The sequence below is a fragment of the Macaca mulatta genome, chromosome Y (assembly GCF_049350105.2).
Source record: "Macaca mulatta isolate MMU2019108-1 chromosome Y, T2T-MMU8v2.0, whole genome shotgun sequence".
Lineage (NCBI taxonomy): Eukaryota > Metazoa > Chordata > Mammalia > Primates > Cercopithecidae > Macaca > Macaca mulatta.
The window spans coordinates 2,111,878-2,238,640 of record NC_133427.1 but is presented as its reverse complement, the minus strand read 5'-3'; the positions used below and the strand labels follow the sequence as shown (position 1 = coordinate 2,238,640).

At 45.5% G+C, this 126,763-nt stretch overlaps 1 protein-coding gene and 2 long non-coding RNA genes across 4 annotated transcripts; 2 read left to right on the top strand and 1 right to left on the bottom strand.

Annotated features, from left to right (window-relative positions):
* Positions 1–17,304: 17,304 nt before the first annotated feature.
* Positions 17,305–69,889, bottom strand: LOC144338878 (uncharacterized). Its single transcript, XM_077989803.1, has 8 exons — positions 69,702–69,889; positions 62,431–62,499; positions 59,483–59,527; positions 58,781–58,880; positions 55,582–55,626; positions 54,841–54,909; positions 18,928–19,078; positions 17,305–18,745 (listed from the first exon to the last, which is right to left on the bottom strand). Exons 3-7 carry the CDS (start codon positions 59,504–59,506, stop codon positions 18,963–18,965), a joined length of 354 nt encoding a protein of 117 aa, XP_077845929.1. The 5' UTR covers positions 59,507–59,527; positions 62,431–62,499; positions 69,702–69,889; the 3' UTR covers positions 17,305–18,745; positions 18,928–18,962.
* On the top strand, positions 24,287–30,532 carry LOC144338880 (uncharacterized). Its single transcript, XR_013413282.1, has 4 exons — positions 24,287–24,369; positions 24,803–24,928; positions 29,794–29,902; positions 30,085–30,532. It is a non-coding gene; the product is annotated as an uncharacterized LOC144338880 (long non-coding RNA).
* Positions 69,890–69,974: 85 nt separating the features above from the next.
* Positions 69,975–116,715, top strand: LOC144338879 (uncharacterized). 2 transcript variants are annotated; one of them, XR_013413281.1, is made up of 4 exons: positions 70,074–70,193; positions 71,695–71,813; positions 76,147–76,241; positions 78,582–78,721. It is a non-coding gene; the product is annotated as an uncharacterized LOC144338879 (long non-coding RNA). The 2 variants fall into 2 exon arrangements; XR_013413280.1 differs by lacking the exons at positions 76,147–76,241; positions 78,582–78,721 and adding an exon at positions 115,440–116,715 and having other exon boundaries at positions 69,975–70,193.
* The last annotated feature ends 10,048 nt before the right edge of the window (positions 116,716–126,763 follow it).

The window sequence follows — 126,763 nt, the reverse complement described above, 5'->3', positions numbered from 1 at the left end:
TGCCTGCTCTGTGTCTCCGCCATGTGGGAACACAGCAAACCACGAAGAGAGCCCTCGCCAGGAACTGAACCAACCAGTTCCTTGATCTTGGACTTCCCAGTCTCCAGAACTGTGAGAAAATCAATTCCTTTTGTTTAAGTACCCAGTCTACGCTATTTTATTATGGCAGCCTGAGAAGACTAATATAGTATTTACATACACGCCCCTGTCCACTGTCCGTCCATCCATTTCTCATGCATGTGTGAGACTCCAGTTGCTTATCCCATATCCTTTCTTTCTTGCTTTATATTAAGGGACCTTGAATTTACTGATTTTGGCAATGTGACGGCTGGAAGACGATATCCTCATTCTCCTTTGCAGTTAGGTGTAACCAAAAATCTATGTTCTAGTTAATAAAATCAATGTAAACCAAAGTTATTGGGTGAAACTTCTGAGGAGTCCCTTAAGAGGGGGACTATGGCTGGGCACAGTGGCTCAAGCCTGTAATCCCAGCACTTCGGGAGGCCGAGACGGGCAGATCACGAGGTCAAGAGATCGAGACCATCCTGGCTAACACGGTGAAACCCCGTCTCTACTAAAAAATACAAAAAAAAAAAAAAAAAAAAAAAAACAACTAGCCGGACGTGGTGGCGGGCGCCTATAGTCCCAGCTACTCGGGAGGCTGAGGCAGGAGAATGGCATAAAACCCAGGAGGCGGAGCTTGCAGTGAGCTGAGATCCGGCCACTACACTCCAGCTTGGGCGACAGAGCAAGACTCCGTCTCAAAAAAAAAAAAAAAAGAGGGGACTGGTGGCCAACAAGCCCACTTTTCACTTTCTCTGCATCATGCCGGGCCTGCCTGGAATAATGATGTGATGTCTGGAGTTCCAGCAGCTAGCTTAGAGCAGGAAGTCCTCTAGAGGGTAGAGGTCCTATTCCAAGAATGACAGAATATATGGAGCAAAGGTGCCAGGGTGGTTGGTGACACTGCAAGATGGCCGTGCCAGGCCCAGAGCAACTCTCCTGACCTCACTACAGACAGAGGAGTACGTTTTTAACCTTACCGTTCAAAAAGTCAGATTTGTTTCAGTGTTATTTAAATCATTTTTTTTTTTAATTTCTGGCCTCCATTGCCAGGGGCTGAGCAAAATTTATAGTAGAGACCTCCTGTGAGGTACTTGTGGGCAACCAAGGCAGTTAAGAGGTGTCTGAGCCACATGCAGTGTCGGCTGTAGACACTCAAATGAAGTCTCATGAGTCAGTGGGAAGATGGATGTACAGATAGGTGGATGGGTGGGAGTTGTGGATGTATGGATAAATGGACAGCCATCTGGATGCATGGATTGATTGAGAGATAAATGGGTAGATGAATAAATAAATGGGTGGATGAATGAATGCATGGACAAATGGGTGGGTGAGTGGATGGATGGATGGGTGGGTGGATGGGTGAATAGATAGAGGGTTGGATGAATGGGTAGGTGGATGTGTGGGTGGATGAATGAATGGATAAACACATGGGTGGGTGGGTGAATGGATGGATGAAGGGTGGGTGTACACATGGATGGATGGATGGATGATAGATAAGGGTTTGGTGAATGGGTGGCTGAATGTATGTATGGATGAATGAATGGATGGATGGATGGATGGATGGATGGATGGATGGATGGATGGACAGACAGATGAATAATTTGGTGAATAGGTGGGTGGATGTGTAGATGAATGGTTGTATCCATGAATGGATGGATGGGTGGGTGCACAGATGGATATGTCATCTGGATAGATGGATGGATAATTGGATGGATGGATAAATAGGTGCATGGATAGACGGATGGACGGGTGGCTAGAAAAATAGATGGATGAATAGACAGACGGGTGAGTGGACGGATGGATTGATAGACTTACAAACAAGTAAATTTCTACCTGATATTTTTGTATTGTCGTATAACTTTCTGTGTGTTCGTTCATTGAGGAACAACTGTGAATCAGGGGCTCTGGATTCATTAGCCCACCTCTGCTGATGAGGAAACATCCCAGGGCCATTGAGCTTGTCAGTGGTGGGCTGGGATTAAAATCAAGAGCCCTTTGCTTCTGAGTCCAGGCCATTTGCAGCACATTGCCTTGTGACTGCCTCAAAACCACAGGAATTTTCCTCAGAGTGTTCACAGTGGTCAAAGATAAAGAGTGTCTTGTATCCCAGAGTTCATACATTGGAAATTTTATGGTTTTTGCCCATCAGTGGTGCAAATCATTTTTAAAACAGTAATTTAATTTGGCACAAACTTGATGTGTGATCCTATGTCTGTGTGTCTTTTTAATTGTCTTACCTGTAGCATTGGTTGAGTCTTCGGAAGAAATTAAAAGGCATTAGGGAAGTTGCATAATATACAAACAACTACTTTGTTGATGAAGCTTATGCTTGCATTTAGTTTGACTTAGAGTCAAGAAAGAATCAACTTCCCAGAATCCTGTATTTGAAGCAGGAATCCTGTTTACCCCTAAGTCTGCTTAGATGGGTAAACAACCTTGTGGGTTAGAACCGGTGGTCCGTTAGGACTGTATCCAAGACCTAAGGTTGAGTCTTGATCATGACAAGTGTTGACTATGATGGTCCCAGTGCTGAATCTGAGAGAGCCACCCTAGGGTGTTCCGAAACATAGAATGTGACAGGAGAGCTGTTGGAATTTGTGTCTGTTAATTTGTGTTTATCTGAGTTTTCCAACAAGCTAGGAGCAGGCTCAGCTTTGTTTTTAACACGGTACCTGGCAGACAGCCCAATGTACAGACTGGGTACTTTAGATTCTTAATTGCTCAACTGAATGCAGGCAAGGCAAAAGTAAGCAGACCACAAAACACTCTGCAATAACAAAGCTCCTTATCTCTTTTCTTTTGCGCACACACACACACACACAAACACACAAATGTGTGAGAATGCTACATGGTAAAAGTTAGCTTACATATGAATTATAAAACGCCTGATTGTTTCAGTTATTATGTATAACTAGTTATCCCAAAATTTACTGGTTTAAAAGAGTCACTGCAGCCAGGTGCGGTGGCTGACGCCTGTAATCCCAGCACTTTGGGAGGCCAAGGCGGGCAGATCACGAGGTCAGGAGTTCGAGAGCAGCCTGGCCAATATAGTGAAACTGTATCTCTACTAAAAATATTAGCTGGACATGGTGGTGCGTGCCTGTGGTCCCAGCTACTTGGGAGGCTGAGGCAGGAGGATTGCTTGAACCTGGGAGGCGGAGGTTGTGGTGAGCCGAGATCCTGCTACTGTATTCCAGCCTGGGCAACAGAGTGAGACTCCATCACAAAAAAAAAAAAAAAAAAAAAAAAACAAAGAAAAAACAAAGAGCCACTGCATGTATTTTCTTCATAAATCTGCAGTGTGGACAGATCGCAGCATGGGTGACTCTTCTGCTGAATTAGAAGGCTGGGGCTAAATCACAGAAGCTTTGCTCATCCACGTTTCTGATGCTTGAGGCTGGCTGTTGAAAAAGACTAGGACCAGGTACAGGATGTATAGGGCTGAATGCAGAATGAAAACATGAAGTCCCTTGCCCAAACTTTATTAAGAATTTCAGGATGACAGAAACAGAGTATTCATCCAAGCATGGGGTCCCCTTCTGAGCACAAGTCCACCTGCATAGACTGTGGGCTCAGGAAATTGGCCCTGGCTTAGGTATCTGGTGTGGCCGTCACCAAGAACAGCCACCCACGGCCTCGCTGCACGGCTTGGGCTTCTTCACAGCGTATTGGCTGATCCCAAAAGTGAACACAGAGAAGGAGGGAGGCAAAGCGAGGTGACAGTTACAGCACATTTACAACCTGGTTTCTGAAGTCACGTGGCATCACTTCTGCACAAAAGCAGCCACAAATATCCACCCAATTTCAAGGAAACGGGAATTCGATTCCCACTCCTGATGGGAAGCGCCAAGGTTCTGGAAGACAGTGTGGGACAGAAATATTGCTGTGGCCATTTATGAAAAATATAATCTCTTCCAACAACAATATGTGCATCATTGTAGCTACAGAGCTAACGCAAGCACATTTAAGCACTGTAATGTAATAACATGTGAAAATTATGTTTATTTATCCAATAAACATTGACTTAGCAAATAGAGTGTTACAGATTGTCTCCTACATGCAAAGCATGCCAAGGTGAGTAAGTCCTTTTTCTTTCATCAAATAGCCCAATTGTTCTGTTGAGGGAGAGCAAAAAAGAAAACAGAACAGCACAACAACGACACCACCAAAAATAACAATTTATCTCACACAACGTGATATAGTCTACAGATGATGGACACACAGTGCTGTGCCAGGAAAAAGGAGAAAAACGGAGGCCATGCTGGTTGAGAAATGTTTCGCGAATGAGACTGCATTTAAGCTGGGTTGTGTAGCATGTGTAGGAGTCTTCCAGATAGAAAATGTACAGGCATCCATTCCAGAGAGCATACATACATGAGCAAAAACACAGACATTGAGGGAAAAAATTATGACCTTAATGAGTAGGAGGAGAATTGGGAGGTGAGGGTGGGTAGGTAGTCTGGGATCAGGTGGGGATGAACCTTGTATGCCTTACCGAGTTGATATGGTTTGGCTCTCTGCTCCCACTCAAATCTCATCTCGAATTGTAATCCCTGCGTGGAATACAGTGAAAACAGATCGACATTATTGTGCTCTCAGTGGTTCACTCCTGTACACCCAGCACTTGTGGAGTCTAAGGGGGAGGATCTCTTGTGGCCAGAAGTTTGAGACCAACCTGGGCAACACAATGACACCCTATCTCTCTAACAACAACAACAAAAAATTAGCAGGACATAGTGGTGCACACCTGGAGTCTCAGTTACTTGGGAGGCTGAGGTGGGATGATCACTTGAGCCTAGGAATTCAAAGTTACGGTGAGGTATGATCGTCCCTCTGCACTCCAGCCCGGGTGACAGAGTGAGATCTGGTCTCTAAAAACAAATAAATAAGTATTTTTAAAAAATTTCTGCACTTGAGCTTTTAGAGGCTGTTCACGCCTTAGCTCCCTGGCTTGGAAGCCTTCCTGGCTGCCAAATCCATAAGCCTGAGCTGCCTCAGTGAAGGCGGAGAGACCACTTGGAGCTAAACCAAGCTGCCCCAGCTGAGTCATCGAAACCAGCCTGCTCCTGGCCACCCGGCAGCTGAGCACTGACTCATAAGGGAATCCAACTGACCCCCGAGCTGCCTCGCTGAGCCAAACCCAAATAGCTGAGCCACAGAATCGGGAATGAACTAAATGGGTGTTGTTTTAAAGCACCACGTTTTGGAGTGGTTTGTCATGCTGCAAAAGTTAATCACTGTTTACCTAACGAGCTTCTCAACGTCCCCACATCCCCATTCCAACACAGACACTACTGAGAATTTGCCGAGTTTTCAACGCTTTGCTAGGCACCTTGAGGGACACAAGATAAAGCATCCTCAAGGGCTTTGCCATCCTTTTTGGGGTTGGAGAAAGGGGAGGTACACATACATGTTCAGTTCATGACCATAAACTGTTTCTCTGGCTTTGATTTCCATGCTTAATCATCTTCTGGTGATTAACGCCAAACTGGCTAGTCTGTGGTTTGCAGATTCTTCCAACATTTAAAGAATATCCTTTGTTCGGTCTTGGTTGGCCATATATGGGCAGCAAAAATCCAACGGGATCACATTAATAGCTGCTTGAATTATAAGCCATGTATTTCTCATATTTTATTGCACTAAAACCTGAAGCAGGCAGTAAGAACCACCACATTTATAATACACTTTATGCCATCTATGTCTCCTCATCATCTTATGAGAAGCTATTGACATCCCTAATATTCTATTGCACTAGAACCTTAAACAGGCAGTAAGAACCATCACATTTATAATACACTTTATGCCATCTATCTCTCCTGATAATCTTATGAGGAAGTCATTGACATCCCTAATATTAAAAAAAAAAAACAAGGAAATGAATCCAAGGCAGTTGATTCATATCTTGAAATTAAAAGAGCTCATCTTTGAACCTTTATCTCTCCTCCAAGGTCAGATCAGTACACCTGCACATTCTGTTTGCAGGTTCTTGTCACCAGCAAATCAGTGAACTGAATTTTAATTGATGTGTGTGTGCAGTTGTGCATGCATGTCTGTGTAAGTGTGTGTGTTTATGCATCCATCACTTTAACCCCATCATGGGTTCTAGTTAATGCTTAAGCCTGATTTCAAAGAAGCCAACAGATTTGTTGCTCAATGTAATAAAACTACCTCTCCTTAACAAGGAATGATGTTAAGTCAACTTCAAAGATAAACACGGGGCTGGGTGTGGTGGCTCACACCTATAATCCCAGCACTTTGGGAGGGCGAGACGGGTGGGTCATTTGAGGTCAGGAGTTCAAGACCAGCCTGGCCAACATGGTGAAACCCCATCTCTACTAAAAATACAAAAATTAGCTGGGGGTGGTAGCAGGTGCCTGTAATCCCAGCCACTTGGGAGGCTGAGGCAGGAGAATCGCTTGAACCTGGGAGGCAGAGGTTGCAGTGAGCTGCGATCGCACCACTGCACTCCAGCCCAGCTGACACAGTGAGACTCCATCTCAAAAATAAATAAATAAAAAATAAAGATGGGAAAGTTTTTGGTTCCAGACAGGATTATTTCATGACATCCAAGCAAATTTAGATTTTGAAATATAACAAGACGTGGTAAAATGTACCATTTTTCCAAATTAGTTTTCTGCATAATGTTTACAATTTGTAATTTGATATTTTTTCTTTAAATTTCCTTTTGAGGTAATTAAAGAGTCTAAGGAAGATGCAAGGACGCAAGACCCCCACCTAGAGTTTCATTTGCCCTTAACCCAGCTTCATTTTCTATTAGGATTAGAGTGCAATATCAAAGGCGGGTCACCAACACGGGTGCACTTCTGATAACAAGACTACAGACATCAATCGGTTGTCACAAGTTTAATAGCTTTAAGTCAACACATCTTCATCAACTCCAATATACACAAAGCATTACAGAGGAATATTTATCAGCCAATCCAGAAATATTTATGAATGGTCAGCTCTATGCTGGATTCTGGGAGAAATACCCAGCAATTGTTTCAGAGTCATGTTGCAACGTCTTCCAACTTGAGGGCTGAAGGAGTGCTTGTAGGTCAATGCTGAAGGGTCTTGTTGCTCCATGCACACATAGTGATAAAAAGCTGTGCTAGGGCCGGGCACGGTGGCTCATGCCTGTAATCCCAGCACTTTGGGAGGCCAAGGTGGGTGGATCACCTGAAGTCATGAGTTCGAGACCAGTCTGGCCAACACGGTGAAACCCCGTCTCTACTAAAAATACAAAAATTAGCCAGATGTGGTGGCGGGTGCCTGTAATCCCAGCTACTTGGGAGGCTGAGGCAGGAAGAATTGCTTGAACCCAGGAGGTGGAGGTTGCAGTGAGCCGAGATCATGCCATTGCATTCCAGCCTGGGCGATGGAGCAAGACTCCATCTCAAAAACAAACAAACAACAACAAAAAAAAACAAAAACAAAAAGCTGTGTGATAGTTCCAGGAATTCATGAGAAGGAAGAAGAATTTAGATTCCCTTGGGTTATTTTGAGGGATTAGTTCTGGTTTGTTTATTGGGCCAAACAAACCAGGGTAGATGTAAAATGGCCCCATCAAAACCATCCTACGGAACACTTTTCCACTGCTGGCGGGAATGTAAACTAGCACAACCACTCTGAAAAACCGTGTGGCGACTCCTTGAAGAACTAAGAGTAGAACTACCTTTCGGGGAAGCCGTCTCACTACTGGGTATTTACTCAGTGGGGGAAAAAAGTCATTATAGGAAAAAGACACTTGCACACACATTTATAGCAGCACAATCCACAACTGCAAAGATAGGGAAGCAATCTAAGTGCCCATCAGCCAATCCGTGCATAAACAAAATGTGGTATACATACACCATGGAATGCTACTCAGCCATAAAAAGGAATGGAATAATGTCTTTTGCAGCAACTTGGATGAAGCTGGAGACCATTATTATTTTATTTATTTATTTATTTTTGAGATGGAGTGTTGCTCTTGTCGCCCAGGCTGGAGTGCAATGGTGCAATCTTGGCTCACTGCAACCTCTGCCTCCCAGGTTCAAGCGATTCTCCTGCCTCAGCCTCCCGAGTAGCTGGGATTACAGGCACGTGCCACCACACCCAGCTAATTTTTTTGTATTTCTAGTAGAGACGGGGTTTCACCATGTTGGTCAGGCTGGTCTCAAACTCCCGACCTCAGGTGATCTGCCCGCCTTGGCCTCCCAAAATGCTGGCACTACAGGTGTGAGCCACCACGCTTGGCCCTGGAGGCCATTATTCTAAGTGAAGTAACTCAGGAATGGAAAACCAAATATCGTATGTTCTCATCTGTAAGTAGGAGCTAAGCTATGAGAATGCAAATGCACAAGAATATTATGGAACTTGGGGACTCGGGGGTGAGGATGGAAAGGAGGTGAAAATAAAAGACTACCTATTCAGGCCAAGCATGGTGGCTCACGCCTGTAATCCAAGCACTTTGGGAGGCTGAGGCGGGTGGATCATCTGAGGTCAGGAGTTCGAGACCAGCCTGGCCAACATGGTGAAACCTCATTTGTACTAAAAATCCCAAAATTAGCTGGGCGTGGTGGCACGTGCCTGTAGTCCCAGCTACTTGGGAGGCTGAGCCAGGAGAATCACTAGAACCTGGGAGGTGGGGTTTGCAGTAAGCCGAGATCACGTCACTGCACTCCAGTCTGGGCAACAGAGTGAGACTCAGTTTCAAAACACAGACAAACAAACAACAACTACATATTGGATACAGTGTACATTGTTCAGGTGACAGGTACACTAGTCTCAAAAATCACCACTAAAGAATTTATCCATGTAACCAAAAACCACCTTTACCCCCAAAACTATTGAAAAAAACCATCTGTCACACACCAGGGGATGTGTGAGCAAAGGTAGGAAGGAACAGAGCCCTGGGAAGGAGAAGGGGTCACTGAGATGACAGGGAGGGCAGCATTCTATCAGTCAGTGTCCAGGCAGGCAGTGGTGGGAAGGGCCGTGGTCAGGAGTTTCTGTGCTGGGCCTTGGGGCCATAGAGAGCTGAGCTGGGTGACGTGCGGAGCCTGAGCTCATGATCAGGTGCTGTAGCCGTTGGAGGGGTGTGCTGCTGCCTGAGGGACTCAGAGGAGACTAGAGGGTATGAATGAGATTCCTGGGAGTGGCTTAACAAATGACCACAAACAGTGGTATAAAACAACAGGGACTGATGGGGCACAGTGGCTCACGCCTTGTCACCCCAGCCCTCTGGGAGGTCGAGGTGAGCGGATCACCTGAGGTCAGGAGTTTGAGACCAGCCTGGCCAACACGACAAAACCCGTCTCTACTAAAAATACAAAAATTAGCCGGGTGTGGTGGTGCACACCTGTCATCCCAGCTACTTGGGAGGCTGGGGCAGGAGGATCACTTGAACCCAGAAGGCAGAGGTTGTCTTGAGCCGAGATTGCACCACTGTACTGCAGCCTGAACAACAGAGCAAGACTCTGTCTCAAACACAAAACAAAACAACAACAGGAATTTATTCTCTCCCAGTTCTGGAGAGCAGCAGTCTGAGATGAAGGGGTGGGCAGGGCTGTGCTCCCTCTGGAGGCTCTAGGGGAGGATCCCCCCTGCTCCTCCCAGCTCCTGGGGGCTCCAGGCGTCCCTGGGCTTGTGGGCGCATCACTCCAGTCCCTGCCTCCATCTCCACCTGGCCTTCTCCTCCGTGTCCGTCTTCATCTCCTCTTGTTATAAACACAGCAGCCACTAAATCAGGGCCCACCCTGGTGACCTCAACTGCAAAGACTGTTGTGAGCTGAATTCTGTCCTCTAAATTGATCAATTGACATCCTAACTCCCAGGACTGCAGGGTGTCACTGTGTTTGGAGATACGTTCTTTAAAAAGGTGGTTAATATAAAACGAGGTCATTACGGTGGGTCCTAATCTGATATGATTAGTGGCCTTATAAGAAGAAGATAGTGGGACACAGACATGACCTCCCTGCAGGAAAATCCGTTCTCCCTCTCCCAGCTCCTGGGGGCTCCAGGCATCCCTGGGCTTGTGGCCGCATCTCTCCAGTGTCTGCCTCCATCTCCACTTGGCCTTCTCCTCTGTGTCTGTGTCTCCTCTTCTGTCTCTTACAAAGGTACCTGTCATTGAGTGGAGGGTCCACCCTATGCCATGATGATCTCATCTTGATTTGTTGCTGTTGTTGTTATTGTTTCGAGATGGAGTCTCGCTCTGTCGCCGAGGCTGGAGTGCAGTGGTGCGATCTTGGCTCAAAGCAACCTCCGCCTCCCGGGTTCAAGCAATTCTCCTGCCTCAGCCTCCCAAGCAGCTGGGACTACAGGCGCCTGCCGCCACGCCCAGCTAATTTTTGTACTTTTAGTAGAGACAGGGTTTTGCCACGTTGGCTAGGCTGGTCTCAAACTCCTGACCTCAGGTGATCCACCCGCCTCAGCCTCCCAAAGTGCTGGGATGACAGGCGTGAGCCACCGCGCCTGGCCCTCATCTTGAGATTCTTAACTCAATTACATCTGCAAAGACCCCTTTTCCAAATAAGTTCCCATTCGCAGATTCTGGGGATGAGGACGTGGACATATCTTTTAGGAGGACCACCGCACAGTCCACTACAGTTGTATCCAGTTGCTTCCAGAGGCTCCAGCGGAGGCTCCTTTTTGCCTCTCCCAGCCCCTTGTGGCTCCAGGAGTCCCTGGCCTTGTGGCCATCTTACCTCAGTCTCTGCCTCCATCTCCACGTGACCTTCTCCTCTGTGTCTGTGTCTGTGTCTCTTCTTCGTCTCTTAGAAGGCTGCCTGTCATTGGATGTAGGGCTCAGCCTCATTCATCTTAACAAATGCATCTACAAAGACCCTATTTCCACATAGGGTCTCATTCTGAACTCCCTAGGAGACAGGAGTTTGGAGGGGCCACTGCTCACCCCAATACAGGTTTTACTGTCAAATATCAGTCCCCCAGATTGGCCAACACCGTTTAGAAACTCACAGGCCTGAGTCCCTCTGATACAGTCTCTAAAAATCAACTCCCAGGGCAGAAAGTGGATATGGAAGGGTGAAAAGAGGACTATAGTCCAGGGATACTGATTCAGCACAAAAATTACATGTGCCAGGCCACATGTCAAGGGCTGTCCCTCCTTGAAAGTCACAGGACAGGGCCGGGCGCGGTGGCTTACACCTGTAATCCCAGCACTTTGGGAGGCCGTGGCAGGCGGATCACAAGGTCAGGAGTTCGAGACCCGCCTGGCCAACACGGTGAAACCCTGTCTCTACTAAAAATAGAAAAATTAGCCAGGCATTGTGGCATGCACCTGTAATCCCAGTTACTCAGGAGGCTGAGGCAGGAGAACCGCTTGAACCTGAGAGGTGGAGGTTACAGTGAGCCGAGATCATGCCTCTACACTCCAGCCTGGGTGACAGAGCGAAACTCCATCTCAAACAAAAAAAAAGAAAGAAAGAAAGTCACAGGACTAAGAATAAAAAGCCTGTTCAACTGGGGTTCTATCTTCTAGTACTGTTGCGCCAGGAAAATTCATCTCTTGAAAACAGATAACTATAAAAGGCATTGATTTCCGGCTCTGACTCCTAGAATGTTGCCGTTCTAAAAGTCAAACTAAAGCCATTTTGTCTGAAAGCCTTCTCACATGATTTTTGGAAGGAAGGGAGTAAGAATAGATAAATACAGAAATAAATAAAACATTACTCTGGCAGAGGACTGATTGTATTCCAAATTATCCTCAAGAAGAGCAAATAAAATATAGAGATGAATTTGGCGGACAATTTTCTTCACGTGAGGTTTCAATGTTTGTACAGTTTTGAACTGGGAGTTTTCACATAAAAACATGGGGCTTAATTTCTTACTGTAAGCATTTTCTGTTGGGAGAAATCACTTTTTTTCTCGTCTGTCTGTGGTGATGCTGTCACTGTTGGAAAATTCAGCTTCTTTATTTGTTTAATTTACAGAAGAGTGTTTGAAATATTCTTTATACTTAACATATAAAGAATATTTTTAATGTACAGAAAAAACTTAAAGAAAATGTAGGCAGGGGAGGAAAAGTATGAGAAAAAAGAGCATAAGAAGCAAAATATTGCAGCCAAAAGTCACAGAAAATGTTTTGCAATGGAAACCATTTCCTTTTCAAATACCACTGCATGGAAATGACGGGAAGAGGAAACCACCTCATTTTTAGTGGTCACCACAGGGCCAGCAAGCATGGTTAATCTGGCTCTAATTTTCTATCCCGAGGCCATGTCCGGAGCGTGGGTGTTTATTATGCCATTTGAAGAGAAATGGAAGCCAAAGGCATGAGGCTTCTCCAGGGAGGGGAGGTCCCAGGGGTGGCCTTGGCTGGGTGGACTCTTCGGTGAGCCTCTGCCGCGATGCTTGGGACTCAGGCTGGGGCCTGAGAAGGGGACAATCAGCCTGGGGCCTGGGGCCGCTTCTTGCTGATGACTCTCACCACTGAGATATGTACAAATCAAGTCAGGGTGCCCCTTCACTAAAATGTGTGTGTGTGTGTGTACAGACACACATGCATATGTGAGTGTGCACATGTTTGAGACATAGCATATATAAGTGCAAATGTATATTAAATGTAGAGACACACAGAGATAAATGAATAAATGGACAGATATAGATACATGAATGCATATATAGGTAAATACCAATATGTGGATCCAAATAGATACATGGATAGATGATTGCTAAATAGATAGAGATACATGTATGGATATATTGATAGAAAGTAGATTCATGGATAAATGATGGATAGAGGTAGATACACGGATGAATAGGCAGACAGATAGGTAGGCAGACAGATAGTAGACAGACAGATAGATAGATATAGATAGATAGAGATGAATGGATAGGTAGATACATAGATATGGATATATAGATGATAGATATGGATAAAATGGATAGATATATAGAATAGGTAGTTAGATATATAGCTATAGATATATAGATGATAGATATGGATAATATAGATGGATGAATGGATATATAGATGATATAGATAAATGCATAGGCAGATAGATATATAGATAGATATGAATAGATATATAGACAGATATGGATACGTGGATGAATGGATACAGAGAGAGAGAGAGAGAGAAATAAATAAATAAATAAATAAAATAAGAGGCCAAGTGCTATGGCTCACACCTGTAATCCCAGCATATTGGGAGCCCAAGGCAAATGAATTGCTTGAGCCCAGGAATTTGAAACTAGCCTGGGCAACATAGCAAGAGCCCATCTCTACAAAAAATTTAAAAACTAGCAGGAAATGGTGGTACATACCTATAGTCACAACTACTTGGGAGGCTGAGGTAGAAGGATTGCTTGAGCCCAGGAATTTGATGCTGCAGTGAGCTATGATCACACCACGGCACTCTGGCCGGGGCAAAAGGGCAAGACCTTGTCTCTAAGAAAAAGAAAAAGTAGATGACAGACAGATGGATATAGGTAGACAACTACGGAGAAACAGACAGCTAGATCAATGCATGAGACAGAAAGAGAGCAAGAGAGAGACAGAGAGTGAAAGAGAGAGAGTGTGTGTGTGCATTTGAAGCTAATACAGGGTTTCTCAGCCTCAGCACTGTGGACATTGGAGTCTGGATCACTCTCTGAGGTGAGGCCGTCCTGTGCACTGTATGGGAAGCCCTGAGGCCACGGGAATAGGCTCGGGGCTGTGGTAAGGAACGGATCCACCACGAGAGCCTCCAGAAGGAACTCACCCTGCCCACACCTTGATTTCAGACTTCTGCTTCCAAAACTGTGACAGAATGAATCCCAGTTGTAAGCCACCTGGTGTGTGACAGCTTGCTACAGCAGCTCTTGGAAACGGCATACAAGGGGGATGAGACACATTCTAATATGCTTTCCAGCAAAGTAAGTCTGAGCCGATGTGCTTTTTTTTTTTTGAAACGCAGTCTTGCTCTTGTCGCCCAGGCTGGAGTGCAATGGCACGATCTCAGCTCACTGCAACCTCCATCTCTCAGGTTCAAGCGATTCTCCTGCTTCAGCCTCCCAAGTAACTGGGACTTCAAGCATGTGCCGCCACGCCTGGCTAATTTTTGTACTTTCAGAAGAGAAGGGGTTTCGCCATGTTGGCCAGGCTGGTCTCCAACTGCTGACCTCAGGTGATCCACCCGCCCGGGCCTCCCGAAGTGCTGGGGTTCCAGGTGTGAGCCGCCGCGCCCGGCCCCTGGGGTCTCTTTTATAAGAGCACTGATCCCTTCGTGAGGCTCCACCCTCATGACCACACCACCTTTTAAAGACTCCACCTCCTAGCGCCACCACTTTGCGGCACAGAAATTTCGGGGAAAAACGAGCGTTCAGTTTATTGTGGTGACCGAGGAGCAAGCCCTCTAACAACACTGGAGAATTGATTGCTCACAGTCCTGGAGGCTGGAGGTCCAGGGCAAAGACGTGGCAGATTCAGCGTCTGGTGGGGACCCACTTCCTGGTTCCTAGATGGAGCCTTCCGGCTGTGTCCTCACATGGTGGAAGGGGTGAGGGAGCTCTCTGGGGCCCCTTTTACAAGGGCACTCATCCCATCCATGAGGCCCCACCTTCACGACCTCATCACCTCCCAAAGGCCCCATGTCTGAACACTATCACCTTGGAAGTGAGGAGATCAAAATAGAAATTTTGGGGAGATAGCAACATTCAGACCATAGCAAATTTTATATGCTACTTTCTAATAGACTTACAATCATCATTTAAAAAAAAAAAATCACTGAACTCCCATGAAATTCCTTATTTGTCACCCCTTTGACTTGGATGTCTAATCTGTTTTCTAATATTTCATTTAAAATAGAAGTTTGTCACCTCCTAGGACCACACATTCTACCTGTTCGATGTTTTCGCCAGGTGGGCAGTCAGGAAACATTTGTTAATAGCCATGCATGGGGAATACCGTTACTCAAGTCATCTCACTTCTTTGCCCTTAAAATTACCTTTTTTTGGCCGGGAGAGGTGGCTCACACCTGTAATCCCAGCATTTTGGGAGGTCAAGGCGGGCAGATCATGAGGTGAGGAGATGGAAACCAGCCTGGCTAACATGGTGAAACCCCATCTCTACTAAAAATACAAAAATTAGCCAGGTGTGGTGGCGGGTGCCTATAGTCCCAGCTACTTGAGAGGCTGAGGCAGGAGAATCGCCTGAACCTGGGAGGCAGAGGTTGTAGTGAGACGAGGTTGCACCATTGCACTCCAGCCTGGACGACAGAGTGAGACTCCATGTCAAAAAAAAAAAAAAAAAACCTTTTCTTTTTTGTTACTCCCTCTGCTGAAAACATTTAGAGGTGAATTACACAAAACTGTTTGAACCAAATGATGACTTTAAAAATTCATATTAGCAAAAACAACTTTTACTCAAGATAAATTAAAAGAACCAACATCTAGGCCAGGCGCGGTGGCTCACACCTGTAATCCCAGCACTTTGGCAGGCCGAGGCAGGCAGATCACAAGATCAGGAGATCGAGCCCACCCTGGGTAACACAGTGAAACCCCATCTCTACTAAAAAAATACAAAAAAATTAGCCGGCCGTGGTGGCGGGCGCCTGTAGTCCCAGCTACTTGGGAGGCAGAGTTTGCAGTGAGCCGAGATTGCACCAGACAGAATGAGACTGTCTCAAAAAAACAAACAACAACAACAACAAAAAGAACCAACATGTAGATTAAGTTCTCTTTTCTAAAGGGAAATTAAGTCTTCAAAAGATATCCTTGGCCGGACACAGTGGCTCACGCCTGTAATCCCAGCACTTTGGGAGGCCAAGGCACATGGATTGCCTGACCTCAGGAGTTCAAGACCAGCCTGGGCAACACGGTGAAACCCTGTCTCTAATAAAATACAAAAAATTAGCAGGGTGTGGTGGCATGCACCTGTAATCCCAGCTACTCGGGAGGCTGAGACAGGAAAATCGCTTGAACCTGAGAGGCGGAGGTTGCAGTGAGCTGAAATTGCACCATTGCACTCCAGTTGGGGTTACAGAGTAAGACTCCATTTCCAAAAAAAAAAAAAATCCTCACACTGGGATGAGACACCCAACATCTAGAAGGCATTGGGTCTCACCAATTACATAAAAGATCGTGTGTCCTTCATACCTCATGGCAGGCTGTTCGGGAACCAAAGAAATCCAATAAGGTTGATCTCCTTGGAAGAAAACATTTGCAAAGTCAGGGGGAAATTTCAGATTTTATTTGCTTATTGTGATGACCAAACATGACCAAAAGCAACCAAACATGATCAACTTCCTTTTTTTTTTTTTTTTTTTTTTTTTTTTGAGACAGAGTCTTGCTCTGTCGCCCAGGCTGGGGTGCAGTGGCCGGATCTCAGCTCACTGCAAGCCCCGCCTCCCGGGTTCACGCCATTCTCCTGCCTCAGCCTCCCGAGTAGCTGGGACTACAGGCGCCCGCCACCTCGCCCGGCTAGTTTTTTGTATTTTTTAGTAGAGACGGGGTTTCACCGTGTTAGCCAGGATGGTCTCGATCTCCTGACCTCGTGATCCGCCCGTCTCGGCCTCCCAAAGTGCTGGGATTACAGGCTTGAGCCACCGCGTCTTTTTTTTTTTTTTTCATTTGCAATTCTTCCTTAACAAGAACACGGTAACTGCAGGTATATAGCAGGAAGGAGACCACTGGGGGCTAGTTGCAAAGACATGAGCGTAATAAGGAATGGAAAAGCCATTTCTTCTCCAGGAAGGTGACTCTGCCATTTTTAACATTTTTATCTCATTTTCCCAGCCTCCCTGCTATGGACAATGTTCAGATCCTCATCAGCCGGGGCTCTTCCGCCAGCTTCTCAGCGTTGCTCTCCAAGGTGTGGTCCCTGGATCAGCAGCAGCAACATCCCCTGGGTGCTTACTGGAGATGCAGAATCTCAGGCCTCGTGTCCCAGGCCTCCTTAATCAGAGTCTGCATTTCAGTCCGACTCCCCAGTGATTCCCGCATTTCAGTCCGACTCCCCAGTGATTCCCGCATTTCAGTCCGACTCCCCAGTGATTCCCGCATTTCAGTCCGACTCCCCAGTGATTCCCGCATTTCAGTCCGACTCCCCAGTGATTCCCGCATTTCAGTCCGACTCCCCAGTGATTCCTGCATTTCAGTCCGACTCCCCAGTGATTCCTGCATTTCAGTCCGACTCCCCAGTGATTCCTGCACCCAGTACAGACTGGAAGTCCTGAGAGTGGTCCTAGTGCTGTGGAGTCCAAAGTTCCTGAGGTTCGCTGCATAACAGCCAATCATTCGAGAGACAAGAAGTTAGAAAAAGAAAAGCATCTTTATTTGGAGAGCCAGCCAGTCAGGAAGATACTGGACCCATGTCCTAAGGAACCATTTTTAAAGGCATGAATCTCAAACTTCTTTGTACATTGAGAAGGGGGAACAAGGAGGAGGCTGAGGTGAGGGGGTTGGCTGGTGACCACAGACACTTGGGCATCAGCAGGGGCCCAAGGAGATTGCAAAACTTCCTTGTCCTTGCTCAGGTCACAGTGCTCCTACAAATCTTCAAGACAACATTGCTACTTGTATGCATGCCCTTCTTATCTCCTCAGAGGTTAGTTTTGGAAAGGAATTCTTATCATCCTTGCTTTCCAGTTAAACTGTAATCTAAGTTCTTTCCATGATTAACTTGGCCCATGTGCAGAAGTGCCTAAGAGCAGTTAGCTTGAGGAGTCAGAAGCAAGATGGAGTCAGCTATGTTCAATTTCTCTCCCTATCACACTGGCAGCCCATTCTATCCTCTTCTGAGAGACTGAGTGTTTCAAAATGTGGGCCTCTCCATGGCTTTCATGATAAAAGTGTAGGTGCCTTTAGAACTAAGCACGGTGTAGCCCTCTGCTCAGAACCCTGCATGTGTGGCATGGTATTCTCACTCTCTCCTTACAATAAAGGTAGACAAAAAATAAAAAGTGTTTTTCCAGCTGGGCGTGGTGGCTCACGCCTGTAATCCCAGCACTTTGGGAGGCCGAGGTGGGCGGATCACAAGGTCAGGAGATCGAGACCATCCTGGCTAACACGGTGAAACCCCGTCTCTACTAAAAATACAAAAAAATTAGCTGGGCGTGGTGGCGGGCGCCTGTAGTCCCAGCTACTCAGGAGACTGAGGCAGGAGAATGGCATGATCCCGGGAGGCGGAGCTTGCAGTGAGCCGAGATCGCGCCATTGCACTCCAGCCAGGGGGACAGAGCGAGACTCCGTCTCAAAAAAAAAAAAGTGTTTTTCCTCCTCTCTACTCTCATTAAAACAAACAAAGTGAAAGAGAGAGAGAGAGAGGGAGGAAGGAAGGGAGGGAGGGAGGGAGGAAGAAGAAAAGAAAAGAAAGAAGAAACACAGAGAGAAAGAAGGAAGAAACGGGGTGGGGGGAAGGAGAAATGGAGGGAGGGAGGGAGGGAGGCAGGCAGGAAGGCAGGCAGACTGGCCGGCCATTGCTGGCACATGGCACCTGCTCCCCTCTGCAATTTCAAATCCTATCACCCAAGAAAACATCCCATCCACATAATTCCTAAAACATAAAAGTCCATTTTCAAATCATGAAATAAGTAAATGTTTCTACGGGAAAGCCATCGTTCTTCCCTTTTCTCTAAACACAGCGCCAAAATAAGTATCTTTCTCAGGGGAGAGTCCTCTTATAGCCTGATCCAATGAAGGCTTTCCTTCTGGGTGAACTCTGCGGGGCTTTTGTTTCTTTGCTTTGGGACCTCTGAAAAACAAACGCATCATGCAATGAATTTCCAAAAGCAGCAGATAAAACCCACCCACGCTGTCTCGCAGCCCTGCTCTCTTCCAACTGCCTGCTTTGTCACCAGAACAGACTCTGCAGGCCCCTGGGCTCAGGGGGCTTCCCACCGGGTTCTTGCCTTTGGCAGATGTTTTTGTTTTTACCTTCTCGGCAGGTGTTTTCTTCGGCTAAACTTGGCTTAGACAAAGAATGAGGTGCTGAAGTTGAGCTGCTTGGGAGGCAGAGGCAGGGGAGTCGTTTGATCCTGGGTGGTGGAGGTTGCAGTGAGCTGAGATCGAGCCACTGCTCTCAAGCCTGGGGGACAAGAGCAAGACCCCTCTCAAAAAAAAAAAGCAAGAAAAGAAAATAGTATCTCTGAGTGTGGGAGGATCACTTGAACCCAGGAGTTCAAGACCAGCCTGCACTACAGTGAAGCCCCATCTCCAGGAAACATTTAAACATTAACCAGGCTGGGCACGGTGGTTCATGCCTGTGATCCCAGCACTTTGGGAGGCTGACGCGCGTGTATCGCTTGAGCTCAGGAGTTTGAGACCAGCCTGGACAACATGGTAAAACCTTGTGTCTTTAAAAAAAAAATAAACAAATAGCCGAATGTGGTGGCTAGTGCCTGTGGTCGCAGCTACTTGGGAGGCCAAGGTAGGAATATCGCTTTAGCCCAGGAGGCAGAGGTTGCAGTGAGCCAAAAGATTGTACCACTGCACTCTAGCCTGGGCATGAAAACCTGCATGAAACCCTGTCTCAAAAAAATATAAAAATTTAAAAAAGTAGGCAGGCATGGTTGTGTGTGTGTGTAGTCCCAGCTACTCAGGAGGCTGAGGAAAGAGCATGGCTTGAGCCCAGGAGGTCGAGGCTACAGTGAGCCACGATCACTTCACTGTACTCCAGTCTGGGCAACAGAGTGATATCCTGTCTCAAAAAAAGAAAAGAAAGGAAAAGAAAAGAGAAGGGAAGGGGGAGGGGAGCGGAAGGGAGTGGAGGGGGAAGTGGAGGGGAAAAGGAAGGGGAGAAGGAAGGGGAGGGGAAGGGGGAGGTGGGGGGAGGGGACAAAGGGAGGGGAGGGAAGAAAGGGAGAAGGGGAGGGGAGAAAGGGAGGGGAGGGAAGAAAGGGAGGAGGGGAGGGGAGGAGAGAAACGGAGGGGAGGGAAGAAAGGGAGGAGGGGAGAGGAGGGAAGGGAAGAGAGAAAGAAACAAGCAAGAAACAAGGTAAAGGAAAGGGAAAGAGGGGAGGGGAAGGGGAAGGGGGAAGGAAAGAAGGAGAGAGGAGAAAGAAAGAGAGAAAAGAAAGAAAGAGCTTGGTCATGGTGGATGTCCACATGGATTGAGAACCACAGAGAACAATGGGCCATCCTGATAATCCAGACAATTGTCATTTCCCTCCGTATCACCACGAAACTAGAGAGGCGCTTTCTGGAGGAGCAAAGGTGCTTCAGAAATGTGGAATCCTGACATTCACAATGCAGAAGCTTTCTCAGAAGTCAGCTCAACCATATGTTCATTTTTTTTTGTTTTTGTTTTTGTTTTTCCCAGTTATTGGTAATTGGCTTTGTTAAAAAAAAAAAAAGAAAGAGAGAGAGAGAGAGAGAGAAAATGCAACTGTGAATAGAGAGATTGAATGTGTCTGACCCAAGGTTGTCGCAGCTCCTGTTTTCTGGTTAGGCCTGCACTTCCTTATGAATCACAGGGAATGGAGAACTTTTCTTGATAATAATGGTCATTCTATGCAGAGCAGGACTTGAGGTGTTATGATAAATGTATAATTTCTCAAAAGTGGTCTACTTGAGAACACAGTTGCAAGGAGTTCCTCTCCATATTTGTTCCTGGGTAAAGCAGCTCTTCATAAGGTCATTCAGCTTTCAATTTATTTTAATCAGCACTTCAGCTCAGGCCAGCAATGTCACTGTGCTTTCCAGTCAGGACGGTCCCAGGGTGCCTCAGACACTGACACAGAGAGGAGTGTCAAATGACTGTCATTGAGGGGTAAAGTAGAATTTGACATGAGAATAAAACAGAGATATGTAGAAATCACAAAACAAGCATGCTATATTTCCAGTGCAATTCCATTTTAGATGAATATAGAAAATAATTGCAAATTTTCACATATGCCTTCATTCACTTATGCTATACTAATTTTCACATATGCCCAAGTTAATTCATACTAATTTATACTAACTACCACCAAGGCCATACAATTCTCCCCAAGGTAAAATTTACCTACTGTCAGAAGTAAATGTGGTGTTTTAAAACTAATTCTACAGTCAAGAGATCCCCATTAACCACACTTCTTACAACCAGATGAGCAAGTTCTATCAGATTAACCCTGGAGCTTAAAATCCAACTACACAGAGAACTTTTTAAAACCCTGAACGATTAATTCCACCTGTTGGAAGTGGTTCCCTTCACCTGGGCAACTGCTAAGTCATTGTTTTATTTCGTGTAATGGAAACACAGTAATGCATTAGATATTCGTAAGATTAAAATATTTCGAGGCATCCAAGGAGCACAGTAATGCTGAAGTGGTCATGAGCATGAAAGATATTTCATCTGCAACTCCTGTACAGTGATAGGAAAGCATCTGTGATAATGGTTGGTAAGAAATCTACAGGCGAGACTAATATTGTTGTGGGGTGTTGCCTAGGTCCACAGGCGATGCAGAATTTCAGTTACAAGTGAGTAAATCCAGAGAAGTAGACTTTGTCCCATCTGAGTTGACAGAGCCCTTGAATTTTACTCACAGACCTCTGGGGTCTCTCAACATACCAAGGCAAAGAACAAAACCTCCAACGACAGGGTAACAGAAGAGGGAACGAGTGGCCAGCCTTGTTCGTTTGAGACACGATATAAATATCAAACTTAAAGCAGAAATAATGAAAATGAAATTGCATGTTAAACTGCTCTTCTAGATGCTTATTTTTGGTTTCCCTTATTCTTCTTTTATTTTTCATTATTATTAATATTATTATTGAGACAGAGTCTTGCTCTGTCGCCCAGGCTGGAATGCCACGGTGTCATCTCGGCTCACTGCAACCTCCATCTCCCGGGTTCAAGCGATTCTCCTGCCTCAGCCTCCTGAGTAGCTGGGACTACAGGTGTGTGCCACCACGCCTGGCTAATTTTTGTATTTTTAGTAGACATGGGGTTTCACCACATTGGCCAGGCTGGTCTCGAACTCCTGACCTCATGATCTGTCCACCTCGGCCTCCTAATTTTCATTATATTTTTAATCAATAAACAATAATTGCCTATGTCTCTGGGGTGTGCTGTGATGTTTCTCTTTATCTTTCCTGTTGGATTCATCCTCAGTGTCAGTGCAGAACCCTTGGTTTACAGACACTTGGTTTGAAGAGATCCAACATTCAATGGAAACGTCTATCAGACAATGAGTGAATGGCTGTGCCTTCCATATAAAAGCACGATAATGGTGTGTTCTGAGTGGAGGCATACCTCTGTGATTTTACACCTCTCTCAGCTCGGCTGGAACCCAGATTCTTTCAGATTTATACCTCTCTGGGTAAACAAAAAGCTGGGACCCAGATTCTCAAAGTTAAGTATAGTCTTTCTGCAAAAGCCTCTTTGTCCACATCAACAGTGAGATAATTTGCTGTCTCAGAACTGCTAGACCAGCTGAACTTTCCTTGTTTGCCTTCTTGTTAGAGTGCCCGTGAAAGGCAGATTGGAGACAAAACTGATTCAACAGAGGCCATGGATAAGAGATGTTTTGTCTCCAATTGCATCAGAATCACAAACTATTCCAGGGGAAGGTACACAGAAGACATTTTTGTAGGTTATTCTTCGCTGAAAGGATTATGAATGACATTTGTCACGGTGGTTCATGCATATTCTTTCTGGGATCTCAACAGCGATGTGATATCCACGAACACAGTCAACATCGTAGAGACTGGGATGTGAAGAAGGGCACAGCAGAGCACAGTGCCTCTGGAAAGCTCCCAGGCCCAACCAATACCAACTCTACACTCCTTCAGCCTGTCTCTCTACCATGTACCCCTCTTGTCAAGAGAGGGAAATGCAGTTAGAGACAGTCCATTTAATGTTTGTTGAGTGAGTGAAAGAATGAATGAATGTATGAGTTGTCTGTGGCCTCATGCCTCTCTGCCAAAATCTATTTCTTCAAACTTAATTTCTGTCTGAACATCTCTATTCAGGCTCCCTGCGGCTTTGGTATTTCAGCAAAAATCCTCCCTGGGTTCTGACTCCAGGAGACAAAAACCACTCATGTAGTCTTTAGAAATCCTTCAATTAATTTTTTTTTTTTTTTTTTTCTTTTTTTTTGAGACGGACTCTCGCTCTGTCGCCCAGCCCAGGCTGGAGTGCAGTGGCGCGATCTCGGCTCACTGCAAGCTCCGCCTCCCGGGTTCACGCCATTCTCCTGCCTCAGCCTCCCGAGTAGCTGGGACTACAGGCGCCCACAACCGCGCCCGGCTAATTTTTTGTAATTTTTAGTACAGACGGGGTTTCACCGTGGTCTCGATCTCCTGACCTTGTGATCCGCCCGCCTCGGCCTCCCAAAGTGCTGGGATTACAGGCGTGAGCAATTTTTAAAAATTATTTGTAGAGACAGGGTCTACCTATGTTGCCCAGGCTGGTCTCAAACTCCTGGGGCTCAAGTGATCCTTCTACCTTGGCCTCCAAAGGTGCTGGGGTTACAGTTGTGAGCCACTGCACCTGGCCTCAAACATTTTGTCTTCCAGATTTACCCTCGTTGACGATCTAGTCACCTGATCACTCTCCTCTTTGGGTCATGAGAGCTGGTGACTATGCAGCCAACAGGGACTTCAACAGAGTCCTGCCCTTCCATTTACATTTAACCTCATTGTTTATGGGTGGCCCCCAGGAACTCTCAGAAACAACTGTTAGAGTGTAGGGATCCTGAGGGGAGTGGGGTGAAGTTAGACCTGAGCTTCTGAGTTCTCCTTCCTCATTTCTCCTCCCTCCCTCCCTTCTCTCACATTCCTCCTCACCTTCTCTATCTCTTGACCCCCATCCCTTCTCTCAATTCCTCTTTCTTCTCAAGCTCTGAGAATGTTCTGGCATCTTCCACCATGCAGAGAGTATGGTAGGAGGTTAGGAACTAATGGCTCTGGAACCAATGTCTCCTTCAAATGACATATACTTTCAATCAGTATCTCCAAGTCTGTTCATGTTCCTATGATATCAGAGAGGGAAGCCAGACTATTTGGTGCCCAGCCAGTCTCCCCCTCCTCTGGGAGATGTCCAGCCTCTGTGTCCTCTCTTCTGTCTGCACCCAGGGGACCAGATATTTGGAAGCTACACACAGAGACTCAGCTTTAGGGGGCTGGCTCCCCATCTCAAAGACATCTGGTGGTTGAGGCTGGTTGACGCAACCAATCAGTGATCTTTCAGTTGGTAGGTTTTTTGGTGGGGAGAGGGAGTAACCCTACGAAGAAAAAGCACCAGATCCCCGTGCTTTTCAGTCTCTTGTTCCTGACTCAGACCAGGGAACCAATCTCCGGGGGACTTTGAGCTGGGAGGAGCTGACAACGGCTGCTATTGATTTGGGGCTGAGACTTCTCCTGGTTTCTGACGAGTTTTGAACTTGCTGACTTCGGGTAGGTTCAAAGGCAATGAATGTAAGGGCTGTGTGGGCTTCTGGAGGGGGTCTTGGAGAGGTGGCTGGGGCTTTTGATCAGGGCGATTCCCAGGAGATGCTTCTAGGGGAAAAGGGAGAAGCAAGAACCGATAGACGGTTCTAGGACTCTGGGGACTGACAGGTGAGCTGGACAAAGTGGAGATAGCAGGAGTCGCTGCGCCAGCAGGTGGAGGACAAGGTCAGAGGTCAATGTCCGCTAAGCAAACAGCCTTTACCAGGAGTGCTACCAATTAAAGGGACAGCTTTGTGGGGCTACAGAAGCATGTTGGTCTGCCACACTCCTGTCTTCTCCACTGAGGTTTCTGTGGGTAAGGATGTTGTTGTGGAAAAATACCTGTAACATTAACTTCACCATTTAATCATTTCTGTATATATGTATTTATCTGTTTTAGAGATGGGGGTCTATACTCTGTCACCCAGGCTGCAGTGAAGTGACACAAACACCTCTCACTGCAGCCTTGACCTCCAGGGCTCGAGCAATCCTCCCAACTCAACCTCCAGAGGAGACGGGACTACAGGTACATGCCACCATGCCCAGCTTATTTTTTAAATTTATTTATTTATTCATTCATTCATTGATTTCATTTATTTATTTATTTATTTATTTATTTATTTATTTTTGAGATGGAGTTTCCCTCTTGTTGCCCAGGCTGGAGTGCAATGGCACGATCCTGGCTCACCGCAACCTCTGCCTCCCTGGTTCAAGTGATTCACCTGTCTCAGCCTCCCCAGTAGCTGGGATTACAGGCATGCACCACCAAGCCTGGCTAATTTTGTATTTTTAGTAGAGACGGGGTTTCTCCATGTTGGTCAGGCTCAATTCCAGACCTCAGGTGATCCGCCTGCCTTGGCCTCCCAAAGTGCTGGGATTACAGGTGTGAGCCACCACACCCGGCCTTATCAGCCTTTTATAATCAACTTAGTGGGTGCTGCATCCATCAATAATGAAGTGAAGTAGGAGAGGCCAACAGCCAGGATATGTCTGTGCCATCATTATCCACCTGCATCCTGTGACCTGCCACAGCTGGCACCACGGGGGAAAAAGAACACACACACAGACCCCCAAACACTGGAGTCTGCTTGTCCGTCTGCAGCCCCCTGGACCAGCAAGAGGAAAATACACCTTGTCGTCCACCAGAGATGAAAAAGGATCCCCAGCCAGGAGAGGTGGCTCACGCCTGTCACCCCAGCACTTTGGGAGGCCGAAGCAAGTGGATCGCTTGAAGCCAGGAGTTCAAGACAAACCTGGCCAACATGGTGAAACCCCATCTCTACTAAAAATACAAAAATTAGCTGGGCGTGGTGGCGGGCGCCTGTAATCCCAGGTACTCGGGAGGCTGAGGCAGAAGAATGGCGTGAACCAGGGAGGTAGAGGTGGCAGTGAGCCGAGATAACACCACTGCACTCCAGCCTGGGCAACAGAGTTAGACTCCATCTCAAAATAAAAAGAGAGAGAGAAAGAAGATGGGGGAGGGGGTATGGCAGGAGTTTCCTTGAAGAGACCAGCATCATTAGTGTGTTCTCATATTGCTATAAAGAAATAACTAAGACTGGATAATATAAAGAAAAGAGACTCCGTCTCAAAGAAAAAAAAAATAAGAAAAAGAAAAAGGAGCCCCAAAGCTTCAGGAGATCCAGGGTATGAAACTGCAAATCCACTGGGCAAGGAAGATGATGCCTCGGTATCCCAATTCTTCAGATCCTCTTCTTCTTTTTTTCTTTTTGTTTGAGATGCAGTCTCGCTCTGTCACCCAGGCTGGAGTGCAGTGACACGATCTCAGCTCACTGCAACCTCCACCTCCCGGGTTCAAGCGAATCTCCTGCCTCAGCCTCCCAAGTAGCTGGGATTACAGGCGCGTGCCACCATGGCCAGCTAATTTTTGTATTTTTAGTAGAGACAGGGTTTCACCATGTTGGCCAGGATGGTCTCGATCTCCTGACTGATCCGCCTGCCTCAGCCTCCAAAAATGCTGGGATTACAGGCGTGAGCCACCACACTGGACCTAGACCTTCCTCTTATCAGTCACCAACTCAGCTTCCCCTGGGACCGCTTCAAAAATCAGCTGTTCATGAGCCCCGGTGCCAAATGCCTGGCTTCTGAGAGACACATGAAGACCCTGATTCCCCTTTTCATGGGGAAGACGTCTGGTCCACCCAGTGGACGGCACAGACAGCTCCTAGCACCACAATGGCAGGGCAAGGGTAAGAGTGTGCCCAGTGGGGAGGCGGGAATGTATACACGTGCTTCCAGACAGGATGTACAAGACAAAGAATTTGAATGACTTTTTGAAACAATGTCATACGGTCGCCTATGCCAAGCCGATTCCCACACAGGAGACAGCGCCTACTCAGTGTGCCGGAACAAGCATCCCTGTGTGAAGAAGTGACTGCTGCCGGCAGGGGCAGCTCACTTGGCAGAGAGGAGAGGCTGGAATGAAGGCTGAAGGCATTTTCAGGGTGTGGACTCCCATCAGTGACTTTTACAGAGGAACCCTGAGCCCAGTCTGGGGTCTGGAGTGGGGGCTAAAGGGACAGAGGGGAGGCAGGAAGGGGCTCTCTGGGAGACTTGGTGGATGACACAGAACCACAGACACAGAAAAGGCAAAGCCTAGAAGCTAGCGTTTGAAAATCAAGGTTAGGGAGACCCAACACAGGAGACGATTTGGTAAAGGTGACTCAGGACAGGAGGCAGGCAGGGCTCCCTCGTCAGAGCCCTCTAAACCTGCACTTCTCTTTGTCCTGGTCACCAGAAGAGAGAAAAGAGAGCCTCCGCCTGATGTCAATGAAAGACATCTCTGTGGGTAAGGATTTAATTTTCCCCTGATTACCTAAGGAGAAAAATTCTTGCTTTCTTTTTTTTTTTTATTTTTTTTTATTTTTTTTGAGATGGAGTCTCGCTCTGTTGCCCAGACTGGAGTGCAGTGGTACAATCTCGGCTCATTGCAAGCTCTGTCTCCTGGGTTCATGCCATTCTCCTGCCTCAGCCTCCCGAGTAACTGGGATTACAGGCATCTACCACCACGCCTGGCTAATTTTTGTATTTTTAGTAGAGATGGGGTTTCACGGTGTTAGCCAGGATGGTCTCGATCTCCTGACCTCGTGATCCGCCCGCCTCGGCCTGCCAAAGTGCTGGGATTATAGGCGTGAGCCATCACTCCCGGCGAAAAATTCTTTCATCCTCATAAATCTACCCTTCTATTTGCATTCACCTTTGCATCTATCTACATATCTAGCCAGCCACCCACATCCATCCATCCATCCACCCACCCATCCATGAACCTGTTTATTCATGCATCCATCCATCCATCCATTCAATCATTCACTTATCTACCTATCCATCTATTCATCCATCCATTCATGCACCCATCTACTCATTCACTCATCCACCTAACCATCCATCCATCCATCCACCCAGATGAAGACACTGGTCTTAATTGAGACCTCAAATAATAATTATTATGTGAAAATAGATCAAAGCAATATCTCTGCCCTGCAAAATATTGAGAGGGGAAAATCAAGTATTACATTTTGTAAAGATACAAACACTATTTTCCGGTGGGTAAAATAAAGTATAGAAAGCAAGGCCAAGTCTAAAGTCTACTTGAAAGAGCCAGATAATGTTGTAAGATTTATTTGCCTGAACCAGGGTCCCAGAAAACCTTGTTGATCTGTTTACACTGCTCCCCGCTATACCGGACAAGAATAATTCCAATGTACTACTTGCTGGGGGTCCAGGAAGGGCAACTGAAACTGATTCACCCCTAGGATATCAGGACCATAATCTAGTTGCAAGCAGAGACTTTGAGGACAAATGTCTTGATATTTGAATTTCACTTCTGCTGTTTATTAGCAGTGCATTGGTGACCATGTCACCAATCTGATCTTTGACTTGTAGGATGAGAGCAATCATTCTTACTATAAGGTTTGCTGCAGATTTTCTGAAAGTGTTTGCAAAGCACCTGCCATGTAGAAAGGGCTCCATCAAGCAGCACGGCTGTTGTTATAAATTTCATTCCAAAAGAGGGAATTCTTGACAAGACATCCCCAGCCCCTGACTCGTGGATTGAGCCTGCTGATGTTCAGTCAGTGGTGGAAAATGAGGCCGCTAATGGGACCCTGTACCGCACCAAGGTGCTGAGCTGTTGGGAAGATACAGGAAGGAGAAGTCAGACAAGGTCTGGTAAGCCAGCGGACTCACCATGAAAAAGATCTACAAAGAGCTCTCACGTACCTGGAACTAAATTCTGAACCTAAACATGAGTTAAAAAGAAAAACAGGCTGGGTGTGGTGGCTCACACCTGTAATCCCAGCACTTTGGGAGGCCGACGCAGGTGGATCACGAGGTCAGGAGTTCAAGACCAGCCTGGCAAAGATGCTGAAACCCCATCTCTACTAAAAATACAAAAATTAGCCAGGCGTGGTGGTAGATGCCTGTAATCCCAGTTACTCGGGAGGCTGAGGCAGGGAACTGCTTGAACCCGGGAGGCAGAGGTCGCAGTGAGCCAAGATTGTGCCACTGCACTCCAGCCTGGGCGACAGAGTGAGACTCCATCTCGAAACAAAACAAAAAATATGCTAGTGGAGATAACTGCGTGCTCCTTGTACCCATAAAAATAAGCGTACAAGTTCATGTTTGCCCATATCTGAGCAGAAACAATAGACCTTGTTGGATCATTTAAAATTTTGCTAAGATTTCTGCATGATTTTTTAGCCGTGTAGTATTTTTTTTTCTTGGTTAGCAAGTTTTCGTTGGTTTTGGTTTTTAGCATTTTGAATTTATCAGCCTACTGCCTTCTGACTTCCAAAGTTTCCGAAGGGAAGTCTGATGATAATCTTCTTTAGGACTCCTCAGATGGGATCAGTCGCTTCTGTCTTGTGGTTTTCGACAGTTGAATCACACTGTGCTTCGGGGTGGGTCTCTGCCTTCATCCTGCCTGAAGTTCGCTGACTTTCTTGGATGTTTATGTTAAATAGTGACACTGACAGGTCTAAGAATGTCCCCTGTACCGTGGTGAGTGAAATGGAGGAGCACACCCACGAGAGTTCTCAGATCTTCCAACCACCCAACACGTGTGGGTTGTGTTCCATTTTCTCTTCCTACAACCATGTTCCTTCCTAACGAAAATGACTGCGTCACCGCCCAATGTAATCACATATCTGAATCTGGTCACACACCCTATGCTTGGCACCGGTCACATCTACTTTGCCCCCAGCCTTTGGGGTCCCTACTCTTGAGGTCCTGAACATTCACAGAGAACAGATCTCATTCGGTGCAGGAGAGGGGCAGAAAGGATTTGCAAGATGAAGTAGGCCAAGTCTTGTAACACCTGTTGTAGGTAGAAGTAATAATGGGCCCCAAAGATATCCATGTCTTGATTCCCAGAACCTGCGCATATATTGCCTTCCATAGCAAGGGAAATGAAGGTTGCGGATGGAATGAAGGTTGCTGATCAGCTGAGCTTGAGATGAGAAGACATTACTGGATTACCCAGGTAGGACCAATGTTATCACGTGGGTCTTTATCATTGAAAAAGGGAAGCAAGAGGGTCAGAGTTAGAGATAGATTAGGAGATGCTACACTGCTGGCTTTGAAGATGGAGGAAGCAGCCACATAACAAGACGGGCAGGCAGCCTCTAGAAGCTGGAAATGTCAAGCAAACCCTTTCTCTCCTAGAGCCTCCAGAAGAGAGCCAGCCCTGCTGACACCTTGATGGGAGCCCCAGGAAGCTAATTTCAGACTTCTTACCTCCAGAACTGAAAGCAAAGAAATGTGCATTGTTTTAAGCTGCAAAGTCTGTGACGCTTTGTCCTAGAAGCAAGAGGAAGCTGAGCTAACCCCCTTAAGCAGCTGAAGGAAATCAAGTCAACAGCAACTGAAGTCATTAGAGTGACTCAGATTCCCATGGGGGATGTTTTTCCTTGCTCTTGGTTTTGCTCAAGACCTAGGATCTGATTTTGGTTGGTGCAAAAGCCACCAAAGTTACCAAGATTAGGGGGAATGGAATTCAGGGCTGAGGGGGGATGTACGAAGCCCAGAGCAGGAGCCGAAGAGCCAACAGATATTGATTTAAACCACGGCACATTCTTAGCAACGGGGGATGTGCCTGCAACTGATGATCAGATGGTGTGTGTTTTCCATGTCTTTTTCAACATCTTACAGGCAAAATCACAATAGCGCATAAGGGTGACCGCACAGCAAAACTATTCTTCTAGAATCACCTTGCACCATAGCAGCAGCTGCAGGGATTGTGTACCACGATGCATCCCTGTGGTCAGGAAAGGCTCCCAGGATGACTGGGAGCTGAACGAGGTGGTAAATGATGGTGTTGGCACTGGGGAGAAGTACAGGGTAGGCATTCCAGGTGACAGGAAGGAAATAAGGAAGTCAAGCAGTGTGATGGTGAGAATAAGCACAGGTTCACCCATGTGCGTGGACCTCTGCTTCTTCACACCCAGGTCACCCAGCTTTGAACACGACAGAAGGTCCAGGAACCCAGCCAGTCCTGGAGGTGCACAGATGAGCAAACCATGGCCACTCACTCACTTTCATGTTGCTTAGGGTCTAACGAGGAAAGCAGACATTTAAACAAAACTGCCCACAGGACATAAAAGCAGTGCTGTGGTCAGAGCAGCAGTAAGAAGGTGAGACTTGTAGATGCTTACAATGTGGTCAGCTTGGGTCAGGCAGGGACACAGATGTGAACTTTTTTTTTTTTTTTTTTTTTTTTTGAGACAGAGTCTTGCTCCGTCACCTAGGATGGAGTTCAGTGGCGCGATCTCTGCTCACTGCAACCTCTGCCTCCTGGGTTTAAGCGATTCTCCTGCCTCAGCCTCCCAAGTAGCTGGGATCACAGGCATATGCCACTACAACCGGATAAATTTTTTTGTACTTTTAGTAGAGCCGGGGTTTCACCGTGTTAGGCAGGATGGTCTCGATCCCCTGACCTCGTGATCTGCCCGCGTTGGCCTCCCAAAGTGCTGGGAATACAGGAGTAAGCCACAGCGCCCAGCCACAGATGTGAACTTTTAAGGGGAAGTGACAGTGGAGCTGACAACTGAAGAATGAAGACAGCACAAGATACAGGCAGAAGGGAGTTTTGTGTAGCAAGTGTGGTACGTGCAAAGGACCTGTGGTCAATGGAACTGACGATCCCATGGGGCTCAGTGAGGAGGGAAAGAGTTCAGGTATAGCGTGGCATGGAGGGGAACACAGTGAGGCCACAGTCAGTCCTCAACCTTGAAAATGGCCCTTTGATTGTCTTCAGGGGCTAGCCTTGCTTGCCATGTTCATTGTGCCTAGCACCCTCTGCTTGCTCCCAGAGAGCTCTCTCTTGCCTCCCAGCTCTGCGTCTCTCAGATTCTGGCTCTGATCCCACACTGCTGTTGCTTCCACTCATGTACCCGTTGCTAACGGCATCGTTTCTTGGAGTAATTCATTGCAAAGTTCATATTCCACTATAAACGCAGTCTGTGCTCAGTACAGTCAGCAGGGTGGCCCAAAATAGTTCAATTAAAGAAAAAAAAAATCAAATTTTACCTTGAAAAGAAGCCAGTGATATGGCTTGGGTCCACCTCCCTGAGGTTCTCTGTTAGTGTAAGTTGCTTTTAGGCCTGGTCCTGCTGCATATACAAGGTGTGTCTTTCTTTTTTTTTTCCACCCCCCTTTTTTGAGATGGAGTCTCGCTGTCAGCCAGTCTGGAGTGCAGTGGCGTGAGCTCGGCTCACTGCAACTTCCGCCTCCCGAGTTTAAGCGATTCTCATGCCTCAGCCTCCCAAGTAGCTATGATTACAGGCGTGTGCCACCACACCCGGCTAGTTTTGTTTTTGTTTTTTGTTTTGAATGCTGAGCCTCAGTTTATTGCCCGGGCTGGAGGGCAGTGGCATGACCTTGGCTCACTGCAACCTCCACCTTCTGGGTTCAAGCAATTCTCCTGCCTCAGCCTCCCAAGTAACTGGGATTACAGGCGCCTGCCACCATGCCCGGCTAATTTTTGTATTTTTGGTAGAGATGGGGTTTTGCCATGTTGGTCAGGCTGTTCTCCAACTCCTGACCTCCGCTAGTCTCGAACTCCTGACCTCAGGTGATCCACCCGCCTCACCTTCCCAAAGTGCTGGTATTACAGGCAGGAGCCACTGCACCCAGCCTATCTTTCTATGTAGACGGTGCCCTCTCCTGGTGGGAGGCTCTCAGTGCCTGGCTCCAAATTCATGACGCTAGAGGTGGAGAGGTCCCCAGCTGCCCCCCTTACTTCTCCCAAGCTGGAGCCCTAGCGAATCACCAACTTCCTGTGACCACCTGTTCTAGCTACTTGGTTCACTTTGACCCAGCCCCTCAGGGGTGACACCCTCCCTCATCAGGCTCCCAGATCCCATCAAGTGTTGAAACTCTATGTGGCAGGTACAATCCTGGTCCCCAGAGATGCCCATATCCTAATTCTTAGAACGTATGACCTTTTAGGACAAAGAGGAATGTGCAGAAAGGATTCAGGTATGGTTCTTAAGATGGGGACATTGTTTGAATGATCCATGTAATCACAGTGGGGTCCCAGGGCTTTTATAAGAGAGAGGAAGTGAGATATTTAACCACAGAAAAACGGGATGTGAGGATGGAAGCAGAGATCAGAGACATGTGCTTTGAAGATGGGGTAACGGCTAATGAGCCAAGGATGGCAGGTGACTTCTAAAAACTAGAGAAAGCAAGGAATGAATTCTCTCCTAGAGATTCTGGAGAGACCGCAAGCCTCCCAACACCTTGATTTTAAAATAGTGAAATCCATTTCAGACTCCAGACCTACAGAAATGTAAGAAAATAAACATGTGTTGTTTTCAGTGTTGGCAGTTCGTTACCACAGCAACAAGAAAGTAATGCACGCACTTCCCCAATTCATCCTTCTTCAACTGCCCACTCAGGAATAAGGCTCCGTCTCTTCTAAATGGCATCTGTCTGCAGTGTATGAGGAGTGTAAATACAGGGGCCATGATTTTTTTTATTTTTCTTGTTTTTTTTTTTTGTTTTTTTAGAGATGGGGTGTCACTATGTTGCCCAGGCTGGCCTTGAATTCCTGGTCTCAAGCAATCCTCCTGCCTTAACCTCCCAAAGTGCTAGGATTACAGGCATGAGCAACTGTGCTCGACCTGTATCTTTTTTTTTTTTTTTTTTTTTTTTTTTGAGACAGAGTATCACTCTGTTGCCCAGGCTGGAGTGCAATGCTGCGATCTCAGCTCACTGCAACTTCTGCCTCCTGGGTTCAAGCAATTTTCCTGCTTCAGCCTCCCAAGTAGCTGGGATTACAGGTGCCCACCAGCCTGCCCAGCCAATTTTTGTATTTTTGGTAGAGACAGAATTTCACCATGTTGCCCAGGCTGATCTCAAACCCCTGGTCTCAGGTGATCCTCCTCTCTCACCCTCTTGAGTAGCTGGGGTTAGTGACATAAGCCACTGCATCTGGCCTTTGAATCCTCTTGAGAATTAAGTCAATGGTCTGTTTCCGCAATTCTCCTCACTTATTTCCCCACAGCCCTTCTCCTCCTCTTTCCCTTTTTCCACCTCCCACATGCTTCGCCCCTCACATGCCCTTCCTATGAGTCTCAGCATCCATGCATCCTTGCACCAAAGCGCGAGAGACATGGGGTCAGTCTTGGATGGAAAAGGAGCTCCCTTCTACACTTTCCTGAGGTCCTGGAGCTGATGTTACTGGCGTCCCATCCTCCCTTTCAATCACCTTCACCTTCTGCCATCCCTCCCATGAAGGTCAGCCCCACTTCAGGCTATCCTCGACCTCCTTTACCACTTCTGTGCACCCCTCCAGCCCTGTGCTCATTGCTTCTCATGCTCTATACCTGCAATCTTTGACTGTTGCCCTTGAATTGCTGGTTTGCTCTTTCCTGTGATCTGAAAAAGCTAGAGAAGCACAGGGGTTTTCTTTCCTCCCTTTGCTGTGGCGTGAACCCCCACTCCCTTGCCACGCAGGCCTGGAGGGTCTGCCTAAGTAAACCATTTGCATGATTGTATGCCAGAGTTGCATACTGTCATGAGTCATAAAAAGATATGTGGGGCCAGGCGCGGTGGCTCACGCCTGTAATCCCAGCACTTTGCGAGGCTGCAGCAGGCACATCACGAGGTCAGGAGTTCGGGACCAGCCTGACCAACATGGCAAAACCCCATCTCTACTAAAAATACAAAAATTAGTGTGGTGGTGGATGCCTGTAATCCCAGCTACTCGGGAGGCTGAGGCAGGAGAATTGCTTGAACCCAGGAGGCGGAGGTTGCAGTGAGCCAAGATCATGCCATTGCAGTCCAGCTTGGGTGACAACAGCAAGGCTCCACTCAAAAAAAAAAAAAAAAAAAAAATGTGTATCATGTCCTTGCCCTCAAAATGTAGAAGTAGGATCTTATTTAGAAATAGGATCCTTGCAGATGGGTCCTAAATCCAATTACTAGTGTATTTGTAAGGAGAGAGAGATTTGGAGACACAGAGGAGGAAGCCAAGTAGTGACGGAGGCAGGGACTACAGTGATGTGGCCACAAGTCCAGGGACACCTGGGGCCCCCAAGAGGTGAGAGAGGCAAGAAGAATCCTCCACTAGAGCCTCCAGGAGGAGCGCAGCCCTGCTCACACCTAGATCTCAGACTTCTGGTCTTTGGAATGGTGACGTCAATTTCCTTTGTCTTAAGTCACTGAGTGGTGATCAGCTGTAGTAATGTGATAGATTCTCATCTCAGAAGGCATCAGAGTGGCCCCATCTGGGTCAAAGTATCCTGAGGTCTGTATGGCATTTCTTCTAATCATACCCGTGAATGACCAGTGCGTGAAAAGTTTCCGTAGTTTGCCCTCCCTAAGATGGTAATTTCTTCCCTTGTGAAACTCTTCAGGGCATCTCATAGTGTGGTATCCGTTGTGGCATCTCCTCTTTCCTTAATTAATTAGGATGTTTGAGCCAAAAAATGTGATCATTAGTATTAAGTGTTCTTTGCTTTTTTGTTTCTTTTCTGAAATGGAGTCTTACTCTGTTGCCAGGCTGGAGCACAGTGGCACGATCTCGGCTCACTGCAACCTCCGCCTCCTGCGTTCAAGCGATTCTTCTGCCTCAACCTCCTGAGTAGCTGGAACTACAGGTGCCCGCCACCACACCCGGCTAATTTTTTGTATTTTTTTACTAGAGACAGGATTTCGCCATGTTGGCCAGGATGGTCTCGATCTCCTGACCTCAGGATCTGCCAGCCTTGGCCTCCCAAAGTGCTGGGATTACAGGCGTGAGCCACAGGGCCCAGCCGGCATTAGGATTTTTTAATAAATAAAACTGGAGAAGCATTACTGTAGCTACAGAATACTAAGAAAAAGTTCATTCTTGAGCTGAGGAAAAAAAAAAACAAACCAACCTAGCTGCACATGGTGGCTCACGCCTGTGATCCCAGCACTTTGGGAGGCTGAGGCAGGCGGATCACCTGAGGTCGGTGGTTCAAGACCAGCCTGGCCAACATGGTGAAGCCCTGTCTCTACAAAAATACAAAAATTAGTCAGGCATGATGGCGGGTGCCTGTAATCTCAGCTACTCAGGAGGCTGAGGCGGGAGAATCACTTGAACCTGGGAGGCAGAGGTTGCAGTGAGCCGAGATCGTGCCACTGCACTCCAGCCTGAGGGACAGAGAGAGACTCCATCTCAAAAACAAAACAAAACAAAACAAAATCCTGACATTAAAACAATTGTGTTGTCAAGTAAATTAGAGGATGCTGGGACAGTGACATTCCTTCCCTCTCTCCTGGACCCTGGCAGTAAAGCACTGGAGGGGTTCAGACGCATCTGAATCATGGGGCGTGTGACCCAGGGGCTGCTTTTTCACCCAAGGACATTTCCAACCTCACAATGGCACTCTGGTTAGAACTTCCTCAAGAAGAGACACGCGTAACACCAAGGAGCGCGGCACAATTCAGCAGTCCTGAATACAGCAGCATGAATGGTGCCTTCTAAGAGCGTTCAGAGCAGCTAACAAGCAAGAGATGATGGCTGGGATTTCTCAATAAACCACTGCAGTATATTAGCCTTTGGACATCAATCAATATTTTTCAACATCTCCTAGTGAGAAACTTAGATAATGCCTGATAAGAACACACATGGCAGCATAAAATCAGTTCTTCCATTTGCTTCTTTTAGGCAGGGATGTTTTTTGCTCTTGGAACTGACCCGACCCCAGAGTTCTAGCAGAGCCCTCATTAAGTGGGGTGGGATGGAGAATTGTTAAGAAACACTAATGACCAAGGCATGTATTTTCACATTCATATTTGTTCTCTCTGGAGCTACCAGACACTCACTGCAACAAAACCCACCCAACTCTGTGGAAAGGAAGGGAAATGTATTAGCCACATGCCTGTGCCTGCAGGAATCTGGCTCTGTAGCTGCCTGAATTCCAAAGTAAAAGCTGCAGTTAGGACAGGAGCGGTGGCTCATGCCTGTAATCCCAGCACTTTGGGAGGCAGAGGCAGGTGGATCACCTGAGGTTGGGAGTTCGAGACCAGCCTGACCAACATGGAGAAACCCCATCTCTACTCAAAATACAAAATTAGCTGGGTGTGGTGGTACATGCCTGTAATCCCAACTATTCAGGAGGCTGAGGCAGGAGAATCGCTTGAACTCAGGAGGCGGGGGTTGCAGTGAGCCAAGATCACGCCATTGCACTCCAGCCTGGGCAACAAGAGCGAAACTCCATCTCACAAAAAAAAAAAAAAAAAGAAAGAAAAAGAAAAAGAAAAAGAGCTGCAGTCACTCAGATCTTCTGTCCTTACTCAGTTGCATGTTTCTCCAAGTTATGTGGTTCCATAGATGTTGAGATGTTTGTGACATCCATGTCCCCTTCGATTTTGGTCCTCTGTTTCTGATAGGGACTGTATGGTTGACTCCAATGACCAATCATCAAATTTCCATTATGCCAAAGTTGCGTGTGCATGTATGTGTGCGTGTACAACTATGAGTATGTACATGTGTATGTAGGTATTTGTGTGCATGTGCATATCTCTGTGTATGTGTGTTTGTGTATATGTGTTCGTGTATGTGTGTAGGTGTAAGTATGCATGTATAGTTGGTATGTATGTACATGTGTATCTGTGTGTATGTGTATGTGTGTATGTATTTGTGTTCATGTGCATATGTGTATATCTTTGTGTTTCTGTATGTGTGTGTATAGGTGTAAGTATGAATGTATGTTTGGTATGTATGCATATGCATATCTGTGTGTACATGTGTATATCCGCAGGCTTGTGGATATCTGTGTGCATGCATGTGTATGTGTGTATATGTGTGTAGGCATACATCTGTGTATATGTTTGTATGTATCCCTGTGTATGTATGTTTTATATGTGTATATCTGTGTATGGTTTATGTGCATAGGTATATGTGTGTATCTGCGTGTGTATGTCTGCATACATGTGCATAAGAATGTGTGTCTGTGTATGTATGTCTGTATATTTGTGCATGTATGTGTGTTTATATCTACATATACATGTGCAGTATGTATTTGTAAGATGTGTATAACTGTGTGCATGCATGTGTATGTGTGTATACGTGTGTAGGCATACATCTGTGTATATGTTTGTATGTATCCCTGTGTATGTATGTTTTATATGTGTATATCTGTGTATGGTTTATGTGCATAGGTATATGTGTGTATCTGCGTGTGTATGTCTGCATACATGTGCATAAGAATGTGTATCTGTGTATGTATGTCTGTATATTTGTGCATGTATGTGTGTTTATATCTGCATATACATGTGCAGTATGTATTTGTAAGATGTGTATAACTGTGTGCATGCATGTGTATGTGTGATATATGTGTGTGTGACTGTGTACACACAAGGGTTTAAAACTTACTGCAATAGAACCTTTGTGAATAACCACAAGAACACACAATTGTGCTTCCTATTGGTACAGGAGAGCAAGAGGAAGAACATTTTATAAAACTCTCTTTTGTTAGTTTTAATCGTATAATGGTAGGAAGAAGTATGGCATGAAGGATAGTTTTGTATATGCTGCAGGAATTTCTACCCATCCAGGAGAAAGCTGGGACCACATAAATCTCAAAGATAACCAAGGAAATATCTGACTCATATTTTAGACTCATATTTAGACATATTTTGGTCATATTCTGACCAAAGAAGAAAAACTTCAATTTTATAAGCTCTTCAATGTACCTCTAGTGTATATTAATGCTTTTTATGCTTATATGCCTGATAACAAAAACTATCATAAGAGACTGCAAAAATCTCACCCTTGCAAAAAAAATAATTCCACAAGGACATCTGCTCAACAACTGGCTGTCCAAACTCAGACTGCTGTCACCATGTTATTGATCTTTTTAGCCAAGGATAATCATTTCAAAATAATTATGGAATCCTCTTCATTATTTCCTTTAAAATCCTTTTTTCCCCTTTACCTCCCTGAATATGTACATATTTTAATATGGCACATCTATTCTCATGGCACTACTATACTCCCAAATAAACATCTCTTCTATTACAGAGTATATTAGTCAGTCCTTACACTGCTATAAAGACATACCTGAGACAGGGTAATTTATAAAGAAAAAGAGGTTTAATTGGCTCACAGTTCCACAGGTAGTACAGGAAGCATGGCTGGGGCGGCCTCAGGAAACTTAAAATCAGGGCAGAAGGCAAAAGGGAAACAGGCACGTTTTACATGGCCAGAGCAGGAGCAGGACGGGGGTGGGGAAGTTGTTGCACACTTTTAAACAACCAGATTGGATGATAACTCACCCTCACCACAACAGCACCATGGGGAACAGTGGTAAACCAGTCAACGGAAACCACTCCCACAATGCAGTCACCTCCCACCAGGCCCCACCTCCAAACTGGGGATTCCAACTCAACCTAAGATTTGGTGGGGAACCAGATCCAAACCATCTCTTTGTGTTTACTTAGGTTGACCCCATACTCTGTATCTGTACCTGTTTCATCCAATTTTATTCTTTTTTATAAAACCAATGCAGTAAAGATGCAACTAAATGTGGACCCTGGGAACAAGGAGTCCAGAGGTCGCCCAAAGAGTTGCAAAGTGAATCCGGAAACCTGAATGTGAAGATGGGTGACTGAGAGCCTGATGCCAGCCTCCTCTTGGGTCCTGATTGAAATCTTACCTATTGAAATTTTGCTCTTGGATTTTGCATGTAAGGGCCTCCATCAGAGGACAGACTGAGGCATATGGTTTGCCCAGTGAAATAAACAATTTCCAGAGCTTATGAATTGAAGGGTGGGATGAATACAATACATAGAGCACCGAAGCAAACACATCAGAGTCGAGGCAACTCCCCTGGGAGAAAAAACAGAAACCTTGAACTGAATAGTTCAGAACAGGTTGTCACAAACTGAGCATCTCGGGGACCTTTTACCCACAAGAGCTGTAATCTGGAAAGATCTTTGCCTGTTTACCATGATTTCTTTTTCCTGGGAGGTATAAATTCCCAGTGCCCTCCTCTATCTTACTGTGGACGGAATTAGCTCAGGTTTTCGATTTTTAAACAGGTACCACCAAAAACTGTCTTCTCAATGCTTCCCACGCTATTCCACATGGACTTTTGGCTTACAGTTTATTTTCATTTTACCCACTTTTTATCTGTCCTCTAATCTGTCAATCGCCTATTAATCAATCATCTCTCTCTAAAAATATCTTCTATCATTCATATATCTATATATCCATTTCTATCATTGATCTGTCTCTGTGTATATTTATCTATCCATGTATTCATCTATCTATCTACCTACCCTGTCTACGTATCTATTTATGTACTGGCTTTATCTGTCTATCATGTATCTAGCCATTTATTCATTTACCTATCCACCCACCCTGTATATATATCTATATATCTATCAGGTCCAATCTATGTATCTATCTATGTATCTATCTAATCTCTATCTAATCATCTATCAATCAATCTTGTATCTAGCCATTTATTCATTTATCTATCCACCCACCCTGTATATATCAGGTCTAATCTATGTATCTATCTATGTATCTATGTAATATCTATCTACCAATCATCTATCTACCTATCATGAATCTATCTGTATCAATGTATTTGTCTGTCTGTCTACCTATCTTTATTAACTTACTGACCATGAGTAACTCGAACAAGATAAATTCACAAATTTTCTGGGAGGAAATTTCAGGTTGATTCCAGCAGGTAGCAAACATAAAAGCTGTCTTACACCAGGAAACGGTTAAAGACCCAAAGGAGGAAGAACTTTTTCATCCTTTCATAAAAGACCAACAAGTCTGATGGGAGAGCTGCAGCTGTGCCTTAAAATGCAAAGTGACTCAGAGAACAAGGTGAAGGTGAAAGAAAGAAGAAAGCTCATAAGGTCAGAGGTGGGAGAACCAACAGAGCTCACTTAGACGGAAACTCTTTTTTTTGTTTTTTGAAACGGAGTCTTGCTCTGTCACCCAGGCTGGGTGCAATGGTGTAATCTCAGCTCACTGCAACCTCCTGCCTCAGCCTACAGAGTAGCTGGCATTACAGGCTTCCGCCACCACACCTGGCTAATTTTTGCATTTTTAGTCGAGATGGGGGTTTCTCCATGTTGGCCAGGCTGGTCTCAAACTCCTCACCTCAAGTGATTGAACTGCCTTAGCCTCCCAAAGTGCTGGGACTGCAGGCATGAGCCACTGTGTCCAGCCAGATGGAAACTTTTTTTTTTTTTTTTTTGAGATGGAGTTTTGCTCTTGTGGCCCAGGCTGGAGTGCAACAGCACAATCTCGGCTCACCACAACCTCCGCCTCCCAGGCTCAAGCAATTCTCCTGCCTCAACCTCCTGAGTAGCTGGGATTACAGGCATGTGCCACCACGCCCGGCTAATTTTGTACTTTGAGTAGAGATGGGGTTTCTCCATGTTGGTCAGGCTGGTCTTGAACTCCTAGCCTCAGGTGATCCACCCGCCTTGGCCTCCCAAAGTGCTGTGATTACAGGCATGAGTCACCGCGCCTGGCCAAAACTTTTCAATCATTTAAACGAGTGCCTCATCTCTAGCCCAATGTCCTCTGCACCTTTTCATCCTTGAAGGGTGACAGCCCAAATCCCACTCTAGGCTGATGGAACGATGAAGCTCCATGAAATTTCTGTTTTCAAGCTGTCCCTGAGTGAAATGACCTATTTCCTTGCTTTCTTCACTGGTAGGGATGACTGGCCCAGCCAAAACCCTCCTGTGCCCTCAAGCCAATGCTGAAAATGAATTTCACCATTTAGTTAAGATATTATTTTAGTCATTTAAAAATAAAATCTGGTCAATAGCCAGACATGCTAGCCAGAAGCAAGCTAAGGCAATGCTCCATCTCTGTTCCGTGTGTCTTGAAAGTGTGCCTTTTTAGAATAATGAAAATCTCCACAATATGTTCTTGGGCTAATGAGAAGTCAAGTGTTTATTTGTATTTTTAATATTAAAGAGAACATCTTTGCCCCTGGGAAAATATTTATGAGAAACATAACTAAATGGAGACTAAGCTTTCCTTTTCATTTCCCTTCTGCGTCACAGACTCTTCTGTTTCTTCAAAGCACTAATTAAATATTTAAAGCTGTTATCAGTGCAGAAGTGTTCCTCCGTAAAATGTTTCAATGAGCTGGAAAAAAGCGGAGGATAATTTGTTACCATCTACGTATTCATAACATAAGGACGTCAGGAGGTATTAGAGTCACTATCGATGTGTCTGACTACACAGCATTGGTAATATTAGAACACTTCCAGCTTTCAAGGTGTACATTTTTCATCTCCTCCTTTCCACTTCCTTCCATTGGTATCCAGGCCCCTTGGAGAGGTGGCTGCAGGTCACTTTTATTATTATTATTTTTTATTTATTTTATTTTAATTTTATTTATATTTATTATTATTATTTTTTTTTTTTTGAGATGGAGTCTTGCTCTGTCGCCCAGGCTGGAGTGCAATGGTTCGATCTAGGCTCACTGCAACCTCTGCCTCCTGGGCTCAAGTGATTCTGCTGCCTCAGCCTCCTAAGTAGCTGGGACTATAGGCGTGTGCCACCATGCCTGGTTAATTTTTTGTTTGTTTTTGAGATGGAGTCTCGCTCTGTCACCCAGGCTGCAGTGCAGTGGAGCCATCTTGGCTCACTGCAACCTCTGGCGCCCAAGTTCAAGCAATTCTCCTGCCTCTGCCTCCCAAGTAGCTGGGATTACAGGCGCCTGCCACCATGCCCAGCTATTTTTTTGTATTTTTAGTAGAGACGGGGTTTCACCATGTTGGCCTGGATGGTCTTTATCTCCTGACCTCAGGTGATCCATCCGCCTCAGCCTCCCAAAGTGCTGGGATTACAGGCGTGAGCCACCGCTCCCAGCTGGTCACGTTTATTTTTCAGCCAGTTTCTGTGCACCAAATAAGGGACAGCCTTCTGGAAGCATTTTAAAAGGGAGAAAGTAAAAAGCTATACGAAGTTCATTCCAAAACATATCTCCCTGATTTCTCAAAGAACTAAAAAGAGAACTACTACCATTTAGTTCAGCAATCCCATTCCTCCATACATACGTAAAGTGGCTCAAGCCTGTAATCCCAGCACTTTGGGAGGCCGAGACGGGCGGATCACGAGGTCAGGAGATCGAGACCACCCTGGCTGACACGGTGAAACCCCGTCTCTACTAAAAAATACAAAAAACTAGCCGGGCGAGGTGGCGGGCGCCTGTAGTCCCAGCTACTCGGGAGGCTGAGGCAGGAGAATGGCGTGAACCCGGGAGGCGGAGGAGGAGCTTGCAGTGAGCTGAGATCCGGCCACTGCACTCCAGCCTGGGCGGCAGAGCGAGACTCCGTCTCAAAAAAAAAAAAAAAAAAAAAAAAAAAAAAAAAAAAAAAAAGAAAATAAATTATCCTGCCAAAGAGACTCCTGCACACATATGTTGACCACAGCACTATTTCCAATAGCAAAGACATGGAATCAATCTAAATGCCCATGAATGGTGGACTGGATAAAGAAAATGTGGTACCTAGACGCCATGGGATACTACACAGCCACGGAAAAGAACAAAACCACGTCCTTTGCAGCAACACGGATGGAGCTGGAGGTTCTTATTGTAATCAAACTAATCCAGAAACAGAAAACCAAATATTGCACGTTCTCATGTATAAGTGGATCTACACATTGGGTACTCATGGACACAAAGATAGGAACAGACACTGGGGGCTTCTAGAGTGTGGAGGGAGGGACAGGGGTAAGAACTGAAGAACTACCTATTGGGCGCTCTGCTCACTACCTGGGTGATGAGATCGATCATACCCCAAATCTCAGCATCACACCCACGTAACAAGCCTGCATATGTTCCACAAGTCAGCAAAATAAATCATGATGAAAATAATGAAATGTTCTTAGTTTTATTTTAACAAAAAATTAGAAATCCAACATTTTCAACTCTCTGGCTTGGACCTGATTCTAGGGAAAATATCCTAGGTCTGTGTTTTATAAAGATATGTGTAAATATATGTGTGTGTATGTGTGTGTGTGTGTATACATATATATATATACACACACACAATGTGGGTATGCTTGTATATGTGTATATACCTATATATACCTATACATACATGGAGGTATACACACATATATATGTATGTACATATACATATACAAGCATACACACATAAACAACAGTGTCTTAGTCTTCACATTGAATTTTTTATTGTTCTGCAAATGGAATAACTGTTGATATTTTGAAATAGAACATGCATTTGCTATTATATTTCATCCATATTTTTTTAACCCCTTCTGTGTTTCAGGCAGTGTCCTAGATAGATCTGGGGATTTTGGAGTTGAACAAAACACAGTTCCTTCTTGAAACTGACATTTAGAGAAGCATATCTGAGAGACAAGCAAATGAGGTCAAGCATTAATAAGGCTATGAATAAAACACATCAAAACGCTGAGTAAGAAATATTTATTTATGTATTACTCACCTATTTGACAGAGAAGAAAGAACAAGAAAACTTGAAAGCCGACCTATGTGGTCATCAGGGAAATGCAAATCAAAACCACAATGAGACAGCTCATCATACACACTAGGATGGCTCTAATGACAAAGACAGACAATGACAAGTGTTGGCTCGGATGTGCAGAAACTGGAGTACTCTTACATTGTTTGTGGGATGGTGCAATGGTGCAGGTGCTTTGAAAAGCAGCCTGGCGGATCCTTCAATGGTTAAACATAGAGTTATCATATGACCCAGCCATTCCCCTCCCGGGTATTTACCCAAAAAATTGAAGACAAGTACTCAGACAAGTACGTACATAGAAGTCCTAACTGTATGCTAAGTGCTAAGCATTATTCATGGTAGTCACACAGTGGAAAGAACCCAATGCCCATCAACAGGTGTGTGGGTAAACAAAATGTGGTCTACCCATATAATGGAATGTCATTCGGCCATCAAAAAGAATGAAATTCTGATGCATGGTACAGAATTAATGGACCTCAAAAATATTATGCTGAGTGAAAGAAGCCAGGCACAAAACCACATGGGATGCCATTTGTTTGAAATGCCCCTGATAGGCAAATCCATGGATACGAAGTAGATTTGTGAGTGGCTGCATAGGGCTAGAGCAGATGGCAGGATGGTGGTGATGAACCAGGGAATGTTACAACTATCCTTATGAACCAGGAAGTGCTACAGTTACCTGGATGAACAAGGAAGTGTGGCAATGTCCCTATGAACCAGGAAGTGCTATAATTATTCGTATGAACCAGAGAGTTGCAAATGTCTTTATGAACCAGGAAGTTCTACAGTTATCCATATGAACCAGAATGTGCTGCAGTGTCACTATGACCCAGGAAGTGTCACAATGTCCCTGCAAACCAGGAAGTACAATTATCCGTATGAACCAGGAAATGCCACAACTATCTGTATTAACCTCGAAATGTTACAGCGTCTCCATAAACCAGGAAGTGCTGCAATTAGACATATGAACCAGAAAGTGTTACAATGCCCCTACAAACCAGGAAGTTCTACAATTATCCGAATGAACCAGGAAGTGTTGCAATGTCCCTGTGAACCAGGAAGTGCTACTATTATCCATATGAACCAGGAAGTGCTACAATTATCCATATAAACCAGAAAGTGTTGCAATATCCTTATGAACCAGGAAGTGCTAGAACTATCTGGATGAACCAGGAAGTGTGGCAATGTCCCTATGAACCAGTAAGTGATACAATTATCCATATGAATCAGGAAGTGTGGCAATGTCCCTATGAACCAGGAAGTGCTACAATTATTCCTATGGACCAGAGGGTTGCAAATGTCTTTATAAACCAGGAAGTTCTACAATTATCCATATGAACCAGAAAGTGTTACAGTGTCACTATGACCTAGGAAGCATCACAATGTCCCTGCAAACTATGAAGTACTACAATTATCCGTATGAACCATGAAGTGTTACAATGTCCCTATGAACCAGGAAGTGCTACAACTATCCGGATGAACCAGGAAGTGTGGCAACTATCCAGATGAACCAGGAAGTGTGGCAATGTCACTATGAACCAGTAAGTGATACAATTATCCATATGAATCAGGAAGTGTGGCGATGTCACTATGAACCAGAAAGTGATACAATTATCCATATGAATCAGGAAGTATGGCAATGTCATTATGAACCAGAAAATGTCACACTTTCCCTATGAACCAGGAAGTGCTACAATTATCCAGATGAACCAGGAAGTGTGGCAATGTCCCTATGAACCAGGAAGTGCTACAGTTATTCCTATGAACCAGAGGGTTGCAAATGTCTTTATGAAGCAGGAAGTTCTACAATTATCCATATGAACCAGAAAGTGTTGTAGTGTCACTATGACCCAGGAAGCATCACAATGTCCCTGCAAACCAGGAAGTACTACAATTATCCGTATGAACCAGCAAGTGTGGCAATGTCCCTATGAACCAGGAAGTGCTACAATTATTCCTATGAACCAGAGGTTTGCAAATGTCTTTATGAACCAGGAAGTTCTATAATTATCCATATGAACCAGAAAGTGTTGTAGTGTCACTATGAACCAGGAAGCGTCACAATGTCCCTGCAAACCAGGAAGTACTACAATTATCTGTATGAACCAGGAAGTGTTACAATGTCCCTATGAACCAGGAAGTGCTACAAATATCCGGATGAACCAGGAAGTGTTATAATGTCCCTATGAACCAAGAAGTGCTAAAATTATCCATATGAACCTTGAAATGTTACAATGTCCCTATGAACCAGGAAGTGTCACACTTTCCCTATGAACCAGGAAGTGTTACAATTATCCACATGAATCAGGAAGTGCAGCAATGTCACTATGAACCAGAAAGTGTCACACTTGCCCTATGAACCAGGAAGTGCTACAATTATCCAGATGAACCAGGAAGTGTAGCAATGTCCCTGTGAACCAGGAAGTGCTACAACTATCCGGATGTACCAGGAAGTGTGGCAGTGTTCCTATGAACCAGTAAGTGATACAATTATCAACATGAATCAGGAAGTGTGGCAATGTCACTATGAACCAGAAAGTGTCACGCTTTCCCTATGAACCAGGAAGTGCTACAATTATCCAGATGAACCAGGAAGTGTAGCAATATTCCTGTGAACCAGGAAGTGCTAATTATTCCTATGAACCAGAGGGTTGCAAATGTCTTTATGAACCAGGAAGTGCTACAATTATCTGTATGAACCAGGAAATGTTACAGTGTCCCTATAAACCAGGAAGTGCTACATTTACCCATATGAACCAGAAAGTGTGACAATGTCCCTGCAAACCAGGAAGTTCTACAATTATTCAAAGGAACCAGAAAGTGCTATTATCCATATGAACCAGGAAGTGCTACAGTTATCCATATGAACCAGGAAGTGTGGCAGTGTCACTATGAACCAGAAAGTATCACAATGTCCCTATGAACCAGGAAGTGCTACAATTATCCAGATGAACCAGGAAATGTGGCTATCTCCCTATGAACCAGGAAGTGATACAATTATCCATATGAATCAGGAGGTGTGGCAATGTCACTATGAACCAGAAAGTGTCACAATTTCCCTATGAACCAGGAAGTGCTACAATTATCCGTATGAACCAGGAAGTGTTATAATGTCCCTATGAACCAGGAAGTGCCACAGCTATCTGTATTAACCTGGAAATTTTACAGGGTCTCCATAAACCAGGAAGTGCTGCAATTAGACATATGAACCAGAAACTGTTACAATGTCCCTACTAACCAGGAAGGTCTATGATTATCCAAATGAACCAGAAAGTGTTGCAATGTCCCTGTGAACCAGAAAGTGCTACTATTATCCATATGAACCAAGAACTGTGGCAGTGTCGCTATGATCCAGAAAGTATCACAATGTCCCTATGAACAAGCAAGTATGCTACAATTATCCAGATGAACCAGGAAGTGTGGCAATGTCCCTATGAACCAGGAAGCAATACAATCATCCATATGAATCATGAAGTGTGTCAATGTCACTATGAAGCAGGAAGTTTCACTATTTCCCTATGAACCAGGAAGTCCTACAATTACTCAGATGAACCAGGAAGTGTGGCAATGTCCCTATGAACCAGGAGGTGATACAATTATCCATATGAATCAGGAAGAGTGGCAATGCCACTATGAAGCCGAAAGTGTCACAATTTCCCTATGATCCAGGAAGTGCTACAATTATCCAGATGAACCAGGAAGTGTGGCAATGTCCCTACGAACCAGGAAATGCTACAATTATTCCTATGAACCAGAGGGCTGCAAATGTCTTCATGAACCAGGAAGTTCTACAATTATCCATATGAACCAGAAAGTGTTGCAGTGTCACCATGACCCAGGAAGTGTTACAGTGTCCCTACAAACTAAGAAGTGCTACAATTATCCCTATGAACCAGGAAGTATTGCAGTGTCCCTGCAAACCAGGAAGTGCTATAATTATCTGTATGAACCAGGACGTGTTACAATGTCCCTATGAACCAGGAAGTGCTACAACTATCCGTACAAACCTTGAAATGTTACAACGTCCCTGCAAACCAGGAAGTTCTACAATTATCCGAATTAACCAGTAAGTATTGCAATGTCCCTGTGAATCGAAAGTATTGCAATGTCCCTGTGACCCAGGAAGTGCTACTATTATCTATATGAACCAAGAAGTACTACAATTATCTGTATGAAGTACTACAATGTCCCTATGAAACAGGAAGTGCTACAATTATCCCTATGAACCAGGAAGTGTTGCAAGATCCCTGTGAATCAGGAAGTGTGACAATTATCTGTATGAATCAAAAAGTGTTGCAATATCCCTGTGAACTAGGAAGTGCTACATTTATCCCTATGAACCAGGAAGTGTCACAATGTCCCCGTGAACCAGGAAGTGCTACTATTACCCATTTGAACCAGGAAATGCAACAATGTGAGCCAGAAAGTGTTGCAGTGTCCCTACGAATCACAAAGCATTACAATCTCCAGATAAACCAGGAAGTGTTACAGTGTCCCTATAAATTAGAAAGTGCTGCAACCTTTCAATGACCCAGGAAGTTCATTTACCATCTCTAGAAAGCAGGAAGTGCTAGGCCAGGCGCGGTGGCTCACGCCTGTAATCCCAGCACTTTGGGAGGCCGAGGCGGGCGGATCACAAGGTCAGGAGATCGAGACCACGGTGAAACCCCGTCTCTACTAAAAATACAAAAAATTAGCCGGGCGCGGTTGTGGGCGCCTGTAGTCCCAGCTACTCGGGAGGCTGAGGCAGGAGAATGGCGTGAACCCGGGAGGCGGAGCTTGCAGTGAGCCGAGATCGCGCCACTGCACTCCAGCCTGGGTGACAGAGCGAGACTCCGTCTCAAAAAAAAAAAAAAAAAAAAAAAAAAGAAAGCAGGAAGTGCTACAACCTCCTCAGTGACCCAGGAAGTTCTCTTACCATCCCCAGGTAGCGGACGTACTACAAACTTCCCTAGTGACCCCGGAAGTTTATTTACCATCTCCAGGAAGCAGGAAGTGCTACAACATCCCCAGTGATCCAGGAAGTTTATTTACCATCTCTGGGAAACAGGAAGTACTACAACCTTCCCAGTGACCCAGGGAGTTCATTTACCATCTCTAGAAAGCAGGAAGTGCTACAACCTTCCAGATGATGGGGTACAGGACACCCCACCCTAAATACAAATGTAAGAGATTACATGACACCCCAAAATATGCCACCTTGGCATACTGATTGCCTTGAGCTGAAATAAATCAAGAACCAGCCAAAGCACAACCCAAGGTCTCCTGACTTCACTGTAGTCACAGTGCTCTTGTCTGACATTTCTTATTGACTTTAAAATGTCCTGTCTGTGACATTCCTTATGACCAACAGGAAACCCGAAGCCAGGCAGTGGGAGCCAGGCCAGCCCCTGGATGTCAGGGGCTGCCTGCTTCTTTCACCGTGCACTGAATCTTGCAAATTTGCTGTGACCTCACGTACAGGGGGAAAAAGCTGTTTTTCCTTTGACATGCACACTATTCTCATCCTTCACTTCTGACACTGAATGTGTAGGAACAACGGCTTTTTTCTATCCACATACTCAAAATCTCTGGGACTCTGTGCTGAAAAGCCTTTTTTCCAGGTTCATCTCAGCCCTCCCATCCCTGTGACCCAGGGCCCAGGAAGCCAAGAAAACCAGCAATCACTCATCAATAAATGACCACTCATTCAATCCTTATCGTCATGTATTGGATCCAGGTTACTGGGTCCTCACAGGCTAGATCCACCCTCCAACAGCTGCATCTCAGCTATCCAGTGGGCTGGTGCATCTTCCAGGCAAAGATGATTTGAGGCTTTAGGAGAATTTGAAGGGCTGGGGGCAGCCATGGTAACCTGGGTGCCAAAGTCTTTCAATTACTTTTTTTCAATGGTTCTCTCCACTTTTCTTTCTGTCTCTTTCCACATATGAACACCTCCTTCATCCTCTGATACAGGCCTCACTCTTATAAGGAACCTGTGATTCCATTGCAATTACACAGCTCATCCTAAATAATCTTCCCATGTCAAGATCCTTAATGAAATCCCACCTGCAAAGTCCCATGTGTTGCATAAGGTCACCCATTTACACGATCAAGGGGTTAGAATGTGGGCATCTCTGGGGACCAGTATTTCACCTGTCACATGGGGTTTGAACACCTGATGGAATCTGGGAGCCTGATGAGGAAGGGTGTCACCTCGGAGGAGCTGGGTCAAAGTGAACCAAGTAGCTGGAACAGGTGGGCATAGGAAGTTGGTGATTCCCAAGGGCACCACTTTGGCAGAAGACAGACAGTTGGGGACCCCTCTACCTCTCAGGTCTTGGATTTGTAGACAGAGACTGAGAGCCTCCCACCAGGAAAGGGCACTGTCTGCATATGAAGAGAAAGATACACTTTGCTAATGCAGTAAGAACAGGCCTAAAAGCAACTAACACTAATGAGAGGCTTTTGAACCTCAGAGAGGTGGACCCAAGTGATATCACTGGTTTCTTTTCGAGGGAAAATTTGAATTTTTTTTTTTCTTTAACTGCACTCTTTAGGGTCTCCCAGTTGGCTGTTATTAGTATAGACTGCTTTTCTAATGGGAAGTGAATTTTGCACTTAGCTGCTGAAGGGAATGATGACATTAGCAATGGGTACATGAGTGTAAGCAACAGCAGCGTGGGATCAGAGCCAGGATCTGAGAGATGCAGAGCTGGAAGGCAGGAGAGAGGTCTCTGGGAGCAAGCAGAGGGGAGCAAGAGTAATAAGCACTGAAAACAAGGATGGGCCCTGGGGACACTCAAAGGGACATTTTGAAGACTGGGCACTGACTGTGGTCTCACTCTGCTCCCCTCCATCCCATGCCATACCTCACTTCTTCTTTTCCCCCTCACTGAGCCCCACAGGCAGCCTCAGTTCCATTGACCACAGGCCCTTTGCACATGCCACACTTGCTACACAAAACTCCCTTTGTCCCACTCCTTGGGATATAAGTCATCCTCATTCCTCAGCTGTCATCTCAACTGTCGCATCCCCCCAGGGGTCCACATGTCCCCTGCCTAAGCCTCAGGCAACTAATATGGAAGCATCTAGAAGCCTCAAACCTTCATCACTGCTCTTCCTACAGCACTCCAAAAATACAAATAAACTATAAGCAATTCGGCAATAGAGGAGACTTTAAAGAGTTACTCAGTGTTTCGTTCACCACGAAGAAACATCTATGAAATCAAAGTTATCCCCTAAACCAGAGAAACAGGCTGTTACCACCAAAGTTCTGAGAGAAATGAGGAAGAAATGACCTGGAAGCAGATGGAGAAAACACCACAGGCCTGTGTTTCTAAGTGTTTTCTAAGTATCATTGTGACCAGGACCTTATAAGAAAAAGCAAATTCCTGATCATTTTCACATCACTCTTCTCTCAGATGCAAAGAGTAAAAGATGAGAGCAAGAGTCGGGGGTGGAAAGAGAGGGAGAGAGAGAAACAAAGTAATTTATAAATGAACTGTGCTGGCTGGAGGAAGTTGGAACTCCAACCCTGCCAACACATGATTCCCTCCTGTTGATTTCCCATCCCATCATCATCTCCCTCCAGGTAACCAACACCCTCCACCACAGAGGCCCTAAGAGATGGGGACACATGATTGTGATCAGATTTGGGCGACAGGGTGTCTAAAAAATGGCTCTATCAACCCAGACGTGCTGGACAAACTGACGTGAAAATTCACCGTGGTTTCAGAGGTTGCCTTCTAGTGTTAAGCTTTTCAAATCCCGACTAAGGTTGGAGACAATTTTATACTGAAAGGTGATAATAAGGAGGCTTAAATAAAAGAAACATGAAGGGCTACATCAAATCCAACATTTTTCCAAAACCATGTAAGAATACACTTACATAATAGTTTCAATGAGTAATCAATAACTTATATGGTTTTGACAAGTAATCAATAAAAACCAGATGATTATACAAATATATATAAAGAAGTAAGAAACCTCATGGTATGAAAACCAATAATATTATATATTTTGGGAAAAAAGTATACCAGAATAGAGAGACCCTTCCTGAAATGAGTACATTTTTTAAAAGGCAATTTACTTTATTTAAAGGTTAATATCTTTGGGTTTTCACTTTAAAGTCAGGAATTTAAAATATCTGCTCTCTTCACTCATATTTAAACCTGTCCTGGGTTTACTATCAAAGGTAATACAACAAAAATACAAATAAAATGTGAAGAGAACATATAAACACAGAAAATTGAAAAATATTTTAAAATCATGTGCAAATAATATGATTGTCTTCTTAGAAAGGTAAGAAATGAGAAAAAAATAGAAATTTAATAAGGGATCATAGCTCAGGATACAGTAAGGAAAAATATATTAAATCCTTTCTATGTTACAACAATAAACAGAAAGATAGTGGGCATAAAAATATATCCAGAGAAACAAAAAAAAAAAAAAAAGAAAAAAATTAGAACTGCATTAAAAGAAATCATCGGGGAAAGAGGTACGTCGAATATCAAGAAAAATCTCAATTTTGCAGGCATGTCGGCACTCTACAAGTCAACTCTTACTTGTAAACAATTCAAAAAAAAAAAAAGGTTTTATTTTTCCCAAAAGGGAAGGGAGCAATGACAAAATGGTTCTGAGGTTCAAAGGAAAAAATGTCAACCGGGCGTGGTGGCTCACGCCTATAATCCCAGCACTTTGGGAGGCTGAGACAGGTAGATCATGAGGTCAGGAGTTCGAGACCAGCCTGGCCAATATGGTGAAATCCTGTCTCCATTAAAAATACAAAAATTAGCTGGGTGTGGTGGTGGGCACCCGTAGTACCAGCTGCTCGGGAAGCTGAGGCAGGAGAATTGCTTGAACCCAGGAGGCAGAGGTTGCAATGAGTCGAGATCATGCCACTGCATTCCAGCCTGGGTGACAGAGCAAGATTCTGTCTCAAAAAAAAAAAAAGTCACCAAAATCAGAACGCTCAAATATAAGACACCATGAATAAAAATTTGAAGACTTGCCTGTCAAAAAAATACTGTTAAACTATCTAATGGCAAAAATAAGATGAAAAAGCATTTTCATAGTAAATGGCTGGCAATATTTAATGTCTATAAAAAAATGAAGAACACTTATAAAACAGTAGGGACATATCGGGAGATAAGAATAAAGGCAAAGTAACAAATACCTAAAAGAAGAAGTAGGCTGGGCACAGTGGCTCTTGCCTGCAATCCTAGCACTTTGGGAGGCCGAGGCGGGTAGATTGCCTGAGCTCAGGAGACCAGCCTGGGCAACCTGGTGAAACCCCGTCTCTACTAAATACAAAAAAAAAATTAGCTGGGCACGATGGTGTGCACCTACTGTAGTCCCAGCTACTTGGGAGGCTGAGGCAGGAGAACTGCTTGAACCTGGGAGGCAAAGGTTGCAGTGAGCCAAGATGGTGCCCCTGAACTCCAGCCTGGCGACAGAGCGAGACTCTGTCTCAAAAAAAAAAAAGTAGTATATATGGCCAATTGATGTACTATTTTTTTTTTTTTTAATTACAGAAGTAAAGAACTGAAACTAGGCAAAGATTAATGTTCCATGTGATAGTACACGACAAAGGGTTTCTAGGTGATCACCAGCAGTAATGACGGTGGGAAGAAAGGGACATCTGCACATATCCCTGGCATCAAAATAAATTCATATAATTCTGGGGCAATTTCAGAACCAGGTCAAAAGCTATAGAAGCACTCGTACACATTGATCTAAACAATTTGCATTCTAGAAATTGATTCAAAGGAATAAAAACAAGTGCATAAAGTTGATTCAAATTGGCTTTGAAATCCGTAATTCTAAAATGTTAGAAGAAACATAACATGTTTGAAATTAAATACTGAAGTATATAATTATGTGTGAAACAAATAAGAATATAAAATTGACAGTAAAAGTCATGTTAGAAAGACTTAAATGACATGAAAAAGTCATTAAGAAATATGAATATGCCAAAAATAACGTTACTAGCACATAACTATCAAAATGTCAACAGGATTTGGACACTATATTTTTCTGTGTTACAAGTTAAACAAGCGTGTAAACAAAAAAAAAAATTCAGTAACTATCTAATTATTCAAAAAGCACTCACTTCTCCACTGGGAATGCAAAGATCCCTTCCTTCATATCATGTCTATGTTTAAAACCTGGCATTCAACTTTTTAGAGGTGGAATCCAAAAAATCTCAGAATTTAAGATCCTATTTAAGATTTATGACTTATATCTTAAAATCTTAGAAGTAAAATCAGGACACTAAAAATGTAATCCAAATAAAAATCATATAGTTGAAAACTAGGTTTTTCGCCACTTCAACACTGGAATTTCCTTGTACAAGGAGTGAAGAGTGAGCACAGGTTTCACGTGAAATCTCCTCCCAGCTGACATGGACATCAGTGTCCTGTAAACAACATACAGATGACCCACAGGGTTACAGGCTCTTACCAGTGGAATCAGGCTGCTTGGGGTTTGGACTTGGCTTTGGTTTGGGTGCGTCAGGTGGTGCTGGCTCATCTGTTTGTAAGATGAGAGTTGCGATTATGAGTGCCTTGCAGTGAAGAAAATGAAACATCAATTTGCATACAGACGTTCACTAAACAGATAAAAACTGGACCTTGTTCTTTGTCATGGTGGGGATACCCATACAGTCTGCTGCCAATATCCTTCCAACATCTTCCAGCTACAGTACTTATCTTCAAGTATTTTCAATAAAACCTATCAGGCAGCTTTTCAGATCAGCTATAGAATTGGCAAGGTACTGTGTAAAACGAAAATACAGAAACCCTTGTTCAACTGTATTAAGAATTTCAAGATGACAACTACAGACTCATAAACCAATATGGCGCCCTTGTAAGCATGGGTCCTTGGGTGATCGAACAAGTCACCCACTCATGAAGCCTAACCTGGCCAGGGGAGTCACATTTGCCTTACATCATTCCAAAGACTGTAAGAATTTTAAAATAAAACTATGCATACTGGTAAAAAAAAAAAAAAAGAAAAAGAAAAAAAAAGAAAGAAAAAACAGTCCAACAACATCAAAAACAAACAACGACACACCTACCCTAATTTTCCACTGTGCAAACAGGTTTCATTGATCATTCACAAGAGATATGTTTTTTGGGAACGATAATAATTTGGTGGTAATAAGCAAGTCGGCAACAGAGGAGACTTTAAGGAGTTACTCACAGTTTCCTCTGTCATGTAAGGAATCTGCTAAGTCAAAGTCATCCCCTAAAGAAGGGAAACTGGCTGTTAACACCAAAGTTCTCAGAGAAATGAGGAAGAAATGATCTCGTAAGCAGATGCAGAAAACACCATAACCCGACGTTCCTAAATACTTTTCTGGAAATCCCTCTAACCAGAATCTCAACAGAAAAAATGAATTCCTGATCATTTTCACATCACTCTCCCTTCTGATGAAAACAGCAAAAGATGAGAGCCAGAGAGAGAGAAATAAACTAATTTATAAACCAATTGTGCTGCCTGGACAGAGTTGGAATTCCAACTCTAACCTGCACATGGTTCTCTCCTGTTGATTTCCTGTCCAAATATCATCTCCCCCCAGGTAACCAACACCGTCCGCCAGGGAGGCCCTAAGAGGGGCTAGTGGGTGTCTAAAACGTGACTCTACCAACCCAGATGTGCCAGACAAACTGACGTGAAAACTCACCATGGTTTCAGAGGTTGCCTTCTAGTTTTAAGCTTTTCAAATCCCAACTAAAGTTGGCGAATTTTTTTTTTTTTTTTTGAGATGGAGTCTTGCTCTGTCCCCCAGGCTGGAGGGCAGTGTTGCGATCTCGGCTCACTACAACCTCCTCCTCCCCCAGGTTCAAGAGATTCTCCTGCCTCAGTCTCCTGAGTAGCTGGGACTACAGGTGCCCACCACCACACCCAGCTAATTTTTGTATTTTTAGTAGAGATGGGGTTTCACCATATTGGCCAAGCTGATCTCGAACTCCTGACCTTGTGATCCACCCGCCTCAGCCTCCCAAAGTGCTGGGATTACAAGGGTGAGCCACTGTGCCCAGCCAGGTTGGGGAAATTTTTATACTGAAAGGGGATAACAAGGAAATGTAAATAAAAGAAACATGAGGAGCTACATCAAATCCAACATTTTTCCAAAACCATGTAACAGTACATGAGTAATCAATAAAAATCAAATAAGTAGTCAAACATATTGCATATAAATAATATATTTCATGGTATGAGAAACTATATTATTATATGTTTAGGAAAAAAAGTATACTAGAGTAGAAAGAGGCTTTTTGAAATGATTTATTTTATTTAAAGGTGAATCTCCTTGGGTTTTTGCCCTAAAGTCTGAAATAAAAGCTGTTTACTACACTTACAATTCTACATATGAAAAGCTGTCCTGGGTTTATCTAGCAAAGACAGTACAACCAAATTACAAATAAACTGTAAACAAAATGTACAAATATAAAAAAGAGGAAATTAAAAAAAATAATTTGCAAGCAATTTGTGGATCGTAAAGAAAAATATACAAAATCCTTTGTATATTATAGAAACAAACAGAAAAATAGTGGACATAGAAATAGATTCAGAGAAACAAAAAACAATTGAGAAATCCATTGACAGAAATCATCAGGAAAAACAGATGCATCAAATCTCAAGGAAAAAGCTCAACTTTGAAAATGTTTCCCAACTTCTTTGATCAACTTATGTTTGAAGACAATGCAAATGAAATTAAAAAGACGGTTTTACTTTTCCCAAGTGGGAGACACGATGGCAAAATTATTCTCCATCAAAAAAAATTTAAAAACCAGAAAACCAACACAAACTTAAGACACCATTTAAAAAAATAGGTCTTGCTTGTGAAACATTCCTGTGAAAAATATTAAAAGGCAAAAATACATAGCAAAAACATTTTCATAGTGAGTGGCTAATAATCTTTAATATCCATAAATAACTGAAGAAGACTTATAAATCAGTAGGTACATATGATAATTTAAGAATAAAGGGTATAACATCCAATACACAAAAGAAGTATCCATGGCTAACTGGAATGCACTATTTTTTTTTTTAATTTCAGAATTAGAGATGTGAAACTAAGACAAGTTTGATACAATCCTTACACTATCTGACAAAGGTTTTGTAGGTGATAACCAGTAGAGATGGTGTGACGATAGGGACATCTGCACACACCATCGTCAAAATAAACTGGGACAATTCTGGGGCAAATGGCGAACCAGGTCAAAAACTAGAAAAGGACTCATCTACATTGATCTAGACAATTTGAATACCAGAAATCTCTTCAAAAAAAGAAAGCAGATGAAGTTGACTCAAATTTGCCTTGTAATTCCTAACTCTAAAAAGTCAGAAGACACAATAGTTTAGACATTAGGGATTAGTTAAATTAATGTATTATATATCTATATAGAATAGTATATAATTGACAGTAAATGTCATATGATATAAATGATAAAATGACATGAGCAAATGTTCAGTGACTATTAATAACTATAAAATAGGCCGGGTGCAGTGGCTCATGCCTGTAATCCCAGAATTCTGGGAGGCCGAGGTGGGCAGATCACCTGAGGTCAGGAGTTTGAGACCAGCTTGGCCAGCGTGGTGAAACCCCACCTGTACTACAAATACACACAAAAAAATGAGCTGGGCATGGTGGTGCATGCCTGTAATCCCAGTTACTCAGGAGGCTGAGGCAGGAGAATTGCTCGAACCCAGGAGGCAGAGGTTGCAGTGAGCTGAGATCGTGCCACTGCACTCCCACCTGGGTGACAGAGCGAGACTCCATCTCAAATAATAATAATAATAATAATAATGTTACAGTGCAGTATGAACAAAAGACTGGCTTTATTACTTAACATTTGCTTCATTTAAACTGATATATAAAATATAAGTGCAAATAACCATTAAAATGCCAAGAGCGCAGGCACATTATTTATGATTCTGTGTTAAAAATTAAAAACAAAAACAAAACTAAAACCCTGAATGTTTCACAACAATTCACTTCAAAAACCAGTTGCTAGTCAGATTACCCTGAGAATGCTCTCATGTGTCAAAATAGCTGATACAAATATTCAAGAGCAAAAACATTGAAAACACCCAAGTTTCTCTACAGGGAATGCACAGGCCATTTTCTCTACACCAAGTTCACATGAAAATCTTGTGCTCAGTGTTTTAGAAGTTCCATACAATCTTGGAAGTAAAATCAGCAAACTAAAAATAAAATGAAGTCAAATATCTATTTCAGAAAACTGTGTACTTCCCTCCCTGCCCAATGGAATAACTCTGTACAGAGTTAATAGCAAGCACATGCTCATCTGAAAGCCTCTCATCCAGCTGACGTGGATGCCACTCTACTATGGACAATATACAGACAACCCATAGAGTGAGAAGCACTTACCAATGAATCCAGGTTGCTTAGGGTTTGCATTTGGCTTCGGCTTGGGTGAATTAGGAGGTGCTGGGTCATCTCTTTGTGACAATGAGAGTTGCAATTGTGACTGTCTTAGAGTAAAGAAAATGCAACATCAATTTGCATAGAGATGGCTGACAGATCAGGTAAAAGTTGGAGCTTGCTGCTTGTCATGGCAGGGATAACCATACACACAGCCTCCTGCCAACTTTCTTCCATCACTTCCAGCTACATTGTTTAACATCAAATTAAACTAAAGCAGCTGTCTAGCCCAGTGACAGAATTGGCAAGGTCCTGTGCAAAACAAAAATGTGGGACCCTCATCCCAACTGTATGAAGAAGAGCAACATGGTAACTACAGACCAGTAAACCAATATAGCACCTTTGTAAGCACAGCTCCCTGGGTGACTTCACAAGTCGCATGCCTGTGCGCCTCACATGGCCAAGAGAGTCACATTTGCCTTACATCATTCCAAAGACTAAACAAAAGCAAGTGAACTGGCAAAAAAAAAAAAAAAAAAAAGTCCAACAACATCAAAAACAGACAACAACATCACACTTACTCCCTAAGTTTCTATGGTACAAACAAGTTCCATTGATCATTCTCAAGAGGTAAGTCTCTTGCAAATGATAATAATTGAGTGATAACAAGCAAGTCAGCAACAGCGGAGACTTTAAAGAGCTACTCACGATTTCCTCCACCATAAAAGGCATCTGCGAAGTCCAGGTCAGCCCCTACAAAAAGGAAACGGGCTGTTAACACCAAAGTTCTCAGAAATGAGGAAGGAATGAGCTCATAAACAGAGAAATCACCAGAGCCCCATGTGACTAAATACTTTTCTGAATATGACTCTCACCAGGATCTCATTAGAAAAAGCAAATTCCTGACCATTTTCACATCACTCTTCTCTCACATGAACAGATTAGAGATCAGAAGGTCGGGGTGTGGGGCTGGGGGGAAGAGAGAAAGAGAAAGAGAAAAAAGAGATAGACACAAAGAGAGAAAGAAATTCATAAATCAATTCTGCTCCCGGACTGAGTAGGAACTCCAACTTTGCCTGCACACTGTTTGCTCCTGTTTATTCCCATCCCATCATCATCTCGTTCGACACCCCCAACGCCTTCTGTGAGGGAGACCCGAAGAGGTGAGGAAGAATGACTGTGATCAGATTTGGGCTAGAGAGCGTCTAAAAAGTGGGTCTACCCACCAGGTATGTTCTTGATCATTTCAGAGGCTGCCTTCCAGTTCTAAGCTTTTCAAATTCTAATTAAGGTAGAGCAACTGTTTTTGTTTTGTTTTGAGACAGGGTCTTCCTCCGTCACCCAGGTTGGAGTGCAGTGGTCTGACCACAGCTCACTGCAGGATCCGCCTCCTGGCTTCAAGCAATCCTCCTGCCTCAGCCTCCCAAGCAGGTGGGACAGGAGGTATGTGCCACCACGCCTGCTAATTTTTTATTTCATTTTAGAGAGGGGGTCTTGCTATGTTGCCCAGGCCGGTCTTGAACTCCTGGGCTTGAAAGATCCTCCCATCTTAGCCTCTCGGAGTGCTGGGATTATATGTGTGAACCTCTATTCCTGGCCATCAGGAGCTTTTTACATGGGGAAGGGGAAAAAAGGAGGCTTAAATGAAGGAAACATGAGGGGCTACTTTGAATCCAACACTTTTCAACACCATGTAACAACAGTACATTAGTAATCACTAAAAAACTGATGATTTTTCCAATATATTGTGTATAAAGAAAGAAGAAGTCTCACGGGATGAGAACCTATATATTATATGTTTAGAAAATAAAGTATACTAGAATAGAGAGATCTTCTTGAAATGAATATCTGGTTTTGCAAAGACAATTTATTTTATTTAAAGGTGAACCTCTTTAGGTTTTTGCCTTGAAATCAGGAATAAAAAAATGTCTCCTCTCTTCACTCATACTTAAAGCCATCATGTGTTCTCCAGCAAAGCCAATTCAATAAAAATATGAATGCACGCTGAAGACTAGCTAGATAAACTGTAAAGAGAACATATAAATCCAGGAACGGGGAAAATTTTTAAAACCCATTACCAAATAATATGACAGACTTCTTAGAAAAGGTCAGAAATGACGAGAAAAAAATTGGATTTTAACAAAGGGTCATCATTTCATAGATAGTAAAAAAATACATACACAATCGTTTCTACTTGACAGAAATAAACAGAAAAATAGTGGACACGAAAATGGATTCAGAGTAACAAAAACAAGGAAAAAACACTTTAGAAACCCATTGACGGAAACAAGAGAAAGAGACAAATCTAATCTCAAAGAAAAAGCTCAGGCCAGGCGCAGTGGCTCACACCTGTAATCCCAGCACTTTGAGAGGCTGAGGTGGGCAGATCACCTGAGGTCAGGGGTTCAAGACCAGCCTGGCTAACATGGCGAAATCTCGTCTCTACTCAAAATACAAGAATTTGCCTAGCATTGTGGTGCATGTCTGTAATCCTAGCTACTTGGGAGGCTGAGGCACAAGAATCGCTTGAACCCAGGAAGTGGAGGCTGCAGTGAGCCAAGATCACGCCACTTGAGGGTCTGTCTCAAAAAACAAAACAAAACAAAAAAAAGAAAAAGCTCAACATTGAAAACGCATTACCATTCCTTGAATCAACCTATGATTATAAACAATTCAAACGAAATTAAAAAGAAGGTTTTACTTCTCCCAAGAGAAGAGACAACAGCAAAATGATTCCCAATTTAAATGGAAAAGAAAAAGTTACATGAAGCAGGATACCCACACAAATGTAAGACACCATTAAAAAAAATAAACATACTGCTTGTAAAACATTCCTGTTAAAAATATTCAAAGGCAAAAATAAAGTGCAAAACCATTTTCATAATAAGTGGCTGGTAATCTTTTATATCGATAAATCACTGAAGAAGGCTTATACATCAGTAGGTAGCGAGGCCGAGACAGGCGGAACAAATGAGGTCAGGAGTTGGAGACCAGCCTGGCCAACATGGTGAAACCCCGTTTCTACTAACAATACAAAACTGAGCCGGGCCTGGTGGCGGGCACCATGAATTGAAGGATAAAGGCCAAAGCATCCAATACACAGAAGAAGCAGTCTCCATGGCCCATTGGGATGCATTATGCTTTGTACATTTCAGAACGAGAGATGTGAAACTAAGACTAGTGTGATATAATAATGACACTATTCGACAAAGGTTTTGTAGGTGATCATTGCTACTGGAAAAGGTTTGAAGACACAGACATTTGCAGATACCCTGGTATCAAATCAAACTGGTGCGATTCTGGGGCAAGCAAACAACCAGGTTAAAAGCTATAAAAGTAGTCATATGCATTGATCTAGACAATCTGAATACCAGAAATCTCTTCAAAGGAATGAAAAAGAATAGATAAAGTTGACTCAAATTGGCTTTGTAATTCATAATTCTAAAATGTCAGAGGACACGTTTTCAACGTTAGGGATTAAAGAAATTAATGTATTTTATTATATACTTAGATAGAATAGTATTTGTCAGTAAATGTCATATGATAGAAATGAGAAAACGACATGAGAAAACGTGAATAAATATTCTTATTAATAAGTATAAAATAATGTTACAATAAACAACATAGAGACCACCCATAGGGTTAGAGGCTCTTACCAGTGAAACCAGGTCAGTTGGGGTTTGGATCTGGCTTTGGTTCGGGGGGATCAAGGGGTGCTGGGTCACCTGTTTATAAGACATGAGAGTTGCGATCATCAGTGCCTGTAGTCAAGAAAATGAAAAATCAATTGCCACAGCAACCAGAAAATGAAAAATCAATTTCAATAGCGACCAGAAAAGAAAATGAAAAATCAATATTGATAGCAACCAGAAAATGAAAAACCAATTTCGATAGCGACCAGAAAAGCAAATGAAATATCAATTTGCATAGAGACTGTTGACTAAACAGGTAAAAATTGACCCCTGTTTTTGTCATGGTGGGGATGCCCATACTCGTAGCCTCCTGCCAATTCCCTTCTGTCATCTTCCAGCTACAGGATTTAACTTCAAGTATTTTCAGAGAAAACTAAATCAGGCGTCCAGACCACCTGCAGAATTTGGGAGGTCCTGTGCAAAATGAAAATGTGCGACCCATTGTTCCAGCTTTATGAAGAACTTGAAGATGGCAGCAATACAGCAATAAACCGTGGCACCCTTGTGAGCACAGGTCCCTGTGTGACTGCACAGGTCATATGCCCATGAGGCCTGACCTGGTCAGGGGAGTCACATTTGCCTTACATTGTTCCAAAGACTGTAACCATTTTAAAATAAAAGCCAGCATACTGGCTGGGCGTGATGGCTCGCATCTATAATCCCAGCACTTTGGGAGGCCAAGGTGAGTGCACAGCTTGAGTTTAGGAGTTTGAGACCAGCCTGGTCCACCTGGCAAAACCCAGCCCTTACCAAAAGACAAAAATTAGCCGGGCATGGTAGTGGGCGCCTGTAATCCCAGCTGCTGGGGAGGCTGAGGCCTGAGAATCGCTTAAGCCCAGGAGGCGGAGGTTGCAGTGAGCTGAGATCGCACCACTGCACTCCAGCCTGGGCCACAGAGTTAGACTCTGAAACTACACTTAAAAAAAAAAAAAAAAAAAGCCAGCATACCGGTAAAAAAATAATAATAATAATCAAAAATGCAACAACAAAAATAAACAACACATGTACTTCCTCTGTTTCCACTGTCCAAACTCCATTCATTTATCATGCAAAAGAGATGTCTCGAAAATTATAATAATTCGATGATAATCAGCAAAGCCAGCAACAGAGGAGACTTTAAAAACTTCCTCACTGTTTCCTCCATCACGAAAGGCATCTGCTAACTCAAATCAGCCCCTAAAGGAGGGAAATAAGCTGTTAATACCAACGTTCTAAGGAATGAGGAAGGAATGACCCCAAAACAGGCGGAGAACACACCACGGCCCCACATTTCTAACCACTTCAGAAAAAGTGAATTCCTATTTTCACATCACTCTTCCCTCAGGTGAAAACAGTAAAAGATGAGCATGAGACAGAAAAAGAGGGAGTAAGAGAGAGAGAGACAGACATAGAGAGACGGAGAGAGAGAGAGGGGATGAGAGAGGGGCGGGAGAGAGAGAAGAGAGAGGAGAGAGAGAGAAGAGAGAGGAGGGAGAGAGAAGAGAGAGGAGAGAGAGAGAAGAGAGAGGAGAGAGAGAAGAGAGGGGAGAGAGAGAGAAGAGAGAGGAGAGAGAGAAGAGAGAGGAGAGAGAGAGAAGAGAGAGGAGAGAGAGAAGAGAGGGGAGAAAGACACAGGAGAGAGAGAGCGGAGAGAGGAGACGAGAGAGAGGAGAGGGAGGAAAGAGGAGAGAGGAGAGAAGAAAGAGAGGAGAGAGATGAGAGAGAAAGGAGAGAGAGAAGAGGGGAGAGAGAGGAGAGAGAGGGAGAGAGGAGAGAGATAGGTGAGAGAAAGGAGGAGAGAGATGAGAAGGAAAGAGGAGAGAGAAAAGAGAGAGAAAGGAGAGAGAGGAGAAAGAGGAGAGGAGAAAGAGGAGAGTGAGGAGAGAGAGGAGAGAGGAGAAAGAGGAGAGAAGAGAGAGGAGAGTGAGGAGAGAGAGATGAGAGAGAAAGAAGAGAGAAGGAAGTAGAGAGAGGGGAGAGAGAGAGAGGAGGGGGGAGACAGAGAGGAGAGAGAGGGAAGGGGGAAAGAGAGGAGAGAGAGAAGAGAGGGGGAGAGAGAGAGAGGAGAGAGGGAGAGAGAGAGGAGAGGGGGAGAGAGAGAGGAGAGGGGGAGAGAGAGAGGAGAGGGGGAGGGAGAGAGGAGAGGGGGAGAGAGGGGGGGGAGAGAGAGTAGAGAGGGGGGAGAGAGGAGAGAGAGGGGGAGACAGAGAGAGGAGAGGGGGAAGAGAGAGGAGAAAGAGAAGAGAAACAGGGAGAGGAGAGAGAGGAAAGAGAAGAGAGGAGAATAGAGAGCGAGAAAGGAGAGAGAGCACGAGAGAGGAGAGAGAGAAAAAATGTATTAAATCAATTGTGCCACCAGTACCAGGTTGGAATTCCAACTCTCCCTGCACACAAGTCCCTCCTGCTGATTCCTCATCCCACCATCCTCTCCTCCCACGTCCCCAACAGCTTTTTTGAGGGAGACCCTAAGAGGTGGAGACAGATGACTGTCATCACATTTAGGCTAGAGGGTGTCCAAGAAGTGGCTTTCCCAACCCAGCTATGCCCCACAAACTGATGTGACCATTTACCATGATGTCAGAGGGGCCATCTAGTTTCAAGCTTTTCAAATCCCAACTACAGTTGAGGCACTTTTCAATTGGGAAGGGCGAATAAGGAGGCTTCCATGAAGGAAACTCGAGGGGCTACACGGAAACCAACACTCCTGCAAATCATCGTTATTGATGCAAGTATGGTGGTCCCTGTCGCCCTATCGCCTGTCTGCCTGTTACATGCCTTTCTTCTCCAGGAAACAGAATTCTTAGGCCACCAGAACTCCCTTGGATATATTTTCCTGACCCCAAGCACACCGTAGGTGCAAAGGAAGGAAGGAATGCATGAAGGATGAAGAAATGAATTCGCAGAGAGACAAGAAAAAACCCTTTCTGCAGGTGGCTTGGGAACAAATGCAGCCGATAAAACCCGACAGAGCCATCCTGTCTACGGTGGTAGCCTGCCAGGAAGAAGGAAGGACAGTTAAGAAGAAAAGAGAAAATACCCAGTAGCGGGATTGCTGGGTCAAATGGTAGTTGTACTCTCAGTTCTTTAAGGAACTTCCATACTGTTTTCCATAGTGGAAAAGAAGTCATCCTATGAAAAAAATACCTGCACACGCATTTTAAAAGCAGCACAATTTGCAATTGCAAAAATGTGGAACCCACCGAAATGCTCATCAATCAACAAGTGGGTAAAGAAACTGTGGTATGTACATACAAAGGAATACTACTCAGCCATGAAAAGGAATGTCATTCGCAGCGACCTGGATGGGATTGGAGTCTATTATGCTAAGTGAAGTAAGTCAGGAATGAAAAACCAAACATCGTGTGTTCTCACTCACATGTGGGAGCTAAGCTGTGAGGATGCAAAGGCATAAGAATGACACAATGGACTTTGGGGAATCACGGGGAAAGGGTGAGAAGGAGGTGAGGAATAAAAGACTACCAATAGTGTGCCGTGTATACCGCTCGGGTGATGGGTGCACCAAAATCTCACAAATCATCACCAAAGACCTTCCTCATGTAACCACACACCATGTGTTCCCCAATAACCTATGGAAATAAAAAAATTAATTTAAAAAAATCTGGGAGGCCAAGGCAGGTGGATCAGTTGAGGTCAGCAGTTCAAGACCAGCCTGGCCAACATGGTGAAACCCTGTCTCTACTAAAAATACAAAAATTAGCCGGGCGTGGTGGTGGGCACCTTTAATCCCAGCTACTTGGGAGGCTGAGGCAGGAGAATCCCTGGAACCCAGGAGGTGTAGAGTGCAGTGAGCCCAGATTGCGCCACTGCACTCCAGTCTGGGCAACGGAGCAAGACTCTGTCTCAAAATAAATAAATTAAATAAATAAAAAATAAAGAAAACGGAAAAACATGAAGCCCTGTTCGGAACCTCCCCTGCAGGCTGCCAGCTCCTCTAAGGTTCCCCCTATGGAGCAGGCCTCACTGTCTCTAATCTCTACCAATTGAAAGCACAATTTCTAGGATGCCCAGGGCACATTTTTTGAAATGTGGAAAGCTATTAGCAATTCCTCCTTAAACATAGAGGGCCGGACTCCTAAGAGATGCTCTAGGCTGAGTTACATACTATTAAGAAGAAATTTTGCTGAGCAAACCCGGCCTCCTCTGTCTTCCCCAGAGCCGGGCATGCAGGCTTTTAATCCTAAATATATTCAGCCCTGGTAAGTGTGGGTGGAGGATTACCCAGATGCCGAGGCAAGAAACTGAAGGCACAAACTGTTTCAGTGTAATAAAGAAAACGGTTAGAATAAGAATAGTTGTAATATAAATTAGATATAGAGATGATCATGGACATTATCAATCACTAGTATAAATATTACTAATCATTAGCTTTTAATATTACTCTTTGTTGTATTACTCATATAACCAAGGAATAACCGGCGGGTATAGGGTCAGGTGCTGAAGGGACATTGTGACAAGTGACCTAGAAGGCAAGAGGTGAGCCCTCTATCACACCCGCATAAGGGTCGCTTGAGGGTTCCTTGGTCAAGCGGTAATGCCAGTGCCTAGGAAGGCACCCGTTACTTAGCAGACCACGAAAAGGAGTCTCCTTTCCTTTAGGAGCCAGGGAACACTGCTCCACCAGCTTCTTGTGGAAGGCTGGATATGATCCAGGCCTGCCCGCAGTCATCGGCCTAAGCCCCCTCCTGTGGTGCTGTGCTTCAGCGCTCCTTGTCCACTTTCACGTTCCTCCCATACTCCAGGTTCCTCTTTAAAGTTCTTAGAAGATAGTGGTAGAAGAAATAGTGAAAGTCTTAAAGTCTTTGATCTTTATGATAAGTGTATAGAAGAAAACGTTGACGTATGCTGCCTTCCCTCTCTGCTACTTGACCTTATCAATCACTTGGATGACTCACCCTCCTCACCCTGCCCCCTTGTCTTGTATACAACAAATTATCAGCGCCCAACCATTCAGGGCCGCTACCACTACCGGTCTCGGTGTCTTGGTGGTAGTGGTTCCCCGGGCCCAGCTGTTTTCTCTTTATCTATGTGTCTTTTGTCTTTATTTCTTATGATCTCTCGTCTCCACACACGGGGGAACACCCGCCAAGCCCTGTAGGGCTGGACCCTACAGGTAAGGCCAGTCCAGACACGACACTGCCTGCAAGCCGGTCTACTTAAAAGCCTGACTAGGCTGGCGTGGTGGCTCACCCCTGTAATCCCAACACTTTGGGAGGCCGAGGCAGGAGGATCACCGGAGGTCAGGAGTTCAAGACCAGCCTGGCCAACATGGTGAAACCCCATCTCTACTAAAAACACAAAAATTAGCCAGATATGGTGGTGGGTGCTTGTAATCCCAGCTACTCAGGAGGCTGAGGCAGGAGTATTGCTTGAACCTGGGAGAAGGAGGTTGCAGTGAGCTGAGATTGCACCACTGCACTCCAGCCTAGGCGACAGAGCTAGACTCTGTCTCAAAAAAAAAACCTGACTATATTAAGGACCAAAAATGCACCAGGGAGTGGAAAAAGGAATTTATAACACAGGACAGCCAGCAGGTTCCCCTGTTTTATTTTAAAAGGTTGGGGATAGAAAAATGTTGTTAAAGAGTATAATTGAATTGCTCGCTACGCAAAGGATAAACGCGTGAGGGGATGAATACTGCATTCTCCATGATGTGATTATTGCTTATTGCAAGCCTGTATCAAAATATCTTATAGACTCATAAATATATACACCAACTATGTACCTACAAAAATAAAAAATAAAGAAAAACACTGTTAAGGTAACAGTGTCGGGGATGGCAGGGGAGCCTTCCTTCCTGGTATTTTTTCTGTTTTCCGAATTCTCCTCTGGTACACACGGACAATCTGGTAGGGGCACATTTCTACCCCCACGTGTCGCTTTTCACAGGGACCTGTCGCACAGCGCACGGGCTTAAATTCCTGGAGCCTGTATCCGCTAATTTTTTTGTTTGTTTGTTTTCAGACAGAGTGTCACTCTGTCGACCAGGCTGTAGTGCAGTGGTCCCATCTCGGCTCACTGCAGCCTCCGCCTCCTGGGTTCAAACGATTCTCGTGCCTTAGCCTCCCAAGCAGCTGGGATTACAGATGTGCACCATCACACCCAGCTAATTTTTGTATTTTTAGTAGAGATGGGGTTTCACCATGTTGGCCAGGCTGGTCTCGAATTCCCGACCTCAAGTGATCCTCCCGCCTCGGCTTCCCAAAGTTCTGGAATTACAAGCGTGAGCCACCGCGCCCGGCCCGCAAAGTATTTTTGAACGTTTTCAGGAGTGAACATTTTTTCTAACTTTCCTTCCCCTCCCCCACCCCGGGTCTCAGGCTCCCAGCAATTCCAAATTTAGGCCCGGGATGCAGGGCGTGGCTCCGGGAGGCTGCTCCAGGGAGACCTCCCCAATTGCCCTAACCAAGACCCAGGTCCCAGAATCCTGGGGGGCGGTGGGGAGATAACAGGGGACGTGAGGGGCTCATGCAAAGGGGCAGAGATCCCTAAGAACGTCACCAGGGTTGGGGTGAATCGGATGCCACCTCTTCCCCAGGTCCCTCTAAATTTAAGAGCTTGCGATTCTGAAAAGTGTAGAAGGAAAATTAAAACTTGGAACCCCAGTTCACTCTGCCAAAATAATAATGATAATAATAATAATAATAAATAAAGCTGGAAGCTGAATTAGGCAAAAAGCTGTCTTTCCTTCTGTTCCCAAGCAGATAGATGCAGAGAAAGAATGCAACAACTCTGTTGACCTTATCTTAGTAAAGTGCCAATTTAGTGAGCGTAAGACAAACACATAATTGACTATTCTACCTGCTCCTTTTCTTTTGCAACAGGTAAATTGGGTAAAATGAGCCTTCCTCCTCCTTTCCCCTCCAGCGTGCTTCCCCCCCCCCTTTAAATACCTAAGCCCTCAGTATCACCTTTGGAGAAAGGGCTCCTTCCTGACCTTCGCCAAATTAACTCAAATGTATTGAGACTTGTCCCAGGTACTTTTTGGTTTACAAAAGAAACGCCGACCTTTCCCTCTGAAACGGCTGCCACTTGGCCCCAGGAAGAGCGTTGTGGAGAAAGTAGGCGCCTCCTCCGGACCTGGGCCCCCGTGGGCACAGCGCGTCCCGCCGGGCAGGGAACAGGGACCGGGTGTCCCAGCGGGGTGCACCACCCCGCAACCCACATCCCCAAGCGGATCTCCAGGCCCGACCCGCGCCCCACCGCGTCCCCCGACCCGGATCCCGCCGCTCGCTCACCAGGGGCGGCCACCAGAGGGCGGAGCAGGCCGAGGAGCAGCAGCCCAGCGCGCCATGGTGCGCCCAACGCGAGCAGGAACCGTCCCCGAGAGCAGCGCGCCCGCGAAGGCTGCGGGACAGAACCTCCCCCACTAGCCGGGTGGGGCGGAGCCCGCGGAGGACTCGAAGAGGTTGGGTGAGTGGAGCAGCCCTGCAAGCTCAGCCCGGGCTGCGCCTGGCCCGCCCCACCCCGGCCTCCACGTGCACACGGAAGGGGCGGCAACGCCGGGCCCCGGGGAGGGGGAGGGGGCGGAGGAGGGGCCCCGGGGAGGGGGAGGGGCGGAGGAGGGGCCCCGGGGAGGGGGAGGGGCGGAGGAGGGGCCCCGGGGAGGGGGCGGAGGAGGGGCCCCGGGGAGGGGGCGGAGGAGGGGCCCCGGGGAGGGGACGGGCGGAGGTGACCCAGGCGGCGCCGAGGGGAGCACGGGACGCCCCCCCTTCCCTTCTCAGGAAACTGTGAGTGCCCCCGGCCCACAGGCCCGTCGCCAGGACGCCCAGGACGGCGCCAACTAGAGCAAAGTGCAACCCCCGGGAAAGTGCGGGTCCCTCCCTCTTTACAGCCCCTTAAATGCACGCCCGAGGGTGGTCCCTACCTGGAGCCAAGAGAAACCACTGCCCTTCTTGGAGAGGTGTGGGCCTCTCCGCACTCGCCCTTGCTGTCCCCTCTCTGTTCCTAACAGGCGCCCTCCCAGGCAGCCCCAACGGGGAGAAAATGAAACTTTTCCTGCTTCTCTGCTCGGAAAACTATGGGGCCCTCTTCCCGCTGCTCGCGGGGCGCTCAGGGCGCTCCCCAAGGGGTGCAAAGTGCAATCCCTTCCCTGTTCAGAAAGGCGTAGGCCTCGACAGGCAGCCACGGCCCCTGGTCCTTTCTGGAGCGTCGGAGCTGGGGGCGCTCAGTGGAGAGGGATGGCGGGGGTGAGGGGCTTTGGGACACACTGCGGATACCCACTCTGCGCGGGACCAAGGACGTTCGGCCACAAGCTCAGAGACAGGGTTGGGAGTGAGGACTTGTGGCCGTGGTTTGGGGTTGGGGGTAAGACCCCTATCTGGGTGGCCTGGCTGAGTCCTGGTCCTTGGCGACTTGCCCCCGCAGGCTGAGTCAGGGGCCCTTCGGTAACACTGGTCTTGTGTTGTGCCAGGCCTGCGGCGACACCGTCTTTCCCCAGACCATCTGTGCCCCTGGATCAGACACAGGCAAGGCCAGAGGGCCTGGCTCCGCACCCCAGGGCCCACCTCAGGGGTTTGAGGATTGCAGCAGTGAAACTATGCACTCCACTCCTGGAGGCGGAATCACTTTTCTTTTTCTTTTTTTTTTTCCTTTCTTTCTTTTTTTTTTTTTTTTTTCTTTTGTCTTTGCTTCGTCCTGAACCTGCCTGGGATAATGACGTGATGACTGAAGTCCCAGCAGCCAGTTTGGAGCAGGAAGTCTCCTACAGGATAGAAGTTGTGTATGTGTTGTTTGTTTGTTTTGAGATGGATTCTTGCTCTGTGGCCCAAGCTGGAGTGCAGTGGCACCCTCTTGGCTCACTGCAACCTCCGCCTCCTGGGTTCAAGTGATTCTCCTGTCTCAGCCTCCTGAGTAGCTGGGATTACAGGCGTGCACCACCATGCCTGGCTAATTTTTGTATTTTTAGTAGAGACAAGGTTTCACCCTGTTGGCCAGGCTGGTCTCGAACTCCTGACCTCATGATCCACACACCTCGGCCTCCCAAAGTGCTGGGATTACAGGTATGAGCAACTGCGCCCAGCCAGAAGTTGTATTCTAAGCATGGCAGAACACGTTGAGCAAAGGTGTCAGGGTGGCTGGTGACATAGCACGACGGCCATGCCAGCCCCAGACTCACTCTCCCAACTTATTTTACAGGACAGAGGCGTACATTTTTATCTCACTGTTTGCTAAAGTCAGGTCTCCATCAGCTTTCTTTAAATCACTTTTATTTCTGTTTTTCATTACCAGGGTCTGAACCCAACTTAGAGACCTCCTGTGAGGTTCTTGTGGACAACCAAGACCCTTAAGAGATGTCTGAGCGTTACACACCATGTCTGCTGCACAGACGATCAAATGAAGTTTTTGAGGTCAGTGGATGATGGGTGGATATAGATGGGTCTGAGGGTAGGAAGTGGTGGATGGATGAATGAATGGACAGACAGCCATCTGCATGCACGAATGGGTGGATCACTTGCTGTAAGGATGGATAAAGAGATAGATGGCTGGATGAATGAATAAATGGGCAGACAAATGGGTGGATGGATGAGAGGATGAGTGGATAGATGTATGGAAAGATGAGTGGGCGATTGGGTGGATAGATAGTTGGATGGATGGATGAATGGATGGATACATGTGAGTAAATGGATGAATGGATGGGTGGGTGGATGAATAGATGAATGAATAGATGAATAAATGATGAATGGATGGGTGGGTGGAGGAATGGATGGATAAATGGACAGATGAATAAATGGATGGATGAAAGCGGGGATAAATGGATTGATCTATGGATAGATGGATAGATAGGTGAGTGGATGGGTGGGTGGATGGATGGTTGGAAGGATAGATGGATGGACAGATTACTGGGTGGATGGAGGAGTAGAGAGATAGATGGGTAGGTGGGTGGATGGATGGATAAATGGGTGAACAAATGGATGGATAGATGGGTGGACAGATTACTGGCTGGCTGGATGGGTAGAGAGATAGATGAGTAGGTGGGTGGGTGGATGGATAGATGGATGGATGGATGGATGGATGGATGGATGGATGGATGGACGGACGGACGGACGGATGGATAGATGGATGGACAGACAGACAGGTGGATAGATAGCTGGATAGATGGGTGGGTAGAAGAATAGATGGATGAATGGATGGATGAGTAGGTGAATAGATGGATTGATGGACAAACAAGTAAATTTTTACCTGACATTTTTGTATTGTCGTATAACTTTCTATGTGTTGATTCACTGGGAAATAATTGTGATACATGGATATTGGACTTATTAGCTCATGTCTGCTGATAAGAAAACAACACAGGGCCATAGAGTTCATTAGCAGTGGGCTGGGATCAAAACGAAGGGCTCTTTGATTCTGAGTTCAGGCCATTTGGACCACTTTGCCTTGTGACTGCCCCCAGATCACTGGAATTTTCCTCGCGGTTCACAGCGCCCAAAGGTAAGCAGTATTTGGTAGCCTAGAGTTCATACATTGGAAATTTCATGATCTGTGTCCCCTCAGTGGTACAAAGCATTTTTACAGCAATAATTAATTTGGCAATAACTTGATGTGTGAGCCTGTGTATGCGTCTTTTCAGCTGGCTAGTACAGTATCAGTGATGCCATGTTCGCATGCTAAATACCAGCCAAAGACATGCAAGAAAAGAAGGGCAGGCCGGGCGCGGTGGCTCGTGCCTGTAATCCCAGTACTTTGGGAGGTTGAGGTGGGTGGATCACCTGAGGTCAGGAGTTCGAGACCAGCCTGGCCAAAATAGTGAAACTCCGTCTCTACTAAAAATACACAAATTAGCTGGGCATGGTGGTGAGTGCCTGTAATCCCAGCTACTCAGGAGGCTGAGGCAGGAGAATCACTTGAACCTGGGAGGCAGATGTTGAAGTGAGCTCAGATCACACTACTGTACTCCAGCCTGGGCAACAGAGCAATATTCCATCTCAAAAGAAAAAAAAAAAAAAAAAAGGGGGGGCACAGCCTACCAGAGCTGCTCAGACACATGTTCTTTATCTGAATTTTTGGGGGTCAACTCAAAATCCAATCAACCGATGACAATGACATCCTAGAAACTGTTCCCAGATCAGACAGTAAAATTTCACAGATTCTGCCTTTGAGTCATGGGGATTTGAGTCTCTGTAGGTTCAGGAGAAATATCTCATGCATACAATTCCAGAGAGTCAGGGGCCAGCCTTTTCTGTAAAAAGAGAAACAAAATGGAATTGCACATTGGCATGGACCGGATGCAAGGAAACATCACTAATTTAAGCTCCTTTACAAACCCTATCCTAGGAAGCACTTTCCTTCTTCACTTTGAGCAGTCAAGCCTCTCCAGTGTCATTGCGTCTAAACCTGTTGACATGATGGGGCTGTGCTTCACCTGGAACATGGTCTCTATTCCTGACCATTCTGAAGGCAAAGAACTTGAAATAAGTTCAAATTCAAGTTGCAGCACATCCACGGAGCAGCTGGGAGTGCTGCCTGTGGCCTGTCGTAATGGCAGGGTAGCAGGGAGAGAGAAATGTTTCTCTTCACCCATCATCGGCTTTATGACTAAGGCCCCTAGAACAAAAACAGAATAGCAAGAGAAAAGCAGGTCCATGTATTGAGGTTTTATGTGACATGGAAGCCATCATAAGAAATAAATAGGGAAATGTGAGTATTTTTGTGCTTCGGTTTTGGTTTTTTGTTTGTTCGTTTGTTTGTTTTTTGAGATGGAGTCTCACTCTGTCGCCCAGGCTGGAGTTCTATGGCGTGATCTCGGCTCATTGCAACCTCCACCTCGTGGGTTCAAGCGATCCTCCTGCCCCAGCCTCCCGAGTAGCCGGGACTATAGGCAAGCACCACCACGTCCGGCTAATTTTTACATTTTTAGTAGAGACGGAGTTTCACCATGTTGGCCAGGCTGGTTTCGAACTCCTGACCTCAGTTGATCCACCTGCCTCGGTCTCCCAAAGTGCTGGGATTACAGATGTGATATGCTTAGTTTTAATGAAGAGTGAACAGTGATGGAGAAGTGTGATTATTGGACAAGTGTGACAGGAATGGGGTCCCGACCAGACCCCAAGAGAGGGTTCTTGGATCTCAAGCAAGAAAGAATTCAGGGTGAGTCCACAGAGTAAAGTGAAAGCAAGTTTATTAGGAAACAAAAGGAATAAAGAATGGCTACTCCATAGACAGAGCAGCCCCGAGGGCTCCTGGTTGCCCATTTTTATGGTTATTTCTGTGGATATGCTAAACAAGGGGTGCATTATTCATGCTTCCCGTTTTTAGACCATGTAGGGTAACTTCCTGATGTTGCCATGGCATTTGTAACTGTCATGGCGCTGGTGGGAGTGTAGCAGTGAGGATGACCAGAGGTCACTCTTGTGGCTATCTTGGTTTTGGTGGGATTTGACCGGCTTTTTTTTTTTTTTTTTTTTTTTTACTGCAACCTGTTTCATCAGCAAGGCCTTTCTGACCTGTATCTTGTATCAACCTCCTATCTCATCCTGTGACTTAGAATGCCTTAACCATCTGGGAATGCAGCCCAGTAGGTTTTAGCCTCATTTTACCCAGCCCCTATTCAAGATGGAGTGGCTCTGGTTTACACACCTCTGGCAAAAGGATCTGATCTAATGAGAATAAACTGCGGGAACTTAGCAGGGCCTGTTTGTTCAGATTCTTCTGCGTCCCTGCGTGTTCAGAGTTAAGGATATTCTCTTCCTCCTGGTATAGGGAGGGGACCTCCGGAGTGGGGGTCCCGTGACCTGCTTCAGGGTAAGATCAGAGAGTCCTTCTGAGCTTTTATGACCTACGTTAAGGAAGACCCGTGAGGGTAAGGTGAAAGTGACCTTCTTACTTACATTGTTTTCTCAAATGCCACGGTTCCGGGTGGAATGTTTCCTGACCCCATCAGGAAAAGCAAAGCAAGGAGAAAACAATTTCGGGGGACAAGACAAGTAGATATAGCAGATGGGGGAGGTTTGTGGTCAACTATATCACTCTGAGAGGCATTCAAGGAATATTTCAGAATTTCTGATAGCACACACCAGGAACAGCCTAATCTCCCTAAAAGGAGTCTAGTTCATTACTGAGTTTATGGCTTCCCTACATTTACTTGTTTCTGACCACAATCAGATAGATAGATAGATAGATAGATAGATAGATAGATAGATAGATAGATAGATAGATAGATAGATAGATAGATAGATAGAATTTTTTTTTTTTTTTAATACAAGGTCTTCCTCTGTCCCCCAGGCTAGAGTGCAGTGATGCAATCTTGGCTCACTGCACCCTCTGCCTGTCGGGTTCAAGTGATTCTCTTGCCTCAGCCTCCTGAGTAGCTGGGAGTACAGGCATGCACCACCATGCCCAGCTAATTTTTGTATTTTTAGTAGAGACTGGGTTTCACCATGTTGGCCAGGCTGGTCTCAAACTCCTGGCCTCAAGTGATCCATCTGCCTTGGCCTCCCAAAGTGCTGGGATTACAGGCATGAGCCACTGCATCTGGCCTGACCACTGCCATATTTAATGAAGAGGAGACCCCTCCCTCCCTGAGGGTGACGGAGGGCATCACATCCAGCCTTTGTGACAAGGAGAAAGTGTTGGTCAGCACTAGAAGTAGAAAGGGTGTGTTTTAGTCTGTTTTCTGTTGCTATCACAGAATACCACAGACTGAGTAGCTTATTAAAAATAGAGGGTGTTTTTAACTTGCAGTTGTGGTGGCTGGGAAGTCCAAGGTGGAGCAGCTGAATCTGATGAGGGCTTCATTCTGGTTCATAGCTTGGAGAGAAAGTGGACGAGGAGAGAAGGTATGTGCTCAAGAAAAACAAGGGGGCCACAGTCCCACAATAGCTAGCCCCTTCCTTCCAGAGACATTAATTCCACTTAATAACCTAATTACTTCTTCAATGTGCCACCTGCAAATGCCGTTGCTCGACGAGTAGAAAAGCTTTTCAGACCTTCTCTCCTCTTCCAGGGCCAGGCACAGTGGCTCATGCCTGTAATGTCTTTGGGAGGTCAAGGCAGGAGGATTGCTTTGAGGCTAGGAGTTCAAGACCAGCCTAGGCAACTAAGTGTGGTCTCATCTCTACACAAAAAAATTTTTTTTTTGAGATAGAGTCTAGCTCTGTCGTCCATGCTGGAGTACAGTGGTGTGATCTCAGCTCACTGCAACCTCCGTCTCCTGAGTTCAAGCGATTCTCCTGCCTCAGCCTCCCAAGTAGCTGGGTTTACAGGTGTGCGCCACCACACCCGGCTAATTTTTGTATTTTTAGTAGAAACAGGGTTTCACTATGTTGGCCAGGCTGGTCTCAAACTCCTAACCTCAGGTGATTCCTGTGCCTCAGCCTCCCAAAGTGCTGCGATTACAGGCATGAGCCACAGTGCCCACCTCCCCCGCCTCCCCTTTTTTTTTTTTTTTTTTTTTTAAATTAGCCAGGCATGCTGATTGCTTGAGCCTGGGAGGTGGAGACTGCAGAGATGTAATTGCACCACTGCACTCCAGCCTGGGCGACTGAGACCCTATCTCAAAATACAACAAAATAAAAAACAAGAATGCAGACTCGGAGCACAGCCGAAACCAAGTTTTAGCTGCAAGACAGGTTATGGGAGGGAGAAAGGAAAAGGCTTTGCTAGCAAAAGTGGGCTCGTTATGTAGATGCAACTTCACAGGTAGCAGCCCCCAGAGAGAAGAGATGGTGAATATTTCTTTTCAGGTCTTTAAAAGCTCCATACTCTCAGTTAATCTCTCCTAGATCCGGACAAGAGAAGAGTTGGTCACTTTACAGCTGACTGTCTAATCCAGACAAGAGAAGGGCTGGCCGCCTTACAGTAGACCCTCTACAGATCAACAGACGCAGGGTTCCCCCACAAAAGACGGTGTTTCTTCTTTTTTGTTTTCCTTCACCTTTAATTTAAAATTCAAGGGTGCATGTGCAGAATGTGCAGGTTTGTTACCTAAGTAAACATGTGCCATGGTGGTTTGCTGCACAGATCAACCCATCACTCAGGTATTAAGCCAGCATCTGTTAGCTATTCTTCCTGAGGCTCTCCCTCCCCTTACCCCCGAGCTTTTCACAGTCCCCAGTGTGTGTTCTCCTCCCTGTGCTCTCATTCTTCAGCTCCCACTTATGAGTGAGAACATGCAGTATTTTATTTTGTGTTCCTGCATTAGTTTGCTGAGGGTAACGGCTTCCACCTCCATCCATGTTCCTGCAAGGGACATAAACTCATGCTTTTGTATGACTGCATAGTATTCCATGGTGTATATGTACCACATTTTCTTTTTTCTTTTTTTCTTTTTGAAATGGAATCTTGCTCTGTCACCCAGGCTGGAGTGCTGTGGTGCAATCTCAGCTCATTGCAACCTCTGCTTCCCAGATTCAAGCGATTCTCCTGCCTCAGCCTCCCGAGTAGCTGGGATTACAGGCACCCGCCATCACACCAAGCAAATTTTTGTATTTTTGGTAGAGACGGGGTTTCACCATGTTGGCCAAGCTAGTCTTGAACTCCTGACCTCAAGTGATCTGCCCGCCTTGGCCTCCCAAAGTGCTGGGATTACAGGCGTGAGCCACTGTGCCTGGCCACCACATTTTCTTTACCCAGCCTATCATTGATGGGCATTCAGGTTGATTCTGTGTCTTTGCTATTGTGAACAGTGCTGCAGTGAACATACACATGCATGGATCTTTATGATAGAATGATTTTTCCTTTGGGTACATACCCAGTAATGGGATTGCTGGGTCAAAGGGTAATTCTGCCTTGAGGTCTCTGAGGAATCGCCACACTGTCTTCCACAGTGGTTGAACTAATTTACACTCCCACCAACAGTGTAACAGTGTTCCTGTTTCTCCACAACCTCACCAGCACCTGTTGTTTTTTGACTTTTTAATAATCGCCATTCTGACTAGTGTGAGATGGTGTCTCGTCATTAGCTTTGATTTGCATTTCTCTGATGATCAGCGGTGTTCAGGTTTTTCCATATGTTTTTTTTTTTGGCCACATGAATGTCTTCTTTCGAGAAGTGGAAAGATAGCATTTCAGGAGTACTCCCCAATATATTAAAGAAATATATTTTGAGATAAAATATTTTTATTTCCTTTAGTATGTTTTATTTATTTATTTTTATTTTTTATTTTTCTTTGAGATAGGGTCTTGCTCTGTCACCCAGGCTGGAATGCAATGGTGTGATCTCGGCTCTCGACAACCTCCACCTCCCGGGTTCAAGCAATTCTCCCACCTCAGCCTTCCAAGTAGCTGGGATTACAGCTGCCTGCCACCACAACTGGCTCATTTTTTTGTATTTTTAATAGAGATGGGATTTTGCCATGTTGGTCAGGCTGGTCTAAAACTCCTGAGCTCAGGTGATCAACCCGCCTCCCAGAGTGCTGGGTGTACAGGTGTGAGCCACTGCGGCCAGCCTGTTTCTTTTCTTATACAAACAAACCTATGATGATAAAGTTTAATTTATGAATTAGGCACAGTGAAAAATGAACAACAGACTCATAATGAAATAGGACAATTATAACAATATACTGTAGTAAAAGTTATGTGAATGTGGTGTGCTCTTTCTCTCTTTCATGTGTGTGTCTCAGTCTCTCTCTTGAAATATCTTAGTATTTTCAGCCTATAGTTGACCAGTGATAACGGAAACCACATGTTGTAGGCTGTTCTTGCATTGCTGCAAAGAAATACCAGAGACTGGGTAATTTATATGAAAAAAAAGAAGTGGGCTGGGCACGGAGACTCACGCCTGTCATCCCAGCACTTTGGGAGGCTGAGGCGGGAGGATCACTTGAGGTCAGGAGTTTAAGATCAGCCTGGCCAACATGGTGAAACCCTGTCTCTACCAAAAATACAAAAAATTAGTCGGGGTCATGGTGGGCACTTGTAATCCCAGCTACTCAGGAGGCTGAGGCAGGAGAATCTCTTGAATCTGGGAGGCGGAGGTTGTAGTGAGCTGAGATCGTGCCACTGCGCTCCAGCCTGGGCGACAGCAAGACTCCCGTCACACACACACACACACACAAAAGGTGTCATTGGCTCACGGTTCTGCAGGCTGTGGAGAAAGCACGGCACCAGCATCTGCTCAGCTTCTGGGGGGCCTCAGGAAGCTTCCAGTTATGGTGAAAGATGAAGTGGGGGTGAGCATATCACACGAGAAAAACAGGAGCAACTCGGGGGTGATGAGAGGTGCCACAACACTGAACCAGCCAGATCTGGCAAGAACTAACCCACTATTGTGAGGACAGACATAAGCCATGAGGAATCTGCCCCCATGACCCAAACACCTGCCACCAGGCCCACCTCCAGCATTGGGCATGACAATTTGACGTGAGATTTGACAGGGACAAATATCCAAACTCTTTCACCACAGAAAGCAAAACCACAGATAAGGGGGGCTACTGTGCATTGTGCAGGAAGGCAGTGCCTCGGAGCCGGCTGGGGGAAGGAGCAGGTCTCTCAGCTGCCAAACAGTTTTGGGAGATTACCTACCATCACTTCTCTCTGTCCCAGAATCACACAAAATGGTCAGCTGTGCCAGGTACCTTGCCCACTTGCCCAATTCTCTCCACCTTTCCTTCTGTCTCCTTCCACATGTGACCACCCCCTTCACACTCCCATCGTCGCGCCTAAAGCTTGCTCCACGCATTGCATGACAGCCAGTAAGTCTAGAGACAAGGTGTAAAGGTAAGGACAGCAGCTTTATTTTGAAGAACCAGCAAGTCGAGAAGACAGAAGAGTGCCGTCCTAAAAAGCCATCTTTAAAAAAAAAATTATTATTATACTTTAAGTTCTGGGATACATGTGCAGAATGTACAGGTTTGTTACATAGGTATACATGTGCCATGGTGGTTTGCTGCACCCATCAACCTGTCATCTAGGTTTTAAGCCCCACAGGCATTAGGTATTTATCCTAATGCTCTCCCTCCCTTTGCCCCCCACCCCGCAACAGGCCCCGGTGTGTGATGTTCCCCTCCTTGTGTCCATGGGTTCTCACTGTTCACCTCCCACTTATGAGTGAGAACATGCGGTGTTTGGTTTTCTGTTCCCGTGTTAGTTTGCTGAGAAAGATGGTTTCCAGCTTCATCCATGTCCCTGCAAAGGACATGAACTCATTCTTTTTTATGGCTGCATAGTATTCCATGGTGTATATGTGCCACATTTTCTTTATCCAGTCTATCACTGATGGGCATTTGGGTTGAAAGAACCATCTTAATAGAATTTTAGGCTCCTTTTATGCTAGGGGGAGAGGGAGGGTGATAGAGGGCAGGAGGTGAGCAATGATCGTAGACATCTGGGCGGCTGTTATGGTCCAGGGGGCCTTGTGGAACTTCCTCGTCCTTGGTCAGGTCACAGTGCTCTTACAAATCTTTGACATAGCATTTTTCCTTCTGTGTACATCCTCCTGATCCCCTTGGGGGTTATTTTTGGGAAGGGACTATGATCATTCTTGCTTTAAAGTTAAACCATAATCTGAATTCATGATTAGCTTGGCCTATTTGTAGGAATGAGCAAACGCAGTTAGCTTGTGAGGTAAGAAGCAAGACGGAGTGAATGGTGCTAGATTTTTCTCACTATTAGACTCACACATAGGTTCTTGGCCAAGGAAGTACATGACGAACACATTCTCTCTCCCTTTTTTTTTTTTTTCTTGAGACAGAGCTTCGCTCTTGTCCCCCAGGCTGGAGTGCAATGGTGCGATCTTGGCTCACTGCAAGCTCCGCCTCTCCGGTCAAGAGATTCTCCTGCCTCAGCCTCCTGAGTAGCTGGGATTACGGGCGCCCGCCGCCATGCCTAGCTAATTTTTTGTATTTTTAGTAGAGACAGGGTTTCACTATGTTGACCAGGCTGGTCTCGAACCCCTGACCTCAAATGATCCGCCTCGGCCTCCCAAAGTGCTGGGATTACAGGTGTGAGCCACCACGCCCACCCCAACATGTTCTCTTGTTAGAGGCATTTGAACCAGAGCAACTCCATCTTGAATAGGAGCTGGATAAAATGAGGCTGAGAACTGCTGGGCTGCATTCCCAGGAGGTTAGGCATTCTTAGTCACAGGATGAGATAGGAGGTCAGCACAAGATACGGGTCATAAAGACCTTGCTGATAAAACAGGTTGCGGTAAAGAAGCCGGCCAGAACCCACCAAAACCAAGATGGTGACGAGAGTGACCTCTGATCGTCCTCACTACTCATTATATCCTAATTCTAATAAATTTGCTTCTCAAAGATACTCCCACAAGTGCCATGACAGTTTACAAATGCCATGGCAACATCCAGAAGTTACCATATATTGTCTAAAAGGGGAGGAACCCTCAGTTATAGAAACTCCCGTTTCCCAGAAAACTCTTATATTTAGCATATAATATGGTATTTAGATTATATGCTAAATGCCCTTTGTTTAGCATATGATCAAGAAATAACCATAAGTATACTCAGTCAAGCAGCCCATGCTTCTGTTCTGTCTGTGGAGTGGCCATTGTTTTATTCCTTCCTTTCTTTTTTTTTTTTTTTTCCCTGAGACAAGATGTCACTCTGTCACCCAGAGTGGAGTCCATTGGCACAATCAGAGTTCACTGCAGCCTCAACCTGTTGAACTTAAGCAGTCCTCCCACCTCGGTCTCCCAAGTAGCTGGGACCACAGGTGCACGCCACCACACCCAGCTAATTTTTGTATTTTTGGTAGAGACAGAGTTTTGTCTTGTTGGCAAGGCTGGTTTCAAACTCTTGGGCTCAAGCATTCCGCCCGTCTCAGCCTCCCAAAGTGTTGGCATTACAGGCATGAGCCACCCTGCCCAGCCCTTTTACTTTCTTAATAAACTTGCTTTCACTCTGTGGACTCATCCTGAATTTTTTTCTTGCATGAGATCCAAGAACTCTCTTGGGGTTTGAATTGGGACCCCTTTCTAGTAACACTTTGACTCCTCTGTTCAGATGTCATCACTCCCTCCAGCAAACCTGGAGTGTTCAAACTCTTTTCCATCCATCCTTTCCTCTCAAGGCAAAGAGGCAACTTGGCTATTCTCATAGACAAACAGATAGGAGATGTAGGAATTCATAGGCAGATGTTAGAGCTATTGATAAACAAGATGGCAGCTTGTCTTGCTGCTTAGATATGAAAGATGCCATTGCTTGCTTGTGAAAAAAAATGAAGCATGTTCCTGGAGTTCACCAATATGGCGTGGACTTTATCTCCTTATCAGTATCAGTCAGTGCAAGACGGTCCAACCTCTGGGTGCCAAGACACGCGCTCATTTTCCCAATGGCATTCTCTTATCCCTTGAGCCTGCTTTCCCACCTGCTATGGTTTGGATCTGTGTTCCCACCCAAATCTCATGTCAAATTGTAATCCCCGATGTTAAAGCTGGGGCCCGGTGGGAGATGGCTGGGTCATGGGGATGGTTTTTCATGAATGGTCTAGCATCCTCTTCTTGGTGCTGTTCTCATGCTAGTGAGTGAGTTCTCACAAAATCAAGTTGTTTAATAGTGTGTGGCACCTCCCTTCTCACTCTCTCTCTTGCTCCTGTTCTAACCACGTAAGATGCACCTGCTTCCCCTTTGCCTTTCACCATAATTGTAAGTTTCCTGAGGCTTCCCTAGTCAGGCTTCCTGTCCAGCCTGCAGAACTGTGAATCGATTAAACCTCTTTTCTTTATCAATTACCCAGTCTCAGGCATTTCTTTATAGCAGTGAAAGAAGGGCCGAATACACCACCCATTGAGCAGATTGGAAGTGCAAGAAAACTAGCACATGCCCCCCTCCTAGAAGCAGCCTCAGCCAACACATTTTGGGAAATGACCGAAAAAGACCCCGGTCTTCCTCACTCCTCAGGTGGGATGACCCTGAGTCTCCAAGCTCTCATTGCAGTCACTGGCTTGATAATATCTTCTACTCTCTGTCTTCCTTCCCTCTCCCCTCCCACCCTCCCCAAACACAAAGGCTTTGTAGTAAAATCGTGGTCTCAAGGTCTGCTTTCACCTCCTTGAAATCTAGACTTTCTGTGCTTCCAGAAAACATGTTGAAATGTTACCTGTCAATTAAATTCTGGGAAGCCTGGGTGTATCACAGTTTGAATCATACAGAGAGACACCATGAAGAGCCTGGAGTTTGGTGAACTTTGTTGAAACCCCTCCTTCACTTTCCTTGTTGAATCCAATCCAGTCCTCATGTCCTCATGAGTTCGTTTTCATTTCCTAAATGACATCCATGGAAAAATAATGGGGAGAAAGGAAAGCACAATTTTACATTTGTATCTGACAGGCTCTGAAAGGGAGCCAGAGAATGTAGTTAGCATCCACAAATTATGGAATAAGGTATTTCCCATCTTCTTAACACACACAGCACTTCTAAGGGGCCTGCAAAAACCCCAGCGGCCTTTCAGTGTCCCACACATCTTAGCACACATAGATATTTATATCTCTCCTATCAAGAAACAAATATGCATGCATATCATTATTTTGGAGATATAGCATGAGCACTTTGTTTGCAAGAAACAAATATGCACGCATATCATTTTGGAGATATAGCGTGAGCACTTACATTTTTTGCAAGAAACAAATATGCATGCATGTCATTATTTTTGGAGATACAGTGAATGCACTTTTCAGTTACATGCTCAAAATGTTTGGTAAACTGAAAGTGGTTGTCATTACCCTTAATTTCTGCAAGGAATAAGCAAGTATGTCCTGGTGGCACATTGCTACGAATAAAGCAGACTATGTCAGTGCTACGGGAGTTCTATGGAAAGCATGAACCACAACATGGTTTTTCCTGTCTTGTTCGTGATGCTTATTTATAACGGGAGAGAACAGAATATTGGCTTCATTCATGTCCTTGATTTATGATGGAATCCATAGGAATCTGCCATCTTGGGTGAATGAGCAATACCTAAAGGAATGTCCTATATGATACCGAGCTATACCACCACCCAAAATATGACTTAGGAGACCAAGATTGCGATTTTTATAAAAAGCTCATAAGCAATCATTGGTGTTAGTGGGTTTTTTTGTTTGTTTTTGTTTTTGACAGAGTCTCACTCTGTCACCCAGGCTGGAGTGCAGTGACATGATTTTGGCTCACTGCACACTGCAACCTCCATCTCCCAGGCTAAACCAATTCTCATGCCCCAGCCTCCCAAGTAGCTGGGAGTACCGGTGTGTGCCACTGCACCTGGCTCATTTTTGCATTTTCCTTTTAGTAGAGATGGGGTTTCACCATGTTGGCCAAGCTGGTCTCTAACTCCAGGCCTCAAGTGATCCACCTGCCTTGGCCTCCCAATGTGTCGGGATTACGGGCATGAGCCACTGCACCTGGCCAGTGTATGTTGTAAGGTTCACCCACATTGTAGCATGTGTCAGTACTTGAAACCTTTTTCTGCCCGAATCACATTCCACTGTATGGATATGCCATATTTTGTTAAATCCGTTCATCGGCTGAGGGATGTTTGGGTCACCTCCACTTTTTGGCTATTGTGAGTATTGCAGCTATCAACATTACGTGTACAAATGTACGAGCTCTTGGGTGGACACATGTTCTCATTTTTCTCTTGAGTATATGCCCAGAAGCAGAATTGCTGGCTCATAGGGTGATGTGGTTTGGCTGTGTTCCCACCCAAATCTCATCTTGAATTCCCAGGTGTTGTGGGAGGTAATTGAATCATGGGGGCAGGTTTTTCCTATGCTGTACTCATGGTAGTGAATAAGTCTCATGAGATCTGATGGTTTTATAAAGGGGCGTCTTCCTGCACAAGCTCTCTCTTTGCCTGCCACCATCCATGTAAGACGTGAGTTCCTCCTTGCCTTCTGCTGTGATTATAAGGCCTCCCCAGTCACGTGGAACTCTAAGTTCATTAAACCTCTCTTTCTTCTGTTAATTGCCCAATTTTGGTACGTCTTTATCAGCAGTATGAAAACAGACTAATACTTATGGTATGTCTTCAGTTAACCTTTTGAGGAAACATCAGACTCTTCCATCTCTGTATCTTTCCAATTTCAATCTAAATGGACTCAGATCTGACTCTTAGACTCCACTCCCATGGGAAATGTGATCTCGGCTATTATTGCAGTTCCTGTCCTCCCTAGAGTCTCCTAAGAATTTGGGTCACGCTCCATTTTGAGCCGATTTGAAAACTGGTCCATCATGGTCTCTGCTCTGAAAAGCTTCATTCTCATCCCACCTCCTGCCCCGGCTTCCAGCAGCCTCCCTTAAAATTCTGGGGATGCAGATATCTGTGCTGAGGCTGAGAAGCCAGGAGCCTGGAGACCAGTGTCCCTGGGCAGGTGCAGTAGAACCAGCTGGCCATGCACCAAAATTCCTGTGACCCTGGTACTGTGCTGTCTGCGCTGAAAGCTGGCCGCCTGCTTAGGCGTCCCTGGATCTTACACTGGATAACTGGATAAGTAAGAAATAATTATTTAATTGTTAAGCCACAGAAATTCCAGGGCTCATGTGTTACAGCCAGTCATTTCTCATGAACTAATACAGTAGATGGCTTGGATCAACCCCCTCTGATGGGATGCTGCTTCTCTTCTCGGTTGGTGGAAAACAATTTCCATCAGTCTCTGTGTGTGTGTGTGTGTGTGTGTGTGTGTGTGTGTGTGTGTGTGTGTCATTCTCTCTCTCTCTCTCTCTCTCTCTCTCTCTCTCTCTCTGTATTCCTTTCCCTTTCTGTCTCCATCTTCCCCTCCCTGACTCTTCTAGTCCCTCCCTACCATTGTAAGATAAAAGATCAGGTTGCACGCGGTAACGCACATGTGTAATCCTAGCACTCTGGGAGACTAAGGCAGGAGGATTTCTTGAGTTCAAGAGTCCAAGACCACCCTGGACAACATAGTGATACCTCATCTCTACAAAACAAACAAACATATTAGCTGGGCATGGTGGCACATGACTGTGATTTTAGCTGGTCTGGAGGCTGAGGTGGGAGGATTACTTGCCCCCAGGAAGTCAAGGCTGCAGTGAGCTGTGATGGCACCACTTCTTTCTAGCCTGGGTGACAGAACAAGACCCCCATTTCAAAAAAAAAAAAAAGACACAACATCATCAAAAATAATACTTAAATATAAAGGTTTGAATGCTTAAAAATCTCCCACAGCAAGCAGGCTTTAAAACTCCAAAATCTATCTGAACACAGTAAGCATGTTTTTTTTTAATTTCACTCTTCTCAGATCTGAAAACGATGACAGGTGGCCATGGTGCTTTACATCCCCTTGCAGGGATGCAGGGGTACACACACCTTTTTTTTTTTTTTTTTTTTTTTTTTTTTGAGACGGAATCTTACTCTGTCACCCAGGCTGGAGTGTAGTGGTGAGATCTTGGCTCACTGCAAACTCTGCATCCCGGGTTCACGCCATTTCTCCTGCCTCAGCCTCCTGAGTAGCTGGGACTACAGGCGCCAGGCCATCACGCCAGGCTACTCTTTTGTATTTTTAGTAGAGACAGAGTTTCACCATGTTGGTCAGGCTGGACTCGAACTCCTGACCTCATGATCTGCCTGGGCTTCCGAAAGTGCTGGAATGACAGGAGTGAGCCACTGCGCCCGGCCTCCGTGAAAACCTCAGAGGCAGGCAGCTTATTCCCTGCAGAACCGGTAGGTGGCGCAGCCAGATAAGCATTAACTAAATCACAGCTCACTCTCCCCATCAGAATCTAGAGCGTAACCCCAAACCTGAGAATTTGGTCAGGTCCCCACACACACAGGCATCATCATTCTTTAGCACCATTATGAAGGGCTCTTCTCCCACCGTTAAAGGAAACTAACACATAGTCTTCTGAAACAGCCAGTCAAAAACTCTGTGATGCAGGAAAGAAAAAAAAAAAGGATGATTACAGAATAAATATTTACATTTCTGCCTATAATACAGACTCTGAAGCATTGGAATAATGAGGACTTGCACACTGCAAATGGGCATCAAAATCTGGCTTTAGCCTTGAAAAATGAAGATTTGTGTCAAAGAAAAGGAACATTTCAAACACCACATTTATGTTTGACCCATATATATATGTATATACGTGATTTTAGCTGGTCTGATATAATATTTAATGTTATATTATAATATATAATATATATAATAGATTGTAATATATATTATATATAATATATATAATAGATTATATTATATATTTGTTTGTCTTGAGACAGAGTCTCACTCTGTCGCCCAGGCTGGAGTGTTATGGAGCAGTCTCGGCTCACTGCAGTCTCCGCCTCCTGGGTTCAAGTGATTCTCCTGCCTCAGCCTCCCAAGTAGTTAGGACTACAGGCGCCCGCTTCCATTCCCTGCTAATTTTTGTATTTTTAGTAGAGATGGGGTTTCACCATGTTGGCCAGGCTGGTCTCGAACTCCTGACTTCAGGTGATCCACCTGCCTCTGCCTCCCAAAGTGCTGGGATTACAGGCGTGAGCCACCGCGCCTAGCCAGTACCTTTATACCCTTCTGGAAACAGAACATGTTCTTTCCCCTAATGACACTGAATTATGTCAACAGTTCTCCCCCAAGTAATGCACGGGTTTAAATCACACGGGTGATTTCACCTGGCTGCCCCCACTATTTCATTTGAAAAAGGGACACAGTCATGCCTACGTGAGAGGCAGTGGCTCTATGTAAAAAGTTTTAACACACAGGAAACACCATTAAATGGTTAGTGACTAACCTGTATTTCCTGTTTTTGTTTCTTGTTTTTCCCAAATATCCCCACTGGCCTGAATGAGACCTCAGGGTGTCTCATTCTTACTTTATCTTACAATCGCTCTGATGGTCAAGAAGGTTGACCACATGGGAATTCTTAAATCAAGGCACATGATTGTTACAAAGAATAGACACCGAGGTGGGCGGATCACCTGAGATCAGGAGTTTGAGACCAGCCTGGCCAATATAGTGAAACCCCTTCTCTACTGAAAATATAAAAATTAGCCAGATGTGGTGGCAAGTGCCTGTAATCCCAGCTACTGAGGAGGCCGAGGTAGGAGAATCGCTTGAACCTGGGAAGCGGAGGTTGCAGTGAGCTGAGATTGCGCCACTGCACTCCAGCCTGGGCAACAGAGTGAGACTCCATCTCAAAAAAAACAAAAAAGTTGTTGTCAAATGTCCAGTGGATAAAGCCATGAGATCTTCTTGGTATGCCTGTCTTTTTGGAAAGGCATGGGGTTGAGACAGAGGGACAGCTTGTCTTAAAGGAATTAAAGGAGAAGAGTTAAGCTTGTTCGAGCTTTTCTTCTCCAACTCAGCGTTTTCATACAAGCTGTCCCGGAGCAAGTATGTGACAATAATCTGCATCTGCTTCCACCCCCACCCGGGATATTTTCTACTTTTCAGTAGGTTGGAAAGCCATCCTGAATAATGATTATAGAAAGTAATATAAACTGGCTGGGTGCTGTGGCTCATGCCTATAATGCCAGCACTTTTGGAGGCCAAGGCAGGTGGATCACACAAGGTCAGTAGTTCGAGACAAGCCTGGTCAACATGGCAAAACCTCATCTCCACTAAAAATACAAAAATTAGCCAGGCATGATGGCAGGTGCCAGTAATCACAGCTACTTGGGAGGCTGAGGCAGGAGAATCGCTTGAACCTAGGGAGCAGAGGTTGCAGTGAGCCGAAATCGCACCACGGCACTATGGCCTGGGTGAAAGAGCGAAACCCCATCTCAACAAACAAACAAAAAACAAGAAAGCAATATAAACTCTCCTAGACTTGGAGATTTTGCCCCCTTCTCACAATTCAGACACAGACCATCCGTTTTTGTCAGGCAGCTACTCTCCTATTTACATAAAGGGCAAAGCTATAAAATATGGATTGAAGTTGGGTCTCAACACCTCATAATTAAAGATTGTTTCAAATGTTAATTGAGAAGCCACAGATTTGTATGCAAATCATAACAAATCCCATATTCTGTACATAGTAGCCTGAGAAATAAAATGATTGCATACAACTTATAAAAAAATTTTAAATGGAGACGATAAATTCAATCAGTACACAGTGTTTTATAGCTTCCAAACACTGTATAAAGAAATTTATCGCCAGGTGTGGTGGCTCATGCTACTAATCCCAATATTTGGGGAGGTCAAGGCAGGAGGGTCACTTGAACCCAGAAGTTGGAGATCAGCCCTGGAAACATAGCAAGGCCCCATCTCTACAAAAAATTAAAAATGAGCTGGGCATAGTGGTGCGCACCTATAGCACCGGCTACTTGGGAGGCTGAGGTGAAAGGTTAGCTTGATCCTGTGAGGTCAAGTCTGCAAGGAACCATGACTGCATCACTACACTCCGGCCTAGGTGACAGAGCAAGACCTTATCTCAAAACACAAACAAACAAACAAAAGAGAAAGCAAAAAATGTGTGATAATAATTCAACTTTTTCCAAGTGAAAAGGCCTTTCCTTTCCAAGACATGGAGGCAGGAAGAAATATTAACTTATGTGAGATGCCAGTTGAAACAGCCTACAATATCAAAAAGCAATGTACAGCCCTTAACAAAACTCCCCTCAAACCAATGCTGAAACCACTAGTCGACAAAGAAATTCAGTTTGATTCGACTTAATTTCAACATTTTTTTATGTCGCCAGGCACGGTGTGGCTCATGCCTGTAATCTCAGCACTTTGAGATGCCGAGGCAGATCGATCACCCGAGGTCAGAAGTTTGAGACCAGCATGGCCAGCATGGTGAAACTCTGTCTCCACTAAAAATGCAAAACTTAGCCAGGCGTGGTCATGCCTGTAATCCCAGCTACTCAGGAGGCTGAGGCAGGAGAATCGCCTGAACCTGGAAGGCACAGGTTGCAGTGAGCCGAGATCATGCTACTGCACTCCAGCCTGGGTGACAGAGTAAGACTCCATCTCAAAACAAAAACAAACCAAAAAAACAAGTTAATTAGAATGCATGGCCAATGTTGTGTTCCCCAACTCTGTTGGTTTTCATATTTTTTCCCACAAACTAAATAAAAATGAGAGCAAAGCTTAAAGCTAAAAAGCATACCCATTTAGACAATCTGGAAATATATACTCATTGTTGAAACAACACTATGAGAGTTTGTGCATATTTCTTTGGTCGTTTTTGTCATCTGAATCTATGACTGACTGGTTCCCGCTCTGCTATTTTAGAAATAAAATGTCCTTTCTTCTGTCATTCATATGGTTTTGTCACCAACCCATACTTGCTGGAATAAGGTAGTAAAAAACATACACTAAAGTTTCAACTCCCCATCAGCTCTGCTAACTTATTACTAGTTTTCACACATACTGAGTTTAATGAATCTGTGTTTTGGAACAAAGCAATTACCTTAGGAACCTAAGAGATGTTTCTGGCCGGGCGCGGTGGCTCACGCCTGTAATCCCAGCACTTTGGGAGGCCGAGGCGGGTGGATCACAAGGTCGGGAGATCGAGACCATCTTGGCCAACATGGTGAAACCTCGTCTCTACTAAAAATACAAAAATTAGCTGAGTGTGGTGGCACGTGCTTATAATCCCAGCTACTTGGGAGGCTGAGACAGGAGAATCGCTTGAACCCAGGAGGCAGAGGTTGCAGTGAGCTAAGATTGTGCCACTGCATTCCAGCCTGGTGACAGAGTGAGACTCTGGCTCAGAAAAAAACAAAAACAAAAAACAAAAACAAAACAAAACAAAAACTAGAGAGATGTTTCCTTGTAAAACTACCCCATTCTAAAAAGCAGGTGGGTGATACCTGCTTCCCTGTAAAGATAACTCTTTGCAGTGTGAGCTCCTCTGTTCATAGAGGAAAAATGCTGCACACCTAAAATGTTAGTTTAAATTTATTAATAGCATCTACATAAAATCTTAGCTATTTTACACAACACTGCCCTGTATCATCTTTGAAATAATTTGAGCAAATAGTAAAAAGACATATCCCAAAGGCAACAATACTGGCGGACTACAGAAAAGCAGCAACCATGAACTAAGAAAGTAAAATGCTTTTGAACCTCTAAGCAACTCCTGCTACTACAGAAACATCCGTTTTCGTCCATTGGGTTTTATCGGTTTTTATCACTGGCTTTGTGTTTTGCCTAAATTAGCAAATATAGCAAGTCTGTTTATGCCTCAGTTAAGCTGTAGACTTAACCTCACTAAAAATAACACATTAGGAAAAAGTATCAGAAAAAACAATAACTGTTATTTTGACACATGTCCACATCTCCACCCCAACACAAAGGCACACATAAAGAGGGACTGGACACAAATCCATACCACAAACTTGATTTGGTTTACAGACTTGATTTTGTAACCCAAATCTTTTTTGTTTTTGAGATAGAGTCTCACTCTGTCGCCCAGGCTGGAGTGCCCTGTGCAATCTCAGCTTGCTGCAACCTCCGTCTTCCGGGTTCAAGCAATTCTCCTCCCTCAGCATCCCGAGTGACTGGGACTACAGGCGCATTCCACCACAGCCAGCTAACTTTCGTAGCTGGGACAACAGGTGCCTGCCACCACACCCAGCTAATTTTTGTGTTTTAGTAGAGACAGGGTTTCACCATGTTGGCCAGGTTGGTCTTGAACTGCTGACCTCCAGCAATCCATCCACCTCAGCCTCCCAAAGTGCTGGGATTATAGGCGTGAGACACCACACCCAGCCAAATGAGTTTCATATAGCAAATTGTGAAAGCTGGTCACTGGATCACCTGAGTTTGAATTATTTTCAATATCGATGACCTAACATGCAGATCCAGGAGACAGAGCCAGGACCCAAGATTTTCAGTCCTCCAAAGGATCCCAGGATTGTAAAGAATTTGGGCAAGTTTCCTCTGGTTAAAAAACAAAATGCATGTTTCAGCATTCAAAGTGAAACAGAGGAAAAGCACTTATTATTCAATTACTTTAGGCGATTGAGTCAAGCCAGAGATAGACACGGTCCAAAAACTCTTGGGAAAGATGTTCCATCTTCTATATGGAATGCTGGACCTATCCCAAAGTTCTCCAGGGATACCCTGAACAGTTGTAGCACATTCAAGAAAGTGCACACATTTCTTCAATAAACAGACCCAGAGAGAGCTGTCCACCTGGAGCAGATTCTGGTCAGCCCATGAGCAGCTCTTACTCACACAGATACTGAGCCAATCAGAAATGATAAAATCCTTCCAATACTTTCAATCACCCAGTAATGAATTGGTCAATGGGGGACTTTCCCTGCCCTCATCTGCCTGCCCCAGGGCTCATGGTTCATCTTGTCCATGAGTTTCTACATGCAACTATAAGCTAAAATAAAAACACACCGGCCCAGGCACGGTGGCTCATGCCTGTGAGCACTTTGGGAGGCCAGGCAGATCACTTGAGGTCAGGAGTTCGAGACTAGCCTGGCCAGCATGGAGAAACCTCATCTCTACTAAAAATACAAAAATTAGTTGGGTGTGGTAGTGGGTGCCTGTAGTCCTACCTACTCGGGAGGCTGAGGCAGGAGAATCACTTGAACCCAGGAGGTGGAGGTTGCAGTGAGCTGAGATTGCACCACCGCCCTCCAGCCTGGGTGACAGAGTGAGACTATGTCTCAAAAACAAAAACAAAAACAAACAAAGAAAACCCAGATACACAGATTAAAAAGGAGAAGTCCTAATCACTCATAGTAAATCAATAGATTACTGTCCCTGTTAGAAGCTCTGCATCTCAGGAGCAAACAACCGCAAGCCATATATAGAAAGAGCATTTAGTAGTTCACACGTCGTGATTTAGGAAGCAACCACTTCTCTGATTCTAAAATAATTCCCTCTAGGGAGAGTGGCTGCACTGAAACATTGCCTTCCCACCAGATTTAGTTCGAGAAGTCACTCAGGGATGAGGAAAATGAAGGATATGTACCTGACTGCAGGATTAAGCAGCAGAAACAGCATCTTATTTTTATTTTTATTTTTATTTTTATTTTTGAGACAGAGTCTCACTCTGTTGCCCAGGCTGGAGTGCAGTGGCGCGTTCTTGGCTCACTACAACCTCGGCCTCCTGGGTTCAGCATGTTGGCCAGGCTGATCTCCAACTCCTGACCTCAAATGATTCACCCGCCTCAGCCTCCCAAAGTGCTGGGATTACAGGTGTGAGCCACCGCACCCAGCCACTAGCTTCTAATAACAATAATTCTACTCTCTACTTCTATGAGCTCAACTGTTTTTTAGCTCCCACTTATGAGTGAAAACATGGGGTATTTATCTTTCCATGCCTGACTTTTTTCACTGAAAATAATGTCTTCCAGTTTCATCTGCGCTGTTGAAATGGGAGAATTTCATTTTTTATGGCCAAATAGTATTCCATGGTGTATAGATACCACATTTTCTTTATCCGGTCATGTGTTAATGAACATCTTAGCTATTATGAAGAGTGTTGCAATAAACTTGGGGGTGCAGATACCTCTTGGATAGACGGACTTTCTTTTAAGAAATGTATAAAGTAGTGAGATTACCGAATCATATGGCAGTTCTACTTTGAGTTTCCTGAGAAAGTGCCGTGTGGTTTTCCATCCTAGCTGTATTCATTTACATTCCCACCAACAGGGTATGAGTTTCCGTTTGGCCCAGTCCTCACCAGCATTTTTTACTTTTTGTCTCTTTGATAATAGCGAATCTAACTAGGACGAGTTGGCCATGAGTCTCTCTTCGTTGGGTGAAATTTGTATTCAGATCCTTTGTTTTTTGTTTTTTTTTTTTTTTTTTTTTTAAGACAGAGTCTCACTCTGTACCCCAGGCTTGGCACCATCTCGACTCACTGCAACCTCCGCCTCCCAGGTTCAAGTGATTCTCCTGCCTCAGCCTCCCAAGTAGCTGGGATTACAGGTGCCCCACCACCACACTCAGCTAATGTTTTGTATTTTTAGTACAGACAGGGTTTTGCCATGTTGGCCAGGCTGGTCTGGAACTCCTGACCTTAGGGGATCCATCTGCCTCAGCTTCCCAGAGTTCTGGGATTACAGGCGTGAGCCACCACGCCTAGCCCCTTTGGTAATTTTTAAATTGGATTACTGTTTTTACTCTTGAGTTGTTTGAGATCCTTGTAATTTTAGAGATTCATCCCCTGTCAGATGAGTAATTATTGTCTCCCAAATATTTGTAAATATTTTCTCCTATTCTGCAGCTTGTCTCTCCACTCAGTTGATTGTTGCCTTTGCTGTGCAGAAGCTTTTCTGGTTTAATATAACCCATTTATCTATGTTGGGCTGTGGTACCTATGCTTTCGAGTTGTGGCCACAAAAGTGTGGCCTGGACCAAGGTCCTGAAGCATTTCTTCCTCTTTTAGCTTTAGTCATCTCATCGTTTGGGGTCTTATATTTCAGTCTTTAATTCATGTGGAGTGTGTTTTTGTGTATGGTGAGGGATGGGGGCTAGTTTTATTCTTCTGAGTACAGTATCCAGTTTTTCTAGCACCATTTATTGAATAGAGGGTTCTTTTCCCTGTGTACATTCCTGCTGCTTTTGTCAAAAGTCAGTTGGGTGTAAATCCATGTTTCTTTTCCTGGGATGTCTATTCTGTTCTGTGTCTTCCTACATTAAAAATCACATTCTAGGCCAGGCACAGTGGCTCATGCCTGTAATCCCAGTACCTTGGGAAGCCAAGGTGGGTGGATCACCTGAGGCCAGGAGTTGGAGACCAGCCTGACCAACATGGTGAAAACCTGTCTCTATTAAAAATACAAAAAATTAGCTGGACGTGGTGGCGGGCTAATCCCAGCTACTCAGGAGGCTGAGGCAGGAGAATCACCTGAACCCGGGAGGCAGAGGTTGCAGTGAGCCAAGATCATGCCACCACACCTCAGCCTGGGTGACAGAGCAAGACTCTGTCTCAAAAAAAAAAAAAAAAAAATCAAATTCTATTTGTGGCAAAGGAATCGTGGTGTATTAGCTCTGACACCTGCCTTATACCTTTCCACCTGGATGTTCTTTCTGCTCTTGGCTTCACTGTGGGTGTCCGATAAATCGTACAGACAAAATTAAGTTTAACCAACTGTCTGAAACTTTGGTGTTTCTTCCCCTGAGGAATTCCCCTGAGGAATACCAACTCTTCATGTGCAGAGAAGTGGAAGTATAGAAATTCAATTATCCCTCTTCTCTCAGCCGATGAACAGCTAGAGGCTGGAAATGCAAGTTCAATTGAAAGTTAGAAGCTGCCGCCCTGGAAATGTGCGCGCTATCGCTGCTGAGCGGGGACCTTTTCATGCAGCACACTGACAGTTCACCGTGTGGGCACGTGCACACACACACACATACACACGCGCGTGCGCACGCACAGACACGCACACGCACACACACACACAGGCGCGTGCGCACGCACAGACACACACACACAGGCGCGTGCGCACGCACAGACACACACACACACACACACAGGCGCGTGCGCACGCACAGACACACACACAGGCGCGTGCGCACGCACAGACACACACACACAGGCGCGTGCGCACGCACAGACACACACACACACACACACGCTTGATTTCCTCTCTAAAGTGGCAAGAAGAAGCTGCCTGGCTGCAAGCCCTGCTGGCATGGGTCATACCATCCACAAAACTCTTCCCTTGCTCCCCACTTTTGCTTGAAAACCTTTCACAGACTGCAGATTCAAGGGAAAGCCATGCCAGCCACGCCGCTGTCTGCTGGGAGACCCTGAGGTGGGCTCTCCTCTTTGCCCTCAGCAGGAAGAGGGTCTCCTCCCTCCCACCTGTGTCATCTGGGGGAAGAGCTGTCTCTGGAATGGAAACACTGGGAAGGAGGGTGCAGAGGACAGACTGCATCACCACTTTAGTGCTTGACGAATTCCTTTCCCCCAGACCCGCACAGCCCTCTGATATTGTGGTACATTTTCCTGGCATCCTTACTCAGCTGCAAATCCATCCTAGACCATAGCAGGGGAGGCTATTTTTACCTGGGTCAGGTCGTATCTTCTCCTTTGTTCCTGTTTCTGAAGGTCAGGAATGCCTTACCCTCGGGAGCCAGGATCTCAGACAAAGGCTCTCCAACCCTGAAGCTCTTTCTGTCTCCCAGAACCGCAGGGCATCGGTGCTGGGGTCACTGCATGCAGGTATATAATTTTCCCTCAGCAGTGCGTCACTGCAGGCAAGCCAAGACTTCTACCAGGCATCGGGGACCAGCTCCTGCTCACCGGTGTTAGGGGCCACAGGTAGCGGAGACAAAAATCAGGGCATGAAAGGCCCGAATTGTGTATTTGCTGGGAAACTGGGTGGTCCCCGTTCTTCCGTGTCATGGATTCCTGGTGCAAGCCCTACACCCCTGTCCAACACCGCCAGCTCCCTCCCTCCCTTAAAGAGAGTATTCAGGATGCCCAGCTGGGGAGGAACTACCTCCTTTCCCGATAATTTGGGCTCCTTCGGCCTTCTGTGCTGTGCCCTGACCTGTTCGTGTCTCCACCAGACATCAGCCCTAAACGCAGCTCACGCTTCAGGAAAAATGTGTGTGCACCCACGTGCCGCAACGCCTGTCTCTCCATTCCCCAGGGCTAAGCCCCAAAGAGTAAGAGACAAACGTGGTGTGGAGGGCTTTCTGTGATGCAAGGGCAGAAACCTGGATTCTTAAACTAAGGCGTCTGTGTGCATCGCCCTTTATCACGGGACTGTGAGTCTCACACCAAGACGTCTTCCTCACCCCTTCATCACAGAACCCAGTCGCCCCCTTCCCCTTATGTAAGCTGTGACTCTGGGCAAGGGTGTATGCTTTTTTCCTGCCTGGACCCATCCTGCTTGGTGTCAGCAATGAGTTAGGTGCAACTTGAAACCCCCTTCCCTGTACAAGAGACAGAGAGAGAGAAGGGGCAGCCTGTCTCCATTAGCACCTTCATTCTTTGATGAGAATATCGCAGCTCACCCATACCGGGGTGCAGGGTGAGAGTGAGGGAAAGAGGAAAGAAAGGGGACTCCCAAAGAAGGGGTGACATGCAAGACCAGGACGAGAGAGACATCCACCGCTGCGCTGGAGGGAGGGGACCGGGGAAAGCAGAGAGGTGGGAGGGGTGATGGAGAGGCGCGCAGTAGGGGACGCCTGCTCTCCCCGCACCCTCCCCATCTGCAAAGGGAGGCCCCCCGCCCAGCGCCGCAGCCCCTCCCCGCGCGCTCGCCCCCGCGCCTCCCTCCCGCGCCCCCGCGCCCCCCGCCGCCGGTGGACGGCAGCGCGCTGCTGCCCGCGGGGCTGGCGTTTCCACCTGTCACCGCGCCGCCGCCGCCCCAAGTTTTCGGGGGACTTGCCCGGCGCGCCGCCTTCCTCCTGCTCTCCCCCATGGCCGCCGCCGCCTCTTCCCGGCCGCCCCCCGGGGCCCCCGTGCCCCCCGCCCAGCCCCACGGCCGCCGGGCCCGGTGAGCGCCAGCAGCTGGGGGCACCCGGACGGTGGGAGCCCCGCGCGCAGCCGCCTGCACCCGAGCGCGCCGGCCTCCGAGCAGCCACCACTGCCACCACCGCCGCCGCCGAGCAGCCACCCAGGCAGCGTCTGTCCCGGGCACGGAGCATTGCGGATGCCGCGCGGGGCCGGCGCGGGGCTCCGGGCGCGCTCGGGGGTCGTGAGCGCCGCGCCCCGCGCCCCCGCGCGCCCCCCGCCCTCCCGCGCGCCCCGCTGGGGCCATGCAGTCTCTCATCTCGCCGGTGACCAAGGCGATCCTGGTGGCCCTCTTCATCTTCGCCATCCTCCTCATCCTCTATGTGATCCTATGGTACATCTGCCGCGATGTGGACTGCGACCATGGCATCTGAGCGCCGCGGACCCCCGGGGTCGCCACGCAGGGGGCGCCCCCAGCGCCGGGGCCATGGGGACTGAGCCGTCCCGCAGTGCCCCCCAGCTCAGCGCCCGCGCCCCCTACTCCGGGCCCCGCCGCCCGCCCTGCACCTCCACCGCCTCCTGGCCTTGACCTTCAGGGACGCACCGGAGAGAGCGGGTGAGTGCGCTCGTGCGGGCGCTTTGGGGGGCCACGGTTGGGGAACCCCAACTTCGGGGAAGGAGCTGAATCCGGACGCGGGACTGAACCCGAGGATTCACTGAGCCCGGGGCTCCCCCATGGGACACGGGAAGCGGCAGGTGCGCGTGCAGAGGGGTGGGCGCAGGTCCTCCCGTGCCCCCTCCAGGTCCGTCCCCCCCACCCCCTGGGCGCCTTGGGTTCGAGAAGCATAGGCGCTCCCGCCTGTGGCCGCCACTGGTGCAGCAGAACGCGGGTTCTCAGGTGGGTCCGCTGCGCTATGGCACACCAGGCGCTATCAAGTCCTCAGCCCTCTGCTTCGGCGATGGGGACCCTGCACTCAGGTCCCCTATAACCTCCACGGACAAACACGGTGAGCGCGGGGCTAGGAACCGAGCGAGGGTTATCCACGGCCAAGGGACACCTCTAGGGAGCAATGGAAAACAAAATTTAAACCAGGTCGGAAGACTCTTTGCCTTTCTCACACTTCCGAGCGCCCCCAGGGAAGCCGAAGCCTTGGGGGTGGGGGGAGGAGGTGTCCTCCAAAGTCCTCTGGCCCCTGCTCCAGAGGGGAGAGGGACAGATGTGACAAGGATGAGGCTTTGCCCTACACCAAGCGTGCCGGGCAAGTTTGGGACGGTGAAGCAATCTGTGACTTAAATAAATATCTTCTTAGCCAGAAAAATGCCTCCCTTTGAATATTTCTCTGGGAAACAAATAAATAAATAAAACGGTGAGGAAAAACACCCAGTTTACACAGACTGCCAATTGATGCGTGGGTATGGCTTCCTTTGGTAATCAGGGCAGACAGAAGCTGTTTGGGGGCTCACTTCGGATTTGAGAGAGCTCGGCTTGGTGTTATTTATGTTCATGGATTCCTCTCAGATTAACAGTTTCCAGCCACTTATGGGTTAAGGAAACTAAAAATCCTGGGAATTTTTTTTTTTGGGGGTCCAGGATAACCTATGGATTGCTTGTCCCAGGAATCTTTGGAAATCCAATGGGACTGCAAATGTCTGATTTGGGATGGTTAGGGTGTGAGTGTGAGTGTGACTGTGTGTGTGTGTCTGTTTTCTGTAGTTAAAATCGGAGTTGACACCGTGAGTGATTCTGCAGCACCTAACTCATGTCCACAGACAACAGTGTCTGCAAAGGTGGCGGGGGCCAGGGGGTGTTAGGCGGAAGACACACCACTTTCAGAATAACAGATATGCCCTGAGAAGATGAAAACATTTGCAAAGTCCCCCACATTCTCCATTAAAATACCTTCTCATGGGACTCTGTGGCTGGGTATGTGTATTACATCTCCCAAGATGCCAAGTTTGTTTCTGGAATTTGTTGCCTCTCCTCAACCTGGCCCCCAACTCCCAGGTCACGTACCCAAATGTACCATTTTTACAGCTCAGTCCGAAAAGACTCTCTGACACCAGAACGGACCAATATTTTTGAAGTACTGCCTGTGCTCCAGGTATTAAATTAACTGAAAAGAAATATTATGAAAATCCAAAATGGGACGCTTTGCAGATTATTCCCGGCATAGAAGAAAAGGCTACTGGAGGTTCACACAAGCACATCCCACCCAGGGGATCCAAAATTATGCCAAGCACATACCCAGTGGGCTAGTCGAATAGAAAAAGGAAGATTTAATCCAAGAAGCCTGTTTCTCAGGTTAGGATTTGGGAAGAAACAGGGTTATAGAGCCAGCCACTAGCGGGGCTTGTCTGGGAATGATATGAAAATACAGTTGCAGCTGAAACTGGATGTGAGCCGCTAACCAAGCTCACCCTAAACATGATAGCTGAAGTCCTATTCACATCTGATAATTCCTTAGGGCTTGTACATTCTCAGCCTCTCTTGGATTATTTTTTTACATAAAATTTCCATTCCAATTGAGCACTGTTTATTCAATTTCCCAGAGAATGCCTTCTCATAAATTAGAAACTAGCCATCTACATATTGATTCTATGAATGATTACATTAAATTTCCTGCTTAATAGTCACTGCCATGTCTGCTGAAAGCTCATCACCAAATGAGAACAAAACGCAGGGATTCAGAATTCAAATGGCAGGGCGCTCACCAAGTCACCAAGTGAACAGCTAATTAACGCTCTTGGAAAAGAACACTCACCCCCATCACATAGCCTTGTCTCCTTCCCCCAGATAGACAAGGCTAGAACCAGAAAGAAACCTTTAGACAAAAGGAAATCACAGTAACTCATGTCTGTGTAGCCTCCTGTGTAATCTACAAAAGCCCTTCCCATGCAGTGTTCCTCCAAATCTACGCCACTGTCCTGGGAAGACGCCAGGTTGGTGCTCACATCCCTGTTTCAGGTACACAAACCAAGGCAGGTAGAAGTGCTTCTTGCCCAAGGTCACACAGCAAGTCAGTGCAGAGCTGTCACAGTGACAGCAGACTACCACTTGGAGCTTTTGGCTACAGATTGGGGGGCATTTCTTTCCACGCGTGTGACTCTTCTCTGTGGTCCTGTTTTATGTCCATCCGTGCACACTGACATCCAACAGTTCTCCAAGGGAGTCCTTAGATCATGGTGACCATTTGGGTATTTCTTTTCTTTTCTTTTTTTTTTTTTTGAGATGGAGTCTTGCTCTGTCACCCAGGCTGGAGTGCAGTGGTGCAGTCTCGGCTCACTGCAACCTCTGCCTCCCAGGTTCAAGCGATTCTCCTGCCTCAGCCTCCTGAGTAGCTGGAATTACAGGCACGTGCCACTACGCCCGGCTAATTTTTATATTTTTAGTAGAGATGGGGTTTCACCCATGTTGGCCAGGCTGGTCTCAAACTCCTAACCTCATGATCTGCCCACCTCAGCCTCCCAAAGTGCTTAGGATTACAGGTATGAGCTACTGCTTCTGGCCCGTTTGGGTATTTCACACCTAAAGAAGATATGAGTATCAAAACAGCAGCATGGTCACTCAGGATGCTTTCCTGGAACCTAGAAAGATAAGCCCTGACTGGAAAAAAGGACAATCTCAATTAAGCTGGGAAGAGCATGATGACACAGAAACCTGTGTGCTATTATCTTAATTTTCTATGGACAACCCACACATGCCAGGGTGGTTATGATTACTGTCAAAAGACCTACAGTTTCCTATGAATAACAATTACACCTAATAGTTGCTGAGTCTTTTACTGAACACCAGACCTGGAGCGAAAATAATATTATATACATTGTATTTTACCCTCCTGACAGCAACATGAATATAATTAGTATCCCAATTACACAGAAGGGAAAAATAAGGCTGGGAAAAAAAAAAAAAAAGGTTATGTAACTTCCCCAAGAATAAAAGAAAAATCTCAATCATCAGTAACCAAGCTTTTACCAACGGACCTGTGGCACACATGTGTGTTTATGGGGTGTGTGTGTGTGTGCATGTAAAATCTCACATATATTGCAGTGGTATTACACAAAAGTTTTAAATTATATTTCTACTTGCAGCTCTCCTTTAGGGTTTAAAATTAATCATTCTCTTTAAAGTTTTTTAAAAATTGATTATGGAATAACTGCTAATTATCTGTTTCTAGATGCTGCTCACACAGGTTTCCATTTTTAAAACTTTTTATGTATTTTTTTTTTTAAGACAGGGTCTGGCTCTGTCACCCAGGCTGGAGTGCAATGGTGTGATCTTGGCTCTCTGCAACCTCCACCTTCCAGGCTTAAGCAATTCTCATGCCTCAGCCTCCTGAGTAGCTTGGACCACAGGCCTGAGCCACCATGCCCAGCTAATTTTTGGACTTTTTAGTAGAGACCTCATTTCATCATGTTGGCCAGGCTGGTTTCGAACTCCTGACCTCAAGTGATCCACCCACCTCGATCTCCCAAAGTGCTGGCATTACAGGCTTTTGATGTATTTTTTGATATTGACAATCAGTCATAAAAAATTTAAAAAGTCAATTCAAGAGTTTTTCCATCTTTTAGAAGTTGTCAGTTATATCCCTAGAATAAGGAAAACTCTCTTATTTTGTAAGAGGATCTTTATATATATATAATGTGTGTGTGCGCGTTTTTTTTTTTTTTTTTGAGAAGGAGTTTCTCTCTCTGTTGCCCAGGCTGGAGTGTAGTGGCGCAATCTTGGCTCACTGCAACCTCTGCCTCTTGGACTCTAGCAATTCTTCTGCCTCAGCCTCCCGAGCAGCTGGGATTACAGGCTTGTGTCACCACATCTGGCTAATTTTTGTATTTTTAGTAGATATGGGGTTTCGCCATGTTGACCAGGCTGGTCTCCAATTTCTGACCGCAAGTGATCTGCCTGCCTCGGCCTCCCAAGGTGCTGGGATTACAAGGGTGAGCCACCACACCCAGCCAATATATTTTATGTGTTCCAAACTGTAAAGATTTTTATGAGTCTAAAAAAAAATGAACCTTAAAGCGAAGATGCTGAAAAACTGGCCCTAAATGCATTTTTTCTTGGGATCCCATGTAGTGTGAATCCCGCTCCTAAAATCTCCCTTTTATGGTTTTGGCAGCTTCCGAATTTAAGGGGCAGGTCCCCCAAGGGGCAGAGAGGGCCTCCTGGAAACCTCAGCTTCTGTACAAGAAGAGTTGAGGGAAGAGGGTAAGTTAGATGTGTAATGAAGCCTGAGATGTAGCAAGACAAAACATCTAGACACCATAATGAGGGACAGTTGGTGGCAGTGATGAGAGAGATGTGGTCAACTAGATGAGAGAGAACTTTCTCAAGCTGATCGTTAAAGACAGGGTGGGCACGGCGGCTCACGACTGTAATCCCAGCACTTTGGGAGGCCGAGGTGGAAGGATCGATTGAGCCCAGGAGTTCGATACCAGCCCGGGCAACATAGTGAGACTCTATCTCTATAAGAAAAAAAAAGTAGGGGCCAGGCACGGTGGCTCACACCTATAATCCCATCACTTTGGGAGGCTGAGGCGGGCAGATCACTTGAGGTCAGGAGTTCCAGACCATCCTGGCCAACATGGTGAAACCCCGTTTCTACTAAAAATGCAAAAATCAGCCAAGCATGGTGGCACACATCTGTAATCCCAGCTACTTAGGAGGCTGAGGCAGAAAAATCGCTTGAACCTGGGAGGTGGGGGTTGCAGTGAGCCGAGACTGCGCCACTGCACTCCAGCCTGGGCAACAGAGTGAGACTCCATCTCAGAAAAAAGAAAAGAAAAGAAAAGAAAAGAAAACAGGCTGCCTCAGAAGTGATCAGAGGTGTTTGCCTTGTTGTGTACACTTCCCCAAGGGAAGTGTAGCGGGGAGGAGAGACGAAGAAGCAAGTGTTTGGGTCATAGGACTTCACACTCAAAAAGAATATTTACATACCTTTCAAATTTATATCACTGGAAAAAAAAAAAAAACAAGGTTCTTTTGCAGAAGAAAACATTTTGGAATTCAAGATAAGTGACGCGGGGGACAAAGAATTGGGTTGAAAATCTCACTGTTGCTTTCAAAGCTGTTCTCAGTTAATGAAGATGGAGTCTGAGAATGTGGCTCAGGTTATTGAGATGCTCCTTAACGATTCTTCTCCTCCTTTACCCTAAAATTAAGATCCTTTTATATCTCCTCTTCTCAGGCCCTGTTCCACAGATGTTCATATTGGAACTTGCCTGCATTGCAGATGTCTGTAAAAAAAAAAAAAAAGAAAGAAAGCAGGGGGAGAGGGGAGGCAGAGGCTGAAAGATAATAGAGAATTGCAAGGTGCCAACAGAGAAGGAAAGACCAGTCTGGCTCTTACATATTAGCTCCGTGATACTCTGAGCTCCACAGTGTCAAGCTAAATCCCATTTAGAAGGTGAAGTAGGAAATAGATGTGGATTTGGAGTAGGAGGGACAGTACTGAGGCCTGACTCAGAGAGCTGGGTCCTTTCAGGATGTGGGAGACACGAAACGGAGGGCTCCTAAGGGGAAGAGGAAGCTGCGTTCACTTTCACGCACTTCCCAAGGCAGCGTGTCAGGCCGGGAAGCTGTACAGTGGGAAGACGAATCTGTAACAGCGCCTCAAAGCAGGAAAACAACACCGTACCATAAGCCAAACTCCTGCTGTGCTTTCTGAGTAATGCCATTTCTAAAAAGATCATGTTTCCATGAGTTATTTTTTCCCCTCCGCCGATTTGGTCTAGCAACATGTAAAGTGTAAATTCAAGGGAAACATGAGTGAAATAGAAAGGGTGACTTTGGAGGTACCTACAGTCAGTGCAGTGCTGGGGTAGGGCGTGCTGACCTAGAGGGGGATATACCCCCATCTGAGAAGGGTCCCAGCGCCCTGCTGCTGTCTCACAAACCTGAGCGCTTCCTTACCGAAACTGTCCCCAGAGGCAGGATCTTTCAAGAAATGTTGTCCTTGGTCCTTGTCTTGCATCCTTAGCTGGGGAGCCTTCCAGGCAGAGGCAAGGATTTTTGGAAATACCTAAGCCTCCTTCAGCGCCAAGTCTGGGGGATAACTTTAGAAGCCAATTTAATCAATATGGCTTTTAGCTCAAAATAGCGCCAGCGTAAGGTAAGGTCTAGACAGGCGCTTGGAGGCAATTCGGAAGCAGTTCCAAAAATAGTTTGAAGCCAACTGGGCCCTTTGAATGAGTAGCCTGCCTACTGGAGGGAAGGGATCAAACTCACTCGTGTGCAAAACCTCAGGTGCAATTTCTGTTGTAAACTCTCCTCGCTCACCTCCTAACTAGGACTTTTCGGGTGTGGGAGCAAGCTGTATACATTTATTGAATACCTACTGTGGATTTACGACAATTTTATGCTTTTATTACGAAACCTTTGGATAGGCTGTTATGTTTTCTTCTGGGGAAGGTGAAAACTGTCTGTAATTATGTGCTCTAAAAGCTGTCCATGGCCGGGTGCGGTGTCTCACGCCTGCAATCCCAGCACTTCGGGAGGGCCAGGCTGGCAGATCACTTGAGGTCAGGAGTTCGAGACCAGCCTGGCCAACATGGTGAAACCCCGTCTCTAGCAAGAATACAAAAATTAGCCAGGTGTGGTAGTGCACACCTGTAATCCAAGCTACTTGGGAGGCTGAGGTGGGAGAATCACTTGAACCCGGGAGGCAGAGGTTGCAATGAGCTGAGATCGTGCCACTGCACTCCAGCCTGGGCGACAGAGCGGGACCCTGTCTCAAAATAAATAAATAGTAAATAATAACTTTCCACTAGCGATCTCAAGGCCAGATTGCCCGCGGTCAGCGGTGGCTATTTTTCATGTCATTGTACTATCTCTTACCATCTGACCAGGCACCCTTCCATTCCGTCCGCCTACCCCTGTCTCTGAGTCATCGGATGACTAAGCATACCTATGCTTTGGTTCTGTTGGCGTGAATGCAGTGATTCAGGTCAGAAGTGAGCCCACCATACAGAAGGCTCACGAAAAGATCCTCGGGGAAAATGGACGGACATCATTCGTGAAAGAGAAAAGCAAAGTATCCCCAAAACCGACCCATTAATGGTGGTCTGACACAAGGCATTGCTGCATTACTCTTCATTGCTCCCTCATTCCCATGTGTGTGAAGTGTGACTATAATTACGATGAAAGCTAAATGAATTAAATATGATTCTCTTTTTTCTTTTTTTTTGGAGACAGGGTCTCGCTCTGTTGCCCAGGCTGGACATGGCGTGATCTCAGCTTACTGTAACCTCCTCCTCCCGGGTTCAAGTGATGCTCCTGCCTCAGCCTCCTGAGTAGCTGGGACTATAGGCACCCACCACCACACCCAGCTAATTTTTGTATTTTTAGTAGAGATGGGGTTTCACTATGTTGGCCAGGCTAGTCTCGAATCCTGACCTCAAATGATCCGCCTGCCTTGGCCTCCCAAAGTGCTGGGATTACAGGCATGAGCCACCATTCCAGGCCAATTTTCTTTAATATCTCATCTTTTAGTATGACACCGATGGACAAGTCTAATGGGAATTACAATAACATGGAAATTGGATCTTTCCTACTGTCAGCAAAAATGTCAAGACCACAAAAGACAAAACAAAAAAAAACTAAGTGAATAAAATAGTAGAGACAAACAGAAATATGAGAACAAAGGCATCTTAAAAAGATGCTTAAGAAAAAAACTTTGGGGAGACCAAGGCAGGCGGATCACTTGAGGTTCAGGAGTTCGAGACCAGCCTGGCCAACATGGCTGTAGAGACAGGCCAACCCTGTCTCTACTAAAAAAAACAAAAACAAAAAATCAGCTAGGTGTGGTGGCAGGCAATCACCTGTAATCCCAGTTACTCAGGAGACTGAGGCAGGAGAATCCCTTGAACCCAGCAGGTGGACGTTGCAGTGAGCCGAGATCCGGTTCAAGTGATTCTCCTGCCTCAGCCTCCGGAGTAGCTGGGACTACAGGTGATTCTCTCACCTCATCCTCCTGAGTAGCTGGGACTACAGGCATGTAACACCACACCAGGCTAATTTTTGTATTTTTTGTAGACATGGGGTTTCACCATGTTACCCAGGCTGTTCTGAAACTCCTGGGCTCAACTGATCCTCCTGCTTCAGCCTCCCAAAGTGCTGAGAGTAGAGGTGTGAGCCACCCTAACCATGGCAAACATCATTTCTTTTTCTTCTTCTTTTTTTATTTTTAACTGTTTTTTTGTTTTTGTTTTTGTTTTGAGACAGGGTCTCACTCTGTCGCCCAGGCTGAAGTGCTGCAATGGCACGATCTCAGCTCACCGCAACCTCTGCCTCCTGAGTTCAAGTGATTCTCCTGCCTCAGCCTTCCGGGCAGCTAGAATTACAGGCATGTGCCGCTGCGCCTGGCTTAATTTTGTATTTTTAGTTTTGCCATGTTGGCCAGGCTGGTCTCGAACTCCTGACCTCAGGTGATCCACCCACCTTGGGCTCCCAAAGTGCTGGGATTACAGGCCTGAGCCATCCTGCCCAGTGCAAACATCACTTCAATATCCCCTTGCATCCTGCAAGGGCTCTCCGTCTGGGGACAGATGGTGGGGCAGTAACCTTCAGAAGTGCAGAGACACAAGGGTGCTTTCCTCAGGGGTAGGGGAGGTGAATTCAACCAAGAACACGACTTGTGAGGAGGAAGACAACTGCAGTGTTGGAACCACCAACCATAAGTGGCTATTGAGTATGGATTCATTCAAGGCTTGAATATTTATTTTTATTGAGCTATAATTGATTTAAACATAAACAGCCACGTGTGGCTGGTGGCTATTCTATTGGATAGCACAGCTAGAATTGTAATCTATGTGCTGTTTGATTCATTCATTGTATTAGTTTGCTAAGGCTGCCATAACAAAGGACCACCAACTTGGGGGCTTCAACAAGGGACGTTGATTCTCCTGGAGTCCTGGAGGCTGGAAGTCGGAGATCCAGGTGTGGACAGAGCTGGTTCCTCCTGAGGCCTCTCTCCTAGGCTTGGAGACACTGTCTTCTCCCTGGGTCCTCAGAGGATCGTACCCCTGTGTGTGTCTGTGTCCTCATCTCCTTGTCTTATGAAGTGTCTTAGTGCATCTCAGGCTGCTATCACAGAATACCATAGACTGGGTGGCTTATAAGCAACAGGCATTGATTCTCCCACAGTCCTGGAGGCTGGACGTCTGAGATCAAGGTGTGGGCAGGGCTGGTTCCTCCTGAAGCCTCTCTCCTGGGCTTGGAGATGCCGTCTTCTCCCTGTGTCCTCACAGGGTCAACCCTCTGTGTGTGTCTGTGTCCTCGTCTCCTCTTCTTTTAAGGGCACCAGTCCTGTTGGATCAGGCCCTATCCTTATGACACAATTTTTGCATAATTACCTGTTTGGAGGCCTTATCTCCAAACACCGTCACAATGAGGGCTAAGGTTTCAACATAGGCGTTTCGAAGAGACACAGTTTAGCCTGAAACACTCATTTCACAAACCTCTCCTAGTTCTTCTGTACCAGCAGTTATAACACTGGACAAACCTGGTTCCTGCTCTCTGAGTGTAAATTCTCAGCTGGGGAGATGGCAAGGTCATTGGATCATCATGGTACATTTGGATCCAGGGTGTAACAGAAGTCTGGGCCACATGCCATAAAACAGCTGGCAGACAGATCTCAGAGTCTCTGTGCTACAGGAACACGGAGGAGGAACCCAGGTGGGCCTGGGAGGAGATGTTTAAGGCATTGTGATGCTTGGTGTAACCCTGAAGGTCAAGATACGGTTATCCAGATAACGCGAAGATTCATTTCAGGTAGAGGAAGCCACAGCAAGTGAGATCATGCATGCATACATATGCGCGCGCGCGCACACACACACACGCGCGCGCACACACACACACACACACACACACACACTCTTTCATGCCCAAAGGCAGCAAATTCTGCAGCCCAGTTTGTATTCCAGAGCCTGCTGCTGACCACATTGAGCTATGTCCTGAGACCAAATCATGCCTCAGTGCCTTTTTTTTTTTTTTTTTTTTGAGACAGAGTGTTGCTCTGTCGCCAGGCTGGAGTGCAGTGGCATGATCTCAGCTCACCACAACCTCCGCCTCCTGGGTTCAGGCGATTCTCCTGCCTCAGCCTCCCAAGTAGCTGGGACTACAGGTGCACGCTGCCACGCCTGGCTAATTTTTGTATTTTTAATAGAGACGAGGCTTCACTATGTTGGCCAGGATGGTCTTGATCTTTTGACCTCGTGATCTGCCCGCCTCAGCCTCCCAAAGTGTTGGGAGTACAGGCGTGAGCCACCACCCCTGGCCGGTTTAGTGCCTTTTTAAACGGGCTTCCCTCCCTCCCTCTGCAAATGCTCTATGCCTTTGAATCCCAACCTCAGTCTCTGTGTCTGGAGAACCCACCTTATGACAACACCTTATGCACACATGAGCTTTGGCGGGTAAGTAACATGATCCTCACTCGCAGACGTGCTGCCTGAGACCCGAGTCACCTGGCCGAGGTCCACCACTCACATGGAGCACCATGGTTCTCCATGTTGGAGCTCTACCTCAAGAATTCATGAAGAAACAGAGAAAGTAAGGGGCTGATAAAGGTTTTTGTGTACTAAAATTGCACCTCTGGAAACTGACTCTGAAAGCGGTGGCGTACCTGGAACATAATTAGTGCAGTTCAAAAGCAAAGCCATCATCCTGCGTATTGTTCCCTCTGGCCCTTCTTCCTGCTCCCCGGAGCCGTGTTGGCGTTAAACAAGACAGCATGAGTGGGTATGTTTACACCTCTTGCAGTATTGTCGGATTTTCCTGAGACCTCCCAGAATCTCTGTGTCTGAAAGCAAGCCAGGGATGCTTTGTGAAGGTGGCAACCCCAACTCTAAGGCCAGCCAGAAACAGCACTCTCTGTGCCTCTCGAATTACTCCAGCTTCTTGGCCGTCTGACTCAACCCTGTTGGGCGTCAGTCTCATGGAAACACACAGGAATGGGTGGAGACCTACCCATTCCTTTTGTTTGTTTGTTTGTTCTTTGTTTTGAGATGGAATCTAGCTCTGTCGCCCAGGCTGGAGTGCAGTGGCATGATCTCAGCTCACTGCAACCTCCGCCTCCCGGGTTCAAGCGATTCTCCTGCCTCAGCCTCCCGAGTAGCTGGGACTACAGGCGCCCGCCACCACGCTCAGCTAATCTTTGTATTTTTAGTAGAGACAGGGTTTCACCATGTTGGCCAGGCTGGTCTCGAACTCCTGACCTCAGGTGATCCATCCGCCTCAGCCTCCCAAAGTGCTGGGATTATAGACTTGAGCCACCACGGCCAGCACCCACCCATTCTTAAAGATAAGATTTAGAGAGTTACAGGTGAGGAAAAGACAGACAGGAATTAGACTCCTTGCAAAAGCTGAATTGGATGCGGCTGGTTCCTGGGGCTAGCAAGTGTGATCATCGTGATACTTTGTGGGGATCAACCCATTCTCTTACCAACAGCTGCGATTCAGGAGGTGGTAGAAGTCATTCCCAGCTGAACATTTGAGATACTCAAGTGAAGGAAAGCCCTTTTCAGTAGGCTTTGAATTCTTTGAGAAAGTATCAAGGAATTCCCTGCACCCCCAAGCTTCGTCCCAAGTGCTCAGAATAACTATCTAGTCACTTCCAAGTTGCTCCAGCTGATTTGCCTGGAGCAAGGACGGCTCCCTGGGGCACTGAGTCTTCCTTGATCCAGCTGTTCAGGTCATCCTAATTGGGAAGAGTCTTCAAGCCGCTGTGAAAGGTGGAGGGGCTGGGGTTCACAGGGGTGAGAGATGGAGCGGCAGCCTGCCCGGCCCAGTGTCCATAGAGATCATGGGGGTTTGGGGGGCCTCTGGGGAACACAGCTACGTGACTACAGCCCCACCTAGTACTCCACTGAGGTACCCGGAGCCCTGTTTCTGTATTTTCCCTGGATGCCCCAGGTTTTCAGGGTCTGGAACAACTCTGCCCGTTAGAAATACAATATGGGCTGGGTGTGGTATCTCACGCCTATAATCCCAGCACTTTGGGAGACCAAGGTGGGTGGATCACTTGAGGTCAGGAGTTTGAGACCAGCCTGGCCAACATGGTGAAACCCCCTACTCTACTTAAAATGCAAAAATTAACCGGGTGTGGTGGCAGGTGCTTGTAATCCCAGCTACTCAGGAGGCTGAGGCAGGAGAACTGCTTGAACCCAGGAGTCAGAGGTTGCAGTGAGCCAAGATGGCGCCATTGCAGTCCAGCCTGGGCGACAGAGTGAGACTCAGTCTGAAAAAAAAAAGAAAAGAAATACAATATGATCCACATGAGCAATTGAAAACTCTTTGCTAAACACATTAACAAAGGAGTAAAATGAAAATGGTGAAATCAATTTTAATAATATGTTTAATCACTATATCTAAACAGTCTCCTTTTAACAGGTATATATATTTATATTTACATAAATATATAAATTTATTTTTATGTATGTTTTTAAATTTATTAAATTTGTATAAATTTTATTAAAATATATATGCAAATATGGTATTTAATAATAAATATGGTATTTAATGGCACTATTTAGTGTCATTTTAACATGTATGTATATTTCTATGTTTACATAAATATATAAATTTACAGTTTATATTTTAAAATTAATTAAATATGTACAAATTTTATTAAAATATATTTTCATATATATTCAATCACTATATCAAATAGTCTCATTTCAACATGTATGTGTTTATATTTACATAAACAAATTTAAAGCTTATGTGTATTTTTCAGTTTATTAAATTTGTACAAATTTTATTACAATATATTTATATGTAAGATACTTTATCACTATATGAAATAGTGTCATTTCAAAATGTATATTTATATAAATATATAAATTTATATATATATTTTTAATGTTAAATATGTACACATTTTATTAAGATATATTTCTGGCCGGGCGTGGTGACTTATGCCTGTAATCCCAGCACTTTGGGAGGCCAAGGCAGGCGGATCATCTGAGGTTGGGAGTTCGAGGCCAGCCTGACCAACATGGAGAAACCCCATCTCTACTAAAAATACAAACAATTAGCCGAGCATGGTAGCGCATGCTTGTAATCCCAGCTATTTAGGAGGCTGAGGCAGGAGAATCGCTTGAAACCGGGAGGCAGAGGTTGCAGTGAGCTGAGATCGTGCCACTGCACTCCAGCCTGGGCAACAAGAGTGAAACTCAGTCTCAAAAATATATATTTTTTTCCTATATAAACATATGTTTATAAATATCATAAATGAATATATGTATTTTATAAGTATATGAAATAATTGTATACATATACACATAATTTATTTCAAATTTATATATTTTTAAATATGTGTAAATATATTTAGAATTGTATATATGGTATAATTATTTAGAATTGTATAGTTATTTAGAATGTATTTAGAATTTTCTATATATAGTTATTTAGAATAGATTTAGAATTGTATAGTTATTTAGAATAGATTTAGAATTGTATATGTAGTTATTTAGAATAGATTTAGAATTGTATATGTAGTTATTTAGAATAGTATATAAAGTTATTTAGAATAGATTAGAATTGTATGTATAGTCATAAGTGAGATAGTGCACATTCTTTTTTCGCACCAAGTCTTCAAATCCAGTGTCTATTGTACACTTAGAGCACATCTCAGTTCAGATGAACTGACATCCTCTGGGGGTTTGTCCCTTCCAAATCTCCTGTTAAAATAGAATCCCCAGTGTTGGGGGTGGGGCCTGGTGGGAGGTGTTTTGGTCACGGGAACAGATCCCTCGTGAATGACTTGGTGCTGTCCTCACGGAAATGTGTGAGTTCTCACAATATTCGTTCATGTAAGAGCTGATTGTTAAAAAGAGCCTGGCTGCTCCTCCTCTCTCTCTTGCTCCGTCTCTCATCCTGTGACACTCTGGTTCCCCTTGCCTTCCTCCACGCGTAAAAGCTTTCTGAGGCCTCACCAGAAGCTGAGCAGATGCCAATGCCATGCCTGCTTCTGATACCGTTTGCAGAACAGTAAGCCTAATACAGCCCTTTTCTTTAGTAAGTCACCCAGCCTCAGGTATTCCTTTATAGCAACACAAAATGGACTAAGACGCAAACCACATCCAAATGCCATTTGTGACTGGTGCCCCCAGTGCTGGGTAGCACAAGTCTCATTTTATCTTCCAGCTAACACTGTGCTGTTCTTACGGAATTTCTCTGCCCTGGCCCTGAAGACAGCACCTCTTCCTTCCCTGGCTCTTCTCTCGTCATCACTCTCAACCGTCTGGTGGTTTTCTACGTGTGCTCTTTAGCCAGAACTATCCCCGACAGAGGGGCCTCCCCGCACACAGCCCAAGCAAATTCACACAGGACTACAGTCTGCTTCTTTATTGGATCATTGCCTTTCTGGGTAAACTGAGAGTCAGTGGGGGTTCAGAATTTCTGTCAACCTTCTAGATAGGTCTTCTCAGGCTCCAGACACCCTAGATGCTTGTGTCTTGACTTTCATTTGGTTCTACCATATACAGAATACAAATAATCTATAAATGGAAAAATGCGGCCGGGCGCGGTGGCTCACACCTGTAATCCCAGCACTTTGGGAGGCCGAGGCGGGCGGATCACGAGGTCAGGAGATCGAGACCATCCTGGCTAACACGGTGAAACCCCATCTCTACTAAAAATACAAAAAATGAGCCGGGTGTGGTGGCGGGTACCTGTAGTCCCAGCTACTTGGGAGGCTGAGGCAGGAGAATTGCTTGAACCCGGGAGGCGGAGCTTGCAGTGAGCTGAGATCGCGCTACTGCACTCCAGCCTGGGTGACAAAGTGAGACTCCTTCTCAAAAAAAAAAAGAAAGGAAAAATGCTAGTTATATGCTAGTTATGCAGGTACTGGTTAGGGTGTCCTGGCCGCCCCCCACCCCACACCCTTTGTAATCTCAACTCTTCTGTTGACTGGACTTCACTGCTTTCCTCCTGATATCCTCTTTCTGTCCCAGGATCTCATCCAGAACCCACATTACATTGAGTCATGTCTCCTCTTGGCTGTGACAGTTTCTCAGACTTGTCTTGTTTTTCATGACCTTGAAGCAAGGTCTTGTACATGACTCTTGTATGGGTTTTTTGATTTAAAAAGATATTTATTTGGCTCACGGTTCTGCAGACTGTTCAAGAGTCAAATACAAGACCTTACTTCAAGGTCATCCAAAGCAAGGCCTGCAGACCATACAAGGACCCCTAGCCACAAGTGGCACTTGGATGTGGCTTGTGTATTAGTCCATTTTGTATTGCTATAGAGGAGTATCTGAGCTGCATGATTTATAAAGAAAAGAGGTTTATTTGGCTCACGTTCCTGCAGACTGTACGAGAAGCATTGTCTTGAGGACAACGGGTCAGGTATTTTGTCAAGCTGTCCCTCTGTTGGGATTTGTCTGCAATTTTTCTCATGGTGAGACTAGGGTGCTTGGCTTTGGGGAGGATGACGGCAGAGATGAAGAGTCATTCTCATTACATCATATCAAGGTACATACTGTCAGCATGACCTACCACCGTTGACATTGGCTTGATCACGTCTGAGGTGGTGTTTGTCAGATTTCTCCACTGAAAAGTTATTGATCTCCCTGACCATGCTCTTTGAAAGGAAGTCTCTACATGCAACCCACACTTAATGGAGTGGGGAGTTGTATTTCATCTTCTTGAGAATAAAATATCTACATCAATTATTTGGAACTCTTCTGCATGGGAGATTTGTATCTCCTCCTTCCTTTATGTATTTATTCAATTATTGACTGCCTTGGGTTACCATCTAATATTATTTCATTTTATTGCCCAAGTCATTTCAGCTTTGAGCACCAGGAGCTCTTTCAGGTTGGCTTTTCCTTATCTTTCACACACCCTCAGTTTTTTGTGTGTTTGAGCATTTTCTTATTTGCTTGTACTACAAGATGGTCCAGGCATATCTGTATCACCCAAGCTCCATTCTTAGAATTAACCATTATTCCAGAGAGCCCTGGTACTTTTTATCTGAATATGATACTAGGAACCAAAGTGCTGGGTGAAATGACTTGTCAGTAGCATTAAAGAGACGTACTGGCTGGGCACAGTGGCTCTTGCTTGTCAGCACAGCACTTTGGGAGGCTGAGGTGGGAGGATTACTTGAGTCCAGGAGTTCAAGACCAGCCTGGGAAGCTTAACGAGACAAAAAAAAAAATTTTTTTTTAATTAGCTACTTGGTGCACACACCTGTAGCATTAACTACTCAAGAGGCTGAGGCAGAAGAATTGTTTAAGCCCAGGCATTTAAGATGACAGCTATGGTTGCGCCAATGTGCCCAGCCTAAGCAACAGAGCCAGGCCCCATCTCGAAAAAAATTTAAAAGTGCAAGAGTTTGAGATTACAGTCAGCTGTGATTGTGGCACTGCACTCCAGCCTAAGCAACAGAGCCAGGCACCATCTCTAAAAAAATTTAAAAGTGCAAGAGTTTGATCGCTATGATTGTGCCACTGCACTCCTGCCAGGGTAACAGAGCCAGGCCCCGTCTCTAACAAAATTTAACAAGTGCAAGAGTTTGAGATTACGGTCAGCTCTGATTGTGCCACTGTACTCCAGCCTGGGTAGCAGAGCCAGCTCCTGTCTCTAAAAAAATAAAAAAGTGCAAGAGTTTGATTGCTATGATTCTGCACTCCAGCCTGGGGAACAGAGCCAGACCTTGTCTCTAAAGAGAATGAGGGGGTGGCAGGGAGTTGGGGGAGGTAATCTTTCATCAGATCACCATTGATTTTTTTTCTTACTCTTTTTTCCTTTCCTTTGCATCTACTTAGGGCCCCTACAATGATGGAGAGCGCTGGTGGCTGTGGAGTCCTCAGTTTGCCTGCATGCCAGGTGCAAGCCAGGGAGTGGTAACATCATCCCCCTCGTAAGCCACCAGCAGGCCAGGACTCCAGTGTGGAGGGATGGATCTCTGAAGGTCACTGCTCGGCCCTTCTCTGAAGACTGTCCACCAGCATGTCAACCCAGCTGCACTGCGGGGGTGAAGGGTGGGATGACTGTCAATAAGGATTAAGGCCATCTCCCCCACCCGTCACTCATTCTGCCAAGCCATCACCGGGCAACCAGGACTCATGGGCAGTGCCACCTCCGGGGCCGTGCTGGCATCTGTAACCTCCATCCATCCTTGTGGTCCCATCCAGCCATCTCTGACCCCCTGCCTGGCCCACTCTGTTGTGAAGTTTTCATCCGCCTTCCTCTTGTGCAGAGTCAGAATTCACAGAGGTTCCAATGCCCAAGGGAAGCCCAGTGGAACTGTTCACTCTTAGTACTGGCTGGAGACGTCCAGAGGACAAATCGGCTTCAGATTTTACCATCGTTAAAGTGGGTGCAACTCGGAGGCTTGCCCTACTTAACTCTCCAATGCAATCCCTGCTGCCAGCTTCATACAGACTCCATCCAGTGCAAATGGCTTCCTTCTGTGTGCAGAGCAAATGCTCCAGGGAAGAGACACACAGGATTCCCCGTCATCATTGTTGCCAAGTGACCCCAAATATTCCTATCCTGTCTGTTGCAAAGAGGAAAAGTCACGTCTTGGAAGAACGGCATCACCCTACAAATTCAGACTAGACACTTTGCACATGAAACAAGAATCCCAGAAATTTCTTGAAGCAAATCTTGCATTCGTGACCGTCGGACTCTATGGGATGTGTAAGGCACATTCCCAGTCTCATCACCTGTGACAGTTGCATTGCCGAGTCCAGCAGCCGCGGAGGACTCTCTGCTGTTCTTCCTCTGCTTCACTTAACATATGAGAGTGAAGAGATGAAGATTGAGGCGGGCCCTGCACCAGGGGACATGTGTATCTCTCTGAATGTCCTTGACAGACAGCAGCAGCCCAGCGACACCCAGCCCCCATCCTGTCCGTATGCACCCTGGTGAGCATTTTCTACAGTCTCCTAAACACTCCCATTATTCTGTTTTGCTGGTGTGATGTGTGACACCTCAGTGTCGTCATAGCTTCTGCCTCCTCCGTGTGGAGAGAGGGCATAAAGACAGAGCTGAGATATTATGGCTATTCCAGAAAATAAAATATTTTTTGAAACCACACGGCTCAGGTGCAGCTCTTTGTGTCATTGTGAAAACAGAGCCCTAGCCTGTATACCATTAGCTTGGTGGCACTTGGATAACAGAGTATTCACTGGCCCTGCAGAGGAGCATGGGTGGAAATGTATTTATCAGCTGATGTTGGCGCAGTGTGCTGTTTGTGCACTATTATTATTATTACTTTATTATTATTATTATTTAGACGGAGCCTCACTCTGTCGTCCAGGCTGGAGTACAGTGGCACGATCTCGGCTCACCACAACCTCCGCCTCCCGGGTTCAAGCAATTCTCCTGCCTCAGCCTCCCAAGTAGCCGGGATTGCAGGTGCCCACCACTAGGTATGGCTAATTGTTTTGTATTTTCAGTAGAGACGGGGTTTCGCCATGTTGGCCAGGCTGGTCTCGAACTTCTGACCTCAGGTGATCTGCCCGCCTCGGCCTCCCAAAGTGCTGGGATGACAGGAGTGAAGCACCGCGCCCGGCCTGTCGGTGCATTCTATAGAATGAGATGCCTCTCACAGGGTCTCCAGAGCTGTGGGAAGGGATGCTTTCCATTAAAACAACAACAACAAAAAGTGGCTGGCAAAGTTCACACAATGATGTTAACAATCGAGTTATTCAACAGTCATTTTCCTCAAGGAGGTCTGGTTTCTCTGTGTCTCAGAAAAACTCAGGAAGGCTCCTAACCCTTTGCACAGGGGAACACGGCACTCCACCCTTGCTGGTCTCAGCTTTGACTGGGCAGGCGCTCAACGTGCCAGTCAGACAACTAGGCAGAAAAACTCACACAAGTACCTCGACCTACCCCAGAACAGGGTCAAAAGCTAAGAGACAAAGTTTGAAAAGGCATATTTCATAAGCACAATTTTAATTGTATTTATGATTAAAGAATAACATGTTTTTCTTTTTCTTTTTTTTTGAGTCAGAGTCTCACTCTGTCCCCCAGGCTGGAGTGCAGTGGTGCCGTCTCAGGTCACTGCAACCTCCATCTCCTCAGCTTCAGGCGATTCTCCTGCCTCAGCCTCCCGAGTAGCTGGGATTACAGGCATGTGCCACCATACCTGTATACTTTTTTTTTTTTTTCAGTAGAGACGGGGTTTCGGCATGTTAGCCAGGCTGGTCTTGAACTCCTAACCTCAGGTAATCTGCCCACCTCGGCCTCCCAAAGTGCTGGGATGACAGGCGTGAGCCACCGCATCCCATCGACTCAAGTTTTAATACATTTAGTTTATTATTAGCCCCAAGAAGGAAAACTTGGCAGACATATGGCTAAGGGTTAGTTTTCATATCTACACAGCTAACAAGATGTCTGGGTGTTTGAGGGGGCTGTGAGGAGGATACATTCCTCTGGGAAGGGGCCTTTATTATCTTGGGGTGACAGATGGCATAAGATAGTTTTCGTTCATCTAAGAAAATGTGGGAAGATCATCAAGAAGTGGCTGAGACTCAGTGCAGTGGCTCATGCCTATAATACCAACACTTTGGGAGGCCATGGAGGGAGGATCCCTTGAGCCCAGGAATTCAAGACCAGCCTGGGCAACACAGTGAAACCCCATCTCTACTAAACATTTTAAAAATTGTCAGGTGCAGTGGCTCATGCCTGTCATCCCAGCAGTTTGGTAGGCCAAGGCGGGCAGATTACCTGAGGTCAGGAGTTCAAGACCAGCCTGACTAACATGCAGAAACCCCGTCTCTACCAAAAAAAAAAAAAATACAAAAGTATACAGGTATGGTGGCACATGCCTGTAATCCCAGCTACTCGGGAGGCTGAGGCAGGAGAATCGGTTGAACCTGGGAGGCGGAGGTTGCAGTGAGCTGAGATTATGCCACTGCACTCCAGCCTGGGTGACAAAGCAAGACTGCATCTCAAAAAAAAAAAAAATTTAAAAAATTACCAGGCATGGTGGTGTGCACCTGTGGTCCCAGTAACACAGGAGGCCAAGATGGGAGGATTACTTTCGCCTGGGAGGTCAAGGCTGCAGTGAGCTATGATCGCACCACTGTGGTGAGCCGAGATCGTGCCACTGTACTCTGTTACCCTTGTCCTGGGTAACAGAACAAGACCCTGTCTCAAAATAAAAAAAAAAAAAGGAAATAAAAGTGGCAGGCTTGGTGGTAGTATGGGGGCCCAAGCATTGGTGGGGAGAGCTCTAGAGGAAGGCAGAGCTTCCCGACGGGTTGACGGAGCATTGTCGTAAGACACATGCAGACTCATGGGTGCATACCCAACATTCAACATTGCCGTACAGACTTGATCTCTCTACCGCTTGTCCTTAGGTATAAAATAAGGTGAGAAGCCTCTCTTAACGGAAGGGGTCAGGGTCCATCCAGTACAAAGGTCTGGACAGAGAGCATAGTCTAGATCTAGAATCGGGTTGCTTTGGCTTAAAGCCCAGTTTGGGCATACAGTTGTAACATAACCAGAGCCAATTCCTTAACCTTTGCCTAACTAAGGTACCCCAGTTTGAAAAACAATGATAACGATAATATAATGCCTACCACAACACAATATTTCTACATGCATATCACACAGAAATATGTTAATACGCACTGGGCACAGTGGCTCACACTTGTAATCCCAGCACTTTGGGAGGCTGAGGCAGGCAGATCACTTGAGGTCAGAGGTTCTAGACCAGCGTGGCCAACATGGTGAAACCTCTTCTCTACTAAAAATACAACAACAAAAAAATTAGCCGGGCATGGTGGCACACGCTTGTAATCCCAGCTACTTGGGAGGCTGAGGCAGGAGAATTGCTTGAACCCGGGAGGTGGAGGTTGCAGTAAGCCGAGATCGCACCACTGCACTACAGCCTGGGCAACAAACAGATTGATACTCTGTCTTCAAAATAATAGTAATAATAATAATAAAGAAATATATTAATACTTGCAGAATATGCTTAAAAATTTCTAGCACAGTATAAGCCCAGGATACTCACAGCCATTACCATTACCATTATTCTGAATATTTTATTTTATTTATTTATTTATTTATTTATTTTTTTTTTTTTTTTTTGAGACGGAGTCTCGCTATGTCGCCCAGGGTGGAGTGCAGTGGCCGGATCTCAGCTCACTGCAAGCTCCACCTCCCGGGTTTTTACGCCATTCTCCTGCCTCAGCCTCCCGAGTAGCCGGGACTACAGGCGCCCACCACCTCGCCCGGCTAGTTTTTTGTATTTTTTAGTAGAGACGGGGTTTCACTGTGTTAGCCAGGATGGTCTCGAACTCCTGACCTCGTGATCCGCCCGTCTCGTATTCTGAATATTTTAAATTCACCAAAGAACAAAATGAGAAAAAATAGATGTGTGTGACCCTAAGTGTGAATCTTGTTGAATTAAGCAGGCAGGATTCTGTAATTAAGTCACAGCTGCAACTTTATCCTTGAATGCTAGCTAACAAGATAAGAATTTACACTCCTCTTTAAAAATTTACGTTTTTTTGAAAAGGGCCTTGAACCTTGTCTAAAACTCTGAATGGCGAAGATACTTCTTTTACATTAAAAAGACTCTGTTGAAGATTGCAGTCGTGTTTTTGGCAGCAGCTGTGAAAAGATGGTGTGATGGTTAATACTGAGTGTCAACCTGATTTGATTGGATGATGCAAAGTGCTGCTCCTGGGTGTGTCTGTGAGGGTGCTGCCAAAGGAGTTTCACATTTGAGTCCGTGGGCTGGGAAAGGCAGACCCTCCCTTCACCTGGATGGGCACCATCTCATCGGCAGCCAACTCAGCTAGAAAATAAGCAGGCAGAAAAATGTGCAAAGAGAGACTGGCCTAGCCTCCGAGCTTGCATCTTTCTCCTGTGCTGGACGCTTCCTGCCCTTGAACATTGGACTCCAAGTTCTTCAGTTTTTGGACTGGCTTCCTTGCTCCTCAGCCTGCAGACAGCTTATTGTGCGACCTTGTAATCGTGTGAGTTAATACGTAATAAACTCCCCTTTGTGTGTATATATATATATACACACACACACGCGCGCGCGCACATATATATGTGCGTGTATATATATATGCACATATATATATATGTAGAGAGAGAGAGAGAAAGAGGATTCCATCAGTTCTGTCCCTCTAGAGAACCCTGTACAGATGGGAAGACAGGTATATTTGAGATTGACCTGAAAACTCTGAATATGAATGAAAACCGGGCACAGTCATACCTGTGCAAAGTCATGCATGGGTTATCGGGGGTTTGCTGAAACCTCTGTATGTCTATGAGCAGCTCTGATGAGACACACTGATTTGGGCGTCTCAGATATACTGCGTATACTGGCTACAGTGGACTCAGTGTCCTTCCTATAATTTGCAGATACGACCATAGCAAAAAGAAATTGTTAAGGTAATTAACTGTTAATAGCTGTTTCATGCCCTATTGGGAGTTTGGAGAAAGTGTTTAAAATCAAGTACTTTCAGATAATACTTTTATGTATTTATTTATTTATTATTTTGAGACAGGATCTCACTCTGTCACCCACGCTGGAATGACATCATAGCTCACTTCAGTGTTGACCTCCTGGGCTCAAGCAATCTTCCCATGTCAGCCTCCTGAGTAGCTGGGACTACAGGCACACACTACCATGACTGGCTAATTTTTTGAAGATATTTTGAGAGATGGGGTCTTGCTATGTTGCCCAAGCTGGTTTCAAATTTCAGGGCTCCAGTGATCCTCCCACCTCAGCCTCCCAAAGTGCTGGGATTGCAGGTGTAAGCCACTGCACCTAGCTGAGAAAACTTAGAGTGTTGTGAAAAAATAGAAGGGAACCATGCTAACATGCCCCCTGCTTACTCTGGAAATGAAGAATAGAGAGCTCCATTTCCTAGAGTCAATTCTGAGAGAGTAAAATAAGGCATCGTTTTGGCATAAGCACTTTCACATAGCACAGTGTCTGTTGTAACATCATGTTGTAGCATGATGTTAAATAAAAATATGTCATTGGAGGTCGGGCGCAGTGGCTCATGCCTGTAATCCTAGCACTTGGGAGGCTGAGGCGGGCAGATCACGTGAGGTCAGGGGCTCGAGACTAGCCTGGCCAACATGGTGAAACCCTGTCTCTACTAAAAATACAAAAATCAGCAGGGCATGGTGGCGGGCACCTGTAATCCCAGCTACTAGGGAGGCTGAGGCAAGAGAATCGCTTGAACCCAGGAGGCAGAGGCTGCAGTGAGCCGAGATCATGCCACTGCACTGCAGCCTGGGTGACAGAGTGAGAGTCTGTCTCAAAAAAGAATAATAATAATAATACACACACACACACACACACACACACACACACACACACACAGTGATTGCCACAGTGTAAGAGTCAGTGCTCCCAGGATAAATAAAATTTCATTTAATCGTCAGCAAGCCTGTGAACCTGCTTGGTAATAACCCTTACCTCTGTTCTCACTTGCATTTGGATTTGTTTCATTCATTGGCTGAATGGAGACAGCTTCTTGTTCTTCCTGTGTTTTATACAGGGTTATTCATCTTCCACATTGTGGTTGACACCCCTGTGTTTTTATGACATGTCTTATTCCAGATAACTTTGGGCTCCCGTTTCTTTTATTGGAAGAGATGTAAATTCAAAAGTAAGGTCACTTACTTTGAAGCGATACACAAATGGACAGGGTTTGCGGTTGGGAAATGACTGACCTCATTTTTTGAGCCACGGAAGAGGACTGTCCTGAAGTGCATTTGAAGAGGCACATTTAATGATCACTCTCCGAATTGTAGTAGCATCCCTTCAGCTCTCCCTACTGAGGACCATTCTCCGCCACTGAGACCCAGATTTTCTCGCATGATTCTCGCAGCCATCCTGTCCTCTGCTTTAAAGATGTGACGGGAGCAGAGAGGTTGAGTTACATAAACAAGATAACACAGCCAGTCCCTGAAGCTGCTGAGAACAGCACACCTGCTTAGAACTACTGTATGGGACCACCCATTTTGCACCCTCTGGGACCGCCAATCGACATGAAAGGTGGAGAGGAGCTGGCATTAAACTATGAAGTTGAGAATCTTCCATCTGTCCATCCAACCATCTATGCAATTATCTATCTATCCATACATATATTCATCTATTTTTCCATCTGTAATTCATCCAACCAAGTACCTATCCACTATCTACACATCCATTCACCCATGCGGTCTGTCCGTCTATCATCCATTTATCTCTCCATATAACCATCTATCCAACTATCTATCTGCCCATTCGTCCAATCAACTATCCAACTATTTATCTACCCATCATCCGTCTACCCATTTATCAGTCCATCCATCACCCATATATCCATCCATTCATCTCTCCATATAACCATCTATTCAGCTATCTAACCATCCATTCATTCAATCAATTAACCAACTATGTATCTACCCATTCATCCATCTACCCATCCATCTGTGCATCCATCATCCAAATATGCATCCATCCATCTCTATGTATAACCATCTATCTATCCGTCCATTCATCCAATCAACTATCCAACTACCTAGCTACCCACTTATCCATCTACCCATCTATCTGTCCGTCCATTAATCCATTTAACAATTCATCCATCTATGCACCCAACTTTCTATCCAGCTATCCATTCATCCACTTACCCCGCCCATCCATCCATCTATCTGTCTATCTACCTATTACTTTCTGAGACCAAATGTTGGGACCCATATATATGCAGGCATACTCCAATATCTGGCACAGTCTAGGTCATTAATATTCATTAAATGAATGCATACAACCATGAATGAATGAATTGACTTTGTCTGGATCACCCTAGAGAATCTTTGCAGGGCTATTCAATTTTTGCCACGGAATAAATTCAAGGGAAGAGAACAACTTGGTTGGAAGAAGCCTGAGTTCCCCATTTCATTGGGGGAATCATATTCCCCTGGAGACAGAGCCAAACTCATGATGCAAAAAGATCACAAAACACATTCTGTGAAATGTGCATGAACCTCTTTACAGTTTTCTCTGCTTAACTATTTGTTCCAGCCAGAGGGGAAAAAAACAATTAGATTCCAAAGAGTTTTCATGACTTTATATATTTAACATTGGCCATGTGTAATTGCAAAATTGATGCAAAAGCTATGGTTCATAAATAACACTAAAAAGAAGCACTGTATTCTCCCGACGGCTCAGGAAATTGGAAACGACAGGTTGCAATACTGAGTATTACTCACTGTTTAATCTCAGTCTAGTTTCCAACAATTGCAACACATTCTACACCAGAAATTTGGAAAATAAAGGAATGATGTTTATAATCTAGTGTTGACAAATGTTTGGATGGGTCTGGAGTACTTTATATGCTAACTATTACTCATTACATGGTCCCTGAAAGATCTCATGTAATTTTTTAAAGAAACAAAATAGATCTTTATATTAATATCTTTGATTTTAGAATGTCCACTTTAATGCATTTTTTGCCAGTGCCAGTAAGTTTAAATAGCCAATTACCCTGGGTGAAATTAATCATTTCATACCACTGAGGCAGAAGGATGTTGAAAAGACGGTAAATGGTGACATTTCAGCATCTAGATGCTAGATAATTTCAGCATCATTTATTATCATCAGCAAGCACTGACCTTCAGACTTTTCCTTTTAAACCTGAGCCCCCAAGCCCTCTGGGCAAATGCACTTTTCTCAATGCAGAATGGCACTACCCTCTCTTATCCTCCAGAGAAGTCCACGGGGAGCCCTCACACACCAACTTTGTCTCTACGAACAACAAGTTCTAAAGGCATCACCTTAGCAAGACTCCCTTTTTTGTTTCTTTCTTGGTTTTGGAAATGGTCTCTCTGTGTAGCCCAGGCTAGGGTGTAGTGGCACAATCACAGCTCAATGCAGACTCAACCTGCTGGGCTCCAGTGACCCTTTCATCTCAGCCACCAAGCCTGGGGGGCTCTGCTCAGTTTCCTTCCCTCCTTCCTTCCTTCCTTCCTTCCTTCCTTCCTTCCTTCCTTCCTTCCTTCCTTCCTTCTCTCTCTCTTTCTTTCTTCTTTTCTTCCTTTCTTTCTTTTTTTGAGACAGGGTTTTGCCATGTTGTCCAGGCTGGTCTTTAACTCCTGGGCTCAAGCAATCCTCCTGTCCCAGCCTCCCATAGTGTTGGGATTACAGGCATGAGCCACCGTCCCCAGCCAAGACTTCCTTGTCCCTGGGTGACAAGAGCCATTTCTGCATCAGGGACCAACCTCACATCAGCACGGAGGAAGATGCTACCATAGAACATGAATCCAGCCAGGTAGCTATCATTTTAGTTGTTTCTACTAGTACTGATGCATTTGAGCTGATCCATCTGGGGCATTTACTTTGTCTTTCTTGTGATAAATTGTCGGGACATATGCAATTCCTGCTAAGGGTCAAGAAAGTGCCAATCCCAAGTTCCATGCCTGCCTACTGAGTTAAGCCAACCCAGGGACCCCTACATTGCACTCTGCTACCATTTTCTGTAGTGTTTTCTGTAGTGAGTTTATACAGGGTATCACCTATATACATAAACCTATCTACACCTGTGTTGTAAAACCTCAAGACACAATATATGGTCCATGGATGAGCAGTATCAGCACTGCCCAGGACTTAGACACAGAATGTGAAGCCCCACCCAGACCCACTGAAACAGAATCTGCCTTGTAGGAGAACCCCAAGAAATTCACACACATGATAGACTAGGAAGCACCACGTATCTGAGAGCACAAAACAAAATTAGGTAAAAGCATGTTGTTTTCTTATGAAGAAATCCACGCAGAGTTTTTAAGGACAACCAAAGCCCATCATTATTTTCTCTGCCCAAGACCACTTCAAGAATCTTGCGGAAGAGAGAATAAAGGCAGAAATGAGGATACAGAAAGCATGTCGCTTGAAGGTCAAGAAGTCAAGCTTAAATGCCAATGGTAAAGTGGTAAGCCTACTGGTTTTGATCTTGGGCGTGGAATGAGTTTACCAGACTTCAACTCTGAAGACAGTTCTAGAAGGACCTAGACTTGCGACAGAAAGTGTATTCCAAGTAGAATGAGAATTTTGGGTAATGTATGCCACAAGACATTGGTCATTTGCAGAGTGGAGGTCATCATTAAGTACTTGGCTCTCAACTACCCTTGATTATCCCAACTAGTCAGGAACTCAGCTACCAGAGATATGGAAGTTTCCAACCCTAACCCCAATGGCAGCCACACGTTTAAATCCAGCAGACAGGTGTTGTAAGCCCTTTCCCTCACCAACTATAACCTGAGTCTTCCATCCTAGACTGAATGCATTACCTAATCTGCAATACTTTGTATTTTCAATTATGTTTATGCCTGAAACAGGAGTAGGTAAGATCAAAGGCTTGATTTGGTGGCTGGAATGTAAAGTAAGTAGTCATTGAGCCTGTTGGAGGAAAAGACATCTAATTTGGAAGTAATGAGTGTGATGAACGAACACAGCTGTAGAGAGTCAATTCTAGGTGAGGATGGGGTTGGCTTGGTTATTTTGCTGTGGAGCCTTGGAAGTTCTGTTTTTTTGGCTTCCAGATTTATAGAAGTTCTAGTCTAAGATGCAACATGGGAGATACAATTTCATGCCATGACTGACATTGGCCTCCCATGAGTTAGAGAAGTGTGTGTTTAAGAGGATAATCTGATTTTGGAAAATAATATTCAAACGCCATCATGTTTTCATGTTGACCCCTCTCCACACTGGCTCAGCGCTCTGTTATTAAAAACAATTTCCTGCCGAACACGACGGCTCGCGACTGTCATCCCAGCACTTTGGGAGGCTGCAGTGAGTGGATCACCTGAGGTTGGGAGTTCGAGACCAGCCCGAACAACATAGAGAAACCCCATCACTACTAAAAATACAAAAATTAGTCGGGTATGGTGGGGCATGCCTGTAATCCCAGCTACTCAAGAGGCTGAGGCAGGAGAGTCACTTGAACCCGGGAGGCAGGGGTTGTGGTGAGCCAAGATCACGCCATTGCACTCCAGCCTGGGCGACAAGAGCAAAACTCTATCTTAAGAAAAAAATCAATTTCCTGCTGATATCAATGACGTTAAACCACTAAAATACATGTAAAGGCCGGGCGCGGTGGCTCAAGCCTGTAATCCCAGC

What these genes read in the sequence shown, in the direction of transcription:
- LOC144338878 (XM_077989803.1), bottom strand. Translation starts at nt 59,506, where the DNA reads ATGCCTTTTATGGTGGAGGAAATC. An exon ending in TAAGCAACCTGGATTCATTG is followed by an intron (nt 55,627 to 58,780) that starts GTAAGTGCTTCT and finishes TCCCTTCTTTAG; the next exon opens with GGGATGACTTTGACTTAGCA. An exon ending in CTTACATGACAGAGGAAACT is followed by an intron (nt 54,910 to 55,581) that starts GTGAGTAACTCC and finishes TCTTACAAACAG; the next exon opens with ATGAGCCAGCACCACCTGAC.